The sequence below is a fragment of the Tenrec ecaudatus genome, chromosome 2, assembly GCF_050624435.1.
Source record: "Tenrec ecaudatus isolate mTenEca1 chromosome 2, mTenEca1.hap1, whole genome shotgun sequence".
Lineage (NCBI taxonomy): Eukaryota > Metazoa > Chordata > Mammalia > Afrosoricida > Tenrecidae > Tenrec > Tenrec ecaudatus.
The window spans coordinates 195,727,064-195,871,242 of NC_134531.1; the positions used below are offsets into that span (position 1 = coordinate 195,727,064).

The window sequence follows — 144,179 nt, forward strand, 5'->3', positions numbered from 1 at the left end:
AAGTTGAAATTGTTCTAAAAAGATAAGGAAGGGAGGGGGGAGCGGGGAGGGAGTGGAGAGCAAATGCTGTGAAAGTGATTAGGGAAAAGAATGTACAGATGTGCTTTATACAATTGATGTATGTATATGTATGGATTGTGATAAGAGTTGTATGAGTCCCTAATAAAATGTTTAAAAAAAAAGAAAGATAAGGAATGTGATAAGGATGTGATGAGGATGTGATGTGATGGAGAAGGTAATAAAGACGTTGAAATTGTTCTAGGTGGTAAGGAAGCTGCCATTGTTTTGGGTGAAACTGTTCTAGGTTTGCAATAAGAACAGAAGAAAACAGGATGAACCCGTGCTTGCATAAAGTTCAGCTTAACCAAATGTTCCACTTCTGTACCTGCAGCATTTTAGCAAAACCACAGCTTCAGCAGATAGCTGCCTTTTAATTCTTCAGTGTTAGCTATAAAATGAAAAAGGAGGATTATAGAGAATCACTGAGTTTTAACTGAAGTGTATTGGTGACTCTCTTAAGACACTGTGTCTTCATGTTTTCCCAAGTTCTGAGATCCAATGAGTAAACTGAAAACACAGCTGCCCTTGTTAAGACAAGATTAGTCTCAAAGAATTGTTTGTGCTTAGAGCCATTTTTCTTCTGTTGGTCGCAGGACTATCGCTTGCCTCCTCAGCGGTAGCCTTGGGACTTAGCGGAGGGGCCCTGGCACATTCAGTCCTAACCACGGACAAGCTGTCCGTGCAATTCCAACTGGCCATAGATGCCTCCACCGAATCCCTAGCTTCATTGCAAAGACAAATAACCTCTGCTGCCCAAGTTGCCTTACAGAACCGACAAGCCTTAGACCTCATCACCACTGAGAAAGGAGGCACTTGCCTTTACCTCCAAGAAGAATGCTGTTATTACATCAACGAGTCAGCAATACCAACCCCTGCCGTCCGTGCCAAGCCCGGAGTCCCTGCATTCTGTCTGATAAACTTCCCCACTACGACCCCATACAGCAGGAAGTAATCACGGACGACCTCGTGTTTGACCCCTTTCCCTATCAGACAGAGTCAGGGATGTCTGGTAAAAGCATGGTCACCCTTCCCCCAAACTGAGTTTCCCAGAAATGGACTAGTTCTGCGAACAGCTGCACCCTCTAAAAGCACAGATCGCCCATTTCATTGTTTCTAGAACCAGAACAGGCTGAGCTTGTATAATGACCAAACAGTCACGTAAGCCCCACTGAGCAAAGCCGCACCTTACGTCAACTCTCCAGAAGCTTCAACAAGGGCAGGTATAAAAAACCCCTCAAGCACTCCCCTGGGGTGACTTCCACAGCTTCACTTTACTGTGGGCTGTTGAACCCGTCTGCTTGTCCCCAATAAAGCCTGTTTTTTTTCCTGACCCACCCACCACCCCCTAAAGCCTGTTTTTTTAATCAGTTCTCGGCGAGTATGGTCCGTCTCTTCCCGTTTCGTGCCTCAGTTTACCTAACACCCCCCTTTATATTTTTCCAGCATCTATTACCATTTGACATATTGTGTATTTTATGTTAATTACATATGGTCTGTCTGGGTGACTCTGGTGGTGCAGTGGTTTTACTTTGGGCTGTGATCTGCAAGGTCAGCAGTTTGAAACCACCAGCTGTTCATCAGGAGAAAAAAAACAGGGCTTTCTACTGCCATCAACAGATACAGTCTTGAAAACTCACAGGAGCACTTGGTTCCATGTGGCCTAAAGGCTGCTGTGAGTTGGCATCGCCTTGATGCGTGTGAGTTTGGTTTTTAGTGTCTGTCTCCGTGCACTAGAGTGTAAACTTTTTGTGGGTAGAAGTTTCTATTCTGTCCTCTGCTGTATTGCAGTGTAGAACAGCGTAGTTCTTGTTATGGGCTGAATTGAGTCCCCCCAAAAGATAATGTTGGAGCCCTGAGTAAGTTCTGATACCTGTGAACATGACCTTGCTTGGGAATAGGATCTTTGAAGACGGTGTTGTTTTAACAGTTCCTATTCCAACCTGAGCCGTGTTCTTATTAAAGAGGAGGAGGCATAGACAGATGCGCAGAGGAGAGAAGAGAGGGCCACGAAGCTGCTTCTACAGCTACGGAACACCTGGGCTACCAGAAGCTGGGAGACACACGAGAGCTTCTGTCCACAGAGCTTTCCAGGAAGCATGGCGCAGCTAACACACTGTTTGGACGTGTAGCTTCCAGAAGACTAGAAGGTTCTTGGAAGGCACCCAATTGGTGCGTTTTTATTACAGCATCCCTATCTCTGTTCTGTGGGGTCGCTATGAGTCAGCATGCACTTGATGGCAGTGAATATGAACAGTCCCTGGGTGGTCATGGCCGATAGCTAATGTGCTCACCTGCTAACCAGTAGGCTGGAAGGTCATGTCCACCCAGAGGCATCTTGGACCGAACGCCTGGCAAACAGGAGCACCGTGTCCTCTGACCCACCCGGGTTACCATGACTTAGACTTGAGTCTAGAACAACTGTTTCCTGCTGAGGAAACAAATATACATGTCTCTGTCCCATCCCCAACCAAACCAGCACAACTTCGCCTCTCTTTCTCCTTTATTTTATTCCAACATCTACACCATTTGACATGCTATATATGTTATCCAGGAGCTCTAGTGGCACAATGGGTAAGCACTCAAGCCATTGACGCTTGGGACCCTCAGCTGCAACCTGAGAGGGAAAAGACCAGATGGACTGCTGAAATCCCAGGAACCCCTAGGGGGCAGTGCTCCTTTGTCCTATAGGGTCATCGTGAGTTAGGATAGACTCGCCAGCACCCCCCACACCTCCACCCCTACCCCCACCATTTACTTACTGTCTCCCTGGGAAGTTCTGCTGGCAGAGTGGGCTGTGAGCCGGGATGTGAAACACGAGTTTGAAACCACCAGCTGCTCTGAGGAGAAAGATGAGGCTTTTCAGTCCCAACGAGAGTTCTAGTTCTAGAAGCCCACGGGTGCCATTCTACTCTGTCCTCTAGGGTCACTGTGAGTCCGAATGGACTAGACGGCCGTGAGTTTGGTCTCTCCTGGGTGTATGTATACACTAGGCTTCAAACTCCCGAGGTACAGACGCTCCATAATGTTTGTTTGGTTTTCTGCTGTATCTCCATGTAGAACAGTGCTTAGCACTTGCTAGATTCTCTTTAAATATTTCTAGAATGAACTCAGAATGTTGCTTTTCAAGTGGAATCCAGAAAGCAGCTAAGTGTTTGGCCCTTGGCAGTGTCACAGATTTCTGAGGCCTCAGGAGTCTGCGAGAGGGTTGCTGGGTGGGACCCAGGGTTAGACTCTCAGCTACTAACAGAAAGACTGGCAGATCCAGTCCCCCAGAGGCACCTGGAGAGGAGGAGGAGGGAAGTCATAGTCATCTACTCCCCAACACCAGCCACTGAAAACTCTATGGAGCACAGTTCGGCTCTGACCTTCAGGAGGACACCAGGACCCAGAGGGGCCTCTGTCGCAAATGGCGTTAGGTCATTTGGAAGCCTGTGCCTGGTGGTTGCTCCTGTGCACCGGCCTGTGTGACTTTGTGCATCTGTGCATGTACGTGAGACAGAACACAGAAGCCTGGTGATGGCCAGAAGATACTGTGGCAGGGACCAAAGGTGCACACAGGCCTGCTTAATCCCAGGAAGCCGGTGCTGAGGTGGGCTGGGCAGGAGCTTGTGGGGTCCTGGGAGTGGGGTCACCAGAGGCTGGGGCTGGGAAAGCTCAGCACAGTCTGCTTTCTTTGTTACCACCAGTGGGGTGTCTGCTTCTCCCGCCCCCCTGCCACCCCACCTCTTTGGTCAGGTATGCAACTGACTCTAATCAACCAGGGCTGAGGGAAGCAGACTCAGCTGTGCCTGCCCGTCACACACGCTGTGCGTAGGGGTAGATTTTCTGAGATCCAGCATCTTTTCAGCACAGGTTGAAATGCCTACCAAGCCTCTGAAGAGAGGAGAGAAAGTGAGCAGGTGTGCTTGGGACTCTACAGAGAGAAAGTGGAAGCCCAGGGCGGGGGTGGATGGGAGGGGTGGTGGTGGTGGTGGTGGTGGTGGTGGTGTGTGTGTGTATGAAAGAGAGAGAGAGAGAGAGAGAGAGAGAGAGAGAGAGAGAGAGAGAGAGAGAGAGAGAGGATTTGGGCTCACAAGCTTTGAGCAGACCTCAACCAATCACAGTGTCTGGACATTTTTTGGCTCTTGGTTCAAGCACACACTAAAACAAAACAAAAACCATACACACTAATCACTGCTGGTTGGACGTCCAATGGGACAACTGCTGTGGAAAAGTACAGCGCTTTCTCAAAAATTAAAATGAGAACTGTCTGTGACCCGGTACTTCCTCTGCTAGGTGTGAGCCCTAGGCAGGAGAGACACGAACAAACACGTGGTCGCACTCTTCACCATAGCAAAAAGGTGGAAACAGGTAGAAGTGATAAATAACATGTAGTACATCCATGAAACGGAATCCTCGCAGCCATAAAGATCTCAACCTCAAAGTCACGGAGTCAGGTAGTCCTACAGCAACCCTATAGGACAGGGTAGAGTTGTCCCTGTCGTTTCTGAGACTGAAATTCATTACCTATGTAGAAAGTATCATCTACCACCGGGGACTGTGAAAGGGGTACTCACTGGACCTTGAAGGGGACCCCGAAGGAAAGGGACCCAGACGCACCATATAGTGAGCACCTTGATACCCGCTCGTTGACTCGACGGGTTTTGATCTGTTGGGTAAGGAACTGCTCGTGGAAGAACTGATGGAGGAAGCTTTCCCCTGGCACCAAGCCCCACACTTGGGTAAACACAGCTCAATAGAACGGAGATCAAAATGAGCAGGGCCACAACTCGTGGGCTCGGCCCACGGCGGATCTGCACTCATATAGACTCAGTGTCCAGAGTGCTGGCACTGGGGACATTGACGCCCTCGGTGCGATTGCCTTATACCCCAGGGGGATGATTGGCAAAATGGTACTTTTTTGTTGATATGAGCTTTTGTTTACCTGCCTTTAGTTCAGTTCCCCCCCCCCTCCTCTTTCTCTGTTTGTTTGATTATTTGCTGGTTGGTTGGCTGGTGGTGCTAATGTCATGGGTTGTATGGGGTTTGCTTTTGTCCTGAGACCATTGCCAAGGTAAACCTCAGTCATGCAGATCACGTGAACAAACAAATGGATTCTGGACGCCTACTGAACTCTTGTCCCAATACAAGAATAGTCAGTTCTGATAACTTGGTCCTGCTAGATACTTGCCTTCATGAAACCATCAGTGAAGATAAGGGTGCTACAGCAAAGTGTGGTGAAGAAAGCAGATGGTGGCCGGCTATCAATCTGAAATAGTGTCTGGGGGTCTTATAGGCTTGTATTCAAACAAGCAGTCATCTAAGCGAGGAGTCAACTAAGTCCACATGGAAGAAGCATACTAACTAGTGTGATCCAAAGATGACAGTCACAAAATTCAAATATGACGAAGGGAAAAATAGCAGAACCATGAACACCCAATTTGTGGAAGACTGGAGGACAGTGGAAGCCCAAAACCCATCTGCAGAGTATATAATCAGATTTAGCTGCTGGTAGACCCCTCTAGCCACAGGCAAACGTCTGCAAACAGCCTAACTATAAAACATCGATCATTGTAATCCTAATTATGCTGGATCAAACCTGATACTTGGGCAGTTGACCTCCCTCTACACCCAACCTGAATTTGTTCTAGGTGCAGGGATCTCTTGCGTGACGCTGGCTTTTTAAATATTGATGGGGGTCTTTCCCCTCTGCTCATTGTGATATTTTCATCTTTATATTACTATTGCTTTATCCTTGTCACTTCATTTACTTTTTGTTCTTTATTGTGTCTATTGGGGTTGACAGTTTTAAGAAGCACACAAGGAGTGGATGCATAAAGATAATAACTGACGCAAGGGTTTGTGGATGTGGTTGGGGAAGATGAGGGAGGGTGAAGGGATTTGGGGAGTAAACAGTGAAGGCGGGAGAGGGAGAGAGCACTAGAACCGAATGTCATTACACAGCTCATTTTAAAGGTGATTTAGTCATGGGGACAAAGAAGACGTTCTGAAATTGATTGTGGTAATGATTGTACAATTCTTCTTGACACAACTGAATTTTATGAGGTGGATTATGTGCCAATAACACTGAAAAAATATTTAAAATAAATAAAATCAAAGTTAAAAAAAGAAAACCATCTTTCGGCGAAGAAGTTGGTAGTTTCAAACTGCTGACCTTGTAGTTAACAGCACAAAACATAAACACTATGCCACCAGAGCTTCTTCAAGAAAGATGAATTCCCCCCAAAACATCTTGCAGCATGGGTGAGTTTAAAAAAAATTAATTTTATTGGGGGCTCTTACAGCTCTTATCACACACATCCATTGTGTCAAGCACATTTAAACATATGTTGCCATCATCATTTTTTTCAAAAACATTTTCTTTCTACTTGAGTCCTTGGTATCAGCTCCTCATTTCCCCTCTCCTTCCCTCCCCCATCCTCCCTCTCTCACGAACCCTTGATAATTTATAAATTTTTTGTTCATGTCTTACACTGACCGCTATCTCCCTTCACCCACTTTTCTGTTGTTTGTCCCCTGGAAACAGAGGGGGTTAAATGTAGATCATTGTGATTGGTTCCCCCTTTCTCCCCCCACCTTCCCCTTACTCTCCTGGTATCGCTACTCTCATTATTGGTCGTGAGGGGGTCATCTGTCCTGGATTCCGTTGTGTTGCAAGCTCTTATTTGTACCAGTGTGTGTGCATGCTCTGGTCTAGCCAGATTTGTAAGGTGGAATTTGGGTCATGATGGGGGGGTGGGGGGAAGAATCATTAAAGAACTAGAGGAAAGTTGTATGTTTTATCGGTGCTATACTGCGCCCTGACTGGCTCATCTCCTCCATGTGACCCTTCTGTGAGGGGATGTCCAGTTGTTTACAGATAGGCTTTCAGTCTCCACTCTGCCTCTCCTTCTCATTTACATTGATGTGATTTTTTTTGTTCTGGGTCTTTGATGCCTGATACCTGGTCCCAGCATGGGTGATTCTAAAGGGAATTCTGCTCAGTGACATAAGTCTATCACAAAATGTCATATTCTAGATGTTCTTAGTTTGATGAAATGACAAGAACAGTTGTATCTTTAGAGACCATATTTATATAAAACAGATAGTGGCTACACATGCTGGTTCTTCTTAGCTATAACTTTGATTCTTTCTCTTTTTTGGTTTGAAGACTAAGGGTCATTGTCTATGGATAACTTAGTCAATTGGCATAATGTAATTAGTTTATGTTTGTTGAGTAGTGTTTGGAGCCTTAAAGTTTTTGATACACTAAGATGCAACTATTGGTCTCTATCAGGAGCAAAAGAAAAAGAAGGGAACTTAAGAATCAGAGAAGGACAAACTACATGACCAATGTCCTCTACTTTGAGATCTGAAGAATTGGATAGTACCCAGCTACCACTATCAAATTTTCTGATTAGGAACACAATAAGTGGATCCTGATCAAAATGGAGAACTATGTGGAACAGAACTTCAGATTTTCAAGGAATCCAGATGGAGACATACTGGGCCCACTGAGACTGGAGGAATCCCTGAGATGGACTTGACAGACTCATTTAGTCTTGAACCAAACTTATCCCGAGGTCACCTTTTAACTCAATAGCAGGACAACTCAAAAAGCAAAGAATGCTACCTTTGAGCACTGAACACTTAAGAAAACTGACATACTCATGTTCGACGCCAAATGGACGACAGGTACTCCAAAGTAAGTTACTCAAAAGTAAGTCTGGGGGACAGGGAGATTAAGTTAATGGGAATGGACAACTCAACTCTCCGCCTCAAGTCAATGATGACTCTTGGCAACCCTACAGGACAGACTAGAACTGGCCCCGTAAGTTTCTGAGATTGTAAATCTCGACAGGAATAGAAAGCTCCACCTTTCTCCCATGAGTAACCACTACGCCTCGAGGGCTCCTCTAGGGGACAACTAAAACAGAAACACTGAGCATGTTGACACTGACACTCATGTCACTGAACAGTATGTGTTCACATATTGGGAACACCCAATTTGTGGAAGGCTGTGGAGGACAGTGGGAGCCCAAAACCCATCTGGCAGAGCAGCTAGTTAGATTAAGTTGCTGGCAGATCCCCTCTAGCCACAGGCAAGGGTCTGGAACAGCCTAACTGTCAAACATAGATCATTGTATTCTGGGTTAGGCTGGATCAAACTTGATACTTGGGCAGTTGACCTCCCTCTAGACCCAGCCTGACTTTGTTCTAGGTGCGGGGATCTCTTGCTTGATCCTGGCTTTTAAAATATTGATGGAGGTCTTTTTCTCCCTGCTCCTTGTGATTATTTTTATCTTTCCATGGCTATTGTTTTATCCTTACCACTTCATTTAGGTTTTGTTCTTTATTGTTTCTGTTGGATTGAACAGTTTATGAAGGACAGGAGTGGATGCATCGAGATAACCGATGCAAGGGTTTGTAGGGGATGCGGGGTGGGTGTGTGGGAGATGGGGAGGGTGGGTTGCTGAATGGGAACCTATCTTGCCCTCTATAAACTCAAACTCACTGCCCTCGAGTCAACGCTGACTCATAGCAATCCCCTGAGGGTTTCTGAAACTAAACTGTAGGAGGAGAAGAAAGACTAGTCTTTCTCCCAAGGAGCTGCTGGTGTTTCCAACTGCTGACCATGCAGATGGAGACCCAGCTTGTATGGAACCACTACACCACCAGGGCTCCTTTGTCATGCACACTTTCACCAAGATATGAAATGAAACATATCTGTCTTAAAACACACTCATCTACTTGCTGCCACTTAGAGCCTTTCACACTTGCTAGAATTCCATGTAAATGGAATTGTATGGTTTGGACTCTTCAGTCTGCATAAGTTTGAGATTCATCTATACTGTATGTATCAACACTCCTTTTTATTACTAAGTGCTATTAATTATATGGAAATAAAACAACTTGTCTATTCACTTGATTGTTCCCTATTTGTAGCTATTACCTACAAGGCTGCTATTCATATTTATATGGACTTAGGTTTTCATTTCTCTTGGATATGGTAATTCCATAAGGGTAAGTCACAATGTATTGGTATAAAATCATAGAAACTTTTCTTAATCAAAAATACCAAAAAATGCTGCTGTTGTTTCTTGACACATTCTCCATTTAGGTCTACCCACTTGGGAAGACAGGGTTTTCACCTCTTTAGCCCTTTCTCAAATGATTCTGTGCTCTTTGATTCACACCACGTCAGAGGAGCAGTTTTGGCACCCCCAGGAGACTCAGATGATGTTCCTTTTAAATGTTCTTTGAATTTGTGGAACAAAAAGGAGTCTGAAGGGGCAAAATCAGGGCTGTAGGGTGGACAGAGTACGGTTTCACACAGAAACTCTGTAGGACAGACCTAAGCTACTTGTGAAGAATGAGCATGTGCACTATTGTGATGGGGGAAAAACATCCTCCGTGCAACTTTCTCAGTGTTTGTCTCATCAATGCAGTTCTCAATTTGCTGGAAAGTTCTTCCTAATAAGGCCTGTGTCCTCTCGCGTTCTTCAAGAAAATCTATTAGGATTCAGACTCAAGTCCAGAACAACCCTGCAGCACAGAGTACAACTGCCCACAGTGAGTTTCTGAGGCTGTAACTGGGGCGGATAAAGCCTCACTTTTCTCCCTCGGACAGGCTTGTAGCTTGGAACTGCTAACCTTGCCACTAGTGGCCCAGTTCATAACCCACTACACCACCCATGATATTAATTCAACGAAGGTCCTCGGAAAGGCTTCTCCGAAGTAAAAAATCACTTTCCCAGGCTCAGCTGCCAGCCTGCCTGCTTCTGGATTTGAGTGGGAGCACGAGGATCGGGAGCCCCCTGCTGGTCACCCAGAGCTGGAAGCTGATTTCTGCTCCTAAGGAAGGAGGCGATCCTTTGTTTGCCTTGGTGCTGAAGCTGCTTTTGAGATTAAGTGTGACAGACTGCCTACTCCCAGCCCTACCCCCTCTCCACCCATGCCTCACACTCGAGAGGCCCAGGGCTTCTCATCCTGCAACCACAGAACCAGCTCCCCCTCCTCTGCCAGGACTCGGAACGTTCCCAGTGTTCCTTTGCCCCCGCAGCCCTGTACTGTCTTTGGATGTGGCCAGTCAGTGCCACTGCTCCCTCTCTGGCTCCCTGACTGTGCACATCCTCTCCGAGGTTGCTGGGAGGTCCCCAGGAGACTGAGGAGGAGGAGCTGGCCCTGAAGCAGTCATTCACACCACGTGTTCTCCCTTCTCTGCTCCGCCCTCCACCCCAGCTGAGGGTGGTGCTCCAGGCTCGCACTACTTAGTTGGAACATACTTCTGACCCGCTTCCTCCCACATCACTTTCAACGGCTACGTCCTGTCTGTGGGCCTGACGGTGGAGTTAACCTTTATCTTTCAAACTTGCCCAAGATCACAGGGAGGAACCCTGGTGGGATAGTGGGTCACACATGTGGGGCTAGTTCAAACCCACCGATGCAACTTGTATTGAGAAAGATGAGGCTTTCCACTGCCAACATGTTATGGCCTCGAATCCAGGGGGCCGTTCCGGTCCCACCTATAAGGTTCCCATGAGTTGGAACTGACTCACTGGCAGAGGGTTTGGATTTTTTGGAAGGTCGCAGGGCAGTGTTACATTCCCGGACTTCTTTGGTGCGATAATCAGTCTGAGATCACTGGGTGCAGTGGAGCTCAGGGGGAGAGTTCTCACCCTCCACGTGGGCGATCCAGGTCTGGTGGCTAGCCCAGGCAGTTCACGTGCAGCCCCCACCAGCCGGTCAGTGGACAACTGCAGGTGGCTGCGAGGCTGAACAGAGTCTAGAACCTTGGTCTAGTCAGTGGTTCTCAACCTTCCTCAGACCGCGACCCTTCCTCATGTTGTCATTGCTACTGCATAACTGCAATTGTGCTACTGTGATGAATCGGGCGACCCCTGTGAAAAGGCTGTTCGACCCTGAAAGAGGTCGCGACCCACAGGCTGAGAACCGCTGTTCTAGACGTAGACAACGCAGGAAGAAAAGCCTGCTCTCTTCTGGAAATGATGAAAATACTATGGGCCACCCCAGTGAGAGCCTAACAGCAGTGGGGATGGCGCGGGGCCAGGCAGGGTTTCCTTCCATTGTGCATGAACGAGGTCGCCCGTGACATCGGAAGCCCACCCCACGGCAGGCAACAGATACATTAATTATCTGTCAGTTTCCCAGACCCAAAGTCAAGGGCTCGCACACGCTGCCCTGCCAGGGAAAACTCTAGGAGGTGAGAAAGCAGGGCTGCGGTGCGCTTTGGGCATTACGGACAAGGCCCGCTGGAGAGCTATGGTCACACTTCCAGCCTGATGAACCGGGTGGGCACTGACGAAGCAAACTATTCAGTCCAAAGGCTACATGAAACTGAACTGTGATACCTACAAAAAACTCACTGCCAGGACCCGTCACGACCCTATAGGACAAGGTAGCATTGCCCTGGTGGGTTTCCAAGAGTCTCGTCTTTCTCCTACCAAACAGGTACTTTAACTGCAGGAGACCCTTCTTCTCGTAGGTACATATACACACATGCTCCTCCAAGGTGCACATTAGTGTTATTCACCAACGTTTGCGCTCTTCTCTGACACTCAGGCAGAGAGATGGGGCCCTGGGACTTGTCTGGCGTCTGAGCTGTTAGTAGGAGTACCGTGTGTCCCTTCTGGACAGTCCGTAGACTGTGGTTCCAGATGGTGGAGGCTCCACCAGCCGGAGGGCCAGGGGGAGGCACTGTGGAGCAGAGCAGGGTGGCCTCGCCCTGAGCTGGGCATATCACATGAGCAGTGAGAAATAAACTTGGTTAGCTGAAGCCACTGAGACGTTGGCTTGTGATTGCAGCATAGGCTGGATCAACCCGACTCAACCATCCTAAGTCCTTTCTGACAAACATAAGCAAACAGGCAAGCAGGCCGACAGGTGAGTTCCCTTGGGACTGAGCTCTGAAAATCCAGAGGTTCATTTATTTCCTGCGGGATGAGGGACAGCCAGGGGAAGAGTCTTCTGATCACAGCCGGCACCAAGCATGCATTCCAATGAAGGTTTTGTGAACACACCTCTGGCCTGCAGGGCTGGGCTGATTACCATCCAGTAAGGCTCCCTGCCAGTTTGGGGGGGGGGGGGACCCTGGGTGGTACTAACAGTTTGGCGACCAGGGCTCCTTAAAATAGGAACAAAGTCACTGATTTTCTAGATGTATGCGCTTGCAACTCAGCCTCCGTTCCAGTCTTTAATCTTTGACAGTCCTATTGTGGCACTTTAAAGCACTCTGGTGGCTATGTTGGGTAAGCACGGGACTGCAAGTCACAAGGCTGGTAGTTCCAACCCCCTAGCTGCCTTGAAGGCGAGTGTTGAAGCGACCTGCCCCCATAAAGATGTACAGCCGTAGGCACCTACACATGGTGATTCACCCTCACTACTGAGGAATCTATCACCACTTGAATTTGCAATTCTTTTCTTTTTTAAAACAGTTTTATTGGCACTTCATCCACATAGCATATAATTCAATAGTTCAAGGATATCACGAAGAGTTGTACAATCTTTGCCACAGTCAATTTTGGAACCTTTCCTTTTTCTCTGTACTCACTATTATTCTTACATATTTTTTCATTCTTGGCAAAAACATACAGCAAAATCATTCACCAATTCAACTTCTACAAGTATAATTCGTGTTGTGCAACCATTATTTCTATCCCTCTCCAAATTGCTTTACCACCATGAACATGAACTCAATGCTCCCTAAGCAAAAACTCTTCCTCCTTCACCCATGGTAACCATAAGTCGTTTGGGTTTCATCTATCTTTTAAACAGTTTTCTTGATATGATATTCACATATCGTCCACTTCCAGAGTTCAACTGCTTCTAAACAGAGTTGTGTATACATCATCACAATCAGCTCTTAAGCTCCCTTCCCTCCATGCATCCATTGATTGATCCCCAGTGCCCCTCCCCCTCTTTTCCCCCCACCTTGCTGATAAGCCTTTGCATCAGTTATTGTCTGCATCCACTTCTTCTGTGCTGCCTAAACTGGTAGACCTAACAGAAACAATAAAAACGAAACCAAAGTGAAACGAAGAAAACAATAATAATAACAAAGATAAAAAGTAAGACAGAAAACACCATCAACAATATTTTAAAAGTCAGAGAATAAATTTCTTTCTTGGAACAATCAAGGAATATTTGAGCATAGAGCAAGAGAGAGGCCAAGTGACCGAGTATCATATTGTACCATGGTTCGGTTCACCTTAATCAAGTTGACATAACCTCTGTCTGACAGTAAAGCTGTCCAAGTCCCCTGACTCGAGGGGATCTGCCAGAGGCCGAATCTGACCAGACCCTCTGCAGATGGATTTTGGGTTCCCATCCCTTCCTAGCCTTCTAAAATTGGATGTTCACAATTTAAGCTCTGATACTTTTCCCTTCATCAAATTTGGATTTTGTTATTGTCATCTTTGGATCACACAAGCTAATGTGCTTCTTCCATGTGGACTTAGTTGATGCCTCACTTAGATGTCTGCTTACTTGAATACAAGCCCCCAGACACTATTCCCATTGACGGCCGAGCACCATCTGCTTTCTTCCCCACATTTGCTGTAGCACCCTTCTCTTAGGGAAGGGGATTATTGAACAGAGCCATGTTATAAGAACTGTCATTGGACTAGGGTTAGAATTATGTGGGAGCCCAGAGTGCATCTACTTCTGGGTTATGAATGACTGGTTTACTCTGGTGGTCATCTTATAACAAAAACAATCAACAGGTGATTGGAAATACCATGGCTTAAGACAATTGCACCTGAGGCCTCTAAGTCAGTGGTTCTCAACCTGTGGGTCACGACCCCTTTGGGGGTCGAATGACCCTTTTACATGGTCGCCTAAGACCACCAGAAAACTCATTCTCAACCTTCCTAATTCAGTGACCCTTTAATACAGTTCCTCATGTGGTGGTGACCCCAACCATAAAATTATTTTCGTTGCTACTTCAGAAGTGTAATTTTGCTACTGTTATGAATCGGGCGACCCCTGTGAAAGGTTGAGAAGGCTAGTCTAAGCGATATCTTTGCTGTTTAATATTTTAGAGAGGTCTTGTGTGCAGATTTGCTCCTTCCATAAATGTTGATTACGGAGACAAGTAAAATGAAATCCTTGACAACGTCAATCATTTCTCTGTTTACCGTGATGCTGTCTATTGGTCCAGTTGTAAGGATTTTGGTTGTCTTTACATTAAATTGCAAGCTATGTTGAAAACTGTAGACTTTTTAATATTTTCATCAGCAAATGCTTCAACTCCTTCTAATCTTTAGCAAACCAAGTTGTCATCTGTAAATAGCAGATTGTTAATAAGCCATCCTCCAATCCTGATACCACATCCTTTTTCATGTAGTCCAGCCTCTCCGATTATTTGCTCAGCATGGAGTAAGTATGGTGAAAGGAACCAACCCTTGACAACTACCTGCCTTTGCTTATTTTAAACCACGTCAAACCTTGTTCTTTCTGAATGACCATATCCTGGTCCACATACAGGCTCCTCATGAGCACAATGAGGTGTTCTAGACTCATTGTTTGCAATATGATCCAGTTTGGTATATTCCACACAGGCAAATGTCTTTGCTTGGTCAACAGAACACAAGTGAACATCTTTCTGGTATTCTTTGCTTTCAGCAAACACTTCATCTAATGTCACCAGTGATATTCTCTGTTCCACATTCTCTTCTGAATCTAGCTTGAATTTCTGGCAGCTTTCAATGTTTGAAATAATGTTAGCCACATTTTACTTGCATCTTATTTTTTTTATCTTCTGTTTTTCAATCATTTTATTGGGGGCTTGTAACAACTCTTATCACAATCCATACATCCATCTATTGTGTTAAGCACATTTGTACATTTGTTGCCCTCGTCATTCTCAAAACATTTTTTTACTTGAGCCCTACATGTAATATTAGTGATATTGTTCAATACTTTTCATATTATTGTTCAATTAATTTCCATATTTTTCTTTGGTGTGGGCACAAGTACAGATCTCTTGCAGTCAGTTGACCATCTAGATAGCTGTCTTTCAAATTTCTTGGCATAGATGAGTAATTTAGGAGAAAATGAACTATCCATTTTTTAAAGATCATTTTATTGTGGTTCTTACAGCTCTTATAACAATCCATATATCAATTGTTATAAGTGCATTTGTACATGTTGCCAACATTGTTTTATAAACATTTACTTTTTATTTGAGCCCCTTTTATCTGACCAGTGTCATGAACCCTTCTCTCTTATCTGTACCTGGATACATACACCAGTTTAGTATGAAGTGAAAGGCAGGACTAGGTCTGGGGTCATGATAGTGGGTGGGGTGGGGTGAGGAAGCTCAAGGAACCAGAGGAATATTGTGTTTCTCAACAATATGTTCTTTTGTTTTATGTTTTAAAATATAAATCATTTTATTGGATGCTCTTACAGCTCTTACATCAAGTGCATCAAACACATTTGTACACAATATTGGCATCATCATTTTCAAAGATTTTCTTGCTACTTGAACCCTTGCTATCAGCTGCTCTTTCCCCCCTTCCCCATCTTCCCACCCTTATGACCCCTTGATAAATTATAAATTATTATTTTCATATCTTATAACCGTCTTCTGTCTCCCTCCACCCACGTTTCTGTTGTTCATCCTTCTTGAGGTTATATGTCGATCATTGTGACTGGTTCTTCCTGATGTCCCTTCTCTCCCACCTCTTCCCCTGCTCTCATGACATCTCTACGCCATGGTTCTTCCGGAGCGGTTTATTGGTCCTGGATTCTCTGTGTTGAAAGCTCTTATATATGCCATGTACATACGCTGGCCTAGCCGGATTTGTAAGGTAGACCTGGGGTCATGACTGGGGTGGGGGGTTGGGTATAGGGGGGGGGGGAATCATTAAAGAACTAGAGGAATATTGTGTTTCATAGGTGCTACACTATACCCTAGCTGGCTCGTCCCTTCCTTGTGACCCTTCTGTAAGGGGATTTGTCTACAGATGGGCTTTGGGTCTCCACTCAACCCCGCTCATTTGCATTGATATGATTGTTTGTTTTGGCTCTTCTGATGCCTGATACCTGATCCCATTGACACTGTGTGATCACACAGTCTGGTGTGCTTCTTCCATGTGGGCTTTGTTGCTTCCCTGCTAGATGGCCGCTTGTTTCACTTCAAGCCTTTAAGACCTCAGATGTTATATCTTCTAACAGCTGGGCACCATCAGCTCTCTTTACCACATTTGCTTATGCACCTATTTTGACTCCAGCAATCATATCTAGAAGGTGAGTCACAGAATGCCAGGTTATTAGAACAAAGTGTTCTTGCATTCAAGGGGGACTTGAGTGGAGGCCCAATGTCCATCTGCTACCTTGATACTTAACATATAAATATATGTACATACACCTATATCCCTATCATTATATATTCATATATATATATATGCCTATATTTATATCTCTATAAATGTCCTTTGCCTCCTACTTCTTTCCCCTATTTCCCTTTACTCTCCTCCTGTCCCACTATCATGTTCGACCTTCATTTGGCTCTCAGTAATCTCTCAGCTACATTGCACTTGATCAAATCCCACTAGTATTCTACACCCTCCTTGCCGTTGAGTTTAGATCTCTTTGATGGTCCCTTCTCCCTGGGCTTATTGACTCCCTCCTCCCTTTCTCCCACCTCCTCTTTTCCCATCTCCCTAGAACTGTTGATCCCATTATTTTCTCCTCGAGATTGTTTATCTTGCCTATCTTATATAGACAGGAAAAGGAGGTGATAAAGGGGGTGCTTATAGTTACAAGTCTGTCTGCTGACCCTTATGAATGTTTTCTGATCAAGTCTGATGAAGTGCCAAGCTCTGCCTTACAAGTTTGAAGTCTATTTTTGGGATTCCTTGGGGACTTCATTACTTTGTTCTTTGCTTCTCTGCATTCATGTTTCGCCCTGGTGTGTGTGGACACAATTCCCATACTGTGCCTCCAGTGCTGTCCCCTGCAGTTCTGTGGGTCAGTGAGGGGACATGGTGTCTCGTGGTAGGTCCAGCCCTACATTCCTCTCTTGGCTGCTCTGAGCAGGAGTGTTGTCGTTGGGCTTAGTGGGCCAGAAACAGTTCTCTCTCTCTTTTTCCCTCTTAGTTTGCTCCTGTGTGGTCTGGGCAGACTGCCACTCTCTCCGGGCTGTATCTTCAGCGCCATCCTCTGTAGTGCATTCTTCTGGGGAAAGGGTCAATGTAGTTGGGATTGGGGCCAGACATGCAGACCGTGCTGTTAGCTACTCCATGCCAGTATGTTGCCCTCATGGCCTGCCATACCAGGTTGAGGTCTGGTCCCTCTCTCCCTGTTCTGTGGAGACATCAACAATACCCTCCCCATGAGTGGGTTAGTGCCCTGTTCCCCCACTATCCACATTTTTTTTTCTTTTACCCTTCTTTTTAGTTGGCTGCCATATGCATCCCTGGGTTGGGTCTGACCCCTGCCAGAGTGCCTGGGTCTCGCCCCAGGAATTGATGCATTTAGTAGCTTTTCCCCATACCCCTTGTGCTTTGTAAGCTTACCTCAGTGGACTCGTGTTTTACTTAACTTACTTCACTTAGCATAATTTTCTGCAACTTCTTCCATGTGATGATGTACTTCATCCATTCATCACTGCTTTTGAGGAATGCATAATACTCCATGGTTTGTATGTACCATAATTTTTTAATCCATTCATCCAGTGATGGAAATTTAGGTTTCCAACGCTTTGCGATTGTGAACTGTGCTGCAGTGTCTGGCCACGGCCTGTTTTCTACTTCTGGCTATCTGCCCAGGAGGGGGATTGCTGGGTCGTATGGTAGCTCGATTTGTTTGAGGTGCTGCCAAATTGGTTCCCATAGTGGCTGTACATACCTACGTGAGAGTGGATGAGAGTTCCTATCTCACCACACCCCACTTCAACATTTGATGCTTTCAGATTTTTTGAACTGGGCTGTCTTTGAGGGTATTAGGTGGTACCTCATAGTTGTTTTAATTTGCAGCCTTATGGCTGACGATCAGGAACATTTTCCCATATGTTTATTGGTCATTCGGATTTCCACCCTTGTGAAACTTCTGTTCAGGTCCTCATTGGGCTATTTGTTTTTTCCCTTATTGTAGGCTAGCAGAGGATTGCTGATTTTAGTAATAAGGTCTTTGTCTAATGTGTCATTGCTAAAGATGTTTTCCCAGTGCGCGGGCTCTCTTATTACTCTCATGGTGAATTCTTCAATGTACACAGGTGTTCTATCTTCAGTATATCCTGCTTGTTAATTTGCGCTTCCTGTGTCCTTTCCTAGTTCTGATAGCCCATGTATTCCCTGCACCAAAGTTCTTGGGTCTGTTCCAATTCCCTCATTAATGGTCCTAATAGTTTGGGGTTTTACCTTGAGGTCTGTGATCTATTTTGAGGAGAAAATGGACCATCCTTTTTATTTCCAGGAATAATCCCCATATTTTTCCTATTGCTGCTAAAGCATATTACCATAAACTGGGTAGTCTAACCCATCACACACGCATTATCTTACTTCTAAGAAGAACGTGCCGGTATTACATCTGCCTTAATCATCACTGCACTTTAATCTAGCTCCGACTCTACGCCTCAGCTTAAAAGGCCCCAGTGAACTCCATGCTGCCAAATTCACGAGACCAGGTTCCTCTTGACCTTCCGAGTTCTCTAATCGGAATTTGATACTGTTGACCACCTTTTCACTTGAAACCCTATTCTTCCACCTCCAGAATCGCCTCCAGACAACCCACACTTCTCCCACCTCTCTGGTCATTCCTTCTCAGCCTCCTTTGACATTTTTTCCCTACTCACTCAATTCATTTTCTTAAAATTTTTTTCATAGATTTTATTATTTAAAAAATCATTTTATTGGGGACTCATACAGTTCATATCACAATTCATACATACATACACACATTGCATTAATTCATTTTCATTGATGCAACTTCCCAATCTATAGCTTGTATAATGACTGATGTTGAATTCCCTAGGGGCTCAAAGTAAGGGATTTTTCTCATAGGTGGGTCCCTCCTTTATTCAACCCTAAAATTTTAAATACCATCTTTAGCTCCCCGTTATCCAGATTCATACATCTAATCCAAATTATTTTTTCATCTTGGAACTCATAAAAACTTCAGTTGTTTATATGACATGGCATCTTGGAGGCCAAGTCAATGCATCTTATGCTCAGCTGCTGAGAAAATGACACTGGGACCACATTTGACCTCTTTTGGGTACAAGGAGGAGAAACCAACTCCACACCAATCCAGGGCCAACTCCCACAAGGCAAAGGTCAGATACGCCTTGCTATAGTTTATTGTGCCAGCCTGGCCGATAAACACAAATAGGATTAACTGAAGGGCAGAGGGATAAATGGCTCGGTGAGCCTCACCTTGGTTGTTCTGTGCCTCAGTTTAAAGGGGTACACTACCTGTGGGATGCCTACCCTGTGGACTGTGTCGCTGTAAGTTGAGGTCCCTTTAAACCCACACGATTGGAATGTTCATCTCTGGAGCTGGGGACTGACAGTTGATGACAGTTGGGGACCTGCCTTGCTGTTTGCTGCCTGGGTATATATAGCCCAGTTCTCTCTACAGAAGGGGACTGGGAACTGGCAGCTCTCAAGCCTTAAAGGACTGCTAGTGTCTCACCGCTTTATAATTTAACTGTTAATTTCTTGTATTATCTATCTGTATATTATTTAATGGTTTATTTCTTGAATTATATATCTATCTTTATAAATATATTTATATATAATTACTAGCAATCTGGTTTGTCTCTCTAGAGAACCCTGTCCAATACACGCCTCTACCCTCCCCTTCCTTCCTTATCTCGTGCTCACACTAATCGTTCCTCCCATGACACTTTCATTATTCTGCTGGGGTTTCATAATTCATTGCAATGGCCACACAGAAGTCACGGATGATATGCATGATTATGGGGGGTTATTAAGAAGTTAACAGGATACCATAAATCAGGATCAGAAAACATTAAGGGAATCATCTTTTGTCCACAGCACTGCCTCTTCTCATCCAGCAGTGATATCAGTCGCTGGTCCTCAACCTCCAGCAACACGGCCCCTTGGTCCTCATGGTCCTTCCGCCTCAGTGGTCCAGGAAACCCATCTATTGTCCACTTGTCTCACGGTCCCAGTGGCACAGCCCTCCGCTTGTTTGCTCAGTTTCATGGTCTCCTTGGGAGAGCTTCTACAGTCTCTCACCTTAGCATCTACCAATTTTAGGCAGCTTTACTGGTAGATCTTCTTTCTCTCTTTCTGCTTCTGAGATACTTCATTCTTATATCCACTAATCCTCTTTATTAGTTTCGCACACACCCTACTTGCATGGTCCCACTTAGTTATTTGGTAGGAGTAACAAAGATATGGATAGAAAAACCATTCCAGGTAATCTCACTTTACCACAGTTACCATCTGTCTGTCTGTGGGGGCATGTATGTTGCTAAGATGCTGAGCAGATTTCAGGGAGCTTCTAGATAGACTAAGGCAGACTAGGAAGAAAGGTCTACTCTGAAAATTCTGCGAATCACAATGGCCTGATCCCCAATCACTCATGGGAACGGCACTGGACTGGACACCATTTTACTCAGTTGTACAGGGGTCACGATGAATCAGGGACCAATTTGATGGTAAATAACAACAAACCTTGGAGACATCTCATATTTAGCATGCTCAAAATGGATCTATTGGCCCTCCTCATCCCATTTGCATTTTTCTACTTCTCCTCCTTCCAGAGAATGGCACCTTCCTTCTCTCAAGGGCATCTCACTTCACAAGTATATTTCTAAGACTTTTAATACATGTTTTAATAAAGGAACAGGCTCAGCATATCTGAAATGGGAAGAACTCAAGGAAAAAGCCTGAGTTGTAACACTGAAGGATGCTATAGGCAAAATATGGAATGACGCAGGAAGCATCAGGAAAAGATGGACGAGAGCAGGCTTTTTACCACCTAGACAACCATCTCTGAGCAGGCATGCTGATGCAATGCTTCCATATAGTAAGTCTTTGAACATATGAAAGGCCATGAGGATCTTGCTCCAGTTCAATTTCCAAACTTCTGCGAAGTTGCAAACTCCCGTAACAGGAAACTAGATGGGTCCTCCCATGATTAAGGCTACCAAAGAGTCGTTATCTCATCTTTCTGATCGAGGAGTCGAGGATGCAGTCTCTCAACACCCCAGCAAGTGGAAGAATCTTAGTGGTGAAGATGTGGAAAGAATTATACTTGTATTCAGAGTAACTGACAAGGACCTCAGCGGAATGTCCAGCCAATCACAATGGATACCCTGAACATCCTGCTCATAATGCCCAGCCAATGAGGAGTAAAGAAAAAAAAAGAGAAGATGGACAGAATACACAGAGTCACTGTACCCAAAAGAACTAGTCGACATTTCAGGAGGTAGCAGATGAGCAAGAAGCAATGGTACTAAAGGAAGAAGGTCAAACTACACTGAAGGCATTAGCCAAAAACCAGGTTCCAGGAATTGATGGACTACCTATTGAAATGTTTCAGCAAGCTGATGAAGTACTGGAAACACTCGTGTATGCCAGGAAATTTGGAAGACAGCTACCTGGCCAACTGACTGGAATTTGTTTGTAGGCCAAACTTCCATATTTGTTTGGAGGTTCTAGCAGGGGAACGTAGCCACTCAATCCCCTGACCGAAGGACAGTCCTCCTCCTATTAGGTAAGGTCATCCTCTTCATGAGGGACGCACACGGAGCAGCACATGGGGATACCTGCCTAGGCAGCCAGATCAGCCAAATCAGCCCTGGTGATCAATGGGGCGACGGACGTCACAGCCAGACCGCCCTTACCTCCAAGAGCTCCATATGTGTGCCCATTCCAAAGAAAAGTGATCCAACAAAATGATCAAACTATAGAGCTGATATCACAAGCAAGTAAAATTTTACTTAAGTTGGGGCAGGGAATGTATGGATGTGCTTTATACAATTGATGTATGTATATGTATGGATGGTGATAAGAGTTGTATGAGTCCCTAATAAAATGTAAAAAAAGAAAAGAGGAGAAAAAAATGATTAGGGCAAAGACTGTACAGATGTGCCTTATACAATTGATGTATGTATATGTATGAACTGTGATAAGAATTGTATGAGCCCCTAATAAATTGTTAAAATTAAAAAAAAAACAAACACACACACAAAAAAAATTTTACTTAAGATCATCCAATAATGGTTGCAGCAGTACATTGACAGGGAACTGCCAGAAGTTCAGAAGAGGAGGTGGACCAAGTGATATCATTGCTGATGTCAGATGGATCTTGCTCAATACAGAAAATACCAGAAAGATATTTACTCGTATTTCATTGACTACGTAAAGACATTCAACCGTGTAGACTATAATAAACTGTGGCTAACCTTGAGAAGAGGAATTCCGGAACACTTCATTGTGCTGCTTGCAGCTTATACATTGATCAAGAGGCAGTTGTGTGAACAGAACAAGGGAGTACTGCCTGGTTTAAATCAGGAAAGGTGTGTGTCACAGTTGTATCCTCTCACCATGCTTATTACATTTGTATGCTGAGCAAATGATCAGAGTAGCTAGATTATATGAAGAAGAATGTGGCATCAGGATTGAAGGAAGGTTTATTAACCACCTGTGATATGCAGATGACAAAACCTTGCTTGCTGAAAATGAGGAGGAATTGAAGCACTGGCTGATGAAGGTCAAGGATTGTAACCTTCAGTATGGATTAAGACTCAATGTCAAGAAGACCATAATCCCAACTGGACCAGCAGGAGGTAACATCATGATGAATGGAGAAAAGGTTGAAGTTGTCAGAGATATTTCTCTTACTTGGATCCACAGTCAATGCTCATGGAAGCAGAAGTCAAGAGATCAAAAGACGTGTTGCATTAGATAAATCTGCTGCACAAGACTTCTTTAGAGTGTTGAAGACCAAAAATGTTACTTTGAGGACTAAGGTGTGCCTGACTCAAGCTATGATATTTTCTATAGCGTAATGTGCATGTGAAAGTTGGACACTGAATAAGAAAGACTGTAGATGACTTGATGTGTTTGAACTGTGGTGCTGGAGAAGAATATTTAAAGTACCACGGACTGCTAAAGGACAAACAGTCTGGGCTGGAAAAAGTCAGGCCAGAGTGTTCCTTCGAGGCACGGATGGCAAGACTTCATTGGACATACTTTGGACATATTGTCAGGTGAGACCAATACCTGGAGAAGGACACCATGTTTGGGGAAGTGGAGTGGCACAGAAAAAGAAGGCCTTCAACAAGATGTATTGACATGCTGGCTGCCTCAATGGGTTCAGGCACAGGAACAATTGTGAAGATGGCACAGGACAGTGCAGTGTTTCTTTCTGTTGTGCAGAGGGTTGTTATGGATCTGAGATGACTTGATGGCACCCAACAATAACAAGAATACATTTTGTTAAATAGCCTTCCTGAGAGAGTATAGTAATTCTCATTTCAACTACAAGATACTATAACACCTCCCTGCATCCTTTTAAGCTCTGAGTATTATTGTTTCATGTTAGCTGCTATTTAATTGATCCCATGCAGAAGGAAGAAGGATGAAATAGAAAGACAGATGGAAACAATTAGTCCAGTGGACTAATGGTCTAAGTAAACATCAATCTCCGTCACTCTGAGACCCGAAGAACTAGATAGTGCCTGGCTACTGGTGCCAGCTGCTGTGGAAAGGATCACATTAGAAGGTTCTGACTAGAGTGGGAGGAAACGTGGAATAGAACTCCAAATGCTAAAAAGGACCTGGCTTCTTGGTCAGTTGGAGCACTACTATGGCCCTTACATACAGAGAAGCCTAAATAAGAACGTGTACATATGTAAATATATCTATGATGATTGGGGAAATAGACCTATGTACATATATTTATAGGTTCAGTAGTAGGGGAGCAGGTGGACATTGGGCCTCCTCACGTGCATTCCTTCAATACAAGAGCACCCTGCCCAGCTAAACGGTCATTCCATGATACCCACCTTCCCGACATGATCACTGAAGACAAAGACGTGTGTATAAGCAAACATGGAGAAGAAGCACACAGCCTAAATGAATACAAGGCATTGAACAGACCAGGTAGCAGACACCAAGGAACAACCCATCACTGTGTGATCACCTTTCTCACATAAACGCTGAAGACGAATGTGTGCATAAGTAAGTGTGGTGAAGAAGGCTGATGGTGCCCGGCTATTGAGAGATATAGCCTCCGGGGACTTAAAGGCTTGAAAGTAAACAAGCGGCCATCTAGCCCAGAAGCAACAAAGCTCACATGGAAGCAGCACACCATGTGTGATCATGAAGGGCCGAGGGGACCAGGTCTCAAACAACAAAGGCAGGGGGAAAAAAAAATCACATCACCGTGAATGAGGGGAGTGCGTGATGGGGACCCAATGCCCATCTGTAGACAGCTGGACATCCCTTTCAGAGGGGTAGTGGGGAGGAGATGAGTCACTCAGGGTCCAGCGTAGCAACAATGAAACTCAAAACCTTCCTCTAGTTCTTGAACGCTTCCTCCCCCCCCACTTATCATGATCCCAGTTCTACCTTGCGGACCTGCTTAGACCAGAGGATGCACAGCAGTACAGTAGGGATCTGGAAACACAGGGAATCTAGGATGGATGAAGCCCTCAGGACCAGTGGTGAGAGTGGCGACACCGGGAGGGAAGGGGTGTAGAAAGGGAGAACCAATCTCGGGGATCTATGTGTAACCTCCTCTCTGGGGGATAGGCAACGGGAAGGTGGGTGAGGGAAGATGCCGGACAGTGTAAGATAAGATAAAATAATAATTTATAGACTATTAAGGGTTCAGGGGGGAAGGGAGAACGGGGAGGGAGAGGGAGGGGAAAAAAAAGGAAAACGAGCTGATTCCAGGTACCCAAGTGGAAGGCGAATTTTGAGAATGACAAGGGCAATTAATATATAAGGTTGCTTTACTCAATTGATGTATGTATGGATTGTGATAAGAGTTGTATGAGCCCCAATAAAAAGATTTAGTAAATAAAAAAAAGACTATGGCCCTTACCCTTCAGATATGGAATTTAAGACCAAATGGGTGGCATTTACCAAATAAGGTTCAGAGGGTTAAGAGGGAGGAACAGAAACAGTATGTACAGAAATGAAGTTAAGTGTGTTAAGCAGTTCTCTAGAGAAACAAAACCAGGACACTTTTGATTATATATATAATCTCGAGAAGGAATATAACAGCTAATTAGTCCACACAGCAATACAGAGGGCTCAGTTCAACACACATTGGAATAGTTAATATACTGGAAGTCCTTCAACTCACATGGGCTGCTGGGTCCAAGGGAAAGGGAGCAGACATCAGAGTCTTCCCTCTGGCAACGCAGACAGTCTGCCTGCAGGCAGTGAGCAGCAGGGTGGGTCAGCAACAGTCAGCAGCTTATAGCTAAGCAGGCCATGATGGGATCTCCAGCACAAGCATGGTGACAGGATTTACCAAGGCAGGTCTCAAAGGAGCCTCAAGCTCTATTGACACGATCTACCAGTTGACTTAGCATAGCACACAGGTTGAGGCAGAGAACTAGCTAAAGCAGGACACTTGCCCAATCACCAAGGAGTGAGAGAGGGGGTGGACCTTGCAACTTATCTTGTCCTCCAATCAAGCTGTGACCTGATTAATCTCCACCTACCTGCTCCTATTGACCTTGTTGGCACAATAAACCTAACCGTCACATTAAGTAATGGTAAATTGAGGTGACTGTGATGGATGAGGTGAAACAAAATACGGATAAATTGTTGAATGTGAAAAGATGATTTGCTTTATCAGCCTTTACCTAATGTACACCAAAAAAGTAAAATAGGTTAAAAAATTACTGCGTGCCTCAGAAACTTAATATCGGGTATATTAGAGCTTAAATCTGAGAACTCAGTTTTCAGAGGTTATGGGAACAGTGAACGCCTAAAATCCATTTGCAGAGGTCCCAAGTGGATGAAGCCTCCCTTGAATTCCTTCTGACCACAAACCAGGGAAATGCAGTCTTGCCTTAGACAGGGTGCATTGGAAAGTGCATTATATTTCCGCCACCACTCCCAGCCAGCCCAGGGAAGGGCAATTTCCCTTAGGGACTAGCATGGGTATTTGATGGAGATCATTGTACTGGGGTCCCATAGTCATAAATCATGCCCTGGTTGCCTTGGTTGGTGAGCCCTGGACCAACCTTGTAAGTTCTTCTGAGTAACAAGTTTTCCCAATCAAGGTCCTGTTGCTGATTTTGTCATCCCACTAGTAACTGGGATGCATTGGTCTGTCACCAGTCATACTTCTGTGATAGTTTTCTTTGCCCTCCCGTGTCCTTTTGAAGTCTGTGAATCTCGGCAAACCCTTGGATGCCCTTATGACCTTGTACAATGGGTTCCCTCCCCTGGATGATGTATCTTTGTCCTGTGTAAAGACTTAGTAAATGGAGGCCAGTGGACGGCTGTGCCATGGAACAACGACCAGGAAACCAAAGCTCCAGTTACAGTGATGGAAATATTAACCCCAGGAACCAAAGGGAGAAAGAGGGAGGTCCCTTGTAAACCCAGTCCAGACAGCGACAGCACACGAAGGACAACCTTGGGGAGGAGAAGAACCCGCATTAGGTTATGGGAAGAAAAAGCCTTTTGAAAACCTTCTGCCCATCTAAGAATGCCAGAGAAATCGAGGGTTGACCCTCTTTGGCTATTACTGCAGATTTACTAAGAGAGTGAGCTTAAACATGCCTGTGGGGCCAAGGGTCCTGGAAGAGGTACAACACTACACATAGCTCCAAGGTGCCAGTAACTTCAGAGCAAGGCAAGTCCTCACAACTGTCAGTGCTCGCATGCGGAGAAACCGTCAATCAAACAGAAGCTGAAGCGTACATCAACAGGGTGATCGCAATAAAACAATTCGTGTAAAGAGAGGGTGGGGGAGAAGACAATACGTATTCTTCATAAATTCTATTTTCTACTTTGGATCTCCTTTCTATCCTAAAATCTGGTTCACTGTGAGTCACAATAGCTTCTAAGACAGTGAGTTTGGGTCCTCAGTTTTGACCTGTTTAATACAGGGGTTTCTATAAAATATAGTTAAGTTAGGATCTCCTTTGTCCCTAAAACAGGACCTGACAATACCTTCCTGTGCACACAGATGAACATTCTTCCTAAGGCACAGTAGGCTTTTCAAGCTCAGGCTCTACCTTCTCTCTTAATTTCATTAATCTGTCAGGCAGGTTGTACTTGCTCTGCAAATACACTTGCCCCACAACTTCCTCCGGTGGGACCGGGGGTGTCCTTCAGCAAGGCACCGACCAACGACCAACACTGCCTCAAGGTTAAGCAGCCTGGGGGTGAGGAGTGCCTCCTGGCATTCTGCCAGTTTCCCAGCACAAACACCACTTACCTCCTGCCTTCTGGGCACACCGAGTGACCCTCTTGCAATTCCTAGGCGTAAGGAATAGGTAAAGTGGAAGAGCAGCTAGGGAAAGTGGAGCGGCAACGAAAAAGCCGACGGTCGTCAACGAGATGGATCCATACTGTGGCTGTAACAATGGGCTCAAATATGACAATTTTGAGGCTGCGTTTACTTCTACTGTACATAAGTTCGCTATGCGTCGGACCTAACACACCCGAAACCCAAACGTAGCCTTGGGGTCCGCCGTCTGCGGCGCCGGCTCAACCTGTGCGGCAGCAGGTGGAGTCCCTTCTCGGACGAGTGCTCAGCGACTGGTGCTTGGCAAAAGTAGGGGAAGGGCTTGCTGGCCCAGGCCCACGGCGGCTGGTAAGGGGAGGTGAAGGCACACAAGGCTCGGACACGCTCTAGGGACCATGGCGATCACTGCCAGCGCAGGAATTCCCGGCCTTAGCACCGGGAAGACCCTGGGACGGGTTAGCAGGGGCGGGCTCTGGAGAAAGGCTGGCGGCGCGGGGGTCGGGGGCCACCGAAGGCCGCGTCTGTTCCTCTAGGTGGGACAGGGCAGGGGCGCTAAGAAAGGGCTGTATTGGGTAGAAGGGGGGACCCCCGCACCGTAGTCCAACGCCTGGGACCCCCATATCGTCCCGACAGAGAACGGACTGCTACCTTTCCCTTCCCCCACCCCAGGGGAAAGCCCCAGAACGGTTTAGAAGAGAACGCATGCGCATGAAAGTTAAATTATAAACCGCTGAGGCTCGATCACTATTCGCGGGAAGGCGCAGGCGCAACAAGAGTCGGGCGGGTTTTTGGAGGCGTAGGGACGAAAGCCGAGACGCACGCGCACAACAACCAGACGGCGGGAGGCGGGGCCGCTTGCGAAAGTGCGCATGCGTAGGAGCGCCGAGCGACGCAAGGGGGCGGTGCGGGCACTTGTGTGCGCGTGCGTAGAGCTTGCTCAAAGAGCCTTATTTAAGTTGCGCAGGCGCCGGCTGGCCATTTCGTTTGAGCCGCAGCAGTGTGTAGGTGAGTGTACGTCGGTCGCTCTTAGTCTCCCAGGGCCCTACGAGGGTACCGATTTTTACAAATATTTTCCGATATCAGATCCTTAGTCGGTCTTGAGTCCCCGATAGGCTACGGGCTGCCGCTGGGAGCTAGGAGTGGCCCGCCGATTGCAAGCTGGGCCGCCGGGGCCTGCAGGCCGCGCGTCTCTATTGTGTGAGATGTCGGAGGAGGCGGAGCGGAAGCGGCCGCCGCCATTTCCTTACATCCACGCTGGCGCCAGGCCTGGGCTTCGTCGGCTTTGTGCAGCCGTTGCGGGTGCCCCGAGCGATTGGGAGCGTCGGTCTCTCCCCAGGGGGTGTGGGAGGTCGGAGTAGTTGGACTTTAGGGAGTGCGCGCAGCTCGGTTCCCCTGTGAGGCCGCGGGGCGCTTCGAGGGCTGAGGACAGATGAATGACTGATTGCCAGGTCGGATCCTCATCACTTCGCAGCCTTAGTTCGACGCCAGGACCGGGAGAGACGATGATGCTGGGCACTGAAGGCGGCGAGGGGTTCGTGGTGAAGGTCCGGGGCTTGCCCTGGTCTTGCTCGGCCGATGAAGTGCAGCGGTTTTTTTCTGGTGAGTTGGAGGCGCGCTCGGGGCGTGGGCGAGTGGGCGGCCGCGGGGCGGGCGCGCGGGGCTCGGGCCGGCACTCGGGGCGCCCCCTAGTGGGGCGCGGGCGCGGCGGGCCCACGGCTCTGCTTGCACCCAGCCCCGCCGCGGTTACGCAATGGAAATTGCGGAAGCCTCGGCCCGACCCCTTGGAGGAGAGTGCGGCCACTCCAGAGAATTTTTTATTGCTGTTTTGTTTGCCCACCATTAAGCACCAGCCTTAATATTATATATGCCTGCTGGCGTTTCTGGAAAGAAACAAAACCGATGAGAGTTCCCTTGCCCTAACTTCAGAAAATTGCCCAGTGGCTGGGCCAATTATCGTACTACCTGACAATTTCTTTAGATCCAATAATAACTTTTCTAGTTTCATTATTTTCTTTAAAATGCAGCATTCTGCAGCAGAAGTTAGTGTCATTTGAGAATTTCCTAGTTTTCCGAATCAAGAGATTGTGCTCATCTAGTTGTTGATGTGACTCACTTGCAGTGTGAGGACAGCCAACTCCAAGGGAAGTTTTCTTGACCCTGTAGGTTTTTCTTTGAGTGATTGCTATGCAGATGTCCCCTTTGTTTCCAGTGTAAGATTAGAGAAATGAAGCTGTACCTGGAGAGATGCTTGTAGTATTGACTTACTATCCGAATTTAGCACGGGTAAAGAAAGGAAAGTGACCTGTAAAACAAGAACCCCAAGTACACTGGAAGCCACCTTGCCACAGGCAAGACTGGGATTGGCTTCAGCTGTGCAACTTGAATCATTTTAGCTTGTTTACTGATCACCTTTCAGGTGAGTATTGAGCTTGCTGTTGGGATTTGAGTTGAGAACGTTTAATGTAGCTGCCGGTAAGGTGAAACAGACAGCCCCCAGAGGAAATCATTTCAAGAAAGTGCCCCCCAATTACAGGATTCAGACCTGGGTAGTTTTGTTGCTGAGAGAAACTGATCGGAAGATAATTGAGTGTGAGGCATTAAAGATAACCTGTACAAAGCTGATTTGGAATTGAGATGTCACAGAGAATAGGATGATCCTCGGTCACACTGGGCTTTAAGTGTTCTGCCTCATTCTGGGGCAGGGCTCGGCGTTTCATCTGTACCCTGATGCAGCATCACCCGGAGGCGGTTTCCCGTTGTAGATGGTGTGTTAACGGTGCTTTCTTTCCAGACTGCAAAATTCAAAATGGGGCTCAAGGCATTCGTTTCATCTACACCAGAGAAGGCAGACCGAGTGGCGAGGCTTTTGTTGAACTGGAATCAGAAGATGAAGTCAAATTGGCCCTGAAAAAAGACAGAGAAACTATGGGACACAGATATGTTGAAGGTTTGATTTATGTTGCCCTAGTAACAGTAAATAAAACACATAGTTCTTACCCCCTTCTGAATTTTTAGGTGTTTGACCGCATGGAAATGGTCACCTAAGGGAGTTTATGGCAGCTCTTCCTAGCTTATCTAAAGACCCAGGAAGTCTGAACTTTGTTTGCCGACTTTCCAAAATTGACTAATTCTAAGCACCTCTTTCAGTATTCAAGTCAAACAACGTTGAAATGGATTGGGTGTTGAAGCATACTGGTCCAAATAGTCCCGACACGGCCAATGATGGCTTTGTGCGGCTTAGAGGACTCCCCTTTGGATGTAGCAAGGAAGAAATTGTTCAGTTCTTCTCAGGTATGTAGTGGTGCTGGTTGCTGAGCAGTGAGTTTTGGCTAGCTTCCGGCAACATGTGATTTAATACAGACCCATAATGTGGCATAGTTTAGATACTAAGTTGTAAGCATATGTACATGAATTAATGTTTCTTCTTCCTGGAGACCTTCAAATAATTTAAGCCCATCTTAAAGGTGGAGATTAAGTACTGCAAAAATGTTAGCATTGCCTATATTTAGTATTACAGTTTAGAGTAGAAATTGGAGGATTGTCCTCAATGACTTAACTTCTTCCCTCATATTGCTGTTTTAGCAGAGTTCTCCATCTAAAGGTAAGCTCCCTCACGTTACGATTGATGTACAAGTTAGATTATTTATGGCAAGTGTCAAAGGTTGTCAGACACATCTCATGCCTCGTTCTCTACAGAAAACAGTTTAGTGTAGCACGGAACTGACTTACTGGAAGTCAATCAAATGTGATTATAAAGGCCACTGTTTGCAGCCTTGATTTAAAATTGTTCTGGGCCTAAAGTATTTGAAAGTTTTTATGCTGAAGAGTGGATAAGATTGCATGTTTATCAAGACTGTTAGCTTATGTGTATTAAATAATAATGTTCATGCTATAAACTGGAATTAAAAGCAAGAAATCCTTTCATGGTTCAGTGGTAGTTATGTGTTAAATCTTGACTATTTCAAGTCTTAATGTCAGAATATTTGAGATCAAGTCTGTTTTGATTGTTTTTTTAAAATCTAAATTTGGTGACAATTGAATGCTATCTGTCAACTTTAAATATGAACGTAATTTCATATTTTCTAGGAAGTGCTTTTAAGCCCTTTTTGTAAGCTTGAGAAAGTATCCACGGAAAGGATTTTTCATAGACGGACTTTCCAGAAGTGAATCATACTACTGTTAGAACATACGATTGCATGATTGTATTGTGTAGTTCAGTTGTTTGTTGAAAGCTTAGATTGTATGTTTTATTGTCGATTATATGATTAAGTAATGTTTAAATTTGTATATTAAATGCTTAAATGTGTTTTAACTTGAAGTTCCACTAATTTTTATGCATTGAAATATAAAATGAAGTCAAAGGTGTGTCTTGAATACAGTAAAATGTCTTTAAATGCTTGACTTTGTTAAATTTTTGTATAATTCTCAACATCAAGTTTCATAGATGAGTGTTCTTAATTGTTGAATTCTTAATATACCCCATGCTAAGCAAATCTTTATACTGTACCATGGGATGTGTTAAGAAATACTTTGTAATAATGGAACTTCATATTAATGAAATGCATAGTTAACAGTACTTGTTGAAAGCATACCATTCACCTAAAGTTAAAATTCTGGTTTATTTAAAGCTATAAGAAGAATCATTTCTGGGCTTGTGATGTTAATATTGCCCCCCTACTGGGGTTATTTGTCCTTGGGTTGAAGGGTTGGAAATCGTGCCAAATGGGATAACATTGCCGGTGGACTTCCAGGGGAGGAGTACGGGGGAGGCCTTCGTGCAGTTTGCTTCACAGGAAATAGCTGAAAAGGCTCTAAAGAAACACAAGGAAAGAATAGGGCACAGGTGGGGATGGATGGTTGGTTGGATATGTCACTTTTCTTATGGTAAACAATTAAATCCATATTCTCTCTGCTTAAAAATGAAGAAATTTGTATTTCATAGCCCCAGTTAATTGCCACAATTTCCAAACTACCTTTGTGAAAGTCCCACTTTGCATTCAAGTTAAATACTAGGTTTTTGAAATTGTCTCCAGTTAATTTGAACACCTTGAATTTGGAAAGCATGCCTGCCAATTGATTAACCTAGCTAGTCACTGGAGTTGAGAGACTATGGCTTTAACAAAAATGTTAATGCAAACCTGGCTTTAGCTGTAATAACACCCACCTAGTAAATTAATATTACCATAAGAAAATGTGATAATTTCTGATCTTGTTTTTAAAGTTGAAATGCAACAAACTTTCTTGCTGTATAAATATTCTGCATATGTATTAATAAGCATAGCTTTCAAGAAATTGTCACAAAGGTTTTATTCTCTTTGCTTGTGACTATTTTTCATTGAAGCATGCGCTTACCTATGCTGATTCCTACTAAGCATAGGCTGTGGTATTTTTTGGCGGAAGAAAATGTGTAGTGTGGGCTAGACTGTTGGTGGAGGCTGGCTTTTTAGCCCACTTGCTATACATGCTGCCAGTGGATTTAATATTTGAAATGTTGGAGTTGAGTGGAATTCTTTCCCTCCTGCACAAACGTTTACAGCACCTCCTCTCTGCCCTTAAGGTTGAGCTCCTTATGCCTCAGAGGAGTAGATTTTTTTCCTGTAAAGTTTACATTAAATCTTAAAAGAGTGACTTTCTGGTCATTGCCTATGCAAATATAAGAAATCTGGCTTTAAAAATATTTGTCAGTTTCATGGCTCTGACTAGACTGTTTTCTTGTGTAACTGTGTACCTGTATGAAATGGACTAACATGCTTTTTCTCCCTCCCCACCCTCCCCCATGAACAATGCTTTAGGTATATCGAAATCTTTAAGAGCAGTCGAGCTGAAGTTCGAACTCACTACGATCCACCTCGAAAACTCATGGCCATGCAGCGGCCAGGTCCCTATGACAGGCCTGGGGCTGGCAGAGGGTATAACAGTATTGGCAGAGGAGCTGGTTTTGAAAGGATGAGGCGTGGTGCTTATGGTGGAGGTAAGCAAGAATATGCATGGACCAAGAAGCTTGGTCTGTGTTGGCATTTGGCTGACTATACTTTGTTATCTTTTAGGCTATGGCGGCTACGATGACTATAATGGTTATAATGATGGCTATGGATTTGGGTCAGATCGATTTGGAAGAGGTAAAGTAAGAATTGGACTTATTTGCTGAAGGGTACTTACACCCTTGTCCATCTAGACCTCAATTACTGTTTTTCAGGCATGTCTGATCACAGATACGGAGATGGTGGTTCTACTTTCCAGAGCACAACAGGACACTGCGTACACATGCGGGGATTACCTTACAGAGCTACTGAGAATGACATTTATAATGTAAGTGTAAGGTGATTTCACACCACCAATGAAATACCACGTTATATGACAGTCTTTTTTTTTTTTTATGATAGTAAGTAGAAGGTTGATTTGATTCTCTGAAATTTCTTAGTTTTTTTCACCGCTCAACCCAGTGAGAGTCCACATTGAAATTGGTCCTGATGGCAGAGTAACTGGTGAGGCAGATGTTGAGTTTGCTACTCATGAAGATGCAGTGGCAGCAATGTCCAAAGACAAAGCAAATATGCGTAAGTTGCCTTTAAATGTCCAGGGCACTTTATAATGGAGCTGAATGGGGGGAAACCTGGCAGTTGAGTGACTGATAATCTTCCAGTATGTCTGACCGAGGAATAAAGAGAATCCTTTCCTATGATAGATTTGTGTTTAATATTTCTGGACTTTATAACAAAGATTTAAGTGCTAAGTGTTGAAAATTTGATTAATGCATTTAGTTTAAAATCAGGCAAATAGGATTTCCTTTTCTTTAACCAAAGTATTGGAAGTTTATCATCTACTTATAAAAGAACTCGTGCTTATTTTCCACCAACAAACTTTTTCAAACTTTTGTTTTCTCTCATTTCAGAACACAGATATGTAGAGCTCTTCTTGAATTCTACAGCAGGAGCAAGCGGTGGTGCTTACGGTAGCCAAATGCTAGGAGGCATGGGTTTGTGTAAATATCACTTTAGTGTCTTTTTTTTAAGCTAACCTTGTATACCTTTTCTCTCATTTCAGAGCACAGATATGTAGAACTCTTCTTGAATTCTACAGCAGGAGCAAGCGGTGGTGCTTATGGTAGCCAAATGATGGGAGGCATGGGCTTGTGTAAATATCGTTAGTTTTTTTAAAAACCAAAACCTATCTGTATAAGTCACTTATATAAGTTAATCTTAGTGAGTATGTAGTATAAATTTATAGTATAACAGTTAGCTTATTAAGTAAGAAATAGTTTTGATTTTGAATGAATTTTATGTCGGGCTTACAATTTAACCAAGTTATAAAACTTAGTAATTCTGATTAAAGTAATTTAACTGTGGGGGTGGGGAATATGCAATGAAACTAGTTAATTGCCCAAGTCTACAACATTTTATTATGTTTGGAAAATGTCAAAATGAGATCGTGGGTGGGCATCATGAACTGGGGATAATTAGATATTCAGTATACTAATTCATTTGATGTACTGTAATCAGAAAGTCCCACAAAATCCAGGCAAGCAATTACATAAAATCTTCAAACTGCCTCTACTTAATGGAATCATGTGGATTTAGGCCTGATGTGTGTGTGGTGAAGACGCTTGCTTTATAAAACATTGATTAGTTCATGATGAACAGAAGAGTAGCTTGGCCATTGAGGGCAGACAGACAGGTGAAGTCAGATCAAGACTGGAAAACCAGATGTATGTAGAATTACAAGCCCGGTACCACCAGGTACCACATGACATTGGGGGCATGGTTCTAATGTTCTCCTAACTTAACAGCAAACCAGTCCAGTTATGGTGGTCCAGCCAGCCAGCAGCTGAGCGGTGGTTACGGAGGCGGCTATGGTGGTCAGAGCAGCATGAGTGGATATGGTAAGCATGCTGCTGCTTTTTACTTGGAATAAGTTACAGGCAGCTTTCTTTAGTTGGGAATAATTGAGGCTTTTGGGTGCAAATGGGTTCTTTAAATGTATGCTTTTGATCCTAATGTAAAGGCTTTTGATAGCTTAACAAACATGGGAAGGGGTGGTTTTCTGTCTATCATGAAGCTCTAGTCATTAGCCTGTTAGCCAATGGAATTCTGTCAAGCCAGAAACAACTGCCTCCATTTACTAAAGAATTGAAGTAATGCACATTCTGTCTTGGTTAGCATTAAATCAATTTTCAATGGAAATTTTTAGTAGTCAGATGGTGGTGGGGTTTAGCAAGCACCGTATTTAGTAGTCAGTTAACGTAAGATTGTCTTTTTTTCAATTGGTCTAAAGAATGGTGATTTTTGGTATTATAGTCTTACCGTACAAAATCCTTTTGCAGACCAAGTTTTACAGGAAAACTCCAGTGATTTTCAATCAAACATTGCATAGGTAAATATTTTCTCAAAGAATATAATTTAAATTCCCAATAGCCAATACTGATATGTTAGAACAGCACTCGCCATCGGCCAGTGGCTCTGATGAAAACTCCATGGAGGCTGCCATTCTGGGCACAGTGAGGTGCCTTCGTCCAGTTGTCTCACTTCCTGCCCACTGTGAACAGGGAAAGCAAGACTTCCCCTGTGCTCCCTGTTCACAATGCCATTCGATGGACACATGTGAATGTTTATGGTAATTTTTGGAAATGCTGTGTTTAACTTTAAAAACAACACCAACTAATTTTTTTTGCAAGTTTTGAAAAACACTAGTTTTCCTTTAAACTTAACGTTCCATCTGATCCTGAAACACATCCGTCTAAATGGTAGCACGAGAGTCTGGCACGTTGGTACTGCAGAAGCGGAGGTGACTCGAGACTTGGTTGGAGTCTGGTTTCCTCTGTCCCAAACATGCTTCTCGCCACTTGGACAGCAGCCATTTGTACTCGTAGATAAAAATTTTAAGACTTTTCTCAGAATATGCTGTATTTTATTCAACTGATCATGTTGCCCTTCTCCTGACTTGTCACCTTGGTCTCTCTGCAGGCAGCCAAGGAGCAGTGAACAGCAGCTACTTCAGTAGTGGAAGCCGTGCGTCTTTGGGAGTGAACGGAACGGGAGGGATGGCTAGCATGTCCAGTATGAGTGGTGGATGGGGATTGTAATCCTGATCACTGACTCTTGTTTTTTTAAAGAAAAGTTTAACAGTTTTGCAATATAAGCTTGTGATTCATGCTTACTCTAAGTGGAAATCAGGATTGTTTTTTAAACACAAAACATTCATCTAGGCATAGCAACATTTGAGTAAACTGTAACTGTTAAACAAGTTTCCGCTTTTCTCAAGTTAGTTGTAGGATGTACTTAAGCAGTAAGCGTATTTAGGTGAAAGCAGTTCAATTATGTTAAATGTTGCTCTTAGACCACGTTATTGAATATTGGATGCATGTTGAAAGACATGCCTTTTTTGTAAAAACCCTCACGCATAGGAGCTGTGTCTACAATTAAAAAGTGAAGCATTTGGCATGTTTGTTAATTCTTAGTTTCATTTAATAACCCGTAAGGCACGTAAGTTTAAGGGTATTTTTTTTTTTAAGTTAAAGGGGAAAATGAGACGCAATACCAATACTTTAGGATTTTGGTCTTGGTGTTTGTATGAAATTCTAAGGCCTTGATTTAAATCTTTCATTACATTGTGCTTTACTTTTTAGGTGTATTGCGCTAAATGAAACTTGTCAAATAAATCTTTCTTTAAAAACCGCAATTTGTCTTGTCTGTGCTTCAGTGTCATGTGGACTGTTTGTTGGTGCTCTATTCCTGCCTGGGGCGTAGGTGACAGTGTAGCTGTGGCAGAGACTTGTGTAGATGTCTTCAGACTTCCTACAGTGCAATTAAGGTAAACTTGCGTGGGCTTTTTCAGAAGGGGCTGTATGTTGTTTGGTCTGGCTGCATGTGGCCTGGTTTGTAAGTGCACAACTTGCTAAGCATTGCACAAAACGAAGAGGTGCAAGTGAACTACTGCATGTCCTGCATGTCCATAAAGACCTTTAGGTTTGGGAGAGGAAGTAGCTGGTGGGGTGATTAGTATTTGGGTTGGTTTTAAATCTCAGCAAAATTCCCATTGCTTGTCAACCACCTGAGTTGGAATACCAAATAGTATGGAAGCTGCAGACAAGGTTAGTGTATATAAATCAATTACTTGAAAGCGGTTTTGGTAGAACTCAACTTACCTTTGCTGGGGGAAAAGAGGGGCTTTCAACTCAATGGCAGTGGGGTCTTTGGTATGTTAGCAAGCAGTACTTAATGCAGCCTTAGCTTCATTACCTACTCAGGACACTAGCTGGGAATCTGGGATTCCTTTAGTCCGCAGTTTTCAAAGGCACACATTACTTGAAGTTTTGTGGCCTTGCAGGCCGATGGGTGTTGGGCATGGGAACACTGCATGTGACAGGTGGCTGTGAAGGGCTCTGCAGATGCTCCTGACTTGTTGCATTTCTGTGTTGTGTGCACACACAGTTCTGGTGCACATGAGTGAAGGGGGAGGTCCAGAATGGGGGTGCTGATAATAGAGTTTCATTTGCAGTGTCTTTGTTTTCAAGAGAGGCTGTGTGTTCTGAGCCCAGTACAGCTGAGGTCTTTGCGAAATTCCTCATTACTTGAATACCACGAGAAGGGCTTTAAAGGAGGGCTAGTCTCTTACAATGGACCCTTCAACTAACTTTTAATCTAAAAATACAGGAAGACTAACTTCACTTGACCATCTTTAAGGTGATAAAGGACTTGGGATAAGTGAGTCTAGAACCATACTGACTATAAAAATACCCAGAGAATTTGGTTTAGAACCTTGTGATTTTGAACTCTGCTTAAGGTCTTGTGACTGTGACTATATGCTTGACCCTGTTCAGCAGAATCTGTTTTTAAAGATCCCTCTCCTGCCCCTCCAGGTGACTGATCTGTTTAGGACTAGAGACTGAAAGGTTTCCAAGTTAGGGTATAGAAGTTAAAGACCGAACAGGTCTTTAACAGGTCCATTCAGGTGTTAACTACTGGTAACTTGGATTGATTGTGAATATGCTTACTGAACATAGGTGGAACATTTGGGGGTTGGGAGATAAACTCAAAACATTAAATGTCAGGCAGTGGTAGGTAGGATCTGTCAAAACGGTCTTAAAGGTAGGGGCATTATAACTCAGGCTACCTTTTGTGTGTAGATAAAAGTTAAGGCCCTGAAGTGTTGAAATGCACCGAAAAGATACGCTAACTAGATCCAAAGAAAAATTTTGGGATTGTGCATGTGTATATTATATCTGAGACAAAACTGCAGTTGAGCACGAAGTTTCTAAGCAGATTGAGGGGAACTTCTTGTGCGTGGTTCCTTTAGCCATTATGTCCATCCCTAAAATTGTCTGGAAAAAGTGGTTCAGAAAGGACACCTTCGGGAGGGCTTGGTAGTTGGCTGGGCAGCCTTAAATTTTGAATCCTGGCTATAGTTTTAGCCGGGGGTCCTGGGGTACTAAACATGCTAAGCCTCTCTCATCCATGCCGTAGAAGTGTTGGAACCAATGCTGACACATGCAGATTTTGGTGAGCCTTACATAAGGAAGAGCCCAAAGAGAAATTGGACCCGAAGCTGTGTTGCCAGTGAGCTGGAACAGCTCAGCCTAAGCCAGAGGAGTGGCGGGCAGTGTGAGGCCCCTTGACTGACGTGCCCAGTACTTCATACGGCATGTGCATTCTATCCTGTAGTTCCAGATCACTATCAAATGGCTTCCTAGGGTGGTGGTGGATTGTGGGGAAGTGGTCAGCCTTCAGACCCACAAGTAGCACCTGGAGATTAGGAAGTGATGGCCTCCTGTGTTCTTTTCCCCACATTTTCTACCTGGAGATTAGGAAGTGATGGCCTCCTGTGTTCTTTTCCCCACATTTTCTATCAAATCTCTTCGCCTAAACAGACTTGCTGTCAGGTCAGTGTCCTGTGTGGTGCATGCCCACTGTGATGGGGCCAGGCCTGGCCTAGCCTCACCTGGGACAGCATAACTAGATGTTCCAAAGACTGCCCCAGCCCTTCATCTCTGTACCCCCAAGATGAAGGCATCCTTCCAGACTGTTCCGAAGTGGACACAAGCTGCTCTTCTTCACCATAGTGGAAAATAACCGATTTTATTGAGGGCCAGTGCTAGGTACTGCCCTAGGGTGTGGGGTGGCAAGCCTGGACTGAAGCAGAGAAGGCACGCTGACAGGCCCCAGTCTAGAAAGAGCGGTGGGCAAACTAAAGGGCTTAGTTGAAGGGTAGGTGGGGACAAGGGGAGAAAGGGGAATGGATTAATTACGCCCCACACCTGCTACCGAAGAGGTTTTTTTTCTCAGAAGATAGTAGCAAAACGGTAAAGTTCCATCTGAACAAACACCAGTCAGTGATGTCGCTGTGAAGCTGGAGAAGATTCATCCAGAGGGGCTGATTTCCATACAAACCAAAGCCGGAAGCACCAGCGTCCAGTTCCACTGAGCAATCGTCGGAATGCTGGCAGCCCTGGTGGAAATTTCCCTCTTTCCCTTAATATCTTGGGAAACAACAGATGTCCTGAAGCCCTGATGTTACCCTGAGACCCAGAGAGTTTGGCACCGTACGTTCTGAAGCTGCTGGAGGATGGGCCTTAGGAGGCGGTGGAGGAGCAGCGCTGCAGGAGCAGGGTGTGGCAGCTGTCGCACACACGGACCGGCTTGGGGTAGGAGGGCAGGGCCAGCTCGTTGCTGGAGCATGTGTTGCAGAAGATATGGCCACAGTTGCGGCAGTGGTGCTAGGGGAAAGGGACATAGGATGAGCCACATTTGAACTTTTCAAAACAATGAGTGCTGCTAGGCCTTTCCCATTGCTTCTATGTTTATATTCTTGTAAAACCCATTTTAAGACAAAGGTCTTAATTGTGCTTGTCTTTATACAGCGCTTCAGTTCAATCCCTTTAACTGCTGGGCCCCCTAAGGGTACTTGCTTTCCTAGGCCAGCCCAGCCGGCTCGGTAGACCCCTGCAAGGCACACTTTGAACCCGCGCAGTTCGTCTGCTGCAGAAGTGTCATCTTGGGGACAGCCTCAGGAGGGTTTCTGGATGGGCCCTTCCATTTGTCCTCTGTGACGCTCCACTGGGCCACCGATTGGAATTCCTTCTCTCACAGCGGTGAGCTGAGGAGAACACGTGGTACTAACGGCAGGCACTCATTTTAACAGCACCCAATATCGCTTGAGCTATGTGGCTCAGCCAGAGCAGAGGCTGGTACCTAATGCTCCTGGAAGAAAGGCAGGCTGCCTGGGGGCTGGTCCTGAGACATGCTATCCTATAGGTTCCCATGGAGCAGGGGTGTCACATTTGCGGCCCAAGATGCTCTGAAATACAATGTAATGAGGGAATTGTGTGTACGGTATTGCCTCGATCCCCAAGTGCTTTTTTCTTCACAACAGTTTTTTTCTATTTTCATTTTATTTCAGAGAATTTTGGGCCACAAAAAATTACCTCAGCTGCATGCGGCCCTGGGTTATCCGTTTGACACCCACGACAGTGCCAAAGTAGCCTACACGATGGTCTGGTAGCTGCTACAGGAGCAGCCCTGCATCTGAGAAAGCCCAAGTCCCAATGTTTGCCAGTCATTGAGAGAGGGCCCTCAGGTGGGCGTGGGCAGGAGAGTTGGGGCTGTTTGAGAGGTGGTAGAACAGGGAGCCCATACCTGGGAAAGGGGTGTGTAAGGGCTCACCCCACATACCTTCCTCCGGGAAATGGAGAATTCCTTTTCACACTGTTTACAGTGTGTTGCTTCATCATCTTTCAGCCAAGTGTGGCCCTGAGAAGGAAGAAGAAAACCCAATCTCATCCTGTCTCCTAGGCTGTGGTAGGTAATTAGCCGTGTGTCCACTGGCTGTTAAGGGATTCTGCCTTGCAGGGCAGAGTTGAAGGCGTCCTCCCCCACTGTGGCCACAGCTGAGTGCATGTTCAGTAGCAGCATCTCCTTTTAGCTCTGCACACTGCCCATCAGCTTTCAAGCTGGATTCCCCAGCATCCTGTTGACCTGAGACTCACCCATAACCTTTTCAATAAATTACTTTTGACTGAGGTAATGTGTCAAATTCTGTTTGTTGTATACAGTCCCACACCTGACTGAGACACTCTAGAGGGAAGAGCAAGAAAGGCCAGTGAGACTAGAGTAAGGTACCAGATCAGGCCAACTCTCCAGCGCTACAGCTGCCAGTCTAGAAGATGGTTTTTCTGAGAAGCTCGGGGGGTGGTGTGGCTATGCTCTAGGCGGCTGAACCACAAGGTCGCCACCAGCTGCAGCACAGGAGAAAGACGAGGCTTTGGGGTCACCATGAGTCAGAAGGGGGGTGTTGTGGGGTGGGTACGATGGTCATAATGAGATGCATGACAATAGGGTGATGTGTTCCTTTAGCTCTTCATGTTTTAGGTGTAACTTTCCGGGGACAAGTTGGTGTGGTTGCAAATGACAGTACCGTGCCATTGAGGCTGCCCAGGCTTGCCTCGGGTATCGGTGTTGACATCATGTCCCTGTGGCTCTAAGAATCCCTGTCCGCCGTCATCACGTGGCACCCACACTTGGGGGCAGCACAGGGATATAGTGTCCTTCCATCTGACGAGCTTTCAATTGGTCAGGAGAATATTAGCTAGATGGAACTGTTAAGTATGAGGCATTGGTGGTTCAGTGGAAACGTGGGTGTGACTCCGGGTCACTGCACTGCATGCCAGCAGCTACCCACCGGCCAGTGGAGGTGTGTGCTGCTCAGGCCTGGTCTACTTTCAAAGAGCCGCTGCGTCACCGCGGTCTGACCATAACCCATCGTGAGGATGTCGCTGGAACAAATGTCTGTGTGGGGGCTGCCATGGGCTGGGCAGTTAACAAAGGCACCGACTTGATGGCAGTGAGTTTGAGGATTTTTTTCAAGAACTCTTGGCTTTGTACTTGAAAAATTGAAGAAGCAGCTGTTAAGCTGATAGGACTTCTTAAGGTGGGGGATCTTTGATCTGAATTAAAGTGCAGGACTGCCACCTGGAAACCACACTGACCCCACTGTCATCAAGTGGCTTCCTGATTCACAGGGACCCTTCGCAGGTTTCCAAGACAAAAGTCTTCAGGGCACAGACAACTTTAGCTTTCTCGAGAGGAGCAGCTGGTGAGCTCGAACCACTGACCTTGCAGTTGGCAAGCCTGTTGCTTAACCCCACTGGGTCACCAGGGCTCCTTCCTTTGCCTTACAGCAGAGGGCTGATTTTGCATTGCTGCTACAGCCGAGGCCAAAGGGTGGAAGCCTTTCCATAGGATGGGCGGTGGCTCCCTGGTGGGTAGCTGGCCTGGCCCTGGATGGGCTGGAGAGCACGATTCCCCTGCCTGCCCAGGCCCACAGCACTGGGTTTGTTTCTCCCTTGGAATGTCTGAGTTGGTTCTGAATAATGGTGACCCTATGTTTTGTGGACTGTATGTCTCCTGTGAATCTGCTGGGTGGGGTTAAACTACAGATTCCCCCTTTCAATTCCTGGACTTAACAGCAGAGGACCTGGAGTCAGAAGATTGGTTCTAGATTTGGTCCTGCCACTTTCCAGCAGCTCCATCCAAGCCAAGCTACCACCCTGTGTCTGGGCAGCATTTTTCTCCTCTGGAAATAGGTGACAGCTACCACAGCCTCAACCACACATTCTTGCCCAAGAGTTGTGAGCAAATGGAGGCACAGAAAGGGCAGTTGCATCGCAGGAGCCGACAGTTGTGATGATTAAGCGAATAACCATGATCCAGTACCTTTAGTGCCTTATTTACTTCTTTTATGTCTTCCATCTTCAGCTTTGACCTTCAAAAGAATAAAAGACCACTCAATAAGAGGCTCTAACGCAAGTAAAAGGACACAAAACAGTCATCAGGCTTTGAGAGGAAAACAAGGGAGTGGCACAGTAACAGGACTGCTGAAATGCTTCCCAGGAGCCCTAGGTGCTAACCAACAGGTTGGCTCTCTCTGAGAAAGACCTGGGAATATGCTCATGTAAATGTTCCAAAAAGCCAAACTTACTACCAGAGTGGGCAGCTCTACTCTGTCACATGGGGACACTATGAGCGGAAGTAGAGTGCCCAACAAAATACTTTGCACCTCTGAATAACCTAGTCATCTAGGAGCTCTCTCAGTGTAGTGTGTTGGGCTGCAAACTTCAAGGTCTGTATTCCAAACCCACCAGCTACTCAGAGGGCGAGGAAAGATGAGGTGTCTGTTCCCCAGAAGACCACCTCAGAAACCCCAAGGGGCAGTTCTCGGCTTCACGGGTTTTCTATGATTGGGCAACGACTCGATGGCATTGAGTTTGGAGGTGGTTTTTGAGTCATCTAAACAGAACCTCATACCTCCACATAGGGCTGAAACTGAGGAAACAGCCTATGGGTTCACTCAGACTCAACTGTCAGTGTTTAAGACTTCAAAGATATGTCATGGGAAAGGAAGGGATGTTACCAAACCGGGACAAGGAAGCAAGAAGGGATCCAAAGTCAGTGGTGGGAAGCTCTAAGGCCTAGTAGGGCGTGATCCAGGGTAATGTAACCGAGAGGAATTACTGAAACCCAAATGAAGGCTGAGCATGATAGTGAGACAGGAAGAAAGTCAAAGGAAATAGAGGAAAGAGCTAGGAGGCAAAGGGCATTTATAGAGGTCTAAATACAGGCATGTACATATGTATATATATTTAGATGATGATAGGGAAATAGATCTATGTGCATATGTTTATAGATTTAGTATTAAGGTAGCAGATGGACATTGGGCCTCCACTCAAGTACTCCCTCAATGCAAGAACACTTTGTTGTATTAAACTGGCATTCCATGATGCTCACCTTCCTAACACGATCGCTGAAGACAAATAGGTGAACAAGCAAATGTGAAGAAAGATGATGTTGCCCGGCTATCAAAAGATACAGCATCTGGGGTCTTAAAGATTTGAAGATAAGTGGCCATCTAGCCAAGAAGCAACAAAGCCCACATGGAAGAAGCACACCAGCCTGTGTGATCACGAGGTGTCGAAGGGATCAGGCATCAAAGAACAAAAAAATCATCTCACTGTGAATGAGGGGAGTGCAGAGTGGGGACCCAAAGCCCATCTGTAGGCACTTGGACATCCCCTTAACAGAAAGGGTCTCAGGGCAATGAATCAGTCGGTACAGGGTAGCAATGATGAAACATACAATTATCCTCTAGTTCTTAAATGTTTCGGCCCCGTCCCCACTATCATGATCCGAATTCTACCTTACAAATCCAGCTAGATCAGAGGGCATACACTGGTACAGATAGGAACTGGAAACACAGGGAATCCAGGACAGATGATCCCTTCAGGACCAGTGGTGAGAGAGGCGATACTGGGAGGGTGGAAGGGGAGTTGGGTAGAGAGGGGGAACCGATTACAAGGGTCTACATGCAACAGAATACGGACGGACAACAAAAAAATGTGTGAAGGGAGACATCAGATAGAGTAAGACACGACAAAATTATTTGTAAATTACCAAGGGTTCATGAGGGAGGGAGGGGAAAAAATGACCTGATACCAAGGACTCAAGTAGAAATCAAATGTTTTGAGAATGATGATGCCAACAAATGTACAGATGTGCTTGACACAATGGATGTATTGTGATTGTGTATTGGATTGTGATGAGTTGTACGAGCCCCAATAAAATGATTTTTAAAAATCTGTAATTGTTTATAAATGGCAGAAACTTCCATAGAAACTCCTATTTCTGGCTCCTCTAGGCTGCCCTTCCCTGTGTGTGGTGTCTGCTATGTTCTCCAGCCTGCTCCCTCCCCACCTGCTTGTCAACCTTGGCCAGGGACCGGGGAGTGAGGGTAGGTGGGGTGGGCATGGCCAAGTCTTCTTGCTCCACTCTCCTTAGTGGAGGAACAGTGTCTTCATTTTCCGAATAAAAAACAGGACTGAATATAGTCTGAATTGACTAAATTAAGACAAATAGAACACTAGGTAAATGAGTCTGGGCCTGTCCTTACAACTGAGATCAGTCTAAAAGTAGGACGATTAGATTGTATTTCCCCATGGTAAGGCTGTGAGGGACACAGCTAGACGGCTATGTAAGGGATTAGCGAACAGCCTTTAGGGAAAATCTCCAGGGGATGACAGGTCAGACAGGCTGCCTGGTCTGGATGGCAGCTAGACACACAAACACTTCGCGGAGGGGCACATGGCTGGAGGCGTCCTGTGTGCTCCTGGAATGAAAGCACGAGGAAGCTGTTTGGGTCCAGGTGGAGGAGTCTGAGCTCTGAGAACAGGATGGGAAAGGAGAGCAGGAAGCAACTCCTTGGGTAATAGGCCTAGGCCACAGCACCCCGGCCTCCACAACCCCACACAGCTTGGTGTCCAGGTCAGTTTTCACGGTCAGCCGCAATCTACTTTGGGGCTGTGGCACTGTAAAGGAGGTGAACTCAACTGCTGGGCTGTCTGTCCAGGGTAAAAAGGAGACGGGACACCCAAGAAGGGGGGCACAGAGGGAAACCCTGTCAGGCCACAACCAATCAGAGCCGTCTCTATGCCTGGGTGTGGCTGCTGGGCATCCAGGTGGTTGGTGCTCCTGGGTGCCCTCGGGCTGGCCTGCCCTGAGCACCAGAACTCAGCGAGGATGCTGCCAGGTAGCCCGCGGCTCCGAGGAGCGCCAGCGGGGCTTCTCCAACTATTTAAGAACCAGTTCCACCGGAATCCTAATGTGTCCTTTCTTATCTTCTGTGAGACTTGCTGTTTCATCTGGCAACAGGTTCCACGGGAGCAGGCCTGTTCCCTTGGCTCTGGGAGACAAAGCCCCGCTTTCCAGAGACAGCGCCCTTCTCTGGAAACAGGGCTCTTCGTGTAGAGCTGTGGAGCCTCCATCTTCATCTTGGTGTCTGGTCTCAGCTGTTCTTCACATCTGTCCTCTGGGATTAAACTGCAGACCCCAAAGTGGATTGTTCTTGACTGTGAAGTTCTTCAAGCTCCTAATGTTTTCCCTTAACTGTCAATTGCCACCATCCGCAGAGTCTCCCCGCACGGAAGTCAGGCAGCGTTTCGAGGCAACTGCTTCCTACCCCTGAAGCCCAGGCTGGCTTGGATGCTTTTCTTTATTCCTGAGGAGAGCCAACTGCTCATCTCCCCTGGCTCATCTCTCCTCATTCTACCTCAGGAACAGCGCAATCCAGAAGTCTTTCACTGCTCTGTGTCCAGCCTCAGCATGTCCTGAGAGCCCATACCTGACCAAAGAGGCTTCTTCCAGCCTCTGTGACGGTTTCTTGCACCACTTCTCTCAGACCAAGTCCTGGCCAACCATGCCAGCTCTGGCATAGGGCCATGAAAGGTCAGGTAGGTTGGGGTCCCTGTTGGCCCCAGTCTCATCACTCCTACCTCCCTTTGGTACAGAGGCTCGGAGTCACCTGCAGCTCATACTCAGGGTCCCAAACACTTTATTTTATAAGCCCCTTCGTCCCATTCAGTCATCTCTAGATAAGAGCCTGTAGCCCACACTTGAAGACTCTCAGCCCACAGGGGCCCGCAGGATGGCTCTGTCTATAGCTCGTCACACTACAGGGTCCTCAGTCAATGGGAGACCCTGGGAAGCAGGTCTCTGCAGTGCTGCTGGAGGAGGAGAGGCTGCAGGTCCCGGTGCCAGCCGCTAAGTGGGCACCCACTTTCCCTGTTCTAGCCAGCCACGGGGAAGGGCGGGGCCACCCAACACGTGCCTAAGACCCTCCTCGAGCCTTTGTGATACACAGATGTCTTATCAACCAGCACCTTCTCAGCCGCTGTGAGTGCAGGTGAACTGGACTGGTGGTGATGGCGTCCCCGACGCCCGCCCCTTATTACAAAGACAGCCACATCATAGCTGGGGCCAGGGGAGGCGGCGCGTTGTGTGCAGAAGCTGCAGACCTGCTCTCCTACGTATGAGGTGGGGAGAGAGGACACTGTTCACTGGCCCAGGATCCAGAAGCAAATGAAGAAACAGCCCTTCAAGGGAAGACAGGCAGTACTTAAAGGAACAAGGCAACTCTGTTAGCGGACTTGTGCCATTGTCTGTCTGCCGTGAGCTGCCGTCCCATCAGTCCCCAAAGTCCACTAACTCCATGTGCAACGGGATGGGGCTCCTGTGAGTCCGAGTTTCTCGGCACATCGCTAAGCACTCTCCCCACCATTTGTCTGTCGGTCGGTCGTGCCGGTGCGGTGCTGTGCTGCTGGGAGCTGTGCCACTGGGACGTCCACAGGGTCCCAGGGTCACCCGAGTTTGTAAACAAAGAGCAGACTACAAAGAAGGACGAGGCAGCCACTGCAGGGGAACGAGCACCAGGGCTGTGACTGTCTCCTGAGTGGGCTGGGTGGCTGTGAATCACAAGCACTTAACTGTGTGCGCCACTCAGATCCCAGATACACGAGTATTGCTCCCCGGGTGATCTGCAGACATCTGTTTGTTTCCTGTTCACGTGGACACAAGGAGACAAAATCACCTACACCCCTACTGTGACCTCGAGGGGGCAGCCACACCAAGGATGCTCCCGGATTCACGATACGGACCACCTGCCACCTTGCTCCTCGTGTTGTGGCTTTCCAGATTCAAATACTAACCCTTCATCTCACAGACTTGGGCGCATTGCTCTTGTATTCCTCTTTGGCCCTGGCTCTAGTCCTTTTCGGGCCAGGGTTTTTTCAGTGGTGCCTCTGAGGCCAGGCTGTGCTGGTCATCACTGTCCCCATGTCTGGTCAGAATCACGTGGGAGCAGTGCTTCGGTGGGAGTTATGGAGAAAGAAGGACGTTCCTGCTGGCGACATCATGACTCACTGGGGTTGGGCTTCTCTGTGGTAAACAGCAGAGAGGACAGCAGAGGGAGGCTGATTCCAGAGAGCTGTGTGTGTGTGTGTGTGTAAGCAAGTTTGCACTGGACATCTGTCCCTTACAACCTAGAGTCTTGACTTAGAGAGAGAAGGCTAGAAAAATGGAGGAGTCACATAAATGGACACGTCCTACAAGCTGGGATGTGAGCGCTCTTCTAAGGCCAGGCACCCAGAGCGACCTCTCAGGACTGGAAGACAGGGAAGAGAACTGTAAGTACAGGACAGTCAGAACCACCAGGGCGCCTTGTTCCAGGTTCCTTCACAGCACCCAGCTCCGAGAGACGCTGGAGAGGCAAGCGCCCTGTTCTGAGAAGGGAGCCTTGACGTGCAGCAGGACTGACTGAAGGCCTTTCACCGTGGTGGGGCTGACTTCTGAAAACGTGCACTCCCTCTGGTCTGACAAGCTGATCGAGCGGCTCCCTCTCCTCACGGACCACTCATCTGCCTTCCTTCCCCACTGCCAACGAGCCACTTCCAACTCCGCGACCTGAGGGACACAGGCTTTCCAAGACTAAATCGTTACAGGAGCCTCATCTTTCTCCTCTGGAGTTGTCAGTGGGTTTGAACTGCCGTTCTTTCTGGTTGCTTTAGGGTCTAGATTTTAAGCTGGTGAAAATGCATATTATTAGCCCATAGCTGCCTTTCCCCCTCATCTGGACATGAATCAGTGTAAGACATGCCATGTCTGGGGCCTGACTTCCTGGGAGCTAGTCATTGCGCAGCAGGCCAGCTTCTTGACTGGACCTCCCTTCTGGACAGCAGGATACAGGCTTGGGGCTTGAGTGATGGAATGGGCAGACTGGGTGGGGCCCCTCAATACGGAAGGAAGGGAGGAAAGACGGGGGCAGTGTCTCTTACTGGCTGAGGTGCAGTCCCATTTCCTGGAGGGCTTGTTCCTGCTCATCACACACCTTCTGTAGCTCTACCTTCTCATCCTGGAGCTCCCGCAGCTCCTACAGGGAACAGACCAGACATGGCACTTACTGTTTTTAAAGGTCTAATAACAAGTACCAAGCAGGGCAGAAGCCTTTCAAAGAGTCCCAAGCAGCGGCTCTCCGGGAGGAACCTGGGGCGGTCTGCTGCTGTCGGAGCTGCAGCCTTGGTAGCCCTGCGGGGCAGTTCTGGGGGCTTGCTATGAGTGGGAAGCCATGGCCCGGCCCGGGGTTTGGGTCTAATTAGCCTCATTCTGAAGAGGAATTGTTGTTCATGGGTATGGCACACACTGACTTCTGAAGAATGGGCAGCACCCGGGTGATGCTGCACGAGTGCTCTCTAGCTGGCTGGGGCTGGGGACACAGCCACGTGGGGAGACAAGGAAAACCAGGCCCCCTCACAGGGCGAGTAACACTCTGCCCACCCTACTCAGAAAGACTGAAAACCACCACCACCACCATCCAGGTAAAGGGTCTCAAACTATTTAGATATACACTGTATACAAAATGAGGCTAAGCTGGCACCAGCAGAGGCTATTTTGAAAGGAGGCATTTTTGGACAGGACTTCTGGGAATTTCCTGTGAATGAGGGAGCGAGTAAGGCTCAGAGAGGCAGATCTGAGCACTCACTCGTGGTCCTCGCCTACTGCTCAGGCCTGAGTGCTAGGATCTCCTGACCTCGGGCCTATTAGTGCGAGGGGGAGGCACGAGAGGCACCCCAGGGTGAAGCACATGGTGTTCTTTTCCAAGGGGGAGCCTAACGCAAACCTTAGACACAAGTGTTTTTACGTGGTGTTAAGGGAGCATGCTCCATGGTCCAACAGAGCTTTCCAGTTCCTCAGTTTCTCCCTGTGCTCTCAAGGTGGTGGCCTTCTCAGCTCTGCCCCTACTTCCACGCCCAGGCCTGCTCCACGCTTCAAAAGGGCTGTTGGCACTTTCCAAAAGCAATCAAATGAGCCTTTCTGACTGCACGGAGGCACCGTTACCTGCCTAATACAACCAGAATCCAGGTCTGGAGGCTGCTCCAGCCCCGCAGGACCCTCCCTTCGCCAGCTGTGTGGGTGGAAACCAATGAGGTGACCAGTAGCTCTGAGAGTCTGGAGAGATGACACCAAAAAGACAATGTCCCCTGAGAGCTCGGTTCCCAGGCCTGCGGGTCATCTCTGGCTATCCCTCAGGTCTCTGCTGGACTGACCGCCCCTTTCAAATCGAGCCCCTCCTTCAACCTCAGTGCCACCCAGTCTTCCTAAAGCCTCTTCATAGCACTGCCCAGGCCCTGCGTTTCCCGAGCTCACAGCGCGTTGTCTTCTCACCACATATGCGCTGCAGGAGTAGGCCCTCTCCTGCCTTCTTCGAGCAGGGTCCCCACACTGACACTGGAGCACAGCAAGGACTTGTTCTGTGGCTGCCGTGGAGCCCGAGACAGGCAGGCACTTCCAGGGAGGGGAGATGTGCCGTGGGGCTCTCAGCAGGAATGTGTGCAGTAGGCTAGCAGCTCTTTCTTGCCCAAGAGTGACTCACTTTACCTTTTTTAATCCTTTTACTTGTTGCAGCTCTGTTCGAAGGAGAGAGGAATTGTCTTTCTCATGCTGCAATTCTCGCTGAAGAGCTTGTCTCTGCTCTTTTTCAGACTTCAACTCTTTCTCTAGACTTGAGCTGGTTGTCCAAAATAAACTTGAGTTAGTCTCAATGGAGATTTTTCACAGCAGCCCCACCATGCACAACCTCAAAGCCTGCTCAGGCTACCACTGGCGCCTTGAAACCCTTCAGCAAGACCTGGGACTGGAGGCCTTCCCCCAGGGTCACCTCCGTAAGACAGGGGACATGTAGGAGAGACGCAGGACAGGCACACAATGGACATAATGGAAGTGAGAACAAAGATGCGTTCTAAACAATGAAGGACCACAAAGAATCTTCTTTCCCAGAGGCCACTGACAACAGGATCCCAGAGGATAAATAAAGCCAGTGGCTGGCCAGGAGAGATTGCTCCCTCTTCTCGGCTGAGGGCCTGGGAATGCCATGTGGCCCCTCGGGAGCCCTTTTCTCCTTAGCAGACGGCCTCTCTCATCTGCCGACTTTTCCCGTAGCACATGTGCTCTCATCCTAAGTCCAGTCGGAGAAGGGGTATGACCCTCTGAAGTACCATGCTTTCTGCTCTCAGTTTCTCCTGGCCTCCCAGCCCTCCCGGAGCGCATGGCCCAGGCCTACCATTGTGCATGCAGCTGGGCAAGCTGCTGCTGCAGGGCGCCCACCCGCCCGCCCAGCTCCTGCTGCAGCTTGTGGCTCCGCTCCTCAGCCCCCTGCCTGGCCTGCTCCGAATGCTGCAGCCTGGATGGAACACAAGAAAAAAAATCATGTCTCACAATCTGCAGTCACACAATCTGAGGTCTCTGTTCTTTTACATATAAACTGGCTCTCATGTTATGTTTTCTTATGAATTTTAATGTGTGTAGAGATTTGTAATCAGGATTGATAAAATTGTTCCATCACTCCATAAAACTTCCTCGTGCTGCTACCCCTGAGTAGCCAGACCCTTTCCCTAACTCCTGTCAACCCCAGATCTGTTCTTTGATACTATTGGGTTTCATTTCTTTAAGAACATCATGTAAATGGAAGTGCACCGTATAACCTTCTGAGACTGGGGTCTTACTCTGAGCATCATGTCTTTGCGGTAAATCTAAGCCTTTGTGTGCATGGATAGTTCATCCCACTGAATGGCTGCGTAAGTACTTCAGGGACTCCAGTGTAAAGGGCAGGCGTCCTCAAATTTTATAAACAGGAGGCCAGTTCACTGTCCCTCAGACCCGTTGGAGGGCTGGACTACAGTTTAAAAAAAAAACCAACTATGAACAAATTCCTATGCATACTGCACATATCTTATTCCGAAGTGAAAACAGACGGGACAAAGCCACCTGGCGGGCAGCTGTGGGATGAAAGTCATCAGGGCTGACATGCTCAGTGCGCTGCAGGTGGAGCTGTTCTCCCAGGGTCAACACAAAGGGCTCCTAGTTGCCTTTGTTTGTGGGTTGGTTGGTTTCTGGTCTCATTTTGTACAACGAGATAAATGTTTGGCGGGGAGTTTGGTAGGTTTTGACATAGCCCAAGACAACTGTCCTTGCTGGAACTGGCACAGGAGGAATGGGACGTTGCAGCCGCAGCACCAGGGCCACGGGTTCAAGCACAACAGGTGTTATTGTCCTCCTGCTACGGCTGCGGCTGCACGGTCCTGGGAATGGAGACAGGCTTCTTTCCACACGCGAGACACCAGAGCACCCAGCCAATGTCTGAGGGGACCATGGGCAGCGCTGTTGAAATGCAACATGGAGAAGCACGAGAAGAGCCAACGCCTCGATTCACTCTTCATTCAGTGCGAAGAGGGCGGAACTCTGTGACCTCCTCATGGACCCCTGGGTCGTGTCTACTGGGAAATCCCAGGGGCTTTGTGCAGCTCTCCAACGGCCTAGTCATTCTAGGCTGTTCAGTTTTTGTTCCTTCAAATTTTGTTTTACAGGGGCAATAAAAAGGTATTCTACCAGAAATGTATTCTCTTAGAAATGTAATGGTTTATGTTTGTATAAACTTCCAAGGACTTAAATGTGTTTGTTGGCAGGTGATACAGATAATCTTGATTATTTTAATATAAATGAACTTAAACATCCATGTCAGAAGTGTGGTATATTAAATAAGTGCCAGAGAGTTTCTACAATTATCACTGTGGACAAAACTATACATTTTCTGATACTTGAGAGTAGGTGTAATAAGTGACAGGCCTGACCTGAACTGATTGCGGCACTAGCTACAAGGATTTGTTGTTGCCCTCTGTGGCAGTTACATAATCCTCTGCCAACTTAGGCAAAGGGTAGAGTCTAGTCTGTCAATCACATCGCAGCTCGATGACCTCATTTGGAGGTACAAGGGAGATAATAGCTTACTGGAGGCTAGACACTCTGCCTTCCATTTCCTCCTGCTGAGACACTCAGAGAGCTGGAGGAGACATGTGGAGACTCGTACCAGTGTTGAGATGTTTCCACTGCCACTGGATCCACAAGACTTCCCACCCATTGGCCTGTGATCTGGCATTATCACATGTTTTTTGTGAGTCTGAAGAGGACTTTATAGATTGGTATTGGACATATGGGCTAAAATTGGATTTATGGACTTGATCTGGACTGGGCTGGTTTGTTTCCTCAATATACAATTGCTCATTCAAATAAAGGTCTTTCTTATACACTGATGAGTGTCTATGAATTTATTTCTCTAGTCAACCTGGACTAACACACCCTCTAACACTAAATTCTAATGGTTAAAAAAAACAGCTATGGATATTTGTACATAGATTTTAATGTGGACATAAATTTTCATAACCAAGCATGGGACTACTGGGTCATATGGTTAAGTGTATACATTACTTCCTACTAGGACAGTTATAAAAATATATTTATCTATTTGTAAGAATGTTTAGTCATTTTAATCAGTGTTATTAGTGGCATCTTATTAAGATTTTAATTTGAAATTCCAAATGGCTGATGATTTGTTTAATTTCCCTTTGTAAATCAGATTCGGTAAAGTGTCTATTTAAGTCTTTTGCCCACTTTGCTTATTGTTGTGTTTTGGATGCAAGTCCTTGGTTTCTTCCAATCTGTAACTTATCTCTTATCTTGTTAATTCTTTTAACAGCGCCTTTCTTGGGGCAAATTTAAAAATTTTAATAAAGTGAAATTTATCAAGTTTTCTTCTATGGTTTGTGCTTTTGGTACAGTCTTACAGAACTGTACTTAACCCAAGAACACAGATTTTTTTTCTCTTAAAAACTTTATAGTTTTATGCTTTACATTGAGATTTATGATCCATTTTGAGTTGACCGAAAAAAATTAAAATACAAGCTGTAGGTTGAGGTTCATTTTTGGGATGTTGTATGTTTATATGCACATCATTTACTGAAAAGACTGCTTTTTCCATTGAATTATGTTTGCACTTCTGTACAAAATCACTTGGCCATATTTGTGTAAGTATGTTTTTTAACTCTGATCTGGTTCACTGTTGGCTTCCCATTTAAATATGCTAATGATGCAAAGCTCACCATACTGTTCTGAAGCCTTGAGAAGACACTAGCTGATGCAGTGCCTGGAAGGTGATTAAGTGACCTGGGCAGGCTGTGAGACCAGCTCTTGTGTTGGAGACTCTGGACCTGACGAACCAATTACTCAAACCTGTCTGTACCCTTTGGAGAGATTCTTAGTTCCCAGGTCTAGAGAATGTCCAGTCCCTTCAAGGAATACCTGCCAGAGGAAGTGGTTACCTTTCTTCCATTTGCTTCATGTTGGACAGAACTTGACTGGTTCTTCCTTCAAAAGATGTGATGGTTTCATTCTTCTGCTGTAAATTGCTCTCTGCATTCTATGAAAGGAAGGAGAATGGTTACACTACTCTGTGCCCCACGCCCACCCCTGCTCAGTCCCACCCTTGGACTACAAGCAGTGTTCAACTGTTAACCTTCAACATCTGAAACATTTTCAAGGGTGCTTTATTAATTGCCATTTTCCCCGAGACAGACTGGGCCAAGGCTCCCAGCGGTATCAATAGAACAAAATGCAAAGAGGGAGCACATGGATTGTTTTCGCCCTCTAAGAAGAAAATATCTGCTTCTCTTTTTGAAAATATACTTTAGAGTCAGAATGCAGCCACATTCACCAGTCTCCATCCTGCACAGCCAGCACTGTGAATGAGTACATTGCACACACACACACAGACACACACACACCTCTGACTGAATCCAATATATACTGAAAATTGTATACCAGAGCCAAGTAGGACTCCAGGAATATAAGGAACCGTCCCTAGGTTTTCCAAGGATGTGATGAAAACAACAACAAACTTTTATTGATATATCCTTTACATGTCATACAATTTTATTGGTCAAGATTATAAAGAAGATGTTTGCAACCATCACCACAATCAATTTCAGAACATTTCCTTCTTGTACTCACTGTTGTTAGCTCCCCATGTCCCCCAAACTTCCTTTGTCGTGCCTGTAGGCAATTATATATCCAGGTGCGGTCTCTCGGCCATTATGGACTTTACAATGCTCTTTGTATGAGAGCGAGGCTACACATAATCCTGGATCTTCACTTCAGAGGGGAGTCACTGGAGGCTTAATCCATGTGAGAACCCTGTAAATGAATTTTGGACTTCCACTGTCATCTATAGCTTTCTGCAAACAGAATGCTAACAATTTATGCTCTGATACGATTCCCTCCTTCACATTTGGATTTTATTACTTACTATCCTTGGATCACACAGGTTGGTGTGCTTCCTCCATGCAGACTTAGTTGACACCTCACTTAGATGGCTGCTAGTTTGAAGATAAGACTTTTAGACCCCAGGTGCTATTCTTTCTCATAGCTGGAAACCACCACGTTTTCTCCACCAGACTTTTCTAGTGCACCCATATCGTTAGTGTCACCCTCTTCATGAGGGTGAATATTGAGTAGGGCCATGTCATAAGAATTAGTTTTTCTTAGATTGGGGTTAGATTTAAGTGTGAGCCCCAAATTCATTCTTATGTCTATGGTTTATATAGGTATCTGGTTCACTTTAGAGATGTGATCATTTTATGATAGAGAATATTATCAATCATTCTCCCTTGGGCATAAAGTGATTCTATCGATAGTTTCATTGATTGAAGGCTATGATCTATAAGGAAGCAGAATGTCACATCTTTCTTCCAAGGGGCAGTTGGTGGGTATGAACCACCAACTTTTTGGCTAACAGCCAAACTCTTGAGCACTATACCAGCAGGTCTCCCTGTGAAGAGATTAAACTGTCTTTAATTGCTGATGATAATTACATCCAAAACCAACAGGGTAAAGAGAGCAGCCACTAGAACTCGACGGTGAGTAAGGCTGCCAAATATAAGAGCAACTTACCAAAAAAATAGCTACAAGACCTAACAAGAAAACGTAACAGCAGTCAACTGAGTCCACATAGAAGAACACATTAGCTTGTGAGATCCAAAAATGACAAGTCCAAAAATCAAATATGACGAAGGGATAAGTAACACAGCCTAAATTGTGATCACCCAATTTGTGGAGGGCTGTGGAGGTCAGTGGGAGCCCCAAAGCCATCTAGCAGAGCAGCTAGTTAGATTAAGCTGCTGGCAGATCCCCTCTAGCCACAGGCAAGGGTCTGGAACAGCCTTACTATCAAACATAGATCATTGTATTCCAGATTAGGCTGGATCACACTTGATACTCGGCCCGTTGACCTCCTTCGAGAGTCCAGTGGTTCTCAACCTTCCTAATGCTGCAAGCTTTTAACACAGTTCCTCATGTTGAAATGACCCCCAACCATAGAATTATTTGTGATGCTATTTCATAACTGTAATTTTGCCACTGTTATGAATCGGACGACCCCTGTGAAAAGGTTGTTCGACCCCCAAAGGGGTCATGACCCATAGGTGAAAACCGCTACTCCAGACCCAAACTGAATTTGTTCTAGGTACAAGCATCTAGTGCTTGTTCTGGCTTTTTAAATATTGGTGGAAGTCTTTTCTGTCCTGTTCATTGTGGTATTTTTGTCTTTCCATGGCCATTGTTTTATCCTTACCACTTCATTTAGGTTTTGTTCTTTATGGTTTCTGTTAGGTTTAACAGTTTATGAAGGACAGAAGGAGTAGATGCATCGAGATGATAACTGATCTGTAGGGATATAGCATGGGTGTGGGGGGGAGATGGGGCGTGTTAGGGGATTTGGGAGTAAACAGTGATGGGGGAGGGGAAGGGAGCACTAAAATTGAATGTAATTAAACAGCTCATTTTAAAGGTGATTTAATCATGGGAGAAAAAAAAGTCCTGAAACCGATGTGGTAATGATTATACAATTCTTCTTGACATGATTGAATGACTGAAATGTATGATGTGGATTTGGTGTTGATAAAACTGGGGAAAAAAACCCCAAAAAACAAAAAACCATAACGGAAAAGGCATCAGTCACACTAGTAACATAACCTATAAGGAGCTCTTTATGGTGGAAAGAAAACAAATAAAAATATCTGAATAAATGGAAACATTTCATGCTCTTGGATGGGATGCCCTAATAGTGTACAGAAGTCAATTTTCTTTCAAATTAATCTGTAAATTCAATGAACTCCTCACTTAAAAAAAGTCAATTTTAGAAGAGGAGAAAAGAGACACAATGAGGAGCAGTGTGACCTGAACTATAAAGTGGAGGTAATTAAACCCAACAGAGCATCAGAAAGGGCCTCCGAGACAGCTCCATTTTTATACAGGAAGTGATATGGGATAACAGTAGCTCCACGGTATCAATGAGCAGAGGGTGGGTTAACTTTTCAGTGGCTGGCTACATGGAGACAAAGAAAACTGGATCCCTGGGTTAAGATCACATCCGTTGAAAGGTAAACTAGATGCAAAGGGTACAACCTAACTCTGAAAAGTAAAACGAACGTGGCATTTCTTTCATACCAGGGATATGAAAGGGCTTCTTAAACAAAATCCTCAAAGTGTAAACATAATGTGGAAAGTTGACACTTTTGACTGTATTAAAAAAAAGGATTCAAAGTTACTCTCAAACAAAATATGAGGTGGATTGATGTAGTGGCTGCAACACTGGGCTCAAATGTCGCAGCAGGACTGTGATCTTTATGGAGGCACACAGCAGGCAGTGTTCACTCTGCTGTTCACTGGGATGCTATGACTCAGAACCCCTAACAACAGGACAAACTGGGAGAAGATACTTACAGCATGTACACAAGGGACTAATATTTCGACTATATGTGGAATTATTGCTAAGGAAAAGATAGGAATCCCAAAGCAGACAAAAAATACAAACAGGCAATGCACAAAGAGGAAATGTAAACGGCTAACAAATATATGTAGAGATGCTTAAACTCATGGAATTGAGAAATCAATATGCACACAACAATTATATGTCAGTTTACACCCTGGTAAAAGTTGGAATGATATATAGTGCCAAAGCCTGGATGGGTTTGCGGCCCAGGAATTATGAGACACAGATGATGAGACCTTCTGGAAAGGAGCCCTGATCAGGTAAGCGCGGTGCTGCTAAAGTGCAAGGTCAGTAGTTCCAATCCACTAGGTGCTCTGCAGGGTGAAAGATGAGGCAGTCTGCTCCCATAGATTTACTACCTTGGAAACCCTATAAAAGTTTGCTAAGAGCTAGAATTGACTCCCTGGCAGTAGGCGTGGGTTCAAGGATGTAGGGATCATCAGATACAGCCAGTATAAGATGTGTTTATTGGTGCAGCCCTTGTGGAAAGTAACACAGTCCAGTTTGTGCAAAACTACACAAAGGTAGTATGTGATCAGCAATCCTGCTCCAAGTTACAAGTGCCAGGAAGTGTTCCAAGGTCCCCGAGGGATGTGCGCTTGCCTAGCCCTGGGGTGTTGCCAATGCTTGTGGCATTGGTTGAAATGATCTGTCAACCACTGGGACCGGGACTATGCACTGGGGCACACTCTAGGCTACAAAGCTGTACTGACTTAGAAGGGAAACTAGACTAACATGGATGAAATTAGGGCCAAGGGGAAAAGTTAGCTCCAGAATACTACCACTTCCGTACACGAAAACTTGTGCTCAGGATGATTGGTTTTAGGACAGATAGCAACACTTTAGAATGATGGTCTAAGGAAAAGAGGTGGGGAGGAAGAAAGGCCTATGGATGGATATAAAAAAAAGTGCAACGAAAGAGCTATTTTGTACAGGCTTATTATTGTGCACTAACAACTGAGGAGTGACACCGACTTAACCCTTTGCAGCTAAGGCTCACAGGGAGGAACATTTTTGTAGGGAAAAAGAAAAATAGAAAAAAGATCACACAATTCTATCAGTGCTAGATTTTAACAAAGATCTAAAGCATGCAGTATTGAGGCCGCAGCTAGGGGTTTGGTATTGTCAAAATAGACGTGACCAGCTGGACAGCTGGGGACCCTTGTTAGTTACAAGACATTCAGTAGAACTGCCCCTTGCCCAAACTTGGCAGATAGATTAGCTGGGGCAGTACACCAGTCATGCCGAGCACTCTGGGTGTTCGTCAGTCTTCCTGTGTGGGACTTTGTTGTGGTTGCTATTGTTAGGTGCTCGCCAGTCCACACAGATTCATACTGACCCTATGTACCCACTCATCACTGCAGTCCCACGTCAATCCATCTTGTTGAGGGCACGATGCCCTGTTCCACGGACTCATCTTTCCCAATACACATGTCCAAAGTATGTGAGATGCTGTCTTACCATTCTTGCCTTCTAAGGAGCATTCTGGCTGTGTTTGGCTAGTTTTTAGCAAGGTATTTTAATAAACACACAGTAGTAATGAGCTAGCTTGCAGAGGAAGATAGACAGAAATTCAGAAAATCTAGACTGGGGAGGGGGTGCTCATGGGGTTAGAAAAGCCAACTGCTTCTAGACCTAACCTGGAGGGCCAAGAAAACATCAGAGACAGAACAGGAGAGGAAAGCAATGAAAAAGGTCTATCTGATAATGAACTGTGGTCACTGACATAAAGCATGAATGGAAACAAAGAGACCAGAGGCTGCCATTGAAGGAATGGTATTATCAGAGCATGAGTTTAACATGAGTTTAACATGAAAACTACATGTGACTGTGATCCCTAATACAACTGCCAGGCTGCCAAGAAGCTGGCTGTATAAGCTGCACAGGGTCCACATGGACACACTCCCTGGCAGCCACCAAGGATTTATGACCTCTCATGAGGGAGAGCGAAGACCACGGAGATCACATCTGGGGGAGAATTCTCTCCAGAAAGCAGAATTAGAAGAGCCAGATGTGCTTGCAAGAGCCTGAACTGAATGGCAGTGCCCTGAGCAACTCCTGTTTCACTGCCTCAAGGAACTCTTGGTTTTGGACTTTTGCTGTTCTCTTCCACTGTTGTGAGGGATGGTGACAGCTAGCGTGGCCTTGGAGACCAAAGTGGCTACCAGCAGGAGTCCTAGAATGACTGAGGGGAACAGAACTGCTGGTTTCAAATGTTCCCCTTGGAATTCTTAAGGGACAGAAAAACAAGTTCTGTATTTTCCAGCCACTCCAGAGTCTGCTAAATGTGACCATGGTTTAGTTTTCCGTAACTAACCCGCAGCAACATTACATCTGTACACAAGAAAGAATACAGCGAAATTCAAGGATTAAGAGTAAATTCCAATGGACAAGGGAGAGCCAATGTCAGCGTGGTAAACTCTGACCTAATTGTAGCGGCAACAATTCACTCTCCAATGTTTTCCTCGTGTCAGTAAGGCTCGTGGCTCCCTGGGGGTGCGGCAGGGGAGGTGGTGGGACCCGGGAGTTAATAATGAGAGTACAGGAATGAAGGAAATGCTCCAAAACTGCCTGTGGTGCTGATCACAGAACTCTTATTGATATGCTTGAACCACTGAATCGTATGATATGTGAATTTATGTCAACATAACTGTTGGGGAAAAAATGAAATTCAAAGAGATCATTTGTTGGAGAGTGAAAATTTTTTCCCTCTTTACTTTTGCTTTGCTTCAATTTTCATTCTTGCTAATAAGATCATGCAATATTACAAAAAAAATCCACACCCAAACAGCCTAGTTTAGTAGTACTGTCTGCCATCACATGATCTGTGACAAAAACATTATAGGAAGTTAGAATAAACCATATCTATGGAACATGAAGTGTGACTCGATAATAAAATAGAAAACAGGTTAAAAAAAAGAAAGTGGAAAAGAGATAAAAGAAGAAATAAGAAAAAAAAAGGCAAGTTTTGAGAAGGGGCACAGAATGGTGCAATGGCTTCTGGGCATGAATCCTTTATTTAGATGCCCTTCAGCTCTGACAGGCTGGACTCTAGCTGGGCCAGCTGCCCTTGGACATTCTCACATGACACAGGAGAGGCAGTCGCTAGCTGGGTGGCTATAAAAGACTTGGCAAGAAGAACTTAATGGCAAGGTTTGAACAGACAAAATGATATCTTCAACCTCCTTCTTTCTGCATTTCTTGCGGCCCACACTCAGTCACTGAAGCGGCAAGAAACAGACAGCAGGGAAAAGGGATAAGGAGGTGTGGACAGAGGTGAGGTTTGGATTCAGCAGATGCAATTCAGCTCTCAGTCCCACTGCTCACTAGCTGTGCAAACAGCCCCCTGGGTTTTGTGTTGTTACATACATTTCCCCCATTTTATAAACTTTTCTTAGGGATCACTGTGAGCATCAAGCCTAGCAAGGGCACTCACAAGTCACAGGGTCTTGGACTAAGTCTGATGCATGACGGAGCCTCAAAGACCTTTATATGCTCGCATTCTGCAAGGCTGAAAGGCCCCCAGGACAAACTGCAGGGGTGAGTGTCCTACCTGGACCTTGTGAAACATCTGTAAGTTTATCGCTTTGACTTCTTCGAGCTGCTGGCGGAGGGCTACTAGAGTATCCTGTTTTTCATGGGTGTCCTTTTCCAGTAATTTCATTGCAATTTCCATTTCAGTTTTCATTCCAATTTGTAACTCCAGTTCTTTTTCTAGTTCCTGAAAAGGATATATGCAGGAAAACCTTATTAAAGTAGGTCACAGAAATGTCTCTGACTGAGACTGCATGTTGGGCAATGACTACAATATAAACTGACGGCAGAGTTGGTTAGAGAGGCTAAGAAAAGTCGGCCTGCCAGATAAGTTTTCCCGTTTTTAATTTTGTAATTAAAACTGCATCAAGCCAAGAGAAAGCTGGTAAGCTGCACTGTGAGCACAGAGTTCTAGCAACTGTAGCTTCCCAAGCCCCCACCTCAGGCTGCATGGTTGGAAAGAGCATCTGTCTTGTGTTTGACAGCTGGGAGCAATGTGGATGGTGCCACAGAGGTGAGGCTGGATTCAGAAGATGCAGTTCACTGTCAGTTCCTCTGCTTACGAGCTGTGCAATGTTAGGATTTCTGGAATGGGTCGCTAGTTTAGAGAGACAAAGGTGCAGCCATTCTGAACTAGGTTCTGGCTTGGTTAATTCAGGGCCCATGTTCCTCGCATCCAAGGGCCTACTAAATTTAGGCCCTTCCGCCCCTCTGGAAGCGGACGACTGACTTTCTGTGAGCATCAGCAGGTCTCAGCAGGTCATGGGAGAGTGCAGACAGAAATAACCAAGGGCCACTAAAGGGGACTTTCTAAAGGCAGCCCGTCGCATCTACTCACCAGTCGGACTCTCTTCTCCTCCTTTAACTGCTTCCACACGTCACTGTACATCTCATCCAGACCTTGCCGTGTTTGCTTGTAAGTCTCCAGTTCTACTTTTGTATCCTGTTTTGTTATCTGGATCAAGCAAGAACAGTGAGAGCAATGATTTGCTTCCGTCGAGCTAATGCAACGAATTGGTGTTTTCAAATACAATTTTTTAAAATGTAGGCTAATGTCAAGGTTTTAAGCATGCCGGAGAAAGATGAAAAAGTTCAAAGCTATTAGAAGTTGAAGATAAAAGGATGAGAGCAAATGGATTTTTGAAGTTACACAGACCAGATAATTTGTAAATGCTTATTTTTAATTTTGTAAAATACACATAATAATACAGTTGGCATCTCAGCCATTTTTACATGTACAATTTAATGACACTCACTATTTGTGGAGCTAGCCCCATTAGTTACTTCCCAAAATTTTCCTCACGCTTAAGAGAAACTCAGATCCTCTTAGACAACAACATGCCCTTTCTTTCTCCCACCCGTGCCTCCTATCTACAAATGAGCTTGAGTCTCTAAATATCTATTCTAGATGGTTTAGGCAGGTGGGATCACCCAGCATTTGCTCCTTTGTCCCTGACTGGCTTATTCACTCACCACCATGTTTCTAAGGTTCATGCAAGACTTCATTGCAGTTTTCCGGGCTGAATAATGTTCCATTATAGGGATAGACAACTTTTATTGATCTGTTCATTCAAAGACAACTCACATGTAATTTTCTTTCTAACAGGATAAAAGTACTTCTTAGAAGAAGCCTTTAGTAATGAATCACTCAGGAGTGAATATGCTCTCAGCACTTGGTGGATTGAGAGATGAACCAGGCATGGCCTCATCTTCATTAGGTAATTATGTACAACAATAAACAAAAGCAATGGGAAAAATGGAAGTGTGGCTCCACTCAGAAAGGCCGCCAGAGAAGACAGTGAGTGGAGACTGCGTGTACGGGAGTGAAAGGACTGCCGGCCGCAGTAGCACTTGACGGCATCAAAACAGCACATCAGGGCCCAGGCCGTCAGGGGCTTTGAATTCGGAGACTGAATGGGAAGTCTGAGTGAGGACATGGATGCTGCCTGACTCTCAGGTCAATTTCTCACCTCCACACTCTTTTCACTTTTTTCACGAATCAGTTCATTTTGTTCTCTCAATTGGTGCTGTTCTTCTTGAAGTGAACAAATCCGGCCTTCTGCAGCTGAAAGCTGATCAAGAAATAATTCCATGATTAACATCAAAATTGATCTTTCTGCTCCAATAAGAACCCACATTTATTCGGCATCTTCACAGTTTTCAGTGTACGTTTGATATAAATTCCAGTGGAGGCATAAAGCAGAACTTTTTAGTAATCCAAATGTTTACAAAACTTAATAACTTTAACAAATACTGACAAGAAAACAGCTTATGCTGTTAGCTCTCAATTCTCATGATCGAAAATCAGCTATGTTGAAAATGCTTTAAAAAAAAGTTGGGGACAACATGGACTACATGATACAAGGGATTGCCAACATGTTTCCCTGAGTCTTCATTCTTCTGTTTTTCTAGCCAGTGAGCAAGACTACATTTTCTCTACACCTACATTTATAGGGAGAACTAGAGAAACTCTGAGGAGGAATGAAAACCAACCACTGAAGCCATGCCCTAGAGGCCCTCTTGTTCTCTCTCGGTGAGTCCTGAGGTTTAGGGACAATACAGAAGCAGGGTGCCTTCAGGATCTGTTTGAAGAGAGGACATCCTGAGAGGCCAGGGAGGTGAGCCAATATACCAAGCACCCCCTTGCTGAACGTGGCCTCAGAACCCAGCAGAGAGAAGAGCAAGGCCAAACATTTGTCCCTGGCGCTTCCTGGGTACTCATGACATCATTCACTGGGAGGAACCTGGAAACACAGATTTTCTCACTTCCTCTTTGTCAACAGTATCTGAAACCCCCTAAATTACTTCCCCACGCAGACTCGGACCCCAGGACTGGGCTGTCTTCTAAATATAACCTACTGTGGCTCCAATTAGAAATGTCAAGGCTTTAAAGGAAGTGCCGGCTGCTTTCAAAAGGGGAGGAGCAGACAAAGCAGTAAGTCCATTCTAAACCCGCTCTTTGCAGATACAGGACACACCACAAAGAGGATTTTCTCTTAAGCAGTTTCCAATGTAATCAGTGGCTTCTAAAAATAACAGCCTACTTCAGTTCAAAAGCTAAATTATGTTGAATTACTCTGTTGGGCTGTGCGTATTTTCACTACTATGGGGAAAAAAAGAGGCTAAAATGAGGCTTTCATTCAAAACATGCCACCTCATTTGGGAGAACAAAGAGATTTCTGTTTGTTCTCAAATTAACCAACACCTCTTGAGGGTCGCCACAGACCGAGTATTTCATTAGACCCGTTGATATGCTCTTAACCTCTGTTCTCTTCATCACAGGACTGTTATCAAGTGCCTACCGACAACGAAGCTCAAAGGTCTACCTACTGAAGGTGAGCACGAGTTCTCCCAGGATGCCTTGTCTCTGAACACCTGCTTTGCATTTCCTACTAGTCACACACATCGGAGCGCCTTTCTGGAAAGGCTTACAGCTCAGGCCTCTCAGGCTGGGCAGCAGCCTTAGAAAAGAGCAGCCTGCCTTCCACAGGAGTCCTTCTTTATAAGGGTGTGTCTGCAATATGACCCCACAACAGTGGGTGTTCATGCTTAAGACCCTCTGAGAGCCGACTTCCTTCCTAGTGAATCTTGCGTGAGGGAGTCCTGAGCAGACAGGGACCGCTACGCGTGGAAAGGCTCAGAAAGGCTTGGCAAGCCCCCTTCTGCTAACAGGAGACACGATGTTGTCCAGAGGAGGCTGCCGGGCAGCAAGCTTTCTTCCTCGGCCTCAGCCCTCCTCCTTTCTGCCCTGTCATTCTCTCTTCCTAATGGGAAAGAAGAGGAAGACCCTGCTGTGGAAAGAGCAGGTCTGCTTCCTATTGGGAGAAGCAGGGACACAGAGGGGAGGGCTAGGTCAGGTCTTCTGGGGCAGTGGGGAGACATGCTACCTCACAGGAAATGTGGAAAAGAGGACGAAAGCAGCAACTTCACAACAGCAACAGGGCTTTTCCAAGGAGTTTTCCTCTACTGGACTACTCGGAAGTCAGGGTCAGCTGTAGTGTCTGACTAGGGCTCCGGGCAGGGCAGGGCCGGGCCGGACAGAAGAGGGACATTCTGAGGATGCAAAGTGTTGAGCATAATCACGCCTTGCAGCTCAGCCTGATTCCAACCAGCAATAAGCTGTATTCACATATGCCAAGTTGGCTACTTCTCTTAACCCTGGGAAAATGCTGTTTCATTGGAGAATTTCTAGAAGTTAGTACTAACCTCTTCTTGAAGCTTTGAGTTCGTCTTTTCCAAGCTATCTATTTTGGCCTGAAGATTCCCAACAGTGCAACTGTAGAAAATAAGTAGACATGAACTTATAAAGGCCGTTTTCCCACAGTGTAAGCAATTAAGACCAACAATTTCTAGATTTCTTGTGTGAAAAGGAAAAGCAAAGGATCTCTGATTAGCCCAATGGAGATAATAATTCTAATCTCTATATGTATATGTATGTATATATGCACCTGCATGTGAGCCTGTGGACACATGCACATACAAAGATTTTTTAATAAGTTTTGCTGCTAGAACCTGCTACTCAATTGCTTTTTACTCAAATGGAAAGAAAATATTTTCCACTAACACAATACATGAGGGGAACCAAATGTGTTTGCAGTCATGTATCTAAAGTGATATTCATAAGAAAATATTGATACTTGTGAGTTAGAGACATCCAAAGTGATTTTTAAATCCTTTTTATATTTTTCTCTATTTTTTCAAAAATTCTTTATAGAACATATAACTTGTCTGCTGAGAAACATGCAGCTAGCTGATGTAATGACTCTGACAACAGGAGGCAACAGACTCACTCAACGATTAGTCTCGTAACCACCACAACACCAAGGCTGCTTTCTGGATGTGGTGCCAGGCCTGCTGCTTCTGAGCATGCTCACGCCATTGACTCAGCGAAGTCTTAGCTCAATTCTCACAGCATCCTACTTTACCTGGGAGGACCCCATAACTTTAAATATTATAGAACTCTCTCAAGGTCCCACATCTCTGCAGGAAGCCAAGAATTAAGCATAGGTGATCTGGCTCCAGAGCAACTTTAAAAAAAAAAAGTCATTTTATTGGGGGCTCATGCAACTCTTTTTTTTATTTTTTAATTTTAACAATTTATTAGGGGCTCATACAATTCTTATCACAGTTCATACATATACATACATCAATTGTATAAAGCACATCTGTACAGTCTTTGCCGTAATCATTTTTTTCTCTTTTCTTTTTTTACATTTTATTAGGGACTCATACAACTCTTATCACAATCCATACATATACATACATCAATTGTATAAAGCACATCCATACATTCCCTGCCCCAATCATTCTCAAGGCATTTGCTCTCCACTTAAGCCCCTTGCATCAGGTCCTCCTTTTTTTTCCCCTCCCTCCCCATTCCCCCCTCCCCCATGTGCCCTTGGTAATTTATACCTCGTTATTTTGTCATATCTTGCCCTATCCGGAATCTCCCTTCCCCTCCTCTCTGCTGTCCCTCTCCCAGGGAAGAGGTCACATACGGATCCTTGTAATCAGTTCCCCCCTTCCAACCCACTCACCCTCCACTCTCCCAGCATCGTCCCTCACACCCTTGGTCCTGAAGGTATCATCCACCCTGGATTCCCTGTACCTCCAACCCTCATATGTACCAGTGTACAGCCTCTGTCCTATCCAGCCCTGCAAGGTAGAATTCGGATCATGGTAGTTGGGGGGAGGAAGCATCCAGGATCTGGGGGAAAGCTGTGTTCTTCATCGGCACTACCTCGCACCCTAATTAACCCATCTCCTCTCCTAAACGCCTCTATGAGGGGATCTCCATTGGCCGACACTTGGGCCTTGGGTCTCCACTCTGCACTTCCCCCTTCATTTAATATGGTATATATATACATATACATATACACATATATACACATACATACACACACTTATATCGTTGTTTTTTTTTTTTGTGTATGATGCCTTATACCTGGTCCCTTGGCACCTCGTGATTGCACTGGCCGGTGTGCTTCTTCCATGTGGGCTTTTTTGCTTCTGAGCTAGATGGCCGCTTGTTCACCTTCAAGCCTTTAAGACCCCAGACACTATCTCTTTTGATAGCTGGGCACCATCAGCTTTCTTCACCACATTTGCTTATGCACCCATTTGTCTTCAGCGATCCTATCATGGAGGTGTGCAGTCAATGATATGATTTTTTGTTCTTTGATGCCTGGTAACTGATCCCTTTGGGACCACTCGATCACACAGGCTGGTGTGTTCTTCCATGTGGACTTTGTTGCTTCTGAGCTAGATGGCCGCTTGTTTATCTTCAAGCCTTTAAGACCCCAGTCACTATCTCTTTTGATAGCCGGGCACCATCAGCTTTCTTCACCACATTTACTTGTTCACCCACTTTGGCTCCAGCCGTTGTGTCGGGAGAGTGAGCATCATAGAGTTCCAATTTAATAAAAGAAGGTATTCATGCATTGAGGGAGTGTTTGAGTAGAGGCCCAAGGTCCTTCCGCCACCTTAATACTTGACCTATAAATATAGACACATAGATCTATTTCCCCATCCTCCTATATATATTTGCATGTACATGTCTTTGTCTAGACCTCCATGAATGCCCTTTGACTCCTAGCTCTTTCCTCCATCTCCCTTGACCTTCCTCCTGCCCTACTACCATGCTTCATCGCAACCTGGGCTAGAGTATACCTCTTCTCTAAGCAACCTTACCCTTGATCATTTCCCACCAGGCCTGCCACTCCCCTTTCTGTACCATTTGGGGTCCCATGTTTTTCCCTTGTCCCTGGGTTTGTTAACACCACTTCCTTACCCCCCCTACCCCTCCACCCCAAGTCCCCCCGGAACTGTCGGTCCCGTTGTTTTTCCTCCACATAGTTCATCCAGCCTGTCCTATTCAGACAGACCTGTGGAGTCACTAACATGCACGAAAACTAGACAGAGGAAAACAAAGCAACAGTATACAACCAGACAACAAAACAACAAAAACAAACCACTGACAACAGAACAAAACAGTTCACAAGAGAAAAGCTTGTAGTTAGTTCAGGGATCGTTTGCTGGCCCTTAGGAGCGTTTTCCAGTCCAGTCTGCTGGAGCACCACGCCCTGGCCCCAAAGTCCACTTTCAGCATTCCCTGGGGACCTTGCCTCTCCATTCCCTTGCTGTTCCGCTGCACTCCCCCAGTGATTTGCCTCGGCGTGGTGGGATCAGGTCAGGTGCAATTCCCACACTGTGTCTCCGGTGCTGTCCCCTGTAGCGCCCTTAGTCACTGAGGGGCATCATGTCTCATAGTAGGGCCAGCCATGTTGTTCTCTCTGTGGACTGGCTGCTCTACTCAGGAACATCATCATCACGGCCTGGTGGGCCAGGCTGTGCTCCACTCTCTCCTCCTGCCCCTTCGTCTGCTCCCGTGTGCTCTGATCAGATATGTCCATCTCCCGGAGCTGCAGAGTCAATGTCGTCCTTTGGAACAAATTCTTTTCGGGGGAGGGGCAGGAATCCACTTAATTTATGGTGCTGGGGCCATCATGCAACTCTTATCACAACCATCCATCCATCCAATGAGTCAAGCACATCCATCCATCCAATGAGTCAAGCACTGTTGCCCTCATCATTCTCAAAACATTTGCTTTCTACTTGAGCCTTTGGTATCAGCTCATTTTTTCCCTCCCTTCCCACCCTTCTCCCTCACGAACCCTTGATAATTTATAAATTATTATTATTATTTTGTTATAGCTTACACTGTCCGACGCCACCAACTTTTCTGTTGTCTGTCCCCCAGGGAGGAGGTTATACGTAGATCCTTGTAATCGGTTCCCCCTTTCTACTCCACCTTCCCTCTACCCTCCCGGTATCGCCACTCTCACCACTGACCCTGTGTTTCCAGTTCCTATCTGTACCAGTGTACATCCTCTGGCCTTTGTAAGGCAAACTTGGGATCATGATAGTGGGGGGCGGGGTGGAGGAAGCATTTAAGAACTAGAAGAAAGTTGTATGTTTCATCGTTGCTATACTGCACCCTGACTGGCTCCTCTCCTCCTGGCAACCCTTCTGTAAGGGGATGTCCAGTTGCCTACAGATGGGCTTTGGGTCCCCACTCCGCACTCGCCCTCATTCACAATTTGATTTTTGGTTCTTTTTGCCTGATACCTGATCCTTTTGACACCTCCTGATCATACAGGCTGGTGTGCTTCTTCCATGTGGGCTTTGTTGTTCAGAGCAACTTTTAAGTAATTGGATACAGTGTCACAGATGGGTCCCTTTTAATGGCAAGGGAAGAAGAAAAAGAAAGAAACCTGGCAAGGCTAGTAACTGAAAAATTTAGGAGTTAGGTGGGGAGAAAAATGAAAATGCAAAGGCACAAAATGACAAAGGGAATGGGATGGGCTAACTGTATGCGTAGCTTGGGTAGGTTAAGTGCGGTTCCCAAACACCTCCATAATGTAATCCAGTGCAAAGCGATCAATCAGTTTATTGAAAGTGGGGGAGGGGGAGGCTTCTCAGGTTGTGGTCCTTCTTCTGACTACAAATGGCTGTTTTGGCACGACTCTTGGTTGTTTACTCTCTCACTTCTGCACTCCTTCCATCACCTCAGAATCTTAGGACCCCCAAACTGCAGGAGTCAGTCTCTATCCTGCTTCCTGACTTACAGATCTATCTTGGAATTGGCAGCCCCCCTTAATCAAGTGAGTCAATCTCTTGAAGTAAATCTCTCTTGCTATGCACATGGCTCCGCTTCTATAGAGAAGCCAATGACACAGATGATAACAAAAAACATGGAGGGAATGACATGTTTTAAGGCTTGAGGAAAAAGAAAAGAACAAACAAACCCAAACAAAAGGCCCCGAGCTTGTCAACTCTACCTTAGCTAATATTCAGGGACCCAACAATGGGAGCAATAATGCCTGTCAACTAGTCGCACCCAGGCACACAGAGAAGGCAGAATTATCCACTCGTTTTGTGAAGAGGCCCTGCCTGATACCATGCCAGACGTACAATTAAGGCAACTTCATGGTTAAATTACTAAAACTGAGCAGGTGGAGTTTATTACCATGCTCAAGGACTGGCTAAGTCTGAAGAACGCCACTATTACAATAGTCATCATCACTAGAGTGAGGGGTAAAAGTACCGATTAGCTTCAGGGAGACGAAACGGTATCTGCTAAGAGTCAACACGTAGCTCTTAAAGACAATTCTCCATTAACCAGGCCTAGAAAAGGCATCTCTCCGAGTGGCAGCCGGTACCACACTCAGGAAGAACCCTCAGAGCAGCTTTCCCTCCACACATTCTGAGGGCTAGGTACCAGGGCCCCGCGAGAGAGGAGTCCCGCCCACGTGTCACATACATCCTCGAAAAGGGGGCAGATAGAGAATAACAGGCCCCCAGCCGCATCAGCCTAAGAATCTCCCCACCCCCAAATAGCAGAAATCCTGGTAGTGGTAGAGCAGCCGTAACCTAGCCAGAGGAATTACTGAGAGGCAAATGAGGGGTGAACATGATAGTGGGACAGGAGGAATGTAAAAGGCAATAGAGGAAAGAACCAGGAAGCAAAACTACTTACAGAGGAATAAACGTAGAGGTGTACATATGTAAAAAGATCAATGCATAGCAATAGGGGTGTTGGCCTATGTACATATATTTATATGGCTATACGCTGAGGCAGTGGACGGACTCTGGGCCTCTACTTAAGAATTTCCCTCAACACAAGAACTCTTTGTTATAATAATGTGACACTGGACAGTGCCTATTGCCCAACATGATCTCTAAAGACAAACTGGGTGCATAAACAAGTGTGGTGAAGAAAGGATACGGTGCCTGACTATTAAAATATATAGCGCTTGTGCTCTTAAAAGCTTGAAGCCAAACAAGCAGCCATCTAGCAGGGAAGCACACCAGCATGTGTGATCATGAGGTGTCGACTGGAACAGACATCAGCATTCCAAAAATAAACAACCTGATGGAGGTGATGGAGAGGGAACAAGCTGGAGAGGCAGAGCCCATCCATGGGTAATTAGGCATCTCTGCGCAGAGGGGCTGCATGGAGAAAACCACGCATCCATGGGGCACTTGAGCGTCGATGAACTACGCAACACTCCTCTAGTTCTTTAATCCTTCCTCCCTCACTTTTATGGTTTCAGCCCAATCTCGCATTTCCTGACGGACCAGTGTACAGACAGTGGCACAGACAAGAGCCCTCAATATACAGAATTCAGGAAAGACAAACCTCCTCAGGAGGATGGGGGAAGATGGGGGCGGAAGGGCGGGAAGGCGGCATGGATAGCAATGATGGCAGAAGAACTAACCCGCCTGCCCCCCACGGGAAGCCCACCAGGATAGGCAGTGAAGGAGCAGAATGGGTGCTGTAGACACATGTAAATACTAACAGCAATACATAATATATTAAGGGCTCAAGGGGTAGCAGGGTCAGGGAGGGCGGGATAAAAAGGAGCTGAGATCAAAGGCTCAAAAAGAAAGATCATGTTTAGAAATTGTTGAAGCCAATAACTGTACATGTCTGCTTGAGATGACAGATGTGTGGTTTGTTATAATACATGTAAGAGCCCCCAATAAAATGACTTGTTTAAAAAATAAATTACCCCCCCCCACTTTCTACTAACACTTCTAAGGATCAGTGTTTCATGAAACACATTAACAGCTTTCCAATTAAAACAAAAATTCAAATTACAGATGCCTGTGACCACTATCAGATTGTTCTAGAAGGTCTAGCTCACTGGTTTTCAACCCAGTTTTCCTCTTACAACCCATTGGCGGGCTGTATTACACTACTAGTAGCAGGGTGCCCATGGCAGCGATGTGCTGTGGGGTGGAAAGTGGAGGGAAGATCCAAGTTTAATTTATTTGCCCCTTAAAATTGTACCACTGCATAAAACAAAATAAAAGCCCAGAGAACTCCCCCAAACCACGTATCAATAGATAAAAAAATTACACCTCTGTGGTTCTGTGCTCATTGCTTCAGAGATAGCTTTTTTCTTGTTATGAAAAATGATTATGAATAATACTTGCTAAAAATTCATGGTAACTCAAATGACACGAAGAAATTACAGCATAAGGAGCATGCAACTGAAGCTGGAAAAAAAGGGGTGCAGCCTACCTTAAGTGCCGGTTGAGTTCTTCCACGTAATTCTTCTGATCAAGGACATCCGTAATTCTTTCTTGCCTTTTGAGAAGGAGAATAAAAAGAGGGTCATGTTTTAAATTCAAGGTTAATACTTTTAATTGTCCCCAATCTTGCAAACACCTTGGGGAAGTGCCAGTGTCTTCAGGGAACACCTGGCAGTTGGAACTCAGGAGCAGAGAAGAGTGGGGAGGGGCCCCCTGCTTGTGAAGGAGGACTGGGCGTTGGGGATGTGCAAGCACCAACCCAGCGCAGGCAAACAGCTCTCTGTGGTGGAGAAAGTGATTCTTGTACCCGAGGCTCACTCAGGAAAGGGGTTGAAGAGACTTTTTAAGCAGAGGTATCTGGGCTAATATGTGCAGCCCCTGGGTTACGAATGAGATCAGTTCTTAGTGTGTTTTCAGGTCAAATTTGTAGGTAAGGAAGGAATAGGTTCGCACTTTCTTTACCATTACATGCTGGCATCCTGGGTGAATGCACTGGGCTACTAAATGGAAGGTCAGCAGTTTGAAACCATCAACTTCTTCTAGGGCAGCAGTCTCAACCTGTGGGTTGCAACTCCTTTGGGGGTCCAACGACCCTTTCACGGGGTCGCCCGATTCATCACAGTAGCATAATGACAGTGATGAAGTAGCAACGAAAATAATGTCATGATGCAGGGGTCACCACCACATGAGGAACTGTCTGAAAGGGTCACGGCCTGAGGAAGGTGGAGAGCCACTGTGGGAGGCTTTCTACTCGCGTACAGAGTTACAGTCTCGGAAGCTCACAGGGACAGCTTCACCCTGCCCGCTGGGCTTGCTGTGAGTCGGTGTCCACTTGGTGGCAGTGAGTTTGGTTTAGTTTGGGTGAGTCCAAGCCAAGGAGCAAAGTCTTTCCAATGATTAAAAAGTTACAGGTTCATCGAGCGAAGGCGAATTGTGATGAAGAAGGTTGTGGTAAGGGTTGGTTTAATTGTTTTAACCAGAAACCACACAAACAAGCTCACTGCCATCAAGTCCATGATACCTCATATCGACTCCCCTGTGCGTTTCTGAAACTGTAACTTTCTATGGGGTATAAAGCCTCGTCTTTTTCCCATGGAGCTGCTGGTGGTTTTGAACTGCTGTCTGTGGACTGCAGGCCACAGCAACCATCACACCACGTTCAACTGCTTCCAAATGGGCTTCTTTAATTTTTCAAATGACAGTATATTTACATAAAGTCCAATAGTGTAAATTGGTCCTGGGTCAGCTAGTTGTAACCCGTGGGCTTCCTGTATTTTACAGTTAGGTTGTTCATCCCCTGATCTCCTTCTCTTTGTATACACACACATCATTTACACCCATGGGATCATCCTATACATTCATATCGTATGCTCTAGATTTGTTTTTTGAGTGTCATTTTTCAACCTGTTGTCCTCCATCCTTCTCCTTTCACAGATATCGCAGGTAACCCACACTAACTTATTGATGCATATACTAATGTATGCGCATGTGTGGGGCTATATATATACAGTGCCTACAATGAAAATATTAGAATGATGAGGGTTTTATGTTTAAGATATATGTCTCCTTATCACACTTTTCTAATTAGACAACACCTTGTGGGAATCCCTCCAAGTCTATTCTACCAGTGGGTTAAAAATATTCTATTTTTATGTCAGTGTTAGTAACTATAATACAGGATATCATGGATGTTCCTTATTAGAAGATAAGAATTTTGTTTCTAATTTTCTGCCATTAAGACTAGATTTTAAGTTCTTGGTGGACTAACCCTTGTAGTCAGGGTCCCTGAAGAATGACAGGCTTCCTGCTAGTCCAATGCCAGCTAAGGAGGGAGCTACCAGGGCACCGAGAGGGGGGGATGTGGGCGTGGGGGGGGGGCAGTGCCCTTGTGAGGGAAGACAACCAGAAAGACAGGTTGACAGAGGGTCATGGTAAACTAGTCAAACGTGACCAAAGACTATACAGGCAGAATTTCCTGCCATATCTGCCACCCCTTCCCTGCAGGCAGCCACTCCCCAGTGTCTGACTCAGCGCCACTCTAGCAGTGTAGAAATACACATGCACACACTCCTAATTTCATTTACTTATGTTTTACATACTCCTCATTATAGCGCAGAACAAGTCAAAGACATTTAATCCAGTACCCGTTTCTATTCAAATAAGCAAAGCAGAAAGCAATGCATACCACCACCATATATAAGTCTGTCAGGCAGTAAAAGGATGCTTGGAAGGAGAAGCAAAAGTAGTGTCCTCTGAGGAGGGGAGAGGGATGGACGTGGGACATGGGGGTGGGGTGCATGGGGAAGCTTTACGTTTATTCTTCCACCTAGCTTGATTTTTTTAACAGTGAGAGTCAATGTATGAGCACTACAATGAAAAAGAACTACAATTTCAAGTGAAGCAAAAACAATAGCAGCATTCTCTGCATGAACTGCATGTAATATGGGAACGGGTGTACAGCACACACTTACTCTTTGCCACCATCGAGCTCCTGCACATCCTTAAGGTAGAGGGAAAAATCAATCACACCAACCTAACCAAGATAAAAGGCACACGTTTAAATGAAAAGCTAATAGTCCTCTCATTTTTCACGAGTCACACAAATGTTAAAACCCAGGGTGTTTACCCTCCGGTCTCTTTGCTACACACGTTAAGTCAGAATAAGCAAGCTTCTAAAGCAGTAAGCCATCAACCACCCAAACGAAGAAAAATAATTCCACCACCTTTTAGAAGATAAACTCACTACAAATTAGAATTTAAAGGACTATTCTGAAATGGCACCATCTAGTTTAGGTAGGTTTTGTATACTTAATAATCACATGTACAAAGATCAATAAATCCTCTGGGTACAATTCCAAATATCTCTTCTTCTCACTACCACTAAGTCAGTGCCCACTCACAGCAACCCTCTAGGGGAGGGCAGAACTGCCTCTGGGAGTTTCCAGGGCTGTGACTGTTTACGGAGTAGAGAGCCCTGTCTTGCAAGGAGTGGCTGATCCATTTGAACTGTGGACCTTGCAGATCGCACAGCCCAACGCATAACTAGGCCACCAGGTACAAAATAAAGATTAAAAAAAAAGAGACCTGGATCACCAGAATCAAGAGGTGATCTTAATGGGCACTTTGGAGCCCAATTTCTTCAAATTTGGGTGAAATAGTTCAATCACTGCTTCAGGGACTAGAGAGGACCAAGACTCCTCCCCATTTAAACAGCAAGAGCTTTCTCAGGAGATAAAGCACTTCAGGTCGTAGTTCTATGACTTCACCCATCCATGTCAACAGGCATTACTAGCAGTGCAGAAAACGGGCAAGATGGCAATGTGTTAGATATAATTTTACTCAAAAGTGAAAAACGGTATATTTAGAATAATACTTAGTTTAATAAAAAAAGGCCCCCGTATTTTCTCAAATACATAAACATAATACACACTGTCCCTTTTAACATTCTTTTTAAAGGGGGTCTGGTCAGCAGCTCCCAAGCAGGAGGAAAGTCTATCCAGAGATTGGGCTAAGCTGTCTCTGCACTCAAGGTAGTCTGCCGCTGTTACTTATTTCATTTATCTTATCACTGTGATTTCCTAAATCTCTTCCAATTCTATCCTTCTAGTCCCTATCCTCATGTTTCTACCTTCTGGGACATCTAGACTGGTCTCCAAGATTTTTCAGTCTCTATCCTTGGCCATTTCTAAATCATGACCTGCATGTCTTTTATTATTATTATTAACCATTTTATTGGGGGGGGGGTTCTTATAAATCTTACGATAATCCATCATTCAAGTGTATTAAGCACACTTGTACATATGTTACCACAAACATTTCCAAAACATTTTCTTTCTACCTGAGCCCTTGGTGTCAGCTCCTCATTTTTCCTTCCCCCCCCGACCCCGCCCTCCCACCCATGTGAATCCTTGATCAGTTATATATTATTGCCTGCAGGTCTTTCAGAATTATCTTTCTCTAATCCAGGATGATCATTTTAGTGTGCTGTTTAAAATTCCCCAAGAGCTCCCGAAGCCTGAAGAATAAAATAAGAAACTCTTCACTATGGCATTTATTTATTGCATTTGTAAAAAGTGTAAATCAGGTGGGGTTTACATTCCACGGCAGCGTCAATTCTGTATAGACAGCTTAAAGCACCAATCAGCCCCTCAATAGTTTACCAGCTCCCTACTTCCCTGCTTTCCCTGCTTTCTCATGGACCACACTCCTCTAACTTTACCTGTCTACTGTCTAATCTATTGCTTGGGTTTCCTTCCTTACCCTGTCCCCAGGTGAGCCCAGGTGGTACAGTGGTTATACCCTGGGTGGGAAACCCCAAAGTCAGTAGTTGGGAGAAACTTAAAACTTTGTACTCTTGTAATGAGTTAGTTTCAGAAACCTACAGAGGCAGTTCTACCAGGTCCTACAGGGTTGAAATGAGTTGTCACTGACTCAATGGGAATGACAAAACAAAAACACAACTCTGCCGCCAGCAACTGATCCCCGCGCCTACCTACCCCTGCAAAGTCTGTTCCCATGCTATGAAAGTCCTTTTGTAACATCATGGTCTTTTAAAGCCTCCGTGCTCACCTCACTCAGTGCGCATGCCATGTTCTAGCCCTGGAGAACTGTCTGCTTGTACCCAAACACGTCATGGTTTCGGTGTGCGCCTCTGTGCCTTTGCCTCCGTCTTCACCCTTCCTTGAGTCCTCTGTCTTTACGGTCCAGTGCCAACACCTCTCCCTTCCTCACAGGACACTCCCCTCACTGCACCCCAGTTACTCCAGCAGAGGGCCCTCGGTTTCTTGCCCATGTCGCAGATACTCCCTAAAAGCCCTCACTTAGTGAGCTAAAACTCAGTTTTACCTGCGAGTCCAAGTCTTCTCCTTTTAAGCAGAGATTGGCATCAAGAACATTGAGTCCCACCAGCAGACCGACAATCACCGTGCCTTCTTCTTCCATCATTAATGCCTCAGGCTCATAGAACTCACTAAAAGAGATGGGCATGACAAGGGACAGGCTCAGAAATCCCTTCACCTCTCCTCTTAACCTCAACCTACCCGGCCTTTTCCACTCTCAGCCGACAGCCAAGCTTCCTTTTGTGAATTTCCTTCCTTCCTTTCACTGATTTCTACCGCTCCAGGGGTGCCCTTTCTTCTCCAACCCCGTCTTTCTTCCTGGGGCTAAGAATGGGGTCCTCTTTCCTCCTGCCTTAAATTAACTCCTCCATCTGGGCCTTGGACTCTAATCCTACCCATGTCCTCTGGGCTCGAGGTCTCCCGGCTCCTTCCGCTGATGATCAGAATGGCAGCACAACAGCTTCCTCCCATGAGACCCTTCCTTCTCCTGAGGCCCGCCGAGTAAGACTTGCCGCTTTTACAGCCTCACCTCCTAGTCAGCCAGCCATTCCTGTGTGGCTCCATCCCTTTTACAGCTTCATCAAACCAAGTAGCACTGATAACTTTTTGTCTTAAGTTCATTAGAATAAAATCATGCTATGTAACTGGAATTAAAGCACCAAGTAGATGAAATATTTGAAATTTGCATCCATTACATAGAGAACATAGATAATAACCCATTACTGAAAACTGTGAGAGACAGGCCATACTGTAAATGACATTTTTATCTCAAATGAATTTAAGAGATTTCTTCCTGTAAATTCTCATATTCTTCAGAAAGTTAATTTGATATTTCTTTTTTTGATATTTCAATTAGTTATGAATATCAAAATTTAACCAGCCATAATAGATGGTTGAAATCTTTACTGATATTCAGTGATATAAAATTTTTTTTTTTTAACAATTTATTGGGGCTGATACAATTCTTTACACAGTTCATACATATACATACATCAATTGTATAAAGCACATCTGTACAGTCTTTGCCCTAATCATTTTTTTCTCTTTTCTTCTTTTACATTTTATTAGGGACTCCAACAACTCTTACCACAATCCATACATATACGTACATCAATTGTATAAAGCACATCCATACATTCCCCGGTGATATAAAATTTTACAAACTGATATGGTATTCAAAAATAGATAATAAATTTTCTCTTACAAAGAGTGTTTTATACCTTAACCTTGGCTACTTAATCTAAATGTAATTTTTTCCCAATTACCTTTCACTTTAATAACCACCATTTCTCTGGAACATAATGGGGTTAGCTTGTGAGTTGTCAGTTGATACTAAGTTGATTTCAACTTATGGTGACCCCACCTGTGGCAGGAAAGAGCTGCACTCCACTGGGCTTGTCCAGTGCTGACTGCTTTAGAAGGAGATCACCAGGCCTTTCTTCTGAGGTGCTTCTGGGTGACTGGCAACTCCAACCAGCAGCCTCGCGTGGTAACCAACTGCATCACCCATGGATGCCTACCTACTATTGATATTTTTGAAGAATTTCTTCCAAATGCGGTTTCCATCTCCACTCAGTGACTTGAAGACAGCAGTGTTAAGAAAATGAAATGCTGTTCTTTTAATACTAAGCCACAGAGTATTTTAAGATTTAGAATTTGCAGGAAAAAAGTACAACATGACACACACTTGTTGTCATTCAAAATGGACCTACAAAGCTATGTTCTGATTATTTACACAGCTGTAATTAGCAGAGTGAAGTGATACCATACCTCAAGAGATGTTTATTGTCTACAAGCACTTTCAGATAATCGGCCAGTTTCTTTTGCATGAGTGCGAGATAAAGCCAGGCTCTTGCTCTTCCCACAGCTGTCCTGGAAGAGAATGAAATAAGATCAGCAAACTGTTGAAGCAGGACACAGACAGACAGGCACACCCAAGTGGGTGGGAAAACAAACCCACCCACTTGATCCAGAAAGATATACATATCTACATAAACACACACTTGTGAATACAAGGCACACCATGAGACTAGGTGCTGGGAGAGGGTGGGGGCAAAGATAGGAGAGAGGGGAGGGGACATGGGAGAAATGTCCAAATTTTGTGCCATGGAATTTTAAAAACACCTAAACTATAAGAATCTGATTTCTAAAACAAATAACAATTTACGCATACTCAGAAGACTATTAACAGAGAACACAGGAGTCCAGGTGGTGTAGTTGGTGACATTTTAGCTGCTAACCTCAAGGTCAGCAGTTTGAACCTGCTGGTTACTCTGCTGGAGAAAGATGAGGTTTCTGGTCCCAGCAAGATTTACAGCCTTGGAAATCCACAGGGGGCAATTCCACTCTGCCTGCTATGGTTTCTATGTGCAGAGGTAAACTCAATGGCATGAGTTTCATTTTTTGCTTTAAAAATTCATAACACAGTGCTGGTTAAAGTATTAAAGTCCTATAAAATTTATAATTCATTAGTTCAAAGATATAATTTAGAAAAAGCCTGATTTTTAACTTATGTAGGAAACACACACACACACACACACACACACACACACACACACTTCCCATCATGTGAATGCTTAAGGGGAAAAAAAGTCTTTTTTAGCAGAGGAACTCCATTTGTGGCAACAAAGACAAAAGTGATGGTGAAATCAATAATCTATAAGAAAGCACTGAATAGGGCCAGAGGGCTAGTCACAGGGGTGGAACACATGCTGGTGACTTCAGGAGCCAGCATCATAAGCGAGGCTTACCTTGCTTTCATTCCTTTGAGAGGCTTTGCAATTCATCCCACCCTTCAAATAAATGACCTTAAACCAGAGTAAAAGAAAGAAAGTGCAAGAAAAAAACCAAAACATTCACTTTGGCATGATGCGAAAGCCAGTCCAGTCCTCTGCTGGGTGAACAGTGGGCAGGGTTTTTCTGGAGAGCAAGCTATGACAACCGGGGTTCAAATGGCTGCTATCAAGACACACAGTCTGAGCAAATCATTTCAGATATACATGGGAGGGAGTTCATGATTCTGAAGTTAATCACAATACCCAAATCTGCCCTAAAACTTTTTGTCAGAATACTATTTGGCCACTAAAAAAAAAAAAGATGTTGTAGATGAATACAATCTAGTATTAAATGAAGAAAGGGCTACTGTGTGCAGAGCTTGATATTTATTTTTTTGACTAGGCAGTAATACTTTCACTGGGTTCAAAAGCCCACAGAGGATGAGAAGTTACAAGCCTCCTCCCTCTTTACTCTGTCCTCCACCTGCCCAGTCCCCCTCTTCATCATATAGCAATACACTATTTTTTTGTTATGCACACTTCCTCTGGATTCCATTGTGCCCCCTCAAAAAAAAATCATTTTATTGGGGGCTTATATAATTCTTATCACAATCCATCCATCCATTGTGTCAAGCACATATGTACATTTGTTGCCATCATCAGTCTCAAAACATTTGCTTGCTGCTTGAGCCCTTGGTATCAGCTCCTAATTATTTTCCCTCCCTCCCTGCCCCCACTCCCTCCTGAACCCTTGATAATTTATCCCCCTCAAAATTTGTGCTGTAAATCCTAACCTCTATGCCAGCAGTTATAATTCCATTTGGGAACGGACTGTCTTTGCTATGTTGATGTAGCAGGATTTGTGTAGGGTAAGTTTTCAGTCAGTCTCTTCTGAGCTATTAGAGAGATCAACAAGCAATAGGTCCCAGAGATGGGACACGAGAGATGCCAAGCTCCATGAATTCAGCCCAGGAGCAGAAACTCCGAGACAGAGAGACCTTCCTTCACAACCTAGGGCAGTGGTTCTTAACCTTCCTAATGCTGCGACCCTTTAATACAGTTCCTCATGTAGTGGTGACCCCCAACCATAAAATGATTTTTGTTGCTACTTCTTAACTGTAATTTTGCTACTATTATGAATTGTAATGTTAAGTATCTGATATGCAAGATGTATTTTCATTGTTACAAACTGAACATAATTAAACATAATTAAAACATAGTGATTAATCACAAAACCATATATAATTAAACACTGTGAAATATTTATGTGTTTTCCAATGGTCTTAGGCGACCTCTGTGAAAGGGTCGTTCAACCCCCAAAGGGGCTGTGACCCACAGGTTGAAAACTGCTGCCATAGAGCCAGCACCCTGAATTCAGACTTCTTGCCTCTTAAACAGTGAGAAAATAAATGTCTAGTTGTTAAAGGCACCCACTTGTGGTACTTCGGTTATCATGACGCTTTATGACTAAGACACATAAAAACATATACCACTCTAAAGTCTTATTTATCCCCCACTTTTATAAAAGCACTAATACCATACATGCTAGTCTTCAACTTGCTTACTTCACTGAATATCTATAGTATGTTGGAAATTTTTCCTTAGAGAACTTCAATGTTTCACCACTGCAAAGTGTGTTTTACTATAGAAATACACCAGAATTTATCTAACTGGTTCTCTTATTTCCTGCTCTTTGAAATAAAGCTGCAACAAATAACTGCACATGTGTCATTTTGCATGTGTGACATCGTTAGGCCACAGCATCTAGAAGTGGAACTTCTGGATCAAGAGTAGATGCATTTCTAATTTGAGGGGAAAGTACCCAACATAAAAATCAGTATCAGAGGGAAAGGAAAATACAAGGAAAAACAAACAAACCCAAAACTTACCTACCTGTCTTTCTGAAGGTGCAGTGTAATTATCTAGAATGATACTGACCACAATATTAATAGCAGGGTTGTGGGGTTCTCCCACCCCTCTTTTTTGGTAGTAGGACACTGGAAACATTATCATTTCAACCCTTTAAAATTTTTTGCTAGTTTATTATTTCCTAATTTAAAATTAGGCAATGAGAAAAAATAATTTTTAATTTTAAAAAAAAGAGACAGAGAGAAGGCATATCTGGGTTAAAGTACCCCATTTACAGTGAGTACTTATATGTATATATGTTCAGAAGTAAGCTATGACTTGAAAACACTGAACAAGTGTGAGCAATAGACCAGTGTGAAAAGGGTATTTTTTATCCTGTTTAGAAAAAATAATTCAACTCTAGATGATTCCTCCCTGGATACAACATCCATTCTGCAAACTTCAAATGTTTTAAGAGTGAAAACAATTTCTCCTCCCTTCTTCCCCAAAAGGACTAGTCATAACTTCCAAACTACCACAGTGATCTCAGGACTTTTATTAAGTAGAAATGAGGCAACTCATTATGACGTAAAGTAGCAGCCTTTTCCCTCATGGCCCCAACGAGGCTACTTCTGCAGAAGCCTTAAGAGAAGGCAGCTCCAGTCCACAGAGAGAACAACATGGCTGGCCCCACTATGAGACATGATGCCCCTCAGTGACTAAGGGCGATACAGGGGACAGCACCGGAGACACAGTGTGGGAATTGCACCTGACCTGATCCCACCACACCGAGGCAAATCACTGGGGGAGTGCAGCGGAACAGCAAGGGAATGGAGTGGCAAGGTCCCCAGGGAATGCTGAAAGTGGACTTTGGGGCCAGGGTGTGGTGCCCCAACAGACTGGACTGGAAAACGCTCCTATGGGCCAGCAAACGATCCCTGAACTAACTACAAGCTTTTCTCTTGTGAACTGTTTTGTTCTGTTCTTTTTCAGTGGTTTGTTTTTGTTGTTTTGTTGTCTGGTTGTAGACTGTTGCTTTGTTTTCCTCTGTCTAGTTTTCGTGCATGTTAGTGACTCCACAGGTCTGTCTGAATAGGACAGGCTGGATGAACTATGTGGAGGAAAAACAACGGGACCGACAGTTCCGGGGGGACTTGGGGTGGGGGGGTAGGGGGGGTAAGGAAGTGGTGTTAACAAACCCAGGGACAAGGGAAAAACAGGGGACCCCAAATGGTAGAGAAGGGGGAGTGGCAGGCATGGTGGGAAATGATCAAGGGTAAGGTTGCTTAGAGAAGAGGTATACTCTAGCCCAGGTTGCGATGAAGCATGGTAGTAGGGCAGGAGGAAGGTCAAGGGAGATGGAGGAAAGAGCTAGGAGTCAAAGGGCATTCATGGAGGTCTAGACAAAGACATGTACATGCAAATATATATAGGAGGATGGGGAAATAGATCTATGTGTCTATATTTATAGGTCAAGTATTAAGGTGGCGGAAGGACCTTGGGCCTCTACTCAAACACTCCCTCAATGCATGAATACCTTCTTTTATTAAATTGGAACTCTATGATGCTCACTCTCCCAACACAACGGCTGGAGCCAAAGTGGGTGAACAAGTAAATGTGGTGAAGAAAGCTGATGGTGCCCGGCTATCAAAAGAGATAGTGACTGGGGTCTTAAAGGCTTGAAGATAAACAAGCGGCCATCTAGCTCAGAAGCAACAAAGTCCACATGGAAGAACACACCAGCCTGTGTGATCGAGTGGTCCCAAAGGGATCAGTTACCAGGCATCAAAGAACAAAAAATCATATCATTGACTGCACACCTCCATGATAGGATTACTGAAGACAAATGGGTGCATAAGCAAATGTGGTGAAGAAAGCTGATGGTGCCCGGCTATCAAAAGAGATAGTGTCTGGGGTCTTAAAGGCTTGAAGGTGAACAAGCGGCCATCTAGCTCAGAAGCAAATAAGCCCACATGGAAGAAGCACACCGGCCAGTGCGATCATGAGGTGCCAAAGGGACCAGTTATAAGGCATCATGCAAAAAAAAAAGGATATAAGTGTGTGTATGTATGTGTATATATGTGTATATGTATATATGTATGTGTATATATGTATATATATATCATATTAAATGAAGGGGGAAGTGCAGAGTGGAGACCCAAGGCCCAAGTGTCGGCCAATGGAGATCCCCTCATAGAGGGGTTTAGGAGAGGAGATGGGTTAATTAGGATGTGAGGTAGTATCGATGAAGAACACAGCTTTCCCCCAGATCCTGGATGCTTCCTCCCCCCAACTACCATGATCCGAATTCTACCTTGCAGGGCTGGATAGGACAGAGGCTGTACACTGGTACATATGAGGGTTGGAGGTACAGGGAATCCAGGGTGGATGATACCTTCAGGACCAAGGGTGTGAGGGACGATGCTGGGAGAGTGGAGGGTGAGTGGGTTGGAAAGGGGGAAGTGATTACAAGGATCCACATGTGACCTCTTCCCTGGGACAGGGACAGCAGAGAAGGGGGGAAGGGAGACTCCGGATAGGGCAAGATATAACAAAACAACGATGTATAAATTACCAAGGGCATATGAGGGAGGGGGGAATGGGGAGGGAGGTGGGGGGGAAAAAGAGGACCTGATGCAAGGGGCTTAAGTGGAGAGCAAATGCCTTGAGAATGATTGGGGCAGGGAATGTATGGATGTGCTTTATACAATTGATGTATGTATATGTATGGATTGTGGTAAGAGTTGTTTGAGTCCCTAATAAAATGTAAAAGAAGAAAAGAGAAAAAAATGATTAGGGCAAAGACTGTACAGATGTGCTTTATACAATTGATGTACGTATATGTATGAACTGTGAAAAGAATTGTATCAGCCCCAATAAATTGTTAAAATAAAAAAAAATTAAAAAAAAAAAAAGAGAAGGCAGCTACTTGTGTATCTCTTTCTTGGCAGACTCTTCTTGGCAGGTTTGCCACTTGTCACTGCAACAAGTGGAGGGTGTAGCTGGATGGGAACTTTGAGTTAGAACAGTAAGACTTCAAAATGCTCTGCTGTGAACAAACATGGACCAAGTGCAGGACATGGGCTCCTCCCTGCTCTACGCCAATAAGAACACACACTGAAACATTGGAAGTTCTGTCTTGGGCTTTATCTCTGAGGGCATGAGCTGGACAGGAAGACACCACATAGAAAACAAGGGAAGAAACAAAGCAGAAGACTGGGGGACTCACAGAGAGGTCACCAAATACATATTTAAATGGTTACAATGATGCTTATCTGGCGTGGCCCAAAAGCTGTACTAGAGACCAGAAGAAAAGGCTTCAATGGATAGAAGAAAGCTTGGAGCTCGAGTTTCAGAGCACAACAGATCTGTGTTCTCCTTCTGCCTCCGCCACCCATTTGCTGCGGGACCCGGATGGGTTTCTAGTACCTCAACCATTCTTAGCCTCAGTTTCTACACTTGTAAATGGGGATATCAACAAACATCCTTGAAGATTGCTGTAGAAGATTCCATGAGTGAAAACAATTGTCCGTAACACAATGTCTGGCACACAGTGTCCTCAGTAAGCGGTGTTGGCTCTTGTTCCCCAAGAATGGAATAGGCTGACTCTATAGGAGAAAGGTGAACAAAGGCTCGGCAGTCAACTGAAGAGGGTTTCCAGATGGTTCCAGATAGGCTCTCAAGATCCCGTGATGACGTCTTGCATTGTGTTCTTTTATTTTGAGCCTGTGCATCAGAGTCTCAAGGGCAAACTCAGACGTGGCAGATTACTCAACCCAGTCACTTGTGTTGGGATTGGAAATGAGTCCTAACTGTAGAGTCCAGAAAACTGCTCAGAAATATCTGAAGCAGTCACTTCTTTCACTCCTTTGGTTTGAAACACCTTTTCCTCTACCCATTTGACCCATCAGATAGTCCTATGTGGCAAGAGGGAATGACTGTGCCCTTTTAAAAGAAAAGAAGACTGAGGCTCAGAGAGGGGCACATCTTGCTCAAGATCATGTGGGTAATGAACAACAGAGCTGGGACTAAAGTCTAAGTAGGGTGTGGCTCATGCCACAATTTGCTTAAAATCAGAAAATGTTCTATCAGCATGGGTTAAAGAATAGTGGAAATACAGAAGTACCCCCACCCCCGGCCCCAAACCACTCACTTTAATTCTGGCAGATTTTTGACACTAGTGGCTATATCTGATGCTTCTGGACAAAGTTTTTCCACCAGCTCCAGAGGACCAAAGAAAGATTTATTTTGGCCAATAAAACTCTTCTTAACTAAAAGGAGAAACAAAAGTATTATTCATAAGAACAGGTTTCAGAATTCCTTCAGGGCCCCACAGCCTCTCCCCCGAATCCAAAGGAAAGCAGCAGAGCTTCACTGTTGAATTCTGGTTTAGTCATGGGGACTGGAGGTCAAGAAACATATCAGCCCTTCCTTCCTCTGGCAACAGGGTTCCCTGAGCTCCCTCTTCAAGTATTTACTGTTCATGAAATAAAACAGGCCTCTGTCTCATGATCACCTGTGAAATCTCTCCCCTAAAGAAAACAAACAACATGCAAATCAAGTTGCTGCAAATAGATTCTCAATGATGGTGACCCCCTGGGGGCAGAACTGCTCCCTAGGGGTTTCCAGAGGTTGTAGTGGAGGCTGCCAGGCCTTTCTTCTGAGGTGCCTCTGGGTGGGCTGGAACTGTCTTCCTTACTGTTAGTAGTTAGTAGCGGAACTGTTTGTGCTGTCTGGGGACTCTCCTCTCTCCTGCCTCAAACCACACCAATGATTACTCCCCCCCCCCCCCAGATCGTTACTACTACCTCTCACCTGGACTGCTACAATAACTAATAGACCTCTTTGTTCCTAATATTGTCACCTTCCAAATCTTACCAATTTTCCACACAGCAGAAAGTTTTAAAAATTTTTAGTCAGATCCTATTTAACCTTAGCTTAACACTGCCCATATACACTAAGAAAAATCCAACTCTTAATCATAAAAGCCTCCATGCTCCAGCTTCTCCAAACATCTCTCCTCTTGTTGCCATTCAGTAGCCTTAGTTACCTGGGACCTTCCTCAAACCAAGGAGCCCTGGTGGCATAGTGGTGACACACTAGGTTGTGACCTGCAAGGTCAGCAGTTCAAAAGCACAAGCTGCTCCGCGGAGGAGAGATGGAGTTTTCTACTCCCGTACAGAGCTCTAAGCTGAGAAACTCACTGGGGCAGATCTATCCTTCCCTAGAGGGTCGCTAGGCCTTGGTATCGACTCAATGGCAGTGATTCAGCTTCATTTTCCTCAAACCAAGGAGCTCTGGTTAGGTGGCTAAGTTAAGGGGTTAAGTGACTGCCGACTGGGAAGGCAGCAGTTTCAGCAGGTGGAACCCTCATGTGGCTCTGTGGGGGAGAAAGATGTGGCAGTCGGCTTCTGTAAGAAGCCAGCCTTGGGATTCCTAGCTCTACGCTCTCCTTGCGAGGCTAATATCAGTCGGAATGGACCCAACTGCAGTGGGGTTGGTGGGTTTCGGTTTCCATAAGACCAAGCTTGGTCCTGCTCAGGAGCTTTCCCTCAAACCATGTGAGGCAGACTCCTTCTTTTGAGTCTGTTCACAGTTTACTTCCAGAGACTTCCCCTCTCACCCTAACCGCTCCTTCCTTCATTCTCTAGCATGCATTTCACTGCCATCAGGTTGTCGATTTTTTAGTGGTTTGTTTCTGCATCTATTGTCTCTTCCTCCAGAACAGTGCTGTGCTAACAAGCAGTCATAGACAAATATGGACTTCGAACGTGGCTAGTACAATTGAGAAACTGAATTGAGATATGCGGTAAGCGGAAAAAATTTAAGACTTTAGTCTTCAAAAATATTTCACTAACAACTGAGTATGTGTCAAAGTGATATTTGAATATATGAGGGGGCTTCAAAATATGGAATGAATACGCCATGGGAAAATTTTGAAGAACTTTTAGAAACCCTCTCACAATGCCTTAACTATATTGTTTGAATTAATTTCAGCTGCTTTATATATATTTTTGGCTATCAGAACATTTAAAATTGCTCAAGTAGCTTGCTTAGTATTTCTATTGGACCTCGATGTCAGCTTCTTGCAGGCAGAGGCCTGATGGGCTCTGTTCACTCCTGCCATCCCAGTACTCAGAACTACGTTTGGCATGGATGAGGAAGTGCAGAGCAAACACCCAGCCCAACTTGGACTTTCCCCAGCATCCCTCCGCCTCACCTTTCAGCCCGTGTTTGAGGCAGTGCTCCATCACTACAAAGAACTGCTGCAGCGGGGCATGGTCGGTGTCCAGGCTGCGGCCCAGGCTCAGAGCGGACTGGAGCAGAACTTTGATGCTGAGCTTCATCATGTGCATCAGGTTGGCACGCTCCTCCATCATCTGGCACTTGGCAGCTTAATGGGGCAGAAGCAGGGGCAGCCTCGTTAGGGGGCAGTGAAGAGGCTGCGCCAGGGTGTCTGTTCTGGCGCAGACTTGCTGGCAGGCAGGCGGCTAATGGGGGTTCGCAGCTAATAGTCTCTGATGGGGGGTGGGGTGTCACAGAATCACAGCCTGGGGCGAGGGTCCACAAAGAGCCACGGGTTTCCTACACCAGAGGCACCCTCTCAGGTGACTTTGCGCGTTGCTAAGGAGACGACTCTAAGATTCACTGTGATTGGCCATCCCGACAACCCGGGTATTCCTTTTTGTACCAATGAAAGGGTGCAAACTGCAGGAAGCACTGCCTCAATTCTGCAGGCAAGTGTCCAGAGAAAGTGCCCGCCCCCAAACGTTTCTATTGGACATTTGGATGGGGGTGAGGGTGGGTGATGTGTGCCATGTAACGTTCTCCATCCCAGCGGGGTTGGTGGCTAGTGCGTTGTGTGAAAGGCCTGGTGGGGTGATGGGTCCCTGCCCTTCGAGACCCGGCACCCTGCACGTTCCTAAGACTGCCCTAGCTGGGACCCTGCAGGGAAATACCTTCCCCAAAGTGCTAGACTTCCATTCTCCGGGCAGCACATCTTTTCCCTTCGATGATTAGTAGGCATGAGTTTTTTTACACGCACTTTTTCTTTGTTAGATCAAATAAACTCGGCTACACTTAGCTCCATCAATCTGGTCACTTTGTTCCATAACAACATTCCCCAATCAATAATGAGTACCCGTTACAGGTCTTACTAAAAGTCCCTTAGGCCCAGGGAGCTATCATTCCAGAAATGAATGACTCACACCCCAAAGCACCCCCAGGGGCCCTCTCTAGGCACTTGTGTCCCTCCTCCCAGGGCGCCAACTTTCAATTTAAATTATTTGCCGATTGTTTTGGTCTGCAGTCGTCTGATAACAAGTTAAGCAACTTTTAATATGTTTATAGTTTCCCTTGGTTTCTTCTATGAACTGCCCGTTAAAAATCTCTGCCCACTTTTGTGGCAATTTTTTTGCTCTTCTCAGTGATATCCTGGATATTAACCTATTACTTACCCTTGTTTCATGGAAACTCGTCAACATGGGCATATATAGTTAAAACCAAGCCAAACTCATTGCCATCTAGTTGATTCTAAATACCATGGCTTGGGTCATGCATACCTCAGCCCTCAAAGTAACATCCTTGCTTTTCAACACTTTAAAGTGGTCTGGGGCAGCAGTTAGCCCACCACAATGTGTCGTTGATCTCGACTGCTGCTTCTGTAAGCACTGAGGAGGAGCCAAGCAGGATGAACTCGCCAACAACTTCAATCTTTTCTCCCTTTATCTTATGGTTGGTTTGCTTGGTAATCTGTATGTAAGGTTGCAATCTTTCCAGTCTTCCTCACTTTTCAGTAAGTAAGATCATGTCATCTGCAGATTGCAGGTTGTTAATAAACCTTTCTCCAATCCGAATGGCACATTCTTCTTCCTGTCATCCAGTTTCTCTGATGGTTTGCTCAGCATACTGACTGAAGAAGTATGGGGAGAGGATACAACATTGATGGACACCTTTCACACAGTGCCTCGGCCAGGTACAGTTCTGTCTGAGCACAACGCAGTGTTCTGGAAGCCCTAGTCTTCTCAAGGCTATCCATATTTTTTTTAAATCATTTTACTGGGGGCTCTTAAAGCTTATACTAACCCCTCTATCAATTTTATCAAGCACATTTGTACATGTTGCCATCATTATTTTCTAAACATTTTCTTTCTACTTGAGCCGTTGTTATCAGCTCCCTTTCCCCCTCTCCCCAACATTTCCACCCTCGTGACCCCTTGATAAATTAAATTATTATTTTCATATCTTCTACCGTGCGCTGTCTTCTGTTGAATGTCTTTGCATAGTCAATGAAACACAAGTAAACTTTTTCTTTTTTTTTAACTGTGCAACCCGCCTCAGTGCCTGAAGCCCATAGGGGTAAAGCCAGGCAATGGTTCGGGGTGACAGTTTGCTTTCGCATGGGACACTGTGAGAGGCCCATGGGATCGGACCTGCCACAAATCCAAACCCATGCATAGAAGTAAACATCTTTCTGATGTTCTCTGCTCTCAGTTAAGATCCATCTGACATTAGCAAGGACACCCCTTGTTTCACGTCCTCTTCTGAATCTGGCTTAATCTCTGGCACTCCCTGTCAATGTACTGCTACACCATTGCATGATCTTCAGTAAAGTTTTAGTTACACGTGATGTCAATGATAACTGTGCTTTACTTTGAGTATTCTACTGAGTCATATTCTGTTGGCCTTGGTATCGCCAAGACTATGGCCCTGAGCCACAGATGTGACGAATGTGTGTGCTGAGCAAATAAAAAGCTGGACTGTATGAAGAAGAATGGTGAACCAGGACTGGAGGTAGGCTCATTAAGAACCTCAACATGTTGGAACAATCTTACTGGCTGAAAGGGAGGACTTTCTTTCCTGCCTATGCCACCAGGGCTAATTTAAGTGTCCTGGAAGGACTTAGGTCATGTTTATTTTAATGGTATTTGAATCCGGTGAACAAAAAGAAGTCTGGAGCGGCAAGATCAGGGTTATAGGCTGCACGGGGTAAGGTTTCCCAATGAAATTCTCATAGGATAGGTCTTGCTATTCTGCTGAATTGCTGTGATGGGGGAAAAAATGTCTCAATGCAAATTTCCTGGCCTTTTTCTCACCAATTCAGTTTTCTTAAAACTTCTTTCTAATAAGCACCTGTAATCGTCCTGTGTCCTAGGAGAAAATCCATTGACATTACCCCTGTGAAATTCCTAAAAATAGTCGTCAAAATCTTCTGAGCTGGCCCCTCTGCTTTGAAGTTAATTGGCCCTGCAGAGCTCCTTGGAAGATCTACTTTTTGATTGGAACTTTTTTTGGGAAACCAGGTTATCGACATTAATAGTACTGAGAGAGCTTGTCTGCTGCCACCCACTGGGGGCAGGTAGACTGACTTGGTTCAAGCTCTCTGGCACTGCCACATATATGTCACTTGGCCAAGCTCTCTTCATTCAGTTGCCTTATTAATAAAATAATGGACACAGGCAGGTGACACAATTTTTGATAACCGTTAGAATGTGGAGGGTCGCTAGAGGCAGTAAAGTTAATTTTCCCTCCACATGACCCTAAGGCAGTGGTTCTCAAACCTGTGGGTAGCGGCGATCCCTTGGGGGTGGGTGTGTCGAATGACCCTTTCATAGGGGTCACCTAAGACCATTGGAAAACACATATTTCCAGTGGTCTTAGGAACCGAGACCCCACTCCTCTATCCGTCTCCAGGCAGGTCCGCCCACGTACGAGTACCTTGTATGAAGACTGTTACCCATGATGCTACACCACACGTCAAGGCAAAATTTCATTTATTTGCAATTAGAAATCAATATTTCACAATATATAATTACATATTGTTTTTATGATTAATCACTATGCTTTAATTATATTCAATTTGTAACAATGAAAATACATCCTACATATCAGATATTTACATTACGATTCATAACAGTAGCAAAATTAGTTATGAAGTAGCAAAGAAAATAATTGTATCTTTGGCGGTCACCACCACATGAGGAACTGTATTAAAGGGTCATGGCGTTAGGAAGGTTGAGAACCGTTGCCCTAAGGGATTGTAATTTAAGGAAGGGAGCTGGTTGGGATTGTATCACTGTGACCCCAAGTCTCCCTGGCTTGGCAGTAGATAGGGCTTGCAGTTGCCCTCAGATCAGGGCACAGAGGAAAGGGTTTGCGACAGAAGGGAGAGCAGGTGGCTGAGCACCTGTCCCCGCGAGGCAACAAGAGGTGGGACCACACGTGGTCCCAGGCGCTAAGATTCCTGTGCATCCTTGGCCCCGCTCTTCAAACGGGCTTTTAGAACACACAAATTATTAAGTGACCCACGATAAAACCCAAATTCAAAGATAAAATCACAGAAAAATCCAAATATGAAGCCTTTTGGAGAGCTAGGCCCTGTGGAATGACACTAATCACAGCCCAACAAGAAACTTATTGTTTCTGGGTGCCTTAATTGTGCGGCCTGCTCCGGGGCTATTTGGAGCACTAATGCGAAACACTGCACTGGAAAGACGTGCACGCTTTAGGGTTTTATATGGGGTGTCCCACCAAACTGTCAGCTACTAATTTACACTAATTTATCATCCTAGTTGTAAATCTATGAAGAAGCCAGGCCCCCAAATTACCAAGATAAGACGAGAAAGGTAAGAATTATTTGAAAAAGAATTAGGTTTTGGAAGAAGCACACCAGCCTATGTGATCACAAGATGCCGAAAGGATCAGTTATCGGGGATCAAAGAACAAAAAAGCAAATCATTGTGTGCTCACCTCCCTGATCTGATCGCTGTAGACAAATGGGGGCATAAGCAAAAGTGGCGAAGAAAGCTGAAGGTGCCCAGCAATCAAAAGATACAGCGTTTGGGGTCTTAAAGGCTTGAAGGTAAACAAGCAGCCATCTAGCTCAGAAACAACAAAGCCCACATGGAAGAAGCACACCAGCCTGTGTGAAAATGAGGTGTCGAAGGGATCAGGCATCAAAGAACAAAAATCATCTCATTGTGAATGAGGGGAGTGCAGAGTGGGGACCCAAAGCCCATCTATAGGCACTTGGACATCCCCTTACAGAAGGGTCTCAGGGAGATGAGCCAGTCGGAGTACAGGGTAGCAATGATGAAACATACAATTATCCTCTAGTTCTTAAATGCTCCTGCCCCCTCCCCACTATCATGATCCAAATTCTACCTTACAAATCCAGCTAGATCAGAGGGCATACACTGGTACAGATAGGAACTGGAAACACAGGGAATCCAGGACAGATAATCCCTCCAGGACCAGTGGTGTGAGTGGTGATACTGGGAGGATGGGTTGGAAAAGGGGAACTGATTATAAGGATTTACATATAACCTCCTCCCTGGGGGATGAAAAACAGAAAAGTGGGTGAAGGGAAATGTTGGACAGGGCAAGATATGACAAAATAATAATTTATAAATTATCAAGGGTTCATGAGGGATGGGGGAGCGGGGAGGGAGGGGAAAATGAGGAGGAGCTGATGCCAGAGGCTTAGGTGGCGAGCAAATGTTTTGAGAATGAAGAGGGCAATGAATGTACAAATGTGCTTTACACAATTAATGTATGTATGGATTGTGATAAGAGTTGTATGAGCTCCTAATAAAACATTAAAATAAAAAAATTAGGTTTTAAGGGACTTCAAGGGAAACAGTATATGGACCCATGGTAGCAGATTGGTTATTCATTGAGCTGCCAGTGGTCCAAACCCATCAGTCATCCTGCAGCCTTTAAAAAATGTAAAGGTGAGGAAATCCAAAGAGGCAGTTCTCTGCTCTATAGGGTCCCTGTAAGTTAGGACGGACTAGATGACAGCGGGCTTTCCTGTTTGGTGTGGGAGGCTGTGCAATCTCTCCAGAGACTGCAGGTTGGATACTGCAAAGCCAGCACACAGCTTGAGAGGAGGGGAAAGAAAAAAGAAAATTGAAAAGGTACATAGATGGAAGGTGTGAGGGCAATTCACTGTTGAAAATACAAGAATTCATAGCAATTTTCATCAATATCTTGAAGTTCTTAACTTTTCTTCAAATTATGCATTAAACATTTCATTAAGACTGTAATATATAGAAATTAATGTATAATTCATAGTAAATGTTTCATTGATGAAGTTGACTTCAAGTTTCTTTCTCTTTGCCACCCCTCCCTCACCCTCCAAGTTTCTATTTAAGAAAAATTAAATTAAAAAAATAAATAAGAGAAAAATTAATTTTGAGTTTCTGTGTACATGTGGAGAAGATGGGCCATCTTATAATAATTCTGGAATTTAAATTTTAATAAAGGAGTGTGAATTCTAACAAACTCATTTTGGGTTTTAGAACATTTGACTCAATATATATATAAATAATTGTAATGGGGATTCTTACAACTCTTGTTATAAACCATACATCAATTATATCTGACATAGTCATACATATATTCTACCGTTCTTTTCTAGACGTTTCCTTTCCAATGAGCCCTTGGGATCAACTCCTCTTTTTTTCCCCTCCCTCCTCCCCACCACAACCCTCATGGTCCCCTGATAGATCGTAGACTGTTAATTATTTTCAAATCGGAATCAATATATTTTGGTACCAAATTCACTAAGAGTCAGTCAACTATGACCCTATATGACCGAATGGAACGTCTGTAGCTTTCTGAGGCTGGAAATCTTTATGGGAGCAGAAAGCCTCATCCTTCTCTTGCATTGTGGCTGGTGGGCTTAAACAGCTGACCTTGGGCTAAGCAGTCACACACATAACCTACTATGCCATCAGGGTTCCTTACTGATTGTACAGGAACTCTTATTTCTGACCCCTTTTTAAATATAACAAATTGGAACAAATTCAGTTCCTTATAAATATGAAGTGATACTTGGGGAGAATTCCAAGTCCCTGTAATTTGCACTGTACAAATATATCTTTGGATCAAAGAACACCAGCGAAATATAACTTGACCTAAATATTGCATTCAACACAAGCTACCCTAAAGGCAGCGTACACGTCTTCTATCTCAGGCTAGCTAACACTACATTAACACACCCTGGTTTTTTTGTTTTGTTTTTTTATGAGGAGCCCTGGTGTTATTAGTGGTTATACATTGGGGTGTGAACCTCATGGTTGGCAGTTTGAAACCACCAGCAGCTCCTCTGGAGAAAGACTGGGCTTTCTACTCCCATAAACAGTTAGCAGTCTTGGAAACCCACAAGGGGTTGCTATGAGTCAGCACTGACCCAATGGCAGAGAGTTTGGTTTGGTTTTGGATTTTTTTTATGGGTCAACAGTGAAGAGTGGAATATGGCATATTGCTCTGTATCTCAAAGACTAGAGCTGATGGGGGAAAACGTGTTATTTTTTGAATCAGTTTATATATATATATATATAAAGAAACAAGTCTAACATTTGAGTCACCAAAATGCATGTTGGTCAGTGGATATGTGCTCCTGATGGCACGTAGGGTTACTGTGCGAATTAACTTTTTATGCACAGATCTGACACTAATGCCTGGCAAAAAAGAGGCAATGGCTATTATATGTGGAAAACTAGTATTTTTTCAACATGTGCAATTCAACAGATGTTTATAATTATGTGCTAGGTGCTATTCTAGACAGTGACACATTTTACTTGTCAATGAACACTTAAAACTATTTGCTTATGATGTGTGCTTTGAACTACCTAAGAGGCATCCAAAGACTCAATGCCTGGATTTGCAGGACCAACCACCAGTAGGTATACAATTAAACATCCACTGATGTATAGAAATTTCTGAATAAGGTGGCAAGCAAGTAGCAACTAGATTCCTGTGTTGGATAGACTCCCTCATTCCTTTCTAGTCCTACTTTCAATTGCCAGAATCCCCAGAAATGTAAGCTAAATGTATGTTTTTTCACTCATCAATTCTTGGCCACTGAAAATCTCCGAAGTCACTGTTCTAGAGCCAGTACTGTTATCTACAACAAGGTTATCAGCTTATGGAAGAGAATCAATAAGCCTCAAAAGTATACTACAATGCTTCTTGGAAAGCACTACAGCAGTGATAACAGCTGTATGAGCCCCAATAAAATGACTGAAGAAAGAAAGAAGGCAAGCAAGCAAGCAAGCACTACAGCCTTCAGTCAGCTCTCTCTGTACCACAGAACTTTTATGATGATGGAAATGTACACAGGATTTTTTCTTTTAAGATTTTAACAGTTTTATTGACATAATTCACATACACAGTTCAGTGGTTTAAACATATTAGAAAGTCGTGTAATCATCACATCCAATTTAGAGCTTTTCTTCATTCTTATACTCATTATTATCTCCCCATTTTCCCTCAAACTCCCTGCAATAACTCTAAGAAACTATTAATCCAGTCATTATCTCTATAGATTTATTGATCATGAATTTTATATACAGGAAAACATACCCCTCCCCCCAAAAAATCCCAAACCAAAAACCCCAACAACAAAACACAGGAAATCCTCAATCCAAAAGAAAGTAGAAAATAATAAAAACTATGACAGATTTTAAAATGGGCCAAAAGGGAAAACAAATGGTAAGATGTTAAATTTTAACTTAATTATACCTACATTAACCCACTTTCCAACGCCCTCTACCTGACAGCAAGGGTACTCACATCCCCATTCAAAGGTCAGAGGGATTCTCCAGAGGCTTGATCCACTGGGGACTCTGCAAATGGATTTAGGTTTGCACTGTCACATACAGCCTTCTGCTGATCGGTGTTCAGAATTTAAGTTCTAATACAATTCCCTCCTCCAGTGTGGGATTTTATGATTTACAATCTTTGGATCAAACAGGCTGGTGTGTTTCTTCCTTTTTAACAAGGGTTTTTAAACTCATTCCATTTGCGATCCCTTTTCATCTGAAAAATTTGCAAGTGCTGCCAGAAACACCCCAGATTCGTTATGCATTTATTTTATATTAATTTCTGGTTATTGCATGTTTAGCATCCTTTTACTGCTTGCCAAGTTCTTTGCATCCCATACAATCAGTTACGTGACCCTACATGGGTTTAAGCTTTGGTCCTGTACAGGAGCCAACTGAACCTTTAATTTTATTAACCTTTAAACCAATTTGGAGCCCCGTGGCATAGTAAGTTATGTGTTGGGATGCTAACCACCAGATTTACAGTCTCAGAAATTCACAGTGGTGTTTCTACTCTGTCCAATAGGGAGGGCTGCCACGAGAAGGAATTGACTGGATGGTAGTGAGTTTGAATTTAGAAGTTAGGAACCACATATGGCTAACCTCCTCTCATTAAGTGGGCTTTTGACTCAAAGCAACCCCAGGGGCAGAGTGAAACTGCCCATTGCGTTTCAGAGCTGTAAGTATGTATGGAAGCGGGTGGGTTCTAACCGCTGACCTTGCTTGTATTTTCTAAGTTTTATCAAGAGAACATTTATTAAGTCTTAAACAGGACAAAGACAACTACATGGTGTCCAAGGGCTTGCTGGGATACGTGGTTTTAAAAAAGGTGTGGGAGGTCAAAGAAGATTGTCATGTAAGCATGGTTGACAATTGAAATACGTGTGTTATGTGAGGCCGAGGAACTTGCCATATTGGTCTCAGGGCTGACTCATGAACATTCCACCAGAAGTATGGTGATTTCCATTCGGGACATACCCAGAGAAGCCCCTCCCTGGGCTCTTGACCTTTCCTTTAGCAACACAGGGGGCTACTACACTGAGTAGCAGTGGTCTAGATACTTTCTTTATATGACTTCCTAAGTCAGAATTTTAATATAATCATGTAATGTTTCAGAAGTTTATTTTTTCTCTTTTCACTGATAAGCGGAAATTCTATTCTTGATGACAAGGCTGAAAAGAACTTTTAGGGAACTTTGGGTGAATAAAAATTTTTTTACTGGCTGGAATGGGTAATGAATGACCTGGCCATATCACTCAGCGAGTAGGTGGCAAAGCAAGGCTGGAAACCAAACCTCCTGACTTTACTGTTTGTCCTCCAGGAGCCGTCCGGGAGGGCAGTAAGACTGGAGGAAGTGGGCGTTGCGAGATTTTAAGAAAGAACCTAGTACTGGGGTCCACTCCCGGTGGTTATTATTATTCCTCCAGGTGGTTTAACATTAGTCCATTTTCTAAATAGAAAATGAGCAGAACGCCGTTGTTCGGGGGCAACCATTTGAAGTGAAGGGTTCTGTAAGGTAGTTGTCCCAATCTGGGCCCATCCATGCCGCGGATTTGGCTTACCTTGGCTGCACCGTGTACAGATGTCAGGTGAGCACTTGGCGCCGAGGTTTGTTTTTAACTAGCTGAGCAGGTTGGACATCCTCTCTCTGCGCAGTGGGCCACCTGTGACCGCGGAAAGCCCGCCGGCCCGGCGACCCGACCCAGCACTCCGCCGGCGGAGCCTACCTGCACGCGCCGCGCCGTCCCCCGGGCCGTCCCCGCCGCCGCGCCCCGCCGCCGCGCGCAGCGCGCTCCCGTAGCTCGCGGACAGGTTCCCCGTGGCCCGCCGCGCCAGCGTCAGGATGGGCGCCGACCAGCTCTCCGCCGCCGCTCGAGGCGGGGCCGCGCCCCTCAGCTCCCCCGGGCTCGGCAGCTGGTTCGAGTCCACAATCTCAAACTCTTCCCCAGACTCCGGCCCCGGCCCCCGGCCCCCGGGGCAACTGTCTTCCCGGTCCGCCATGTTGGCCGCGTCACGTGACCCGGTGGGCGGCCCCGCGCGCTGTCTCGGCGTGGGCGTGATCGTGGAAATGGGCGTGATCGTGGGCGTGGCCTAGCGCGATCGCGTGCGTGGGCGTGGTCTCGGGCGTGGTCTAGCGTGATCGCGGTCTCGGGCGTGGGCGTGGTCTAGCGTGATCGCGGGCGTGGGCGTGGTCTCGGGCGTGGGCGTGGTCTAGCGTGATCGCGGGCGTGGTCTCGGGCGCGGGCGCGGGCGCGGGTGCGGCTGGCTGAGAGTTCCTGTCCCGAAAGCAATCTTGTCTCTTTGCGGCGGGCCGCGCCTATTTTCGCTCCGCTCTCTCCTGCCCTTGCTCTCACTTTAAACGCGTAGAGAAAAGTACACGTTATCATAGGAGACGCACCGTGTGCCCGCCAGTCAGCAGGAGCCGTCCCGTGGAACTTACTCGTAGTTTCACGTACCGTTCTGCACCCGAGCACCGTCCCTGTGGCCCTCGTTTTCTTTGGGGAGCTGCGTCTTTTTCATCCGTAGTCGCTACCTTGCTGTTTTCCCCGTTGCAGCTTTCAGGACCAGTCTAGCACAGGCAAAGCAAGGCAAGGAAGGGTTTTTAAATTTGTTTTAAGGTACAAGAGACCCCAAATCTCAAATAGAACTTGAGAGAAGATTTATTACGTTTTAAACAGGACAAGGACAACACAAAGCCAAAGAAATATCATCCGGGTAAGGGAGATCATTAGAACAAGGTCATAATGGTGTCTTAAAGCTCATGCAGTTACATAAATAGGACATGGTGTTGGAGATAGTATACAGCATACAAAGGAAATAATGGTCGTAAAAATTAAATTAGCTTAGGAATCAGGCAATAATGTACAAAGAAGCCATAGGTTGCAGAAAGAATGCCTTGAGGGGAGCTTAACACATACTATCAGGAGCGGGACAGATGATGTGACATTGTAAAAATAACTCGTGAATCCCTGTAGCAGGGGTGCTCAATACGTCGATCGAGATCTACTAGACGATCGCAAATGTAGTGTGGGTAGATCGCATGGCATTTAAAAAGTAGATGCAAGCCTATCACCAATCGCGTCACTTAATTGATATACAGAGCAGTCAATCAGGTGCAATCTTAGGTGTCAAACGCATGCGCAAACAAATGCTGTAAGTGCAGCAAAACTGACAAGCTAAGTTATCGCCAATTTTTAGACCTTGTGTTTTTTTCTCATAAACGTAAGAAAGGATTTAAAATGAGTGGGGGAACTGGACCAAGTAAGAAGACAAAAACGTATCATGTTCATACAGAATGGGAGATTTTGACACGACAAGCCAACATTCAGCTAAAGTCCAGAGTGCATGACCAGTTCTGGAACTTACTCGCAGAGGGAAAGCACCCAAACATGTGCTACCTCCTTGACTGCATTATTTGGCTCTACTTATTTATGTGAGTCAGCCTTTTCCCACCTAAAGATCATTAAGTCCAAGTACCATTCTACCATGACTGATGATCATTTGGAAGTGTGCTTGAGGCTGGCTGTCAGCAGCTACTGTCCGGACTGTGCATCCCTGGCTCAGTCCATTCAATGCAAGTCATCAGAGTCAACTCAGGCCATGACAAAAATGTACATATTTATGTTGTGTTGTGCAATATGGACATATGCGGTTATGCAAGGTACATAAACATGCATTGTACATATAATAAAGAGTTCTCAATGCATTTATGAATAAATGTAATAAATTAATAAACATAATAAAGACATGTTTTGTGCTTTTGTAGTTGGTAATCATTTTGACTTGATGGTTTTTTTTGACTTGATCGTTTTATAAGTAGCTTGCATGCTGAAAAAGTGTGAGCGCCTCTGCCCTATGAGGTCTTCGGCTCAGTTGTTTTCCAGATCACAGGCTTCTTCCTAAAAGAGGTTTAAGAGATAAGCACAGCAAGGACACTAGTGATTATGAAACAAACAAACAAACCCAAAACTATAAGAAACTAAACTCGCTGCCATAGAGTTGATGTCAGACTCATGGCGACCCCATAGGGCAGGATAGACCTGCCCTTGCAGATTTCTGAGACTGTAACTCTTCCCGGGAGTAGAAAGTCCTGTGTTTCTCTCACGGAATGGCTGATGGTGTGACCACGCTGCAACCAGGGCGCCTTGTTTCCTTTTGAATTATTAGTTGACCTAAACTGGTTTTATGTGATTAGTAGCTGGCCTAAAATGGTGGCTCTAGCACTAACTCAGTATTTGAACTAAGAGTAAAGGAATTGTGCGCATGGCCCAATAGTGATGCTAAGTATCCCAGCCAGACCCGGTTGTTAAAGTTTCCATTTTGAGTTTGTAGACTCCAACTTGTCCCAACACTGCTCCACTGAAAATGGGGGCCAGGAGAGAGCTGTAAAAACCAAGTGATTGTACAAACTGCCCAAACCAGAAACCTTTCCCCAAGAAACACATTCTGATTCTTAGCTGAGATAACAGATTTTCCTACCCTGTTTACTCTGTTGCCTATGGCATCTCCTTGTAGCTCTCTATTCTTTAATACACACGTTGGCTAAACTTTCTAGTCTTCTGGGCCACACCTGAGAACAATGGAGCATAAAGGCGACTCATAAGTCCTGCTTGGCGGTAGATCAATACATCACAGTTACAGGGGGAACCACGATGGGGATACATACATTATGTTGGACAGAAGAGTTTACAAGGTTGGTCTAGGGGCCTTCTGACCAAGACAGTCAGGGCCTGTTGGGTTTGAACTGCTGACTTTATGGTTAACAACCTAAAGTGTTGGCTTATAGTGGCCCAGAGTTCTTTGAAAAACAGAATCATCTTGTTCAAATTTCTGAATCTGGATACAAAAAGTTTCAAACAGAGCACTGTTTTCCAGGTTTTACTCTGGGTCACAGAAAAACTAAAAAAACAAAACAAAACAAAACAACAACACCCCCAAACTACCATGCCACCAGCACTTCTATTATAAATGTATATGCTATATGTTTTTGCACCCACACCAAGTGATTGCAAAACAAATTTACATCAGAGCGCCTGCAGATAACAGGAATTGCCTCTGTTGAACACTGCAGGAGAACGCCAATTTTCAGAAGGTGTTTCTGAGACACAAACCCCCACTGTCACCGACAGTGACTCTATAGGACAAGATAGAACTGCCTGGTGAATTTCCCACTGTAAACTCTTTTTTTCCCCACTTATTTTGTTTTTAATAAATCATTTTATTGGGGCTTATACAACTCTTATCACGATCCATACATACATCAATTGAGTAAAGCACCCTTATACATTCGTTGCCCTCGTCATTCTCAAAATTCACCTTCCACTTGGGTTCCTGGAATCAGCTCGTTTTCCTGTTTTTCCCTCCCCCTCCCTCCCCGCTCTTCCCTCCCCCCTGAACCCTTAATAGTTTATAGATTATTATTTTATCTTATCTTACTCTGCCCGGCGTCTCCCCTCACCCACCTTCCCATTGCCCATCCCCCAGAGATGAGGTTACACATAGATCCCCGAGATCGGTTCTCCCTTTTTACACCCACTTCCCTCCTGGTGTCGCCACTCCCACCGCTGGTCCTGAGGGGTTCATCTGTCCTAGATTCCGTGTTTCCAGATCCCTACTGCACCACTGTGTATCCTCTGGTCTAACCAGGTCTGCAAGGTAAAATTGGGATCATGGTAATTGGGGGGGGGGGGGAGGAAGTGTTCAAGAACTAGAGGAAGGTTTTGAGTTTCATTGTTGCTACACTGGACCCTGAGTGACTCATCTCCTCCCCACTACCCCTCTGTAAGGGATGTCCAGCTGTCTACAGATGTGTATTGGGTCCCCATCACGCACTCCCCTTCATTCACGGTGATGTGATTTTTTTGCCCCCCTGCCTTTGTTGTTTGAAACCTGGTCCCCTCTGCCCTTCATGATCACACATATTGGTGTGCTGCTTCCATGTGGGCTTTGTTGCTTCTGGGCTAGATGGCCGCTTGTTTACTTTCAAGCCTTTAAGTGCCCAGACGCTATATCTCTCAATAGCCGGGCACCATCAGCTTTCTTCACCACGTTTGCTTATGCACACGTCTGTATTCAGTGATCATGTCGGGAAGGTGGGTATCATGGAATGACCGTTTAGCTGGGCAAGGTGCTATTGTATTGAGGAAGTGTTGCCGAGGAGGCCCAATGTCCACCTGCTACCCTACTACTGAATCTATAAATATATGCACATAGGTCTATTTCTGCCGTGGTCCAGCCGCAGTGGGTTTGGGTCCCCCGCTAGGTGGGTAAGGCGTCGATGAGTGGGAGACAGAAATCACACAACTCAAAGGTTGCGGTGACTGTTCCAGTTTTATTCATGCAAAGCTTCAACTTATGTATTCTTTTTGTTGGCTTAAAGCTTATGGCCTGAGATCATACATTAGGAAATTCTCAGGCCACAAGACCATAACGAGTTACATCAATCACATCATGATTCTTGGTTAAAAATTAGTACATCTTGAAACTAAAACTTTCTCATACAAGGGTGATAGACATAAACCTTCTAACAATAACTGAGCACACTTCATCCAACTAGGGTGCATCGTTCTAACTATGAAATCAATAAAGCATTAATACATTTCATTATCAAAAATTACTTGACAGGGTTGGTTGTTCTTTCTTAGGCTGTTCCTCTGGGGCTTTCATTTCTTGTTCTTACTTTTCCACTAAGTTCTCATAAATTAAACTCCCAAAAGTCTTTCTGTACCAAGGTATCAGTTGCCTCACAATAGGTAGCTGTGCTTGAGGGAACTTCAAACATCACGGAGACCCTCTTCTTGCTAACCGTTCCATAAAACTTAAACTACTCAAAGGAACTTGTACACCTTTCTTTGTTAACTATTCTTATGCCATTTTCATTGTAAGCCCTCGTATAAGGTAAATCAGGGCCAGGAACTCTATTTCTCTTTGGGTTATTTCCTGGAGAGGGATGCCGTATTCTGCCCCCTATGCGGTAACCAAGATAAGGAAAGGGAAAAACCGTGGAAGAGGATAATAAACTTTTTTAGAATCTTGCCCAAAAGCACTCCAAATAATTTTGGCAAGGCCAATCAAACAAGTCCAAATACATATCAAGAGCGGGTTTGGGCAGCCAACTCCCACCATCCAGCTTCTCTAAAGCCGGGCCAGGCGTCGTTCGACTCTGTCTTCAACGTCACGTGGCAGGACTGGTTCCCCTCATCTCATATTTCCCCCATAATCATAAATATATTTACATGTGTACATGTTTGTATTTAGGCTTCTATGTATGCCCTTTGCTCCTTTCCTCTATTTCCTTATGTTTTCCTCTTGTCCCACTACCATGTTCAGCCTTCATTCTGGTTTCAGTAATTCCTTTCAGTTACCTCGCTCTTGGTCACTCCCTACCAGTCCTCCCTTCCCCTCCCTGGCACTGGTTTTGAACCACTCGCTTTTCCCTTGTCCCTGTGTTGGCCAACACCTCCTCCCTTCCCCTACCTCCCACGCTCTCATGTCCCTCAGGGACCGTTGGTCCCATTATTTTCTTCTCTCATTGTTTGTCCAGCCTATCTTGTCTAGGTGGACCTGCTGATATAGTAATATGTGCATGCAAATGCAGATGGCTTTGACAGCCCACAAGTAGCACATATGAACATGGCTTTGACAGCAGCAACACCGACACGCTGATAGACAAAAAAGCCACTAACATACAAAATTTACAAGATAAAAAAAGGAAAAACAAAACAAAAAGACAACAAAAAAGAAAAAAAATTCTGTTAGTAGTTCGAGGTCTGTTTGTTGGCCTTTAGGAGTGTTTTCCGGATGAGTTTTGTGGGGTGCCACGTCCTGGCCCCAAAGTCCATCCTTTATACTCCCTCGGGATCTCTTTGCTCTGCTTCCCCTGCTGCTCCATTGCACGCCCCCAGTGTTTGCCTCAGTGTGGTGGGGTCAGCTCAGTCGCACATCCCCCACTGTGTCTCAAGTGCTGTCCTGTGTAGGGCCATGGGTTGGTACAGGATGTCGCATCTCGCAGTGTGGCCAGCTATATAGTCCTTTCTGTACATTGGGCCCTTCGAGCCAGGCTATCGTCCTCTGAGCTTGGTGGGCCCAGGTGTGCTCCACTTCGTTCTTCCTCCTTCCTTTGTGCTATAGTTTATTGTGCCAGCCTGGCCGATAAACACCAGTAGGATTAACTGAAGGGCAGAGGGATAAATGGCTCGGTGAGCCTCACCTTGGTTGTTCTGTGCCTCAGTTTAAAGGGGTACACTACCTGTGGGATGCCTACCCTGTGGACTGTGTCGCTGTAAGTCGAGGTCCCTTTAAGCCCACACGATTGGAATGTTCATCTCTGGAGCTGGGGACTGACAGTTGATGACAGTTGGGGACCTGCCTTGCTGTTTGCTGCCTGGATATATATAGCCCAGCTCTCTCTACAGAAGGGGACTGGCAACTGGCGGCTCTCAAGCCTTAAAGGACTGCTAGTGTCTCACTGCTTTATAATTTAATTGTTAATTTCTTGTATTATCTATCTGTATATTATTTAACGGTTTATTTCTCGAATTACATATCTATCTTTATAAATATATTTATATATAATTACTAGCAATCTGGTTTGTCTCTCTAGAGAACCCTGTCCAATACACTTTGTTTCAGCTTCCTTCTGGGTGTGGTGTGGTGGGTCAGTTCCTTTCCCACACCAGTCGATCTATTTTCATTTTCTATGGTACTCCCTTTGATTGTGGGAGTCGGGCTAATTCTGGATGGGGCCAGCGTATGGTCCAGTCTCTATGTAATCCTCCGTACTTTACGTTGCCCTCCTAGTTTGCTGTGCCCACTGTAACTCTTAAAAAAAAATGATGATGTTCCTCCCCCCCCCCCCCCCCCCCATGTAACAGAGACAGGAAACAGCGCGCCAGCAGGCTGGGTGAGGGAGAGAGGCCTGGTGTGGAGGAGCTGTGGGAGTGGCAGGGCGTCTGGCAGGGGGAGCTCCGCGGGCAAGGACAATCTAATCTGAAGCCTGCAAGCATCAGACCCTTGGGCTGATTCTAAACTCCATGGTCATCAAACCCGGCCTTTTTTGCAGACCTTTGCATATCCACATCCTTGTTCACGCTCAGGCAAGACCCAGTGGAGGGGCGAGCATGACCGGGTTTATGACTGCGTCTGAGAACTAGGACCTGTCTCACGGTTGGTCCTTTCATAACTCGGAGATGCAGAGAGGCCAAGAACCCCAGCCCTGACAAAACCCCGCTAGACACTCACGTCCCCACCTGCTGCGTCAGGTGCTTTTATTTTCTTCCCAAATAAACGTTGCTTGCCTTTTTGTCGTCTGTGTGTCCGTCCTTCGGTTCACGAGACCAAGTGTCCCTGGACACGTCTGAGAAGTTGCAACATGTTGGCACCCAATGTGGGGCATTTCAACAGAACAGGTAAGTGACTGGACTCCGGCCTATGCTTCTACCTTGGCCTTCTACTTTTAATCCCCCCCGGAAGCGGCCAGGGCTGCTTTGCAGCTCAAGAAGCAGTGGGCAGAGGCGAGCTCGACCTGGGTTTGTTCTCAGACCCAGGCTGATAACCCGTTCCTGAGGCCTTTCTCCTTCCTTTTAACCCCCAGTCTGACTCTGCAGGCCCGGAGGCCCCAGGATCCCTGAGTCATTCAAGTCGATCACATGGCATTGACCAGCCTCTCCACTACAGCACCCCCTGCGTGAGCATCCCAGGACTTTCGGGTGAGTTCTTTGGGACGCCTCCCTGTCTCTCGCGAGGCTTTTAGCCCTTCTTTTTTTCTATGATGTATAGAAAAAAACCAGAGAGAGAGACTATCTCGATTATTGAGGAAAATATCCCCAAATTGCTCTGGAGTTCACAGAGATAAGTTTCCAGTTCTGTCCAAAGGGGACGCTGTATGGTCAAAATGTTCGCTCACAGTGCAGCGCACTGTGACAGTCTCTCTCTCCTCTCAGATGAGCACTTCTTCATTGCCCTAACTGACAATACTCCACTGAGCTGAATATATGTATATATACATAAATTGAGTCCCTATTTGACTCCCAAACCCCAAAGGAAGGGTGTTTAGTTTTATTTGTCATAAGATGACCCCAATAAAAACTTTCTGATGAAGAACAATGGCCCCCTGAAAGAAGCATTAATTATAACACCACCCTCCAGTTAGAATTATTTTGCAAATGGGAGGGCAGTTAGTCCGAAGTGCCCTGTGGTGGTCATCAGAAGTTATGCAGAACTTGTCATTTGGACACAGCTCTCCTTAAAGCTTAGCTTTTGGAGAAACGAAGACCACTTCCAAGCCCTCAGTACCTTCCCCACACCCAGCAGAATCTCCCTGTGTACCTGTAGCAACGCCTTCCTGTCCTCTATATACAGTACCCCTGAGTCTATTGGAGCTACTAAAATCCCTGAATGCAGGGTCCATTTTACAAGCAAAGGTGAGCTCTATAGTATCCCCTTCAGGAGGTGGGCTCAAGGAACTTGGTCACCAGGGTGTATGTGCTCTTTTCCTTCTCTGACCCGAGGCAAATTAAGACAGATCTTGGAAAGTTCTCAGATGACCTCCAAATGTATCTAGACACTTTCCAGGGAGAAGCCCAAACTAAACCTTTCCTGGAGAGATGTAATGCTCCTGCTAGACCAGACCCTTACTAGTTCAGAGAAATCTACAGTGTTAGAAGCAGCTCAGGTGATTGGAAATGAATAGTACATTTTAAACGCATAGGATGTTATGACCACTGAGGAAAATGCCCAATGCTCTCCTGGAAATCAGGCTGTCTCCTGAGTAGATCCAGAGTGGTATCCCAGGAAGTCTGGAGATTGGACTAGGAAGAATTTCCAAACCTGTATCCTAGAAGACCTCAGAAGCCTAGGAGAAATCCCTCAATTACTCTAAGCTTTCCACCATTAATCAGGAAAAAAGGGAAAATCCCACCACATTTCAGGAGCAATTAAGGGAGGCTCTGAAGAACCACACCCCATCTCCTCGGACTCACTTGAGGGTCAGGTCCTATTAAAGGACACATTTATCATCCGGGCATCCCCAGACATAAGGAGGAGAGTATAGAAGCTGGCAGTTGGCTCCAATTTGAACCTTGATAACCTCCCAAAGATTGCCACCTCCATCTGTTACAACTGAGACCAGGAAGAGAGGGAGGACAAGAAGAAGAGAGATAAGAGAAAGGCAACCTTTGTCATGGTGCTCCAACAGGCTACCCAGGAGCTCTTGAGGCCTGCCCCCAGGAGACAGCTTCTGAAACTTGTTATGTAGTCAGCAGGACCACTTCTGAAGTAGCTGCCCCAAGTAAGCCAAACGACCCCCTAATCCCTGCTTCCAATGCGGAGGAGACCACTGGAGGAAGGATTGCCCTGGGCAGCACAGGCAGCCTAGGTCAACTCCAATACTCCAACTGGTCCAGTAAGGAGCCTGGCAGTCCTTCTCAGTGTCTGCAAGTGCCATTACCCTCATAGAGCCCTGGGCGTGCCTAAAAGTCAAAGGCAAGGAGATTGATTTTCTCTTAGACAAGAGTACCTCTTTCTCAGTTGCACTCTCCTGTTGCAGCTCGCTATCAAAAATAGCACCTTAGTCTGAGAAGTGTAGGGTAAACATGACTCATTTTTTCTCTCAGCCTCTGAGCTGTGATTGAAGAGAAGTTTTGTTCTCTCATGCTTTCTTGATTATACCAGAAATCCCTACCCTGCTTACTGAGAGAAATATATTATCCAAGTTAAACCAAGAGCCAATTCTTTGCTTGCTCCTAGGGGAGGAAGAAATCAACTCAGAGGTTTGGATAGTTCAGGGACAAGTAGGAAAAGCCAAGAATTCCCTGCCTGGCCTGATTAAGAGATTCCCATCTTGCTCCCCAACCAGGGGCAGTACCTAATCAGGTCAGAAGTCAGACAGGGTCTGTCCAAAATAATTGAGAAGTTAAAAGTTTAAGGTCTTGTGTACCCCGAAATAGCCCTTGTAATACCCCCATCCTCAAAATTCAGAAACCCAATGGGAGTTGGAGACTGGTTCAGAATCTGGCCAATGAGGCTGTGATTTGCATATACCCAAATCCCTACATCCTACTCTGCTCTGTCCTGAGGGAACGGAATGGTCCACAGTATTGGACCTAAATGATACGTTCTTCGGGAATCCCTTGTATTTGGATTCTCAGTTTGCATTTGCATTTAAAGACTCCCCTAACCCCTGACCAGTCAGTCCAGTTCACCTGGACCGTACTCCCTCAAGGATTCCAAAACAGTCCTTGATTGGCAGACCCTTGTTCCAGACGTGCGTCATTTTCCCCACCAAGAGTTACAGTATGTAGATGATATCCTTCTTTGTGCACCTTCTGAGGGTTCTTGCATCGAGGCTACCACTTACTGCCATTGAGTCTATGCTTTTATTGTTTTATTCATAGCGACCTGGTGTGACTTTCTGAGGCTGTAACTGTTTATGGTAGTAGAAAGCCTATTCTTTCTCCCACGGAGCTGTTGGTGGTTTTGAACTGCTGACCATGTGACTCACAGCCCAATGTGTAGACACGATACCACCACAGCTCTGTTTAATCTATTAGCTGAAAATTTCATGGGACAAGGCTCAACAGTACCAATAGCAAGTGTGATACCTGGACTTCTTATTATCTGAAGGCTTTAGAGCCCTAGGGAAAGAGATAATTGAATCATTAGTCACCTATTCCCTACCCTGTACTTTATTTATTTATTTTTTACAGAGACTGCTTTATTAGTGTCTAGCAGGGATTGGCTAGGAGGGGGAGAGATGTAGGGGTTTAGAGCGATGAAACGTCACCTTGATTAAAGGTAGGGTTGCACAGCTAGTTATCCACTCTGCACTTTAAAGCAGCTGAGAAGGTTTTTGAGTTTCACTGGGTTCTTCCGACTATGGATCCCAGGGTTCAGCAAAAATCATTCATTCCCCATACGCTCTCCTCCAGGAAGCCCAGAAACAATGTTGTCTCAAACTCTCTTTGGAGCATGAGGAAGAACAGGTCTTCCAACAATTAAAGTAAGCTCTGAAAGTGCTCCCAGTCTTAGCCTCCCCATTGGCAGAATTTCCATTTATATGCAACTGAAAGAACAGGGATTGCCCTGGGTGTGTTAACCGAAGTAGGGGCCTCAGAACAGTCAGTTGCATACTTGAGCAAGGACACTGACATAATTGCAAAAGGATAGCCCCATTGTCTCTTAGTGGTAGCACTGGTAGCCCTACTAACTCCTGAGGCAATTAAATTGACTCAGGGAAGAGACTTGATTGTTTACACCTCATAGGTCATCACTGGGGCCCTAAATGCTAAGGGAAACCCATGGTACAAATTGGAACCTGCATTTTGCTAAACCTGCAACCTTCTTTTTTTAATTTAAAGTTTTATTTGCACATAATGCATATATCATACAATTCAATAGTTCAGTCATAGCAAGAAGAATTGTACACTTATGCATCAATCAAATTAAGACCATTTTCTTTTTTTCCTTCTCATGGTTAAATAGTTTCTAAAATTAGTTGTGCAATCACAATCAGTTTTAGTGCTCCCTCTCCCTTCCCATATACATTGTTGGCTTCCCCAGTCCCCTCACCCTCCTTATCCCCATCCCCCGCCTCGACCTCCCCTATAAATCATTGGATCAGTTCTTATCTTTATGCATCTACTCCTTCTGTGCTTCACAAATGGGAAAACCCAATAGAGACAATACAAAACCAAAACAAAATAATGTGAAAGGATAAAGTAATAATAATATAAAGATGAAAATATAAATAATGACTAAGAAAGAAAAGACCACCATCAATATTTAAAAGGCCAGGAACACGCATGAAATACTTGCACCTAGAACAATTTCAGGTTGGATCAAGAGGGAGGTCGGTTGACCAAGTATCAAGTTTGATCCAGCATAATCAAGATTACAATGATATCTATCTGATAATAAAGCTGTTTGAGACTCTTGTCCCTGGCTAGGGGGTAATCTGCCAGTGACTTAATCTGACTAGATACTCTGCAGATCAGTTTGGGGCTACCACTGTCCTCCATAGTTTTCTACAAATTGCATGTTCCCAATTTAAGTTCTGATACTTTTCCCTTCGTTGTATTTAAATTTTGTTATTTTCATCTTTGGATCATACAAACTGGTGTGCTTCTTCTATGTGGACTTAGTTGACTCCTAGCTTAGATGACTACTTGTGTGAATACAAGCCTATAAGACCCCAGACATTATTCCTATTGATAGCTAGGCACTATCTGCTTTCTTAAGTACATAGTGATCATTTCATGAAGGTGAGCATCAAGCAGGGACATGTTATCAGAACTAATTGTTCTTGAATTGGAGCCTCATAATCCACCCGCTTGTCCCTGGGATATGCATGACTCAGGTTTACTTTGGCAGCTGCAATATGACAAAATCAAAACCCCACCAGACTAACCTCACCTAAAGAGTAACAAACCTACCAGCTAACAAACAAACAAACGGAAAGCAAGAAAACAAAAACCCATAGAGACAAAAGTACAACATTGTCAATCATCCCCCTGGGGTATAAGGCGATTGCACTGATAACATCATGAAGTTTTCCAATGACACAGCCCTCCGGACACTGTCGGTATGAGAAGTCTATGCAAGTTGACTTCCACCATGAGCCACAACCCATGAGTTGTTGCTCTACACAGTTCGATCTCGCATTCCATTGAACTGTTTATCCTAAGCATGGGGATTGGTGCCTGGGGAAACTTCCTGGATCAATTCTTCCAAGCTCAGATCCCTGCCCAATGGATCAAAACCTGTCGTGTCACAATGGGGCGGGGGGAGGGGGGCGGGAGGGGATTGCGGCACATTGAGGTACTAAATATGTAGTGATTCTGGGTCTGTTTTCATTGGACACCCACCAAGCCGAGGGATGTAAAATAACCGCCACTTCCACAGGTCCGGGCAGCCATTCTCCGCTTCCTCTCCCATCGGAATACCCCAGTCCTCAGTCCAAGGGTGCAGGCACCTTTGAGGCAGAGCTCAGTTCATTCTGCTACACCTCTATGTTAAGTCCTTCGGGTGTAGCTCCTGGGTTATGCCATGCTGCTCACAAGTCAGCGTCCAAGTTCATCATGGAGTGGTTCACTGAGGGATGGGTAGAAATGTATTTGTAGTGTCTACCCAGGAACACAAAATCTGGCCTATTGCCCCCCAACCCTGAAACCTTCTTACCAGAAGAAGGAGAGAACCCCTGCATGACTGCCAGCAGGTCATCCTGCAGAGCTACGCTGCCAGGAATGACCTAAATGGCGTCCTTTGGAAAGTTCCGAGCTGGCCCTTTGTGCAATAGTTTTTAAGTCAAGTATGAGGTCCATAAGCCTGGAGATTAGAAGAGACCCTTGGGAGTGCTCCCTTGCCTCCTGGGATCAGCATTTAACGGACGGAACAGGTTGCTTTAACCTGAGCCCTAGAGCTAGGGATGGGAAAGAGAATCACCATTTGGAGACTCCAGTCAAGTTTGTGGCAATAGATGCTTGGCTCCAGTACACGCTCTTGAAACCTTGGGCCAGCAAGGACAACTACCAAGAGACTGACTTCCTGAAGAGGCCCAGCCCCAGCCTCAATGCTCCTGTGGACCGTAGAGGACTTAAGCCTTTAGTTGCAAAAAGATTCACAGAGAAACAACCATTTGGTTTCACTTTGCTTTTTGCTTTTTTTTTTTTTTTTTACACCCCTATGGCTGACAAAAGCATGGTTAAACACTTGGTTTGAGGGCAATTTTAATTTTTTAAAGCTCAATTCTTCTTTTTTTGTATTATTTGGCCAGTCTTTGCCATCTAAAGTATTTAATTTCATTTTCCCTTGCCATCAGTTATATGGAGAATTGTATGGCTTGTTTCCATCTTTGGGCCCTTTTTAGGGAAGAGTAATACGTTTGTGACTCAGTATGCTCAGCTGCACGAGGAGGGAATTTAACACCGTGTTGGCTGTGCTAGCCCTTCCTGTTCACTGTGGAAGATCTCCGAGACCCTTGGGGCCAACCTCTACAGTACAGAAACACCACTATAGCACCCTCGACCTTTAATACTGCTAAGGTCAGAACCGTCCCAGAGAATGCTCTGTGCTCACCTCTCCATCTTCTTTCTGAGCCATGGTGGGGGGAGTATTGAGAGACGCGGACTTCATGAGTGTGAGCAGTAATGGTAGTCTGAGAGAAATAAGCAACACCTCTAATTTTGACCTGTGTCAAGGACTACAACTCCATCTTTAAAAAAAGTTTTAAAATTGTTTATTTATTACAGTTCCATCTTAATGAAGCAGTCTCTACTTATCTCCCCCATAGTGCCATGACAATTGGAGACTATCCCTATTGCAACCATTCCCTTCTGATCCCCCTTGAATGTCTCAATGGCACTTGTACTTATTCTGCGTCAGCCCTAGAGATTGTCTGTGCACCCCTAGGATATGTGCGTTGGCTCCTCCTGAATATAGCTTTGCCTACAAATGCTTAGATCCTCTCTCAGTGCCTGGTGGATGTGCCTTTGCATCTCTCACCTTCCCTGATTGGTAATCCATTCTTCTTTTCTTCAGTCAGTATTTATGGCAAGAATGTCAAGACTTTGTCTCATGTTCTTTGGAAATGTTGTTAGGAAAGACCAGTTCCTGGAAAAGAACGTCATGCTTGGAAAAGTAGAAGATTAGCAAAGAGGAGAGGACCCTCAACAAGCTGAGTGACACAGCACACTGAACTCAAACAGAGTGAAAGTTTTGAGGATGATGTAGAACTGGGCAGTGTTTTGTTCTGTTGGACATAGAGTTGGGATGAATCTGAGCCCAACCACAATAGTTTGAAAAAGTGACTGAAGGTGGATTTACAGGGTCGTTCCAAACCCAACCCACTGCCATTGAATCTATTCAAACTCATAGTAACCCTGTAGGACAAAGTAGAATTACTCCTTGTGGTTTTGTCAATCTTTACATGGGATCATACCTTTCTGTTAACAGACTAATGTTTAACTTGTTGTGCCACAGAGCAATTGGAAGGCAGTTATTTTAAATATTTCCTAAGGGCAGCTGAGGAGGGCATTTATGGATAAGCATCCTATGGGAAACAGAAAGATTTCTCCCAAGTTGTCTTCCCCAAATATATGCCAAACTTAGATGCTTGCTACACGTGTGTAATCTTTATATATCTTAACCATACAATTGAGTTCACTGAACTCGTGATTAGTTGTGGAGGGCTGGCCATTTCCCCCCACAGCATCCATGGTAAGACTTTTCCTTAAGAGCATTAAAAAAAAAACCCAACAAAACAAAACAAAACACATTTGTTATGTCCTGAAAAGAGTACCCCCAAATTAAGGCTCTTGATCTGGCTGAATCTTCTGGATAAGGTCCAGGTCAATCCTTCTTTGTCTTAAGCGACTCCATTTTTCATTTTTCTGTCACACAACACAGCCTGGCACCTCTGTAAAGATGTCCACTGTACCTTTGACCTAGAAATGAGCAGTTTTGCAGAAAAATGTGGTTTTGGTGACACATAGCTGTGAAAAGAAAAAAGTTGTGTTAAACTTCAGAAAGATGTATGTATAGTTATCATAAGCCAATGTTAAATACCCACTGCCATCAAGCGGATACGGACTAATAGACCCCATAGGACAGGACAGATTGTTGACTTAGAGTTTCTGAGACTAGAAAGCTTTATGGGAAGAGACAGTCTTGTTACTGCAAAAGCTGGGTCACTGTCTGCCACCGAAAATCCTGTGAATAGCAATGGAACATTGGCTGATGAAATGCCAGGAGATTAACCCTTTAAGTTGGAAGGAACTCAAAAGATGACAGGGAAAGCGGTGCCTCCTCAAATTGGAGTCAGCTCTAAAGCTGTCTCTCCTAATATTTTGTATATAATGACCCACTTAGAGCATCATACTACTTGTATAACATATTGCAGTAAATGGATGAGACTCCTGGCTGCAGAAGTAACACTTTGGATTATCTGGCTTTCCCAGACGCCCTTGGGTCAAAGCATCATTACCTCTATACATTTTAGGCCAATAGCCATACTAGTTAGGAAGTTCTGCTCTGTTCTAATGAGAGTTGAAGACTTTATGCTTCCTATTTATGTACAGACTGTCTAAATTTACACCTTTAGAAATATAGACACCAGCTGGCCCACCAAGAGACAAGACATCCCTCCCTGATGCATATCGCTAATGAGGGACAACACTGGAGGCACAGTGTGGGAATTGTGCCCGATCTGACCCCACCACACTGGGACGAAACGTTAAGGGAGTGCAAAAGAGCAGCAAGGGGAGCAAAGCAATGAATTTCCCAAGGAATACCAAAAATAGACTTTGGGGACAGGGCATGGCACCCCCTCTGACTCTGCTGGAAAGCATGCATAAAGGTCAACAAACAGATATGGAACTATTTATAGGCCTTTTGTTGTTGTTGTTTTGTTCTGCCTTGTTTTTGTGATTATTCTTGTCTCTACATGTCTATCTAGATCAGATAGGTGGGATAAACAATCCAGAGGAGAAAACAATGGGACCGACAGATGGTTCTGGGGGGACAGGGGAGAGCGAAGGTGGGGAAAGGAAGTGGGTGTTAACAAACCCAGGGACAAGGGAACAACAAGTGATCTAACATAGACGGTGAGGAGGGTGTAGGATACCTGGTAGGGCTTGATTAAGGTCAACGTAACTGAGAGGAACTACTGAAACCCCAATGAAGGCCGAATATTATAGTGGGACAAGAGGAAAGTGAGTGAAAGGAAATAGAGGAAAGAGCTAAGAGGCAAAGGGTATTTATAGAGGTCTAAATACAGGCATGCATATATGTAAATATATTTTAAATAACGATAGAGAAATAGATCTATGTTCATATATTTATATGTTAAATATTAAGGTAGCAGATGGACATTGGACCTCTACTCAAGTACTCCCTCAACACAAGAACACTTTGTTCTAATAACCTGGCATTCCGTGATGCTCACCTTCCCGACACTATCACTGAAAGCAAAGCGGATGAATAAGCAAATGTGGTGAAGAAAGCTGATGGTGCCCCGCTATCAAAAGATATAGTGCCTGGGGTCTTAAAGGTTTGAAGATAAACAAGTTCCCATCTAACAGGGAAACAAAAAAGTCCAAATGGAAGAAGCACACTAGCCTATGTGATCATGAGGTGTTGATAGGATCAAGTATCAGGCATCAAAGACCCAGAGCAAAATATCATATCATTGTGAGTGAGGGGGAGAGCAGAGTGGAGACACAAAGCCCATCTGTAGACAGTTGGACATCCCTTTAAGAAGGGTCACAAGGAAGAGATGAGCTAGTCAGGGTGCAGTGTAGCACTGATGAAACATACAACTTTCCTCTATTTCTTTAATGCTTCCTCTCCCCACTATCATGATCCCAATTCTTCCTTACAAATTTGGCTAGACCAGAGCATGTACACAGGTACAGATAAGAGCTGGAAACACAGGGAATTCAGGACAGATAAAGCCCTCAGGAGCAATAATGAGAGTAGTGATAGCAGGAGGGTAAGGGGAAAGTGTGGTGTGGAGTGGGGGGAGAAAGGAGGAATCAATCACAAGGATCTACATATAACCTCCTCCCCGGGGGATGGACAACAGAGAAGTGGGTGAAGGGAGACATAGGTCAGTGTAAAACATGAAAAAATAATATCAATTTATAATCTATCAAGGGTTTGTGAGGGAGGGAGGGGGAGGGGAAAATGAAGAGCTAATACCAAGGGCTCAAGTAGAAAGAAAATGTTTTGAAAATGATGATGGCAACAAATGTACAAACGTGCTTGATACATGGATTTATGTATGGATTGTGATAAGAGCCCCCAATAAAATGATTAAAAAAGAAAGAAATATAGACACCACTATGTAATAATTATAAAGGTTTGACTCCCATCTAGTGGTTCATAATGGATTTACAGAATTTGACAGGAGACATTTGCGGTGACCCAGAAGAGAATCTTTGGCAGTGTTCCCCCTAAACTTTGGCAGTTTTCATTCCGGTGTCTACCCTAAAAATAGGCCTGGTGGTGTAGTAGGTTAAGCATGGGGCTGCAAGCCGCTAGGTCAATGACTCAAACCCAGAGGGTTTAGTTGCTGAACTCTGTGGGACAGAACAGAATGCTCCGTAGAGTTTCCAAGATGTAAATCTTTCCAGGAGAAGGCCTCATCTGTCATCACCTGGCTGCTAAATGAGAGAAAGGTTGGTGGCTGGAACCACCGGTTGTTCTGTGCTAGAAAGATGTGGCAGTCTGCCTCCGTAAAGGCTTGCAGCCTTGGAAACGCCATGGGTCAATTCTGTTCTGTTCTGGAGGGCCACTATGATTTGAAATCAACTCGATGGTGATAAGTTTGGCTTATCCATCCTTCAGCGAAATCCTGGTGCTGTAGCAGTTAAGCACTTTGCTGTTAACGGAAAGGTTGGTGGTTCAAACCCACCAACTGCTCCACAGGAGAAAGATGTGCTGCTCTGCTTTTTTGAAGAGTTACAGCCTTACAAGGTATGTGAGTCTGGGTACATTAGAGAAACAAAACCACAGAAACTCATATGTATAAGAGGGAGTTTTATATAAAGGGTAAGTAAGTGCACATCAAGAAAACACCCATGTCCAACACCAATCCACAAAGTCCTCCTCCATCTCACAAAATACACACCATGATGCCGACTGCAGGAGGAAAGCCAAAAGAGTGAGTGTGTAAGCCTCTCACCGCTGGCAGGGGTCTCCACACGGCTGCTCCAGCACCCAGGGATGCATCGGGATAGATCCATGTGGTTTCTCCTCAGAGATGTCTCACAGGAAGTGAGTCTTGCCAGCTGAAGTAGGGAACTGGCTAAGGCAGCTGCACCCTGGTCCAACCATCAGAAAGCAAGAGACCCAAGAACTAGAAAAGCAAGGCTCACTGAGCCATTTATCGCTCCGCCCTTCAATTAACCCCACATATGTTTATCGGCCAGGTTGGCACAATAAACTTTAACTATCTCACAAGGGCTGTGAGGGAAGTCCTACTTCTGTCCCATAGGGTCACTATGAGTTGGAATCAATTTTATTACAGTGATTTTTTTTCTCTTCTGAGTGGAGTGGTTTTCCTCTTGCCAGTTTTGATAGGCCTAGATGTTTATCTTCATTATTCATATCCCAGAACAAATCAACTTTTCATAGAAACCTTCCCTAGCCACCTTATACAAAGCCTATACTCCTTCCAACCTCCAGCTCATATTTGTTATTTCAATCAGTTTTATTTTGTTTATCACACCACTTCCTGCTTGTTTTCTGTAGGAGTTTAATCTGGCTGTCTCTGCCTCCCCTATAACACAGCTACAGGGAAAGAAAGACATTTTTAAAAACAGTTTTATTGACATATAATTCACGTCACATGCAATTCAGTGGCTCAAATATATTAAAAAGAGTTGTGCAATCATCACTGCAGTCCATTTTCTTCATTTATGTACTCATCGTTATTAACTCCCCATTTCCCTCTGACCTTCTCTGTCATAAGCTCAAGAAATTATTACTCTGGTTATTATTTTTATAGATTTACCGAGCCTGGATTTCATATAAAGAAAATCATACAACCTCCTACACCCTGCCCCTATCATAACAAACACAGGAAACTTCAGCCCAAAAGAAAGCAAGAAAGTAGTAAAAACTAGAACAAATTAAAGATGGGTCCAAAGGGGAACAATGATGAGATGCTGACTTGTACCCAACTGTTCATCTGCACGAACTCACTTTCTGATGCACTGTCTGAGGACAGGGCCATTCACAACCCTGGTCAACGGGCCGAGGGAATGCAGCAGGCCTTGTCCCTCTTGTTCATCGCTGCTTGGAATGAACTACCCTCACGTGTCAGTCACTTTAAACAACAACATTTTATTTCATGTCTATACTGCAAAGTCCTCTGGGGTTTGGAGAGTCATTTCACTTGGAGACTATGCTGGTTAAGCCCCCACCCTCTGGAACTTCTTTTACTACCTTAGCAGGGAGAAGGAAGCAGGATAAATAACCATCCACTTTTAAAAGTGAGGAAATGGTATCGGGGGTGGCGTGGTGGTGGTGGTGATGATCAGCCTCTTCTGGCTTCAGTAGAGAAAAGTAGAATTTATCTGTACACCAGCTCAGGGCTGATGGCCACAAGCAGAGGCCAGGCATGCTTCCACCCTCCATCCTTTTTGGCTTTATTCTGACACCAACTCCACCTCACGCAGCACTCTGCTTCACTCCTGGGCTTGAGAATCGATTGCAATGGTTGCGCAGAACCAACAGAATACTCATGATTCTGGGGGTTTACTAGGAAACCTAACAGGTTACAGAATAATAAGGATACAGTTCTTTTGTGTATAAAAACTCTTCTCAGCCATGTTGGCAGGCATAGCTGTCTCTCACCCCTGGGCTCTAAATTCCAAGGTCCCTTGGGCCTCCATGGACTGGGAAGCCTGCTCACCACTCTGCCTTGCAGTCTTGGCCTTGACACTGCTCTCTGTTCTGTCTTATGATCTCAACACTGCTCTCTGTTCTGTCTTATGATCTCAACACTGCTCTCTGTTCTGTCTTATGATCTCAGTGCTATAGCCTCTGCCGCCTCTGCTGCTTCTTTCAGGGATCTCTCACACACTCCCTGGTGACTCTTCTTTCTTGATGGTTTTGGGAGTATTTGTTCCTGTTTATGAGATGGCTCTTTCATATCTAGAGGACTGGCAAATGGACCAATCCCCACTATTAGTGCTTCACACACCCAATTTGTATGGCCCTGTCCAGTCATTTGGTGGAAGGGACAAAGACATGGATCAGTAATTTCACATACCACAAAAGACTTCTTCCCAGAATATATATATTTCCTGCTTATATTTTATTGTCCAAACCAGGATACATGGCCATGCCTATCTTTAAGGAAATGCAACCTTACTCTGTTTCTGGCAGAACTGAACTCATTGTGACCAAGATCGATGCCTTCTGCTTTGTATGAGACAGACATTAGCACTGAGTGTCCTGAGAGGTTGGGCTGGAAAGGGGCACAGGGCACAACACTTTCCAATACCTAATGACCCACATGTATACATGCGTGGGGGCGAGGAGGGTCACAAAAGGATTCAGAGACATTAACAAAGCCTGAGTTTTGAAAGATGAATAATTCTCACCTGCATGGGGGAGCTGGGATAGAAAGGGGCACTGAACTGAAGGAGAGCCAAGCAAAGGCTCAGAGGTCTAGAGGTGCCTTTGGTGCCAAAGCAGAGTGGGATGGCCTGCGGGCCTTGAGGGATGGAAAGTGTGATGACAAGTGTAGAAGCAGATTTTTGGAGGTTGTTGGGTGGTAGATTAAGAAGTGTAATGTTTACCCTGAAAGTAATGGGGACAAAGAAGTTTGTAGAGTAAGAGGGCAATGTATTCAGAATTGTGCTTTAGAAATGAAAGTATGGTGGCAGCAGAATGGCGAGAGACAACACACTCTTCCCTGCCATTGAGTTCATTCTGATTCACAGCCACCCAGACTCCCACGGCCATCAAGTTGATGCTGACTCAGAACCACCCTGTAGGATAAAGTAGAACTGTCTTCTTAAATTTTTATGGGAGTAGAAAGCCTCATCTTTCTTCCATGGAAGGTTCAGTGGTGTTGAACTGCTGACTTTGTGGTTAGCAGCCCAACACGTCCCCCAAGGAAGGTAGACTAGTTGGAAAAAAATCATATTATCCAGGCGTGAGTTTAGATGCATTCAGTGGGAGAAGCAATGTATAGTAGACTTATTTATGTTGCTTGGAACCAGACTTTCTCTTAATTGTTTTAAGAAGACTTAAAAGACATTTTAAATTGCATTTTTATTGTTCATAGTGGGAGACTTTGTCTGAATAAGCTTGATTACCTTTACTAGAATCAGAATATTTGGGAGTATTGATTTCCTTAATAAATCTAGTTGAAATTATGATGGATTTGCATTAAAGTTAGACAGTAATAGGAGAGAGATCTTGGAGGTTATCATTTACTATGATCAACTTTCATGTCATTTTACATAGTGTTTAAAAATTCTCCCTGAAAGAACCAAGAATGAAATACAAACACACACAAACACACACACATCACAGACCCCACAGGTGGAAATAATAACCCTGAATATTAATGGACTGAACTCAGGCATTAATAGGCCGAGGGTAGCAGACAGGCTTAGAAAACATAACCAGTCAATCTGCTGCCTACAGGAGACACATCTCAAGATTACAGACAAAAATAGACTGAGAATCAAAGGTGGCAGAAAAACATAACAAGCAAACATCAATTTTAAAAAAGCAGGGGTTACAATCCTAATCTTGGATAAAATTGATCTCAAAGTGCAAACCATAAAAAGAGATAAGGAGGGAAACTGTAGACTAAGATCCACTAAGAATTTTAAATATATATTCCCTAAACAAGAGACCTGCAGAATTCATCAATCAAATGCTCCAAAAGATGAAAAAAGAAATCACAGGCTCAACAATTATAGTAAGTGACTTCAATACACCACTCTCTGAGAAAGATAGATCACAGGGAAAAAAACACAACAAGGATCTAAACATTACAATTAGACGTTTGACCTGATAGATATTTACAGAGCTTTCCATGTAAATTAAAAAAAATCAAATTATTTTCAAATCCAATGGCACATATTTGAAGATAGACCACGTGATGGGGCATAAGTTGAATTTGCATAAATTTAATCACATTGATACCATATAGATCTCTCTTTCTGACCACTGCCATAGGCTGGAAACCAACAAAAGGAAGATGAAGAAATAAAGAGCAAACAATTGGAAGATGAATAACTCTCTATTGCAAAAGGAGTGCATACTGGCCCAGATCAGAGATGAAATTAGGAAATTCCTAGAAACCAATGAGAATGAGAAAATGAGGGGGTGGGGGAAGGGAGACTCCGGATAGGGCAAGATATGACAAAATAACAATCTGTGGATTATCAAGGGCTCATGAGAGAGGGGGGAGTGGGGAGGGAGGGGAAGAAAAAAAAAGAGGACCTGATGCAAAGGGCTTAAGTGGAGAGCAAATGCTTCGAGAGTGATTAGGGCAAAGAATGTAGGGATGTGCTTTATACAATTGATGTATGTATATGTGTGGATTGTGATAAGAGTTGTATGAGCCCTAATAAAATGTAAAAAAAGAAAATGATTAGGGCAAAGAATGTACAGATGTGCTTTATACAATTGATATATGTATATGCATGGATTGTGATAAGAGTTGTATGAGCCCCTAATAAAATGTTTGAAATAAAAAAAGGGAGAATGAGAAAATGATGTACCTAAACTTATGGGACACAGCAAAGGCATTTATCAGATGAAGTTTCATAGCAATACATGCACACATGAAAAAGGAAGAGAGACTTATGATTGATATGCTGGCACAAAATTTACAGCAAGAAAACTATGGAAAAAATAAATGCAGCTGAAAGTTGGTTCTTTGAAAGGATCAACAGAATCTACAGAATGCTGGCAAACCTAAACAAAGAAAGGAAGGAAAAATTTCAATAGCAAGAATGAGGGATGAAAGAGGGAACATTACAACAGATCCTAATGAAATCAAAAGGATAATTACACGGTACTATGAAGGATTGTACTCCAATGAATTCAACAACTTGGAAGACATGGACAAATTCTTGCAAAAATAATCTCTCCCTAGACTATCCCCGATGGATGTCAAGAATCTCAACAGACCCATAGCAATAGAAGAAATAGACAAGGTTATCAAGGAATTACAAAAAAAAAAAAAAAAACACCCCCAAAAAAACACCCTGGACCAGATGGCTTCACAGGAGAATTCTACCAAGCATTCAGGGAAGAACTGACAGCAATCCTATACAAACGCTGCCAGAACATAGAAAAAGATGGCAAACTCCCAAACTCTTTCTATGAAGCTAGTATAACTCTGATAATGAAACCAGGCAAGGATCCCACAAGAATTTAGAACTACAGGCGAATATCCCTAATGAACATCAATGCAAAAATCCTTAACAAAATACTGGCCAATAGAATATAAAAGTATACAAAACAAATAATTCACCATGACCTAGTGGGATTCATACTAGGGATGCAGGGATGGTTCAACATATGAAAGACCATTAGTATTATTTGTCACATTGACATGAATCACATGATAATATCTATAGATGCGGAAAAAGCATTCGACAACATCCAACACCAATTCCTGTTTAAGACACTCAAGAAGATAGGAATGGAAGGAAAATTCCTCAATAATACAAGGTATATGTGAAAAACCAACAGCCAAAGTGATAGTCAATGGAGAAAAGATGAAAACAATCCCACTGAAAAAGCGACCAAACAAGGATGCCCCTTGTCCCCACTCTTATTTAACATTGTACTGGAGGTCCTAGCTACCAGCATAAGGCAAATAAAAGACATCAGGAGGTATTCACCTGGGGAAGGAAGATGTGAAACTATTGTTAATCACAGATGATATGATTTTATATATGGAAAATCCTAAAAGCTCCACAAGGGGAATACTGGAGGCAATAGAGGAATATGGCAGAATGACAGGATACAAGGTCAACAAACAGAAGTCTATCATATTGCTATACATATTGGACACGACCACAGAAGAGGGAATCAAAAAGGTAGTACCCTTCACAATAGCCAAGCTCAAATTGAAATATCTAGTGATATATCTGACTAAAAAACCAAAAGATTTGTATGAGAAAAACTACAGAACACTAACTATTACAAGAAACCAAGAGTGACCTCAACAAATGGAAGAATATTCCATGCTCGTGGATTGGAAGACTCAAAATAGTAAAGATGTCAGTTCTGCCCAAGGCACTATATAAGTTTAATGCTATCCTGATTCAAATACTATCATCTTTTGTTAGGGGAGCCCACCCCTAACAAATCATCATAGGTCCAGTAGGCACAATTGTACAGCAATAATAAGTATAGATTATAGTAAAGTCATAGAGAATAAGAGATAGAAATAATGGAGTCAGACACATTTCATGATAGCATGCTCACCTCAGCTTCTCTTGGTGATACAGGGCAGGAGAGAGATGGTGAGAGGGCCAAAGAGAGGGGGAGAGGAAGGGAGACAAGGGGAGAGGGGACCGGGGAGTGAGGACAGGGGGAGAGAGAGCTCTTTATTACTAACCAAGGCTTATATATCTTTGGGGGCATGCAAGCCCCCTAATTACAGGTAAAGACATATGTCACAGGAAGGGGTTATACTATAGGTAATACAGTAATGAGAGGGGGGTGATCTAGGGGTATACATGCAATAGGTAAGGGAGGGTTTGGGGGTACACATGTGACAAGATGGCCGATCCTAGACTCAGGGTGGCAGCCTAATTTTGGATGTCACAGAGCAGGTTTGACCTGTTTCCTGGCTTTCTATGGAAACAATTACTATACTTATCAGTAGGGTGTGAGCCCCACCTACAGTGGATCAGAGTGATGGCTGAATGCCTTCATAGAGAATATCTCTAAGCATCTGACCTCTTACCATGTGCTGGCAAACAGCTGCTAATGTTTGGCATATCTTTGGGAGAGATAAATCTGGGGGAAAGTCTTTTTATATCCCACAATCTTTCTTCAAAGAATTGGAAAAACTGATTACCAACTTCATATGGAGAGGGAAGAAGCTCAGAATTAGCAGAACACTCCTCAAGAAGAAGGACCGAGTGGGAGGGCTTATTTTACACGACTTTAGCACACATATTATATAGCCACAGTGGTCAAAACTGCATGGTATTGGTATAATGACAGATACTCATACCAATGCAAAAGAACGGAAAACCCAGAAATAAAATCATCAACATACAGGCAATTGATCTTTGATAAGGGCCCCAAAAATATCAAATAGGAAGCAGATGCCCTCTTCAACAAGTGGTGTTGGAAAAAAATGGATATCTACCTGCGGAAAAATGAAACAAGACCCTTATCTCACTCCATGCACAAGAATAAACTCAAGGTGGATCACAGACCTTGAAGTAAAGCCCCAAACTATTAGGACCATCAATGAGGGAATTGGGACAAACCTGAGAACTTTGGCGCAGGGAATACACAGGCTTTCAGAAATAGGGAAGGACACAAATACAGATTAGTCACAAATCCCCAGAAGAGGCAAGAAACAAACCAAAGCCAGACAACTGTGCTACAATGTTCATTGCTGCACAGTTCACAATTGCAAGGAGTTGGAAGCAACCCAAATTTTCATCAACTGACGATTGGTTTAAAAAACTGTGGTATATACATACAATGGAGTACTATGCATCCCTAAAAAGCAGTGATGAACACATGAAGCACATCACCACATGAGAAAAATTGGAGGAAATTATGCTAAGCGAAGTAAGCCAAGTACAAAAGGACAAGTACAACATGAGTCTGCTGAGGTAAGTTTAAAAATGCAAAAGGGGCATGGGGAAAAAGCGACTGTATCCAAACATTCCTGGGGTGAGGTCCAGATAGTGTGGCAGGGGTCAGACCAAATCCAGGGATACATATGGTAGCCAACTAAAAAGGAGGGTGGGGCTGGGGAGAAAGACATGGGTAGCAGGGAACCAGGGCACTAACCCACCCAAGGGGAGGGTGTTGTTTATATCTCCACAGGGAAAGAGGGATCAACTTCAACCAGGTGCTCCAAGATGTGAATGCAACATACTGGCATGAAGCAGGGAACCAGTAGAGAGGTCTGAGGGGACAGTCCCAACCCCAACTATGTGAACAGCCTCCTGCCAGAAGAATTCACTTCAGAGGACAGCACTGAAGCTACAGCTCAGGGAGAGGGACATGTTGGATCAGAGCACACAGGAGCAAATGAAAGGGAAGGGAGAGAGAGTTGAACACATGCTTGCCCACCGAGCCCTGAGGACGATATTACCTGCTCAGAGCAGCCAATGCACAGAGAGGACCAAAGCCTGGCCCCACCATGAGACATGATGTCCCTCATTGACCCATAGCACTACAGGGGACAACACTGGAGACACAGTACGGGAACTGTGCCTGATCTGACCCCACCATACTGAGGTGCAACACTAATGTCATGTAACAGAACAGCAAGGGGAGCAGAGCAATGAAGTCCCCGAATAATACCAAAAATCGACTGTGGGGCAAGGGTGTAGCACCTCATCAGACTCAACTGGAACACACTCCTAAAGGTCAGCAAACAGACCTTGAACTATTTATAGGCTTTTTCGTTGTTGTTTTATTTTCTTTTGTTGCTTTATTTCGATCTGTCTTGTTTTTGTGCATATTATTGTCTCTGCATGTCTAGCTAATCAGATAGGTGGGATAAACAATCTGGAGGAAAAAACAGGACTGATGGTTCTCGGGGGCATGGGAGAGTGGGAGGCGGGAGAAAGGAAGTGGATGTTAACAAACTTAGGGACAAGGGAACAACAAGTGACCTAAAATTGATTTTGAGGAGGTTGTAGGGTTTGATCAAGAGAAATGTTACTGAGAGGAATTACTGAAGCCTGAATGAAGACTGAACATGATAGGGGGACAAGAGGAAAGAAAAGGAAATAGAGGAAAGAACTAGGAGGCAAAGGACATTTATAGAGGTCTAAATACAGACATATACATATGTAAATATATTTATATATGATGATGGAGAAGTAGATCTATGTACATATATTTATACGTTTAATATTAAGGTAGCAGATGGACATTGCGCCTCGACTCAAGTACTCCCTCAATGCAAGAACACTTTGTTCTATTAACCTGGCATTCCATGATGTTCACCGTCCTGACAAGATTGCTGAAGACAAAGCAGGTGCATAAGCAAATGTGGTGAAGAAAGCTGATGGTGCCCAGCTATCAAAATATATAACACCTGGGGTCTTAAAGGTTTGGAGATAATCAAGCAGCCTTTTAACTGAGAAGCAACAAAGCCCACATGGAAGAAGCTTACCAACCTGGGTGATCACGAGGTGTCAGTAGGATCAGGTATCAGGCATCAAAGACCCAGGACAAAAAAAATCATATCATTGTGAATGAGGGGGTGGGGGCATGCAGAATGGTGACGCAAAGCCCATCTGTTTGAAAATTGGACTTCTCTTTACAGATAAGAGCTGGAAACACAAGGAATCCAGGACAGAAAACCCCCTTAGGACAATATCGAGAGTAACCATACCAGGAGGGGAAGGTGAAGGTGGTGGTGGTGGAGGAGGCAGAACCAATCACAAGAATCTACATATAACCCCCTCCCAGGGGGACGGACAACAGAAACGTGGGTGAAGGGAGACATCGGTCAGTGTAAGACATGGAAGAATAACAATAACGTATAAATTATCAAGGGTTCAGGAGTGCGGACGGGTGTGGGGAGGGAGGGAAAAATGAGGAGCTGATACCAAGGGCTCAAGTAGAATGCAAATATTTTGGAAATGATGATGGTAACAAATGCACTGCTGTTAATGGAAAGGTTGCTTGTTAGGAAACATCAGATTCTCTGTGGGAGAAAGCTACTCAACCTTCCAAAGGCTACAGCTTTTCAAACCTTTTGAGGACAGCTCTGTTCTGTCATGTAAGGTTGTCCTCTAGACACTGGTCTTTTGGTTTAGGCAGGACTTGGGGAAACATACAAGGATGGTGCAGCACCTGGAGTCCTGCAGCTGCAGGGGGTGTTGCTCCCGGCTTTGCTAAGAGCTGCCAAAGCCACAGAAGTGGGGGTCTTTGTAGAAGAGGTGGCCTTTGGCACAAATATGTAGTTGCCCTTCAAGGGAAGCAAAGACACCACCTGCCTCCTCGCTAGTCCTGCCACTCTAGGTGGAAACCAGAGGGCATAGGAGCCCTTGGACTCTACCCAGCTATGTCCCTCTCCTGGGGCAGTGGGCGGAGAGGAGACAGTGGTCCTGAAGGGAAAAAGGAACGTTCTCCAGCAAAGACCACGCCTTTACCCCTCAGCACACACTCTTTTCCTGTTATGATGAAGACGTTTGTTCTACACAAGGACACACACTACTTTACCAAGCATGACGTCCTCCTCCAGGGACTGGTCCCTCCTGATGATGTGTCTAAAGTACCAGAGACAAAGTTCTGTCTCCTAACTTCACCCTCTCCTGCTCTTTCTTCTTCCAAAAATTTATTGGCATACAATTCACGCATCACATTATTAAATAGTTCAATCATATCAAGACGAGTTGTACAATCACCACCACCATCAGTTTTAGAACATTTTCTTGCTTCTTGTAGTCATCATTATTCACTTCCCATTTCCCCCAACCACCCCTGCCATATCCTCAAGGAACCATTAATCCGCCTACCTCCTCACTTCTAGGGAGCATTCTGGCTGTACTTCCTCCGAGAGAGATTTGTTCTTCTTATGGCAATCCATGGTATAGTCAATATTCCTCACTCTGTTGCCATGTAGATAGTATTTAATGCTGCAGGACTGGATAGATAACAGTGTGGTTCAGGAAAGGCTAGGTTTCTGCCTCAGTAACATAGTTCCCAAATCTCCCCGGCTGGACACAGAGAAAGTTTACATCATGTGAAGCCTGTGCCACGTCTGGGCATATTTTCTTTTTCTTTGATATTTATTTTATTTAAAAAAATCATTTTATTAGGGGCTCATACAACTCCTGTCACAATCCATACATACATCCATTGTGTCAAGCACATTTGTACATTCGTTGCCCTTATCATTCTCAAAACATTTGTTCTCCACCCAAACCCCTGGCACCAGGTCCTAATTTTTTCCCCTGCCTCCCCACTCCGCCCTCCCTCATGAAACTTGATAATTTATAAATTATTATTTTGTCATATCCTGCCCTATCCGATGTCTCCCTTCACCCACTTTTCAGTTGTCCATCCCCCAGGGAGGAGGTCACATGTAGATCCTTGAAATCGGTTCCCCTTTCCAGCCTGCCCTCCTTCTGCTCTGGGCATCCTTTAATGCAGTGACTCAAGGATTTTTTGTCCTGTATCTCAACAGGAGGATTTCTCCAAATCAGTGACCCAATGATTTTTTTGTCCCGTATCTCAACAGGAAGATTTCTCCAAATAGCTGCAACAGGAGAAGAGACAGTTGGAGTGTCATATGCCAGGTTTTGACTGAGGTACCTACAACCTTCCACTTTCCCTGAAGATGATGGGTAGGAGATAGGGATGAACGCTGTTACATTACACTCCCACAGTCACCATGGAGGTGAGGGCCAAGAGAGTAGCAAAAAAGGGCAAGATTTGGCCACAGGGAAGAGGGGATCCAGCGAAAGGAGACTGAAGGAATCTCCGGAGACACAGGAGTACCCAGAAAGGGTGTCCTGGAAGCCAAGGAAAAGAATAGGAGGAGGCAGCGATTAAAACAGGGCAGTGAGATAATGACTGAGGGTTGACCCTGGGCTCTAGCAAAGCAAGAAGAGCAATCTCCGGAAGCAGTGTGCCAAAGTCTGATTGGAATGGGCTTGAGCGAGATTGGTGGGTGGCCAGGAGAAAGTTGAGACAAGTAAAATGCTCACGTTACTTTGAGGATTAAGGTGCACCTGACCCAAGTCATGGTATTTTCAATTGCCTCATATTCATGTGAAAGTTGGACACTGAACAAAGAAGACTGAATAAGACGCAGTGCATTGTGTATTATGGATGCATCAGTGCATTATGGTGCTGGCAAAGAATATTGAAAGTACCATTGACTAGAGAAACAAATCCAGAGACAATCCTATGTGTGCAAGAGACAGTTTTTTCCCCTTAATTTTTCCCTTACCCCTCCTCCCTCCCTCATCCTTCCTCCCTCATGAGCCCTTCATAATTTATAAATTATTATTTTTTCATGTTTACACTGACTGATGTCTCACTTTTCTGTTGTCCATCGGTTTCCCCTTTCTTCCCCCACCTTCTCCTTCTCCTGGTGGTATTGCTACTCTCATTATTGGTCCTGAAGGGTGTTTATTTGTCCTGGATTTCTTGTGTTTCCAGCTCATATCTGTATCAGTGTCCATGCTCTTGTCTAGCAAGATTTGTAAGGTAGAATTGGTATTATGATAGTTGGTGGGGTGGGGAGGAAGCATTAAAGAACTAGAGGAAAGTTGTATGTTTCATAGGTGCTATACTGCATCCTGATTGGTTTGTCTCTTCCTTGCGACCCTTCTGAAAGGGGATTTCCAATTGACTACAGATGGGCTTTGGGTCTCCACTCTGCCCTCTCCTCATTCACATTGATATGATTTTTTAAGAGAGAAATTTATATCAAAGAGTAATTGTATATTAAAAAAATATCCCAGCCCAGTTCAGATCAAGTCCATAAGTCCAATATTAGCCCATAGGTCTGTTACCAATCCATAAATTCTTCTTTAGGCTCAAGCAGCGCATGTAACGATGCAGGAAGATCAGAGACCTTTGAGTAGAAAGTCTTGTGGATCCAGTGGTGGTGGAAGCATCTCTAGGGCTCTGGGTGCCATATGGCTTGTCACCAGGAATGTGAGGCACAGAGAGTGTGTGTGCCACTTTCAGGGAGGAAGACTGGAGTTCCCAGAATCCCCAAGAGAAGGTCATGACAACACAGAGGCATCATTAGCTATGACCTGATTGACAGGCTAGATTCTCCCCTTCGCTTAAGTAGACAGGAGGTTATGTATCTGCCACAGCCATCGTCAACCAGAAGAAGAACAACAAAAACAAAAAATCTAAAATCTGTCTTGGCAGAAGTGCAACCAGAATGCTTCTTCGAGGCAAGGATGGTGATACTTCATCTCAGGTACTTTGGACCTGTTGTCATGAGAGACCAGTCTCTGCATAAGGACATAATGCAAGGTAAAGTAGAGGGGCAGTGAAAAAGAGGGAGACCCTGGACAAGATGGATTAACCCAATCGCTGCAAAAAAAGGGGGTTCAAACACAAGAACAATTATGAGGACGACACAGGATTGAGCAGCATTTCCTTTTATTGTATATGTGGTCACTATGACTTGACACTTAACAACAACAACAAAATACTCACAATTGATCCAAAGGACAACACGGAGAGAAGATTGAAGTTAAGGATGCCATTAAAAAAAATTATCCACAATCAACTCCCTTGGAAACAAAAGTCCAGAAATCAAAGGACAGCATCACTTCTCACAATAGCAAGAAGACGGAAACAATCTAACTGCTCATCAGGGGAAGAATGGATAAATAAACTTTGGCAATACACACAATGGAATATTCTGCATCGCTAAAGAATAATGATGAAGCTCATGACATGGATGGACCTGGAGAGCATTATGCTTTGTGTAATTAGGAAGAATATTGCTTGAGACCTATGATAGTTTTTTTTGTGTGCCAACATGGCTCCCCTAGGAACATGTGGGTGGAGTTTAGCCTGTCAATCAACTCTCAGCTGGACTGGAGCACAATCGGGGTGAATGGCTCTTTGAGGTCAGACCTCTTCCTCTTTCTCCCTGGTGATAGCAGGTTTGTGCTATCTGTGGGCCGAGCCAACCCATGGATTGTGGACTAATTAGCGGTTGCATTCTTTCTTGCTATTTAAACTTATATATATATATATGTATATATATATATAAAATCATTAGTGTTCTGGTTTTGTTTATCTAGGGAACCCTGCCTAACACAAGATCACTGGGGTAAAAAAAACAAGACAAAGGTTTTTCATACCAAAAGAAACAGACTGAGATGCTTATGGTGGGGAGGGGGAAGGCAAGGGAAGGAAAGTGAAGCTAGAGGCTAGAGGGTAGACAGGTGCTAGCTTGGGTACAGATAGTATTCCACAGTGGAGAAATCAAAGTGGGAGTCGGGCAGGGCCAGTTGTTAGGAGTTTTTGTTTTTTTTTAAATCATTAAAAAAATCATATTCCTCTTATCACAATCCATACATCCATCAGTTGTGTCAAGCACATTTGTACTTTCATTGCCATCATCATTTTCAAAACATTTGCTTTCTATTTAAGCCCCTGGTATCATCTCCTCATTTTCCCCCCTCCTTCCCCGCTCCGCCCTCCCTCATGAACCCTTGATAATTTATAAATTATTATTATTTTGTCATATCTTACACTGTCCATCATCCCCCTTCACCCACTTTTCTGTTGTCTGTCCCCCAGGGAGGAGGTTATATGTAAATCCTTGTAAGCAGTTACCCCTTTCTACCCCACCTTCCTCCCTACTCCCTTTATCACCACTCTCACAACTGGTCCTGAAGGGATCATCCATCCTGGCTTCCCTGTGTTTCCAGTTCCTCTCTGTACCAGTGTATATCCTCTGGTCTAGCCGGATTTACAAGGTAGACTTGGGATCATGATAGTGGGGGGGAAGGGGGGAGGAGGCATTTAAGACATTTAAGAACTAGAGGAAAGTTGTATGCTTCATCATTGCTACACTGCACACTGGCTCATTTCCTCCCTGAGATGATTCTGTAAGGGGATGTCCAGCTGCCCATTAGCTAATCTTAACATGGTTGATTGAACCCTGTGCTGCTCCTAGAAATTATACCAGGTTATAAGATGGCACCTGGCCCTTTATCAGCCAGCCAGTCTTTTGAAATTCAAATTTAGTAGCCTGGCTGGCTTCCCACAGGTAAGAGAAGGAAGGATGCGTAGACTTGGTGAAAGAAAAGCCAGTGGCAGATGACTTTTGGCCAGGGATTTCTTAAAAGTGAATATTTGGCTTTGTGGGACCCTAGAGTGCAGACTCACACTCTATAAAAATGAAGTTAAAAGGTTTACTAAAAATCCAGAGATGGTCCAGATCAGGAACATGTCCAACTTCACTGAGTGAGGATGGCAGCGCCACTGGACAATAAAGAAGCAAGCATTTTTAGAGAGGGGAGGCAGAAACTCAGGTTATAAAACATACTTGGCCGAAAGACAATCAGGAGAGTGAGCACTTAGCCGACAGGGGTAGACGCCGTACATATGGGATTGGCTAAGGACATAATTGTAAGTATGTGCACCTCTCAGTCTATTACAGGATGGTCACAGGATAGTGTGAGGGCCGATTTCTTTATGGGAAACCATTATTAAAATTGCTTTCTCAATCATGTCTCTTTCTGGGGGCCCATGGTAAAGATTTAATGATAATGTTGTACATCAAGAACCTTGAAAAAAAAAAAAGAACCTTGGACACAAATGATCACATCTTGCATTTGTTTGATCATAGAGGGCCCTCCCCCTTTCTCCCTGAAATAGATTCTGATTCTGATATCCTGCACCTGCCAGATCACAGAGGAAAAAAAAATCTTTCAGGAGTTATGGTTAACTCAGCAGAAAGGCTAGAGAAATTGCTGGTAGAAATGACAACTTTTAAATTCAGCAGCGATTCTAGACTTATGTCAAGACTTAACGAAGGAGTTAAGAGGAGGGAAAGGGCATTTATAGAGGTCTAAATACAGGTAAATATATTTATATATGAGTATGGGGAAATAGATCTCTCTGTGTGTATATTTATAGGTTTAGTATTAAGGTAGCATATGGACTTTGGGACTCCACTCAAGTACTCCCTCAATGTAAGAACACTTTGTTCTATTAAACTGGCATTCTATGATGCTCACCTTCCCGACATGAACGCTGAAGACAAAGTGGGTGCATAAGCAAATGTGGTGAAGAAAGCTGATGGTGCCCAGCTATCAAAAGATATAATATCTGGGGTCTTAAAGGCTTGAAGGTAAACAAACAGCCATCTAGCTTGGAAGCAACAAAGCCCACATGGAAGAAGCACACCAACCTGTGTGAGCACCAGGTATTGAAGGGATGAGGTATCAGGCATCAAAGAAAAAAATCATACCATTGTGAATGAGGGGGAGTGTGGGGTGGGGACCCAAAGCCCATCTGTAGGCAACTGGACATCCCCTTACTGAAGGGTCTTAGGGTGCAGTGTAGCAATGATGAAACATACAACTTTCCTCTAGTTCCTAAATGCTTCCCTCCCGCCCCCCACTATCATGATCCCAATTCTACCTTACAGATCGGGCTAGACCAGAAGATGTACATTGGTACAGATAGGAACTGGAAACACAGGGAATCCAGGATGGATGATCCCTTCAGGACCAGGGCTGAGAGTGGCAATACCGGGAGGGTGGAGGGAGGGTAGGGTAGAGAGGTGGAACCGATGATAAGGATCTACATATAACCTCCTCCCTGAGGGATGGACAACAGAAAAGTGGGTGAAGGGAGATGTTGGACAGTGTAAGATATGACAAAAGAATAATACTTTACAAATTATCAAGGGTTCATGAGGGAGGGGAGAGCTGGGAGGGAGGGGAAAATTGAGGAGCTGATACCAAGGGCTCAAGTAGACAGCAAATGTTTTGAGAATGAGGATGGCAACAAATGTACAAATGTGCTCAACACAATGGTTGGATGTATGGATTGTGATAAGAGTTGTACTTGCCCCCAATAAATTGATTTTTAAAAAAGATGGAGTTAAGGCTCTATTTTTAGACTGTTCTGTTTACATACACCAAATATCTTTGATTCTAGGTGCTCAGACAGGTGTTAAGAAAAACCCTCAAACCAAAGCAAGGTATCTGTCATCATTTCCCCCTCTTTGACAGCCCAAAATCCAATAGACTGGTGTCCTTATTGATTTTATTAAGCACCGCCAAGTGAGTTCTGGCTCCCCGTGACCCTATGTATAATGGAGGAAAATGCTGCCTCACCCTGTACAGTCCTTACAATTGCTGCTGGGTTTGAGTCCGTCCGTCTCACTGAGTGTCTTTTTCTTCTTCACTAACCTAATTTACCAAGCATGATGCCCTTTCCCAGAGACTGGTCCTTCTGATACTATGGCCAATGTACTTGACATGGCATCTTGCTGTCCTTGATGCTAAGGAGCATGTTGGCTGAACCTCTTCCAAGGCAAATTTGTTTGTTCTTCCTGCAGTCTGTGGTATTTCGATATTCTTAGTAAACCCCATGCTTCGAAGGCACCCATTCTTCTTCACTCTTCTTTATTCACATACAAGTGAGGTGACTGAAGTGCCAGGGCTGGGCCTCAAGGTGACGTTGTTGCTTCTTAACATTTTCAAGAGGTCGTTTCTGAGTGCGTGCTGCTTCGAAGGCATTGACTGTGGGTCCAAGTAAAAGGAAATCCTTGACAGTTTCAATCTTTGCTGTTTATCTGGATGTTGCTTATTGGTCCAGTTGTGAGGATTTTAGTTCCCTTTATGTTGAGGTGCAGTCCATATCGAAAGCTGTAGTCTTTGATCTTCATCCGTAAGTGCTTCAAGTTCTCTTCACTTTCAGCGAGCAAGGTTGTGTCATCTGCATATCACAGGCTGTTAATGAGCCTTCCTCCAATCCTGATGCTGTATTCTTCTTTATAGAGACAGCTCGAATAAGTATAGGGAAAGGATACAACCCAGACAAATACCTCTCCTGGTTTTAAACCATGTAGTGCCCCTCTGTTCTGTTTGTCTGAAATTGGACAGATGTGAACACGGAGGCAGAGACTGGAGTGATACAGCCACTGATCAAAGATAGCCTGACTATCAGAAGCTGAAAAAAGCAAGGAGGGACCATGCCTTAGATCAGTGGCTCTCAATCTTCCTAATGCCGTGACCCTCTTATACAGTTCCTCATGTTGTGGTGACCCCCCAACCATAAAATTATTTTTGTTGCTACTTCATCACTGTCATTTTGATACTGAGATGAATTGGGCGACGCTTGTGAAAAAGTGTTTGACCCCAAAGGGGTCATGACCCACAGGTTGAGAACACTCTGCCTTAGAGGCTTCAGTGGGAAGGTGGCCTGGAATTTGGATCCTATCCTCCAGAACTGTGAGACAACACATTTGTTTCTTGACATAACTTCTGTCTAAAGTCTGTACACTTCTGAAGGTGATATTTCTATCTCTCTAACTCTTCCCCAAAGACTTTTCTACTCTTTAATTTTCAAAATCTTCAAGGAACTCAGATTGCGTTTCTTTGAAATGTCCTTTGAGTTTTGGGAATAAGATGTTGTCTGCAGGGGGCAGGTCAGGGCTGTGGGGAAAGGCTTGCCGCTGAGGGTCTCGTAGACCACGCCTTCCTTCCCTTGCTTTTGCAATCCTATTAATAGACAGTCGCCTTGTCTGCCTTGAAGTTCACTGCTCAGCAGGTGCCTTTGGAAGCCACTGTTTGACTGGATCTGTTGTTTTCTAAAGGCACCCGATGAGACTAAGACACGTGCATTACCGAGGGAACTTGTCTGCAGCTACCACCTACTGCAGAGACACTTTCAAATACGTGTTGTTTGGGATAAACCGGTGCATATATGAACAGGGACCCCAGTAGCAATAGTTTTTGACCCATTCTCATATCATACAAGTGATTTAAAAAACTTTAGAGTCAATCACTGCATGAAATGATTAAATTAATTAATCAGAAGTTTGAGGTCGGAATTGTGCACTCACCCTTAGTGGTGGCTGTTGAGGGCTGAGCTTAGCTGCTTACTTCCGGATGGCTGAGATGCCTCGTCTCTCAGAGTCGTGCTTATTAAATGAAGGTGGTACTTAATCCAGTAAGGTGAAGGGATGAAGCTGTCAGAGAGAAATAAATGAAATCCTTGAGGATTTATACCTGCTTGAGGACTTACACCTGCCTGGTACTTGACTGAACAATTCATATAAGTTTTCTCAATATTAAAGGAACAAGCACAAAGGAGGCAATATGAAATGAATGGTGAAATGGTTGCTCTCAGCACTCTCACAGCCTTGCCCCTCCTGGGTTTATACCTGCTGATCCCTCATTGCCTTATGTACAAGTCTTACACAAATAAACATATTCCTACACAGACACATACCATGTGCACATATGCCACACACCACACTACACATATTATACACACAGTACATGCACATCTAACAAACACATGGGCTGCAGCAATATACCGTATGCATACAGTACACATATGTACAAACATGCACATGGAACCACAGAATGCAAAGATGCATACATATATACTGAATGCACACACACTGCATGCATAACTATGAGCTCCACACACATACCACATGTGCATCACCCACAAAACCATGTGCACAACACAAGCACGTGTGCATAAAATGAACACATACAGGTACCGATTGCACACACTGTATGCACACATATAATACAACATCACATGAACACAGGTGCAACACATGCTTATAGACACTGTACAATAGATATGCGTATAGGCACATACACACACCACTTGTACACACAACATCCGCATTCATATACTTACATGCATCCCAAATATTTCATATACTCTGGCCATACATACAGATAATATAAATACACGCATGCATCACAGAAAACCACATATACACAAACACTACATACACATACATACCATGTGGACACACACACACACACACCATATATTAGCTACAGAGACACAGTTTGGTAAGTAGGTTTTGCAATAATTAAAGATACCACTAAGTGGCATCATGACACTTTTATTCAGAACATTTTATTTGCCTATTTATGTAGAGCTATGAGTACACTCTAGCAGTTCTCAAAGTGTGGTCAAAGCTATTTTCATAATACTACTCAGTTGTCATTTGCCTTTTTCCATTCTCATTCTCTCATGAGTATATAGTGGAATTTTCCAGACTATACAATGTGTGACAGATGGAGGCTGAAGCGGGCTGAGAATCCAGCTGTCTATGTTCAGTGAGACATCAGAAAGATATGCAGAAGGGTAAACCAATGCTACTCCTCTCACTATCATTTTTGGAAGATAGATTTATTTTTCTTAAAAATATAATTCACGTTAACAGGTTTTGGATTTATTATTGATATTTTAAATGAATAAGTACATATTTCAAAACGTCATTTTGAATGTATAACACACTAAAATTGAGCAATACAACTCCCATAAGCAAAAGCTCTTTATGCTCAGGAGTAATTTTGTCACAGGACAAAGGTGTCCTGAGACAACATTTGAGATTTTTCTGTTCTTTTTAAAAAATCATTTTATTGGGTGCTCATACAACTCTTATCACAATCATACATACATCAATTGTTTTTTTTTCTTTTTTTACATTTTATTAGGGGCTCATACAACTCTTATCACAATCCACACATATACATACATCAATTGTATAAAGCACATCCGTACATTCTTTGCCCTAATCACTCTCAAAGCATTTGCTCTCCACTTAAGCCCTCCGCATCAGGTCCTCTTTTTGTTTTAATACATCAATTGTATAAAGAACATTTGTACACTGGTTACCCTCATCATTCTCTAAACATTTGCTCTCCACATTAGTCTCTGGCATCAGCTCTTCATTTTCCCCCACTCCCCACTACCCCTCCCTCATGAACCTTGGATAATTTAAAAATTATTATTTTGTCATATCTTACATAGTCAGACATCTCCCTTCACCCACACTTCTGTTGTCCATCCCCCAGGGAGGAGGTTATATGTAGATCCTTATAATCAGTTCCCCATTTCTACCCTACCCTCCCTCCACCCTCCGGGTATCGCCTCTCTCAGCCCTGGTCCTGAAGGGATCATCCATCCTGGATTCCCTGTGTTTCCACTTCCTATCTGTACCAATGTACATCCTCCGGTCTAGCCCGATCTGTAAGGTAGAATTGGGATCATGATAGTGGGGGGCGGGGGGAGAAGGAAGCATTTAGGAACTAGAGGAAAGTTGTATGTTTCATCGTTGCTACACTGCACCCTAACTGGCTCGTCTCCTTCCCAAGACCCTTCAGTAAGGGGATGTCCAGTTGCCTACAGATGAGCTTTGGGTCCCCACCCCGCACTCCCCGTCATTCACAATGATATGATTTTTTTCTTTGATGCCTGATACCTCATCCCTTCGACACCTAGTGATCACACAGGCTGGTGTGCTTCTTCCATGTGGGCTTTGTTGCTTCCAAGCTAGATGGCTGCTTGTTTACTTTCAAGCCTTTAAGACCCCAGATATTATATCTTTTGATAGCTGGGCACCATCAGCTTTCTTCATCATATTTGCTTATGCACCCATTTGTCTTCAGTGATTGTGTCAGGAAGGTGAGCATCATAGAATGCCAGTTTAATAGAACAAAGTGTTCTTGCATTGAGGGAGTACTTGAGTGGAGGCCCAATGTCCATCTGCTACCTTAATATTAAACCTATAAATATATACACATAGATCTATTTCCCCATCCTCATATATAAATATGTTTACATATGTCCATGCCTGTATTTAGACCTTTATAAATGCCCTTAGCCTCCTAGCTCTTTTCTCGATTTCCTTTGACTTTCCTCTTGTCCCACTAGAGATTTTTTTTGTACTATATATAATTACAGCCCATAAATAAATTTCAAGGGTTTTATTTTATTATAAATTCATACAGAACCAACAAACATAAAGAAGGGGAAATCACTTGAAATCATATTACTAGAAAACAAGAGACACTTGCTGCTGACATTTCGCTGTTTTTCCCCAGTTGTGTCTGTTTGCATTTTCCCCATGGTTTATGTGTTCTGAATACAAGATAAGTATCTGAGTTACACCAGCCTGTGCATCCAAAAAGCCTCTGCCCTCTGGATTAGGACCCCTACTGGACCTGCCACCCTGCAAACACTATTTGCGGGCTCATGTTGGCCTCCTTGGTTGATCACCTCTGCTGCCCCCGTGTGTCTACCTCCTTAGACCTGTGGGGGCGCCAATTCTCTCTCTGTGACCCATGATATTCCCCCTATGCATCTCTCTTCTCTAAAAGGGCTATTAAATCTCTCTCTTGTCCAAGTGTAACTCTGCAGAAGTGTGTGTGTGTGTGTGTGTGTGTGTGTGTGTGTCCTTGAGCAGGGTGGCCAATGATGGAGTCTAAACACTTCCTCCTTAGGGTTCATATTGGGAAGCTAGGTGGGACTGCACAGATTCCTGTGCTCAAGACTGTTGCCACCTCTGTTCACTGAGCCCTACCTTCCTCTGCCTTCTTTTGTTTCCATTTCCCCCCCTCCTGAAGACAGGTTTAAATGCGACCGTGCACTAGTTAAAGTTCTTTGCCACAGTGCATCTGCATCCTCAGGAAATCAAGAGATGTGGCTTCCTGCAAAGTGATCCTAGACTCTCTCTAAGAGTGAGCATCTGTGCCTGCCCAGAGTCCACCAAGTCTTAGTGGTTGTCCAACTTCACAGATGGGCCTGTCTGCACCTCAGCTTCAGCCCTGACCAGGTACTCAATGCCACATATATCAATTTTTGAAAGATTGAGGGATAGTTCAGCAAAGTGCACAGATTCGATGTATTCATAGTCCAACGACTTTTGACAAATACATCTACCAACAATCTCAAACTCCCAGGGACAACCTGTTTGCTTTCTACTCCAAAAGATTAATTTTTTATGGTTTCAATTTCATATCCATGTGTCATAAAGTACTGTATATACTCGAGTATAAGCTGACCTGAATATCAGTCAAGGCACCTGATTTTACCACAAAACTGCATAAAAATGTGTGGAAAAACTCAGTTATACACGAGTATATACAGTATGTACTCTTTTTTGTGACTGGCAGCTGTAGCTCAATGTATGAATTTTGGGACTCTCTTATTTTTGCATGCATCAGTTAATCATTCTTTAAAATTGCTGAGTAGTACTCCATCATATGACTATTCCACAGTTTGCTTATCCATACTCATACCCATACTTTTTCCATTATGAATGGAGATGCAATCAGTATTCTTATACAAGTCTTTGTGTGGACTTTTGCTTTCATTTTCTTGGCCCCAAACCAAAAGGTAGAATGCTGGATCACAGATAGGAGAATGTTTAACAGTACAAGAAACCACTGAGCAATTTTCCACACATGCTTGTATTAATTTAGACTCCTAATAATATATGTGATTTGCAGTTGTTCTGCATCCTTGAGAGTTCTGGGTATTATCAGTCTTTTAAATTTGAGCACCATTGTGGTTTTAATTTGCACATGCATTCCATTTTATATTCATTTATTTATGTATTTCTACTAATAGGAAGGATTTTAGGAACCTAATTTTGTGGCCAACTTTTTTTGTTTGTTTGTTTTGGCTTTATATCACAATCTGTTTAGAAAGCCTTTAAAACATGTTTGTGTCATTTATTTTAAATAGCTGCATAACATTCCAGAATGTTAGTGAACCAGGCCCCTTTGTGTTATATTGAGGTAGCGGTGAGTTGTGATCCGCAAGGTTGGTAGTTCAAAACTCCCAGAAGCTCTCAGGAGAAAGATGGGGCTTTCTACTCCTGTGAATAGTTAGAGCCTCAGAAACTCAGAAGGGCAGTTCTATTCTGTCCTACAGGGTCGCTATGAGTCAGTATTGGCTCGATAACAGTGAGCTTGGTTTGGTTTGAGTACTGAGGTGAGGATGCGGGTCATGGATACAGAAGGTCTGGACTTGTAGGTCGCCACCAGTCATTGACTCTCTTTAGAGTCGCTGTAACACCTCACAGGGTGCTGTGAGTACTGAATGAGAATACATGAAAATTTTAGAGGCATATGAGTGTAGAATATGTGTATTATAAGCCACATGCCCCAGTGTAAGCATAAAAATGAAACTATGTAACAAAGCTTTATTCCCTATATAGGATTATTCCTTTAGGACCAATATCCTGAGATACAAGTACTGATTCAGAGGGTATGAACTCTTCTCAAGAGTCTTGACTGTTGTTAGCTGCAATGGAAACAAAGACCACCTTGTTCTGCTGCCCCCCCAAATCAGTTGATGATGGATCATTGGGATCCATAAGAACTTTATTGGCTGATTTTTGGAAGCCAATCAATCAGAAGGCCTTTCTTCCTAGCCTTAGTCTAGAAGCTATGCTGAAACCTACCGAGGAACGATCTAGGAGGCAAACCTATGGATATTCACATAGGTATGTACATATGTAAATACATCCATTCTTTGGGCCTCTGCTCAGGCCTCCACTCAATGCAAGAACCCTTTGTTCTAATAACCTGGCATTCTGTGATGCTCACCTTCCCAGCACAATTGCTGAAAACAAAATGAGTGCAAAAGCAAATGTGGTGAAGAGGGTGTATGTTGCCTGGCTATTAAAAGATGCAGTGTCTGGAGTCTTAAAGGCTTAAAGTTAAACAAGTGGCTATCTAGCAGAGAAGCAACAAGCATACATGGTAGAGGCACGCCAACCTGTGTGATCATGTGGTGTCTCCGGGACCAAGTAACAGGCATCAGAAGACCACAAACAAACAAACAAATAAACAAACAAAAAACACATATTGTTGAGAAAGAGGAGAGTCAGGACAGAGACCCAAACTCCACCCGTCGACAATGGGACATCCCTTCACAGAGGGCTAACAGGGAAGGGATAAGTCAATCAGGGTGCAGTAAAGCACCAATGAAACACACAATATACCTCTGGTTCCTTGAGGCTTCCTCACCTCCACTATCATGGCCCCAGTATTGTCTTTCACTGCGGGCTAGACTGGAGCATGTGCATTGGTACAGCTAAGAGATAAGTGCCCATGACACATGGAATCCAGGAACAGAAATGGGAGTAGCCATACCAGAAGGGTGGGGAGAAGTGGGGAGTGGAGGGGAGAAAGGTGGAACCAATCATGATGATCGACACATAACCACACCCGCCCACCTCCAGGGGGATGAACAACAAAAACCGTGGGGGAAGGGGGACAGTGGTTGATGTAAGATATGAAAATAATAATAATTTATAATGTATCAAGGGATCACAAGGGTGGGGGTAGGGAGGAAGGGAAAAAAGAAGAGCTGATATCAAGGGTTCAATAGAAAGTACATGTCTAGAAAATAAGGATGGGAACATATGTACAAATATACTTGATACAATTGATGTATGGATTATTATAAGAGCTGTAAGAGCCTCCAATAAAATATTTCAATAAAAAACAAAACAAAAACATCATAGCAACATGCAAGCCCCCACAGAATGACCAGTTGAGGCTGCACATGAAGTGCACTGATTGGGAATCAACCTAGGTCTCTCTCATGAAAGGAGAGAATCCTACACGGAATCACCATTTCCCCAAGAGTTTTGATAGAAATCCCCCACTTTTTTCCTTAAAGGTACGCATTTGTTACCTCCCGCAGCAGTGTATCCTCCATCATATCATTTTAGAAAGCAATGACTTTTAGTTGGAGTGGAAAGCTCTATTTGCAGTGAGAGCAGTCATTTTAATAAGAGTGACTTTGGAATTACTCTTCAGATCTGCTCCGGTGATGCCCGATATCTGCTCCTCCAGTATGAGTGATTTCTACAATTATGCTGCATAAGAAACCATCCCTGAATCTCAATGGCATGTAGGAATAAAAATTTATTTTGCTCGCATGGGTTACATAGGTTGGCAGGCATGGGTCTGCTTCATGCCCAAGGCAGGCTGGGGAGTTCCACTCCATATGCTTCTGATCGCCTCCTGGGTCTAGCAGGTGATTCTTGTCTCCAGATGATGGCAGGCGTCTGAGAGTGGGCACACCTGACTAACCCAACAAATTTCAAGGCTCCACTTATGTCAAATCTGCTAGCATCTTTCTGGCCAAGGTCAAAGTCCAGAGGTAGAAATGCATATTCCACTCACGGTGAGGTTGTGGCAAAGAGTGGAGGCAGAGAGGAGTGAAGAATTGGGTCAACAATCACCCTCTGCTTCCTGGTGTTGTAAGTCAAAGAAAGTTCTTTATTAGATTTGAAAGGATAAAGAAGAGATTTCTGCTTAACTTAATATGCTAAGACTTTCATATTTCAGTGAGTCAGTACTCTCTTTAAGGGAATCTGTCCTGGTATGTGTTTCTTTGCTTTCTGCACAGTTCCCAGTCATATGTGGTCTGTCTCCCATCCCAGGCATCTCTCCCCCTAGCACGATCTGACTTCTTGCAGTTTGCAGGTTTAAACGGTGCTGGAAAAGACATGTGGTTATTAAAATAAATTTCTTTGAAGTATACCCCATGTCTTTGAATGAATTCAAAGACCCAACAGTTGTAAACAGTTTCATTAACTTAAAAAAGAAAAACTGGTTTATTAGTCCAATTATTTTGTGAATTGGTATAGTTTATTAAAAATCCTAAATTAAGTTATTTTCAGAAATGTGGCAGACCTAATTGGACCATTTGTAAGAGAGATCCGTTCTTTCAGTTGGACAGGAACATATGCACTTGGAGCATGATGTTGCCCACCTCCCTGCTGCTCCCACTCTTTGCCACAAGTGCTGTACCACATTGAGCTCATGTGAGATTTTAATTGCAGGTGAAAATTTTATTTCATTTTTTCCCTTCAAAATTAACTTGAGAGCAACTAACGATACCACTTCTTAAATTTTGATTCTCTTGCCCTCTTGTTATTTATTGTATTCTATATCTTCTACTTCTTTGAATTTTCTGTGAGGGAGTTTGTGGTATGAATCAATACATGCTGGAAAGTCTCTCTATTTTACAACCCCACTTGAATGCTAGTTTGGCTGGGTATTGGATTCTAGGTTCAAAATAAGTTTTCTTTCAGAATAGTAGAAAACTTACTCTATTATCTTCTAGTGTTCAGGGTTGCTGTAAATCTGAAGAAACACTGATTTTCATTCTGTTGTGACACCCTATTTTCTGTCTCTGGAAGCTATTAGGATTTTCCCTGGATAGTTTTTCCTTGGTAGTCTCAGATATTCCTTAGTTCCCTG

General features: G+C 44.5%; 2 protein-coding genes and 1 non-coding gene across 9 annotated transcripts; 1 reads left to right on the plus strand and 2 right to left on the minus strand.

Annotated features, from left to right (window-relative positions):
* Nucleotides 1–28,379: 28,379 nt before the first annotated feature.
* HNRNPH1 (heterogeneous nuclear ribonucleoprotein H1) lies at nt 28,380–37,158 on the plus strand. 7 transcript variants are annotated; one of them, XM_075542117.1, is made up of 14 exons: nt 28,382–28,488; nt 28,932–29,082; nt 30,275–30,430; nt 30,631–30,774; nt 32,188–32,326; nt 33,276–33,454; nt 33,531–33,602; nt 33,659–33,792; nt 33,905–34,040; nt 34,376–34,435; nt 34,528–34,587; nt 35,270–35,362; nt 35,804–35,853; nt 36,444–37,158. In XM_075542117.1, the coding sequence occupies exons 2-13, from the start codon at nt 28,986–28,988 to the stop codon at nt 35,851–35,853; spliced, it is 1,320 nt and encodes a 439-aa protein (XP_075398232.1). In that variant the 5' UTR covers nt 28,382–28,488; nt 28,932–28,985; the 3' UTR covers nt 36,444–37,158. The 7 variants fall into 7 exon arrangements, with proteins under 7 accessions (XP_075398229.1, XP_075398230.1, XP_075398228.1 ...); XM_075542116.1 differs by having other exon boundaries at nt 28,384–28,488; nt 34,528–34,617; XM_075542114.1 differs by lacking the exon at nt 35,804–35,853 and having other exon boundaries at nt 28,380–28,488.
* Nucleotides 37,159–39,538: 2,380 nt separating this feature from the next.
* Nucleotides 39,539–98,742, minus strand: RUFY1 (RUN and FYVE domain containing 1). The gene is made up of 18 exons (XM_075542112.1): nt 98,442–98,742; nt 88,326–88,499; nt 86,259–86,376; nt 79,254–79,355; nt 77,491–77,614; nt 75,117–75,178; nt 72,635–72,700; nt 65,752–65,821; nt 63,516–63,617; nt 62,384–62,500; nt 61,565–61,732; nt 54,506–54,603; nt 51,415–51,534; nt 50,733–50,862; nt 49,133–49,227; nt 43,188–43,236; nt 41,148–41,225; nt 39,539–40,192 (listed from the first exon to the last, which is right to left on the minus strand). The coding sequence occupies exons 1-18, from the start codon at nt 98,713–98,715 to the stop codon at nt 40,049–40,051; spliced, it is 2,091 nt and encodes a 696-aa protein (XP_075398227.1). The 5' UTR covers nt 98,716–98,742; the 3' UTR covers nt 39,539–40,048.
* Nucleotides 90,426–90,560, minus strand: LOC142442175 (small nucleolar RNA SNORA42/SNORA80 family). Its single transcript, XR_012783405.1, has one exon. It is a non-coding gene; the product is annotated as a small nucleolar RNA SNORA42/SNORA80 family (small nucleolar RNA).
* Nucleotides 98,743–144,179: the final 45,437 nt, after the last annotated feature.

Coding starts and splice junctions, on each gene's coding strand:
- HNRNPH1 (XM_075542113.1), top strand. CDS start 28,986: ATGATGCTGGGCACTGAAGGCGGCGAGGGGTTCGTGGTGAAGGTCCGG. Junction 32,327..33,275: donor AAGGAAAGAATAGGGCACAG/GTGGGGATGGAT, acceptor ACAATGCTTTAG/GTATATCGAAATCTTTAAGA. Junction 34,436..34,527: donor AGCAAGCGGTGGTGCTTACG/GTAGCCAAATGC, acceptor CTCTCATTTCAG/AGCACAGATATGTAGAACTC.
- RUFY1 (XM_075542112.1), bottom strand. CDS start 98,715: ATGGCGGACCGGGAAGACAGTTGCCCCGGGGGCCGGGGGCCGGGGCCG. Junction 50,863..51,414: donor GCCCAGCTGCATGCACAATG/GTAGGCCTGGGC, acceptor TTGGACAACCAG/CTCAAGTCTAGAGAAAGAGT. Junction 40,193..41,147: donor TCTCCATTTCCCGGAGGAAG/GTATGTGGGGTG, acceptor CCTTTCCCCTAG/CACCACTGCCGCAACTGTGG.